This window comes from Lynx canadensis, chromosome C1 (assembly GCF_007474595.2).
Source record: "Lynx canadensis isolate LIC74 chromosome C1, mLynCan4.pri.v2, whole genome shotgun sequence".
NCBI classification, from domain to species: Eukaryota; Metazoa; Chordata; class Mammalia; order Carnivora; family Felidae; genus Lynx; species Lynx canadensis.
The window spans coordinates 26,471,240-26,615,418 of NC_044310.1; the positions used below are offsets into that span (position 1 = coordinate 26,471,240).

The following is a 144,179-nucleotide window of genomic DNA, read 5'->3' on the forward strand; positions in this document are numbered from 1 at the left end:
ATTTAAGTCATTGTGCTATTTGTTTTCTACATGGCTTCTACCTTTTTGGTCCCTCATTTTCTGCATTACTAGCTTCTTTTGCGTTTAGTTGATTTTTGTTGGTGAAACATTTAGATTTCTTTTTCATTTCCTTTTGTGTATATTCTAAAGCTATTTTCTTTGTGGTTACCATGGGGAGTACATTTAACATCCTAAAGTTATAACACTCTAATTTGTATTTATACCAGCTCAATTTCAATAACATACAAAAACTCTGCTCCTTTACAGCTGTCCCTATCCCTTTTGGTTGTGGATATCACAGGATTGCATTTTTAAAGATTTTTTAAATGTTTGTTTGTTTTTAAGAGAGAGAGAGAGAGAGCACAAGCATGGGAGGGGCAGAGAGAGAGGAAGAAACAGAATCCAAAGCAGGCTCCAGGCTCTGAGCTGTCAGCACAGAGTCCAACGTGGGGCTTGAACCCACAAGCTGGGAGATCATGACCTGAGCTGAAACCAGACACTTACCTGACTGAGCCACCCAGGTGCCCAAAATTGCATGTTTAAACATTAAGTGTCCAAAAACATAAAGTAATAAATGCATTAGTACCCCAAATTATGTAAAAAACAAGGTTTGGAGTTACAAACCAAAGTTATAGTAATACAGGCTTTACATTAATAAGTCTTTTCTTTAAATGCATTAGCGTTTAGGGGTGCCTGGGTGGCTCAGTCAGTTAAGTCTCCATTTGTGAGATTGAGCCCTGCATCAGGCTCTGTGCTGGGCCTAGAGATTACTTAAGATTTTCTCTCTCCCTCTCCCTCTGCCCCTCCCCTGTGTGTGCACGAGTGCACGTTCTGTCTGTCTCTGTCTCTCTTTCTCTCTCTCAAAAATAAATAAATAAATTAACAAATAAATAAATGCATTAGTGTTCTAAACCAGGTAGAAAACTAACAAAAAATACAATTACAAACCATTGTGACAATAATACTAGTGCTTATAATTGCCTATTTATATTTACTGAGATCTTTTATTTCTTCATACAACTTTAAATTACTGTTTACTGGGGCGCCTGGGTAGCTCAGTCGGTTGAGCGTCTGACTTCAGCTCAGGTCATGATCTCGCGGTGTGTGAATTCGAGGCCCGCATCAGGCTCTGTGCTGACAGCTCGGAGCCTGGAGCCTGCTTCAGATTCTGTGTCTCCGTCTCTCTCTGCCCCTCCCCTGCTCATGGTCTGTCTCTCTCTGTCTCAAAAATAAATAAAAACATTTAAAAAAATTACTGTTTACTGTGTTTTTTCTTCTCACCTTGCAGGACTCTACCTGTCTTTCAGGACAGGTCTAGTGGCCACCAACACCCTCAGCTTTTGTTTATTTGAGAATGTCTTAATTTCTCCCTCACTTTTGAAGGACAGTTTTGCAAATATAGGATTCTTGACTGACAGTTTTTTTTCTTTTAGCACTTTGGGATTATTTTTTAAGTTTTTATTCATTTAAGCAATCTCTATACCCAAGGTGGGCCTTGAACTCATGACCGCAAGATCAACAGTCACCTGCTCCTCCAACTGAGCCAGACAGGTACCCCTCTTTTAGCACTTTGAATATATTGGCCACTCTCTTCTGGCCTCCAAATTTTATGCAAAATATGCTGATAATCTTTTGACAATCTTTGAATATAATGATTCACTTATTTCTTGCTGCTTTCAAGACTCTCTTTTTTTAAGATTTATTTATTTATTTATTTATTTATTTATGTAATCGCTACCCCCAACATGGGGCTCAAACTCACAATCCCAAAATCAAGAGCTGCATGCTGTACCAACTGAGCCAGCCAAGTGTCCCAAGACTCTCGGTTTTTTGAATGTTTGATTATAATGTGCCTTGGTGTGGGTCTCCTTGAATTCATTTTACTTGGATTCATTGAGCTTCTTGGACATTTATATTCATGTCTTTCATCAAATGTCTTTCATCAAATTTTTTAGCCATTATTTCTTCAAAAACTCTGACCCTTTCTCTCTCTCTACTCCTTCTAGGATTCTTAGGACACATATGTTGGTCCACTTGATTGTATCACAGATCCATGAGATTCTGCTCACTTTTCTTTCATCTTTTTCTTTCTGTTTCTTAGCCTCAATACTTTCCATTGTCCTGTCTTCAAGTTGGCTGATTCTTTCTCCTGCATGCTCACATCTTCCTTTAAATCCTTCTAGTGAATTTTTCATCTCAGTTAGTGTACGTTTCATTTCCAGAATTTCTTTCAGATTTCTTTTAGGTTTTCTATCTCTCCTTTCTTTTTTTTTTTCTATGTTTATTTAATTATTTTGAGAGAGAAAGAGAGAGCACAAGTAGGGGAGGGGCAGAGAGAGAGAATCCCAAGCAGGCTCCACACTGTCAGCACAGAGCCCAACACAGGGCCCTATCCCATGAACCATGAGATCATGACCTGGGCCAGAATCAAGAGCTGGACACTCAACTGACTGAGTCACCCAGGAATCCCTAGGTTTTCTATTTCTTTATCGATATTTCATTTGTTCATACACCATGTTCTTTATTTTCTCCACACAGTTTTTTTAGTTCTTTGAACATCTTTAAGACAGTTGTTTTAATTTTTTTTTAGTTTATTTATTTTTGAGAGAGAGAGACAAAGCGTGAGTGGGGGAGGGTCAGAGAGAGAGGGAGTTGCAGAATCTGAAGCAGGCTCTAGGCTCTGAGCTGTCAGCACAGAGCCTGATGCAGGGCTTGAACTCACAAACAGTGAGATCAGACCTGAGCTGAAGTCAGATGCTTAACCAACTGAGCCACCCAGGTGCCCCTTTAAGACAGTTGTTTGAAAGTCTTTGTCTAGTAGGTCTGCCATTAGGTCTTTTTTAGGGATCATTTCTGGTGGTTTATTTTTCTTCTTTTTTTAAAAAAATGTTTATTTATTTAGAGAGAGTGTGTATGTGAGTAGGGGAGGGGCAGGGAGAGAGGGAGAGAGATAATCCCAAGCAGGCTCTGAGCTGTCAGCACACAGAGCTGGATGTAGGGCTTGAGCTCACAGACCCTGAGATCATGACCTGAGCTGAAATCAAGAGTCAGACGCTTAACTGACTGAGCCACCCAGGCGCCCCTTTCCTTCCTTTGAATGGGCCACTTTGCTGTTTCTTTGTATGCTTTGGAACTTTTTGCTGAACACAATAAATTTTAATCTAAAATTATGGTAACTCAGGAAATCATTTTCTCCCTCTCCCTAGGGTTTGCTCAATCTTATTTTTTTTTTTTAATTTACTGTGAGTTTTGTTTGTTTGGTCATTTTAGACCATTTCTGTGCTGAGGGTCAGAATAAGGTGTAAGCTTAATATCTTTGGTCTTTCTGGACCTTTCCCTGGGCAAGTGTGGCCACTTTCTAATTTTCTCTGTATATGCAGTTGCTTTTCAATGTTCTAATCTTACATATCTGTCTCTCAAAAGGGAAAAAGCAAAAATAAAGGAGGAAAAAGAGACCCTGACCCTTTAAATCTCCTGCAAATCACTTCAGCAGAAATGTGTTTTTCAACAAGGGGGGATCAGGGTGGTGCGACAATGGCCACACTTCTCTTTGCACCTCTTTGATCAGAAGCAACTATCAGTGATCAGAGCACAGATCCCATATATTTGGAAGACAGGATCATAGTTGCACACCCTATCTCCCATGTACTATGTGCAAGTTGCTCCAGGAATACTTACACAGCTGTCTGCTATGTGACTGAGGGGGAGGGGATGGTGTTATTGTACTAATAGCTAAGAATGACCAAAATTAGCCATAATTTACCATCCTAAGTTTTCCCCAGAAGTTGCAAGCCTTCAAAGACTCTAGCGTTCCAAAACAGTTACATCAGAGAGATTCTGCCAGTGCAATTGTCCTCTCTGTGGGGAGACAGATTCCTGGTGACTCCTTTTTTGCCATCTTCTCAGAGTCCTCAAGCTAGTATTATATATATTGGAAAATACCAGAAGAAAATACGGAAGTCAAAAATAATTATCACAAGGGGTGACTGGCTGGCTCAGTCAATAGAGCGTGTGATACTGGATCTCAGGATTGTGAGTTCCAGCCTCATGTTGGGTGTAGATATTACTTAAAAATAAAATGTTTTGGGGCGCCTGGGTGGCGCAGTCGGTTAAGCGTCCGACTTCAGCCAGGTCACGATCTCGCGCTCCGTGAGTTCGAGCCCCGCGTCAGGCTCTGGGCTGATGGCTCGGAGCCTGGAGCCTGCTTCCGATTTTGTGTCTCCCTCTCTCTCTGCCCCTCGCCCATTCATGCTCTGTCTCTCTCTGTCCCAAAAATAAATAAATGTTGAAAAAAAAAATTTAAAAAAAAATGTTTAAAAAATAATTATCTACAAATAAAAAGCTTATGCACAGCAAAAGAAACAAACAAAAAGACAACCTACTAAACGGGAGAAGATATTTGCAAATGACAGATCTGATAAGGGATTAGTACCCAAAATATATAAAGAATTTATACAAATCAACAGCAGAAAAACAAATAATCCAATTTTTAAAAATGGGCAGAGGACATGAACTGACATTTTTTTCTAAGAAAGCATATAGATGTTCAACAGACACATGAAAATATGCTCAGCATCACTCATCATCAGGGAAATGCAAATCAAAACCACAGCGAGGTATCACCTCACACCTGTCAGAATGGCTAAAATAAAAAACACTAGCAACAACAAGTGTTGGCAAGAATGTGGAGAAAAAGGAACACTTGTGCACTGTTGGTGGGAAGTAATTCCACTACTGGATCTTTACCCAAAGAGTACAAAAGTACTAATTCAAAAATATATATTAACCTCCATGTTTATTGCAACATTATTTACAATAGCCAAATTTTGGAAGCAACCCGTGTCTATTGACAGATGAATGGATAAAGAAGATGTGGTATGCATATACAATAGAATATTACTCAGTCACAGAAAAAAACAAAATCTTGCCATTTGTAACAACATAGATGGTCTAGAGGGTATAGTGCTAAGTGAAATAAGTCGGTCAGAGAAAGACAAGTAGCATATGATTTTACTCATATGTGGAATTTAAGAAACAAAACAAATGAACAAAGGAAAAAGAGACAAACCAACAAACTCCAGAGGGCAGGTGGGTTGAGGGGATGGGTGAAATAAGTGAAAGAGATTAATAGTACACTTACCATGATAAGCACTGAACAATGTACAGATTTGTTGAATCACTATATTGTACACCTGACGCTAATTCAACACTGTATGTTAATTATACTGAAATTAAAAATGTTTTAAATATTTTTTTAAATGAAACTTTTAGAATTTTAACAGAAGTTTTTAAAATTTGGGGCACCTAGATGGCTCAGTCAGTTGAGGGTCCGACTTCAGCTCAGGTCATGATCCCAGGTCTTTGTGGGTTCGAGCCCCGCATCAGGCTCTGTGCTGACCGCTTGCTCAGAGCCTGGAGCCCGCTTCAGATTCTGTGTCTCCTTCTCTCTCTGTCCCTCCTCCGCTCACACTTTGTCTCGCTCTGTTTCTCAAAAGTAAATAAATGTAAAAAAAATGATTTTAAAAATAAGTTTTTAAAATTTTAAATGGTTATCACATCATTACTCCTATACATTTTTTAGAAGTATAAGAGTTTCTTCGTTTTTATTGGGATATACCTTATATGCAATAAATTGCACAAATCTTAATTGTATAGATCTGTGAATTGTTACATATGTAATTGTTATCCAGATGAAGATATTGACATTTCTGATATCCCATAAAAGCTCCCTTATGCATGATGCCACTTAATACATTCCAAGAGATAACCACTGTTTTTTGAAATTCTATTGGCATAGAGTAGCTTTGCCTGTACTTTATGTAAAAATATAATCATACAGAGTGTAGCTTTTTGTGTCTGGATCTTTTGCTCAATTTTACAATTGTAAGATTCACCCATGTTATTGCATGCAGTTAAATCTTTTTCATTGCTGTTTAGTATCCCAGATATGACTATATCATAATTTATTAACCATTCTACTGTTGATTAACATTTGGTTTGCTTCTAATTTGGGGCTATAATGAAAAAAGCTGCTATGAATATACTACATGCATATTTTTTAGTGGACATAGGCATTCATTTCTCTTGGGCATATACCCAAGGAGCTGAGTCGTACAGTCATGAAACACGTTTGTTTAGCGTTAGTATATTCTGCTGAATAGCTTTCTAAATTTGAAGTAATTTGAAGGAAGATATGAACATGATGAGAGGAGAAATACAAGATTTTACGATAACTAGGCGGAATTTCTAGACATGAAAAATATAATGTGAAAAAGTCACTGGATAGCAAATTAGACACTGGAGAAGAAACATCAGTGAAGCTGAAGACACACAGTAAAAACTATTCAAAATGGAGAACAGAGAGGGGAAAAAAGAGACTGGGAAAAATAAACAGACTCAATTTCAAGTGGTTAAATTTACCTGTAATTGGAATCCTAGAAAAGTAGGGAAAGTACACAAAATTATTTTAAGAAACAATTACCAAAACCTGTACCAATATGATGAACACTATAAAGTTGTTGATCCTAAACGCTGAAAGAACTTTAAAATATTTTATATTTTCTGTGACAATTTAATTCAATCATTTTTGATAATGTGCTGACTTTCGGTCCTTAAAACCACAGCTTTGCACCTATTTTTCTGCCCTGTCATTATGAAGGTATAGTTGTCAAAGTAGGAGGATGGAACATGTTTACCAGTGTGTTAACTTCTAACTTTATTTTTTTAACGTTTATTTTTGAGACAGAGAGAGACAGAGCATGAACAGGGGAGGGGCAGAGAGAGAGGGAGACACAGAATCGGAAGCAGGCTCCACGCTCTGAGCCATCAGCCCAGAGCCCGACGCGGGGCTCGAACTCACGGACTGAGAGATCGTGACCTGAGTTGAAGTCGGACGCTTAACCGACTGAGCCACCCAGGCACCCCTAACTTCTAACTTTTAAATATTTAGACACATAGTACGTAGGCCTCTGTTTGTAATTTTTCCCAGCACTCCACAAACGCTCAGGGTCACTGTGAACCCAGCGGTCCGATCACAAGTACATTTCAGAACTAGACTAGCGCTCGCTGGGAATTAGGGGTGAGGAAGCATGATTTTATGTCAATATGTCTGGATTAGCCTCGGTGGTGGACATGTGACGCACCAACAGCAGGAAAGGCAGGCCTGGGAGAGCCCTAGAGGTGATTGTTCTGGGAAGGAGGTTGTAGTTCTTGAGGCCAGAATATAGTCCAAGGAGGTGATTTCAGGATCAGCAAGGGATAGCTGCAGCCACAGGGGGATAAACACCATCCTCCTAGGGCTAGAGGAAAGGGAAATAGATGTCAGGGCAAAGAATCAGTTTCAGAGAGAGCACCTTGAGGACTGAAGACAGAGAGAGAAATTAAGGTAAAATCTGACAGGCTTCCCTACAGAAGCCAAAAGGGCAGGTGGTACCTGGGCTAGAGGCAGGTAGGCAGGTGTGTGCAGAGCCCAGGACCTGGACCAGCCCCGGTCATGGGCAGGAGTGGGGATGGGCTGGGTACAGAGATCTGGACTGCGAGTAAGTTGGGAGAGGGAGTGGGGTCTAATACAGAAGGGGACTTTGATTCTGTGTCAGGAGCAGCTTCTTGGCACCACATTTGGACCCCCACAGCCAAATGGCCTAGGTGGGTAGGGCCAGGGATTGAGCTTCCTGGTCCTGCAAGATGTAGGGGGAGTCTAGGGCATACTAACTGATAGCTGCTGAAAACAGTTGGCAGATGAGTTTTCCCTGGATCCTGAAGAAAGGGGTTGTCTGACATCTAATCAAGGACCAACCTGGGCTCCCTTCTTCTCCATCCTGGGTTGAGGGAGGGTCTTGGGTCAAATTCTTGAGGTTTGGAATAAGTAAGGGGATCAAGAATCCAGAAGGACTGACAGTACAAAGCAGACTGTTCTCTCTCACCCCTTGAGCTCTTTGCCTCCTGGTCCGCACCCCAGGTTCCAGTCTCTTGAGTCAACAGGGAGGAAAGAAGGTGATTCTCACACACTGTAACTCTAGACAGAGGCTTTATTTCCACCAGGTCTGACCTCCCAGAGGCAATCAAATCTCAAGTTATTTTTCCCCAGGTCAGACACAGAAGACTAAGTTAGACATTTCCCAAAGGAAACTGACTACTTTACTACAGGAAAAGTCACATTAAAAGCAAGATAGTACAAGACCATGGGGATGGACAAGGCCATAGGGAATAATGTTTTTATCTGGACAGAAATAAATTCAGCCTTAGGAGACTCAGCTGGCCCTAATGTGGACACCAGATCATTTCTCAATGACCCAGCCTTGCATGGCCCCGAGGCTGAGCAATTCATTCCACCAGAGCAAGTAAATTCATGATGTGGGCCTTGGCCTGAGATGCTGGTCCTCAATGCATGGGATAAACCAGCCTAATCCCCAAAGAAGGAGAGAGAGCTAAACATTATTGTGGACCTACCGGTGTGCAGTTGGGGTCTCATTTGTGCTTTTGTTTAATTCCTCCAAAAAGCAAGATAGGCTAAGATTTGGCTGGTGTGAGGTCTTAGGTGACAACTTTTCCTTCCCACTCCCACCCCCACCAGGTTTCAAATAAACACTGAGGAGACTGAGCACCCCTCTAGGAAAAAGACAAAAAATAGCCATGCCCATAGTGGTAATGCAAACAAGAGTCCAGATTCAAGAAAGGGCAGGTGACAATACCCAGACATGGTAAGGGTGTGGTAAAACGGGGACCATCACATACTGTTGAGTGCCTAATTGGTGCAGCATTTTTGAAGGCAATTTGGTGATGTAATTAAACAATTTAAGTGCACACACGTACTCCTTGACAAAGCAATTTCATTGCCAGGAATTTATTCTACAGATTTTACAAGTATGCAAAGATTTGTGAACAAGGACATTCATTTGCCTCATTTATCACAGTAAACAAGGAAAACAAATGCCTATCAATGGTGGACCCATTGAGTAAAATAAATACTCTGCATCTATCAAAAAGAATGAGGTAGATGTACAAGAAATAATTGTTATGAAAAGATATAAAGAGATGTACAAGATTATTAAATGAGAAAAGAAATTGCAGGAGAGCCTTGTAATCTTATCCTATTTGTGGGTTTTTAAAGACTATTAATTATACATATATTTGTACTGGAATAGAAAACATACAGAAAGATACACACAAGAAAAAGTGAACAGTGGCTACCACTACGGGACCTTTACTTTCTATTTCACATTTTTCTCTACTGCTTTGAATTTATTTTCAAACATGTATTACTTTTAAAATATAAAAGAGGGGTTCCCAGGTGGCTCAGTTGGTTAAGCACCCAATTCTTGATCTCGGCTCAGATCATGATCTCGCCGTTCGTGAGACTGGGCCCTGTGTCAGGCTCTGCGCTGACAGCATGGAGCCTGCTTGGGATTCTCTCTCTCCCTCTCTCTCTGCCCATCCCCCGCACGTGTGCTCGCTCTCTTTCTCAAAATAAATGAATATTGAAAACTAAAATAAAATTTAAAAGAAAAAAGAAGGAAAAAGGGACCAATGAAAGGTAACTTATCAAATGTCATCATTAGAAAGCAAATTCAGAAGTAAGACCTGAAGGTCAGTAAGACCTGGTGGCTGACTGGGGGACCCTTCCTGACCCAGCTGACTGGGCAACATGAACATACTGCTCTCACTCCTAAGTTCTAACTCCTTGAGACCCAAGCACTCTTGCCGTGGGGCCTCCTGCAACATGGCTGAAGAGAGGGAGTGGCTCTCTTCCCCAACTGAAGCCAATTTCTGAGTCATCAAGGCATATAAAGGGAAAGCACTGGTGGCCAGTGACATTGGCAGGGATTTGCACCCAGTGACAGAGTCCCAGCTCAGCTGAAGCAGAAGGCAGTAATTCTGGCAGATCCCCATCCCAGCTAATAGCAGGATAGATCTCCAGCTTGGTTACCACCAAGTCTTGGCACAGGAGTCTTGGCACAGTGGAGGTGATGGCAGAATTGCAGGTATCCAGCAACAGCAAAAGGAAGCAATCATCAAGACTGAGTCAAGAATAAACCTGGGTAATATGAGCTTGGAGAATCCCAGAAAAACTTGAGGAAAATCTACCTATCTGGAATGTCTGAGCATTTTAAGTTAAGAATACCCAGGGTTCATTCGTTCATCTTATATACTGAGGTCTTACTGTGTTCAAGACACAGTAGCAAGCACAGGGGATACAGCAATGAATAAGGTAAACACAGAATTTATTAAGTTGAATTGGATGAAAATACAATTGCCAATATTCAACCTTTTTGGATCTACAAAAATGGCACCTTCCTATGGATCAACGTAAATACATTCTGGCAAGAGAAAAGAAAAGATGAATTTCCTAATTAATTGCTTGATTACAATTGTGAAAATAGCTATAAAGGGACAATCAGATTTAACACAATTGTGTGAGTGTGTGTGTGTGTGTGTGCGTATGTGTGCGCGCACACGTTGCTGGTCAAGAAGGGCTTCTCTATAAAGAGTTAACTTTTAAAGAGGTGAGGATGAAGAGGAATTAACTTAGTGAAGGAGAGAGAGGGATATCATTCCTGGCCAAGCCAGGCGCAAAGGCCTCGAAGGGAAGGAAATTGGTCTGTTCCAGGGACTGAGATGGTGAGTGAACCCACGGAGAGGGGCGGAGGCGGTAGAGGATGAGATGGGGATAACAGGATGCTGAGACGGACACGGGAGCCAGATCACGGCATAATCCAAAACACTGCAACGTCTAGAGAACATTCAGGCAACAAAGCCTGTTCATTCCCCCTTGTAACCAGCGAGCCCCGCACTCTACAGCGAGGCGGCCAATGGGAATCGAGTCCTTCCGAGGGCTTCCTTCACCCGGTGCGCCACGCGCAGGGTGGCAGTGGTGACGCAGGCGGGGGAGGCCCGGGCCTCAGGAGGAGGAGGCCAGGGAGGCCGCGTGTGCACCGGACGCCCTCACCCCAAGGCGGCAGCCCAGCGTCCAGCAGTCCTGGCGGAAGCGGCGCACCGAGAAGCAGTAGATGAGCGGATCCAGGCAGCTGTTGAGGCTCAGCAGCGCCAGGCTGAGGGTGTGCAGGACGTCGAGCGTGGAGGCGGCGCGGCACCCGCCGCCGTCGCTGCCCGCGGCTCCCTCCCGCCCGGCCACCCAGGGAGCCAGCAGCAGGTGGTAGGGCGCCAGGCAGAGGGCGAAGACCAGCAGGAGCCCCAGCACCATGGTCCTGGCCGCGCGCCGGTGCGGGCCGGCGGGGGCCGGGCCGGGGCCCGAGGGGGCCGCGAGCGCCCGCGCCAGGCTCACGTAGGCCGCGAGCACCAGCAGGAAGGCGGCGGCGAAGAAGGCCACGGTGGCGTAGGCCAGGCCGGCGCGCGCCCAGCCGTGCTCCAGGCAGCGAGCGGCACCGCCCGGACCCGGGCGCAGCGCGTGCGGCGCGGCCAACGAGGGCGCGGCGCAGGCCAGGCCGGCCAGCCAGGCGGCGGCGCAGGCGGCGCGCGCGGGGCCCCGGCGGCGCAGCGCGAGGCGTCCGGCCGCCCTGGGCCGGGGCCCGCGCACCGAGCCGCAGCGGCACACGCTGATGAGCGCAGCGAAGGCCACGGCCGCGTAGGTGGCCACGTAGTAGGCCGCGCCGGCCGCGCGGCAGGCGGCCTCCGGGAAGGGCCAGTGGGCCGGGCCCAGGTAGTAGGTGAGCCACAGCGGCAGCGTGAGCGTGAAGAGCACGTCGGCCAGGGCCAGGTTGAGAAGGTAGAGCCGCAGGGCCTGGCCCAGGCGCCTGCCGCTGCGGACAAACACCGCCAGGGCGGCCACGTTGGCCGGCAGCCCCAGGCCCAGCGCCAGGGCGTAGGCAGTGGGCACCACGATGAAGCGAGCAGGGTCGTCCCAGGGGCTGCAGCCGCCGACACCCGGGTCCCCAACACTGCCGTTCATCTCGGACCTTGCACCAGGGAGAGGAAGAGAGGTCACTGTGGAGGCTAGCCACAGAAGGCCTCCGTAACACCTCCCCCCCTACCCCGTCTTCCTCTAACTCTGTCCCTGCTGGGAGGGGACACTAAGGAGCAGGGAAGTTCGTGTGGGAGAGGATGAGGACTGAGCTGAGCCAGCACCCCTGAGGATGGAGAACAGGGGGTGGACTCCAGAGTCCCTTGAAGTACAACGGGCTTGCTGACAAGCTGCAGGAAATGAGGAAGACACAGGAGTCTCAGATAGCTTGGAAATTTCCAACCTCGGTGACTGAGAGGGTGGAAGTGCCGCCCCTCACAGATGGAGTATGGTTCAGATATGTGGAGGCACCGGCACGTGCTTAAGCCCGAGCAAGGCTGAGCCAACAGGGAGTTCTGGAGAAACCAGAATATAGAGACCTTCCCATAAAAAGCACAGTCCTCCCTCCTCCACATACTATGGACGAACAGGCTTATGATGCAGTGACCCTGAGGACAGTCCCATGCATAGTGACCTTGGACTTGCCTTAATGAAGGTCCACTCCCTGCTTGCCTGTAGCCAGGGGGGCAGGGCTGAAAAATGGTTCAAAACTCTCAGGCTTTCCAGCCTGGTTCCTTCCCCTCACCTTTTGACCACAAAGAAGTCCTGGGTCTGCTTCAAAATTTTGGCCAGCAAAGCAAAACAGAGCACAGGCCCAGGAATCAGGCAGGTTCTAGATACACACATTTATTTGCCATGTGACCTTGGGCAAATTACTCCGCTTCACTGAGGCAATCTTTCTCTGCTGTAAAACGGAGATTAAGATACCTACCTCACAGTGTTGTTGGGAGAACTATGAGAAAACATAAGTAAAACTCTGAGCGCTGTGGCTGACACTGGGGAGACACGCCAGAACCATTAGCTCCTTTCCCTCCAGGCAGCACACAGATGAATGTGTATACCACCCACACAGGCACCCCAAGCAAACAAAACAACACAGAGACATCTGGGCGTATTCCTCTTCTCTCCCCAGGGGGGTAAGTGCAGAAGCCCATGTCCTGTTCCTATTTTTGGCACAGTCACCCCCCTAGGGTGTCCCAAAACTCAGTTCCTCCAATACCAAAATTTGTATTTCTGCCTCTGCACCCCTCAGGCTGCAATCCTTTCTGGGACCCTGAGTGGAATGTCTTCTCCCCTCCCTCTCCACTCTGTCCACTGTTGGCTCTAGCCCCCAACTGCCCCACCCGGAACCTCTCCCTGCCATCCCTCCAGGTCGTTCCTCTCTTACCTCTTGCTGTTAAAGCTGCTGCAGCAATCTCTAGGGCCTTAGGGGGCCTGGCTTTAAGGAGCTGAGACAGAGCAGAATCCACTCCCACCCCCACATCTCAGACCCTCCCATCAACCCACTAATCCCAGGACGCCACGTGAAGAATGGGCCAACAGCTGGAGGGGCTGGGGCCCACCTGTGGCAGCTATAAGCTGGGTTTGTGGGGTGCGGCCAGGGCCGCAAGGGAAGGGAGCATCTTTGAGGGCAAGGGGGCACAGAGAGGGAGATAGAAAAGCAAAAGTAAGGCCTTGCAGCTGAATGTCATGGTACTGACCTGACCAAGGTTCAGGGTGCGGTTTGAGGGGGGCACATATCCTGAAGCCTGGCTTCTCCTTGGGCCAAGGAGGCACTGCTGGAACTCAAGATACTCCTGCTGCTGTCAATCCCAACTGCTCCACACCAGCTGGCCAACCCACTCCTCTAGCACCCTGCCTTTCCCACAGCTGCTAGGTGGGCCCTACAGCCGAGCTGGGGGCCCTGTAGCTGCTAATCAGCTTACAGGCCAAGCCGTGGTAAACAGGAGCCCTCAGTCTAATGCCAGCTGTGAGAGGTTTTACTCAAAGTCCAGGCTGGAGACAGGCTGACTGTCGCATCCCGGAAGGAGTAGAGATGGTAAGAGGCCAGGATCCTAGGGGCTCCAGGTCCTATGTTTATGGCCTTCAAAATGTTCATGCAGAGGGGGAATTCTGGAAACAAGGCAGATTTAATCACATTGGGCAGATCATCTCCTCTACCCTGTTGAAGGGAGCAGGGGTGCTATGCATGCCCACTTTCAACTTTGACAGCCGGTGCAGTGCAAAGTGTGGGTTCTGGAGTTCATCAGGCCCTAATGAACCTCAGATCTGACACATGGGCACTTAAGCTTTCTGACCACATCTTCCCATCTATAGAACAAACTAATAGCAAATGCTATTTAATGATAGCATTTACTGAGCACTTATTATGTGCCAGGCACTACTGTAAGCACTTTCTCACTAAATCCTCACAGCAACTCTATGAAGTATTTACCATTATTACCCATATTTTGCAAAGAAGCTAGTAAGTGGTAGGTACCATTACCCACCTCTTCCCTTTCTTTGCTGACCAGGGTGGGTAAATCTTAACTAGTCTAAGTCCATCATAGGAACTCCTTTCTCCTTAAGAATGGGTGGTCTAGGTATAGAGATGGGACTAATTCTGGCCAACGGGATGTGAGGGGAAATCTGGAGGTCTTCCAAGAGAGCTTTCCTCTCCCTTTTCACCTTTGGATGTTATGTGCAAATGTGCCGTCTGGAGCTGCTGCAACTATTTTGCAATGCTGAGGGCAGGAGCCAATAAATTGAAAGCAGCAGAGCAGAAAGTTGAAAGAACATCAGTCTTTGAGGTCATTGCAAAGCAGCCAAATTACCCAACACAGAAACTGAAAGTATGTTATCGCTGGACCTCTGTCAAAGAAAAGGATTCCTGATTGTTTTGACATTCTATGTAGTGAATGTATACTACTGCATTAAAAAAAAATTTTTTTTAACATTTATTTATTATTGAGAGACAGAGACAAAGCATGAGCACGGGAGGGGCAAAGAAGGGGGAGACACAGATTCTGAGGCAGGCTCCAGGCTCTGAGCTGTTAGCACAGAGCCTGACATGGGGTTTGAACTCACAAACCACGAGATCATGACCTGGGCCAAAGTCGGACATTAACCGACTAAGCCACCCAGGTGCCCTAATATACTACTCCATTTTTTACGTCTATTTACATATACTACTTTTAGATGTACCAGTGTGTGTCATACACACATACACACACACACACAATATAGATTGCATCACTGTGCTTTCAGACACAAGAGGAAAAGACCTAAGGGTGCCAACTTGCTTGAGGTTCCCAGCTAGTCAGTGTCAGGGCAGAAATTACCATTGTGTAGTAAAGATGAAATGGACTAATGTACACAGACAACTTTCATTCCTATGGGCTCCCAAAAGCCATTGTCCCTACCCCCAAAGTAATCTGTCGGCTGGTGGCTATGGCACTTGCATAAATAAGCTCTTTTCCTCTCTTCCATTATGGGAGGCATATCACTTTCCAAAAGGCCCCCACTGAGGTGAAGACAGTTGGTGATGTGATAGTAGGGACTCTAACGTGGCCACTTTCCCTCAGTAATTGTCCATACACACACACACCCTTCTGATTCCCTGGGACCTCTGGGATTCATCCCCGGCTTCCAGCATTGCTTTACCATGCAGCATCCCTTGAGTTGGCTGTCCTCTGCTTCCATGTAGATATCCAAGGAGCACTGCACTAAGTACCTACCTCGCCAACAAAGGCTGCAGTTTCAGATCCTGCAAAACAATGATCCAATGCCCATCTTTGTTAGCTCCGCAGATCTAAAGTGCACAAAGTAAAAGAATGGGAGGGGATATCTCACGCGACTGGGAAGCACACAGGCAGAGGCAGGTACTTAGACTCTGCCATAGCCAAGGTGTAAATTTTAAGTATGTAATACCAATGCTTTAAATGTGCGGGTCTTTTGAAGCAGCACCCTCACTTCGAGGGAAAGACAGTAAGTATGCAAAGGTGATTTACTGTGAAGTTTACAATAGCAAAAAACTAGGGACAATCTAAATGTTCCTTAGTGGGGGCTAGGATAAATATATTACAGTACATCCTCACAACGGAATACTATACAGCCATTAACATCAATGAGGTAAAACGGACACGGAATGAATGGTGTTACAGTATGTTAGTTTTAAGAGACATTTAATAAAGTAATTTATAATTGCCTCATTTTCATTAAAAACATCTGTACAAAGGCATAGTAAGAGTTGACGTACAGTTATTAAAAAGGAGTGGATAGTGGTTATTTTTGGTGCATTAAATTTTGAGGTGATTTAAATTGCTTTTCTGTTTTCTATTTCCACATTACATGAGGAATGACAGTGTGTGCAACACGTGCTCCTCAAAAAAGAGCAGTGAATGTCTCAGAGAGAAAGCAGGGTCAGGTAGAGAAGATGTCTGCTTCGACACCGAACAGCCCTGGATGCACTGGTAAGAAGGTGGCAGACTCGGCGTTCCACCATGCTCCTGCTGTGATAGTGATGTGGCATGAAGAGAAAAAAGGACTCCCAGGACTCCTTGAATGCACTTGCAAGAGTCTTCTTCCTAGTGGGTCTGACCACCTTCTTAGTTTGGACTCAGAGCTGGCAGATATCCAGCAGCAGCAGGAGCCCCAGGCAGATGACTGCTGGGATGTAGGTGTTCGGTGACTCTTTCAGAGATGCCAGAGTGAAGATGGCTCCTGGAATGGAAAGTGAGGTCCCTGAGGCCCCCTGCCCCTCTCCAGCTGAAGCCTTCCCATTCAACACCTCCCAACCACACCCACACAGAGCCTGAGCTAGCTGCTCTCATCTCTCTGGCCTCCCAAACAGAACCAGGAATCAGAAGCCTCATAAACTAATGTAGCCCCTCTCCGAGGGTGAGAAAGAAACAGGAGCAATCTAGCCAAATGGCGCAGGGAGGCAGGTAGGTGGGCATCTGGGAACAACTTCTAATCCTTCTCCTTTCTTAATCCTACCGGAGGGAAGGTGGAGGTATGGGAAAGATCCGAAAATGAGGGAAGCCTCAGAGATGGAAAGCAAGTCCGGGGGGGAGGGGTGGCAGTGGTGGCAATGGTGACACAAGGCCAGGGGATCCAGAAGAGTCTGAAGTCGTCTGACCTTTGAAGCAGCAGCTGTCTTGGTACATCAGCAGGTCCTGTGGGCAGAGCTGCTACGAGGGGGTGCTCTACAACTGCCTGTCACAGGGAAATTCTCTGCTTTTCTGGGGGCCCTGGCTTCCTTGCTCTCTATTCCCACCTGCCAGACACATAACCCCACCGGCAGCTGCAACTCCATCCCCTCCTCTCTAGGGTAGGGCTTAGGAGAGAGCAGTAGGGACTCTGAGATTATATACATCCATACAATGGGAATACCCTGCAGCCAGCTGAACTGATGAGGTAGGAAGTATGTCTGACAAAGAATCACGTTCTAGTATATTAAGTTTTAAAAGCACCTGTCCTAGTCCAAAGGCCATGGAAAATAGAATACAGCAGGGAGGGCTCCTGGTTCTAGAAAAAAAGGAAAGGAGGCAACAGTAAAGGGAACAGCCAGATCTTCCATGATCCTCTGCCAGAGGCCCCGATTTCCCCAGCCCAGTTGCACCCCCTTACCCATCATGAGCAGGGTCAAAAGCAAGTTACTGATCTCTTGCAGCATCGGTGGGCCCAGGACCAGCAGCAGCCCAGCCAGCAGTTCCAGCCAGCCCACAGCCTCTTGATAGCCCATGGGATCTGGCTGATAGCCGAACACCTTCAACGGGAACACCTCAGCAAACTGCACAAACAGGGCTTTCTAGGGGCAGCAGGGAATGTCTGTCAGCCACACTCAACAAGGATCCACTGCCTGGGCACTCCACAGGGACATTCTGGGCCTGCGCCCTCAACCCCTCCCCACCCCCCCAACAAAGGAGCTACTATTCTAGGTCAGGTCCAGGGTTGAGGTCAGTCTGGAGAGGGGAGGGCCTCCCTGGGGAGGGGCGGGGGGAGCTGAGCTTTGGAATCAGGAAACAGGCTTTACCCTCCAAGAAGGGCTGGATGGTGTGGTGCAGAGATGGACTGATTTTCTCAACAGACTCTCACCAGATTACAACCCAGCCCCAAATTCCAGGACCAGGAAGCTAGGCTTGCCAACTTTAGGAATGTCACAGCTTCTCTTTCTTTCTGCCTGACCTGCTTTCCCCTGATGACACTACGCTGGGAATATTGGGAGGTGGGGGTGAGGATGGAAGGGTAGACGGTTGCTCATTCAACGGATTCCACTATGAATATGGTATGCTGGGCCTGGATCCCATTGCAGTCGACACAAGAGTAGTTAAGGAGGCTCAAAGAGACTCATTGTGCTGAGTTAGGCTCCGTGACAACTTCAGCCTCAGGCTGACTACCTTTTCCTGCATCGCACCCCACCCCCACTTTAGCTCTACCTCCCCTACTGTCAGCAGCAAGGAAGAAACTCTAAGCGGCTGGCTCTGGGGAGGTACTTCCGCAAACAATCCACCACCGTAAACCAGGGAGGAAGGGCAGAACCCAGGCCTGGGAGACGGAGGCTGGCAGGGGTCTCCAAGTCAGGCTTATTTGAAGGGCTGGGGAATTGGTGAGCGTAAGGGCACGAAAGCTTTCCCGAGTCTGGACCTAGCCGGAAGGTGGAAGAACTTGTAGACTTCCCTCTCAAGCTGCCCGGGAAGGGTTCTCTGGATTCTGAGTTAGGGGAGCGTCTAGATTGACTCCTGCTTCCTGACCTGCCGTGTAACCTTTAGCAGACACACTTCACCTTCAGGGCAAGTTTCCTAGCCCACCAAGCGGTAATTCATAAACCCATCCTCATGAACCTCCCAAGAACGCAAACAGGAGAAGGAGGAGAAAGGGGCAGGGAGGGTTCTGGGTCCCCCTTCCATTCCATCTTCTTCCGCCCGGGGTCCCGGCGCATTCCTCCTCCAGCCCTAGGTTTGCCCGGGGCCCCCAGTGCTCAGCTGGAAGATGTGCCCCTTCCGTCTAGGCAAGAGCCAGAGGACTCGGAGGAGCACCCCGGGAGAGCGCCTACGTCTCAGTCTAGCACTGTCTCGCCGGAAGGCAGGCGGGTCCGCAGGGCACCGGCGCGGGCAGGCGGGCCGGTCGCCGCGGGGGGGGGGGGGGGTAACGGCCGCGTCCGCAGTACCCGCCGCCGCGTGGCCGCCCACATCCCGCTGCTCACCATCTGCTCGGACGCTGGAGCCGAGATCTGCCCCGAGAGCTTGGCCGCCCCCGTGAGCGCGAAGAAGCCACCCAGCAGGACGCGCAGAGCGGCGAGCCCGAGCGCCATGGCCGCGCAAGTCCTCCGGGAGGGAAGGAAAGGGAAAGGAAAGGAAGGGGAGGAGAGGAGAGGCCCCGCCGAAACCCTCCCCCTGCCGCCCGCTCGGTTCCTCCCTCCCCAGGGCCACCAGAAGACCGGCGCCAGAACCTCCCGCTCCCCGCCCCCCACCCCGAGGCTGTTGCCACCCTCTTTTCTGGCCCCCACCTGTTGCGAGGGGAGACGGCCTTCGGGAGGGGCATCCCCATCTCTCAGATGGGGGCACTGAAGCCCAGTGGCTCAACTGACCGCACGAGCCCCTTTGAATTCAAGGGGCGTCTCTTGTCTCCCAACCAGTATGACTGAGTAGAGTCAGACTCCAGGAGTAACCATCTACACGTGCCTCGCAGAAGACCGGGGTTTCCTTCCAGCCTGAGCCACCCTAGCTTTGGGATCTGAGCTGCCACCTAACCTCCTCGGGCCTCACTATTTGCATCTGTAAAAGCGATTAAGCCTGTTCTCCTTAGGAACAGGCCTAGCACAATGTCTGGCACCTGTAAGAGCTCAAACATTATTTGTAAATTAGTAAATTATGAAATTTTTAATAAGTCGGTAGCAAGTAATTATAAATTGTTTTCTTTGTGTAAAATATATTTTTCCTCCAATTCCTCTCAGTTGAAATTAAAATATGAAGTGTTTGAAAATTCAGACACTTGCAGCATAGGTAAGAGAGACTTCCACTAACAAAACCCTACAGGCCACTCGTGGTCCATCTGCTATAACCTGGAAATCAGTCTAGACCTTGATGGACAAACTGTGGGCCAAATTTAGTCAGCGGTTTTTTTCCACTGGTTCCCCCTTCTTCCTCCCCAGCTAACAATGTTTTACATTTTTTAATGATAAAAAAAATTTTAAGGCAGCTTTCATGACACATGAAAATTATATGAAATTCTTAGTTCAATGTTCATAAAGTTTTATTGAAACACAGCCACACTCATTTGTCTGTGTATTGCCTACAGCTGCTTTTGTGCTGCAAACCCAAAATTGACTAGTTGCCACCACATGGCCTGCAAAACCTAAAGTATTCACTATCTGGCCTTTTATGGGAAAAGTTTGCCAAGCCCTGGTCTAGAGCGCCACAGAAACCCCTACTCTCCTGCAGCTTCTATTTCTGATCAGCCAAGCTGCTTAGATCTTTGTTTTCTAGTACCCACAACCTGCTGGGGTGGGTGGCTGCCTGGCTGAAGACTGCAATGTCCCATGTGCTTCTAAAGGCCAAGCAGATTAACATCCAGGTGTGCTGATACATTACAAACAGGCTTTTTGTGACCATTTTTGTCCCTAATCCAGATGATCCAATCAATCAATCAAATAGCTAAATTCTCTGCCTTGGACTATTAAAATTATAATATATAACTAGGTATAAATGCACAATTATTCCTCAACAAAAAGAAAAATTATTAAAACATATAATCACTGAAAACACATATCCACATTAGGAAATTATATTTTAGGATATTTATACAAAATTTAACACAAAATTATAGACTTTGATCATTAGCAATACCCATCTTACTATTCTTTCTCCTTTACTAATTTTTCTATCCTTGGAATTAAAGATGTGACTGCAAGTCTTAGAGCAGGACCAGAAACCAACAGATTTCTTTGTCTTGACTCAGTCAAAGCGGAAAATGTAGCATCACATAAATAAACAGTTGAAAAGGGCAATAAAAACTTCATTGCCTTTTCATGGAGTTCTGGGTAATTTGTCTTTGCATTTATCCAAAACTGAGTCACAGACATTGATTTAAATACTGACTGTAATTCCAAATCTGAAGATAGCTGTACTAGTTTTTCTTCTTCGAAGTCCATGAGATTACTATCTTTGGGATTCATAAAAGGATTAATTATCCACAAATTTCCTGAACGCAAGTCTTCTTCTGGTGGGTAACAGTCATTGAACATTTGACAAAGTCCTTCCAGGTGCTCAAAAATAATGCTTGCAATGCTTCTCATATTTAAGTCTGATGAGTTTACGAATTCGGAAAATGAAGGGAACATGTCATAATCATTCTCTTGTGTGCGCTTCAACCACATTTTTAACTTTTCCTTAAGTATATCCATTTTATTATACAAATTGAAGAGAGTAGTCATAGTTCCTCGGAGACTTAAGTTGAGTTCATTTATAAGTGAAAAAATATCTGATAAATAGGCCAGCTTTGCAACCCATTCTTCATCAAGAAAATACTTGGCCAAATCTGAATGCTTCTGGTTTAAAAAAATTTCAATTTCATGTCGTAGTTCAAATAATCTTGTTAAAATTCTCCCTCTCGAAATCCAACGTACTTCAGCATGAAGGGGTAGATTCACATGCTCAGGCCCCATTTCTTCACACAAAATCGTTAACATTCGTGAATTTGATGCATTGCTCTTTATAAAACTTAAAATTTGTGCTGACTGCAAAAGAATTTTATGTAAGCATGGAGACAACTTTTCTGCTGCTAAATGCTCACGGTGAATAAAACAGTGTGTAAATGCCACTGTATTCGTGGCGATTTCTTGAATCTTTTCCCTTAAACCAGAACACCTGCCAGTCATGCTTGCAGCCCCATCTGTACAGAGACCAACACAGTGTTTCCAATTCAGAGACTTACTATCAATATATTTATTTATTAGTTCAAATATTTCAAAACCAGTTATTTGAGAAGGCATTTCAATGCAACACAGTAATTCTTCTTTTATATCACTGCAATCATAATCAATGAAACGAATATAGCACAAAAGAAGGGTGATATTTGAGATTTCTGATGATTCATCTACCTGAAGGGCAAACCACTTTGACTTTCTGACTTTTTGAATCAGCTGATCTTCAATGTCTGCAGACAACTCATCAATCCTGTGTCCAATCGTGTTATTAGAAAGAGGAATGGTTTTCATTTTGTCTCCAGCACTTGAACCCAAAACTTCTGAACACATTTCCACTAAATATGGTTTAATTAATTCTTCGGCAATGGAGAATGGCTTCTTGCTGGCAGCAATTTGGAAAGCAATTAAATAAGAAGCTTTCACAAGTGACTTTTCAACTAGTAAACACTTTTTTAAAGAACTATTCTGACATTCCATTTCAAGAGATTTTTGTTCAAAAAAATCTACTGGTTTGTTTTCTAATTCTGAATGTTTTGTCTTCAGATGATGAGAAAGATTTGCTGGCTTCATGTTTTCAGTGGATAAGATTTCTCCACAAATGACACATTGTGGCCTTGGTGAACTTTCTTTTGATCCTGGACAGATAATAAAACCAACTTTTAAATATTCCGCATCATAAGTCTGGAAAAAACCTATTCTTTTTTTCTTTGCAGGTGGAGAATCAAGTTCCGCATCATTTTTCTCATTAGGCATAGGTAAATCTGAATGAAATATTTGAATCACTGTTATTTTTCAAGAAGAAATAAGCAATAGTCTTTATGTTTTCCCCCACACATTTAAAATATCTTTTTTTAGTACTTATATTTGTCAAAAGAATACACTAACGTTGAAACAGAAACCACAGAACTTTCATGGTGCCATTAAAAACAGAATTTCTCCTTGCCCAAAACTTGGCCACTGACTAGAGCAAAACTATAGGATGCGGGACGTGAACTAGCAATGCTATATATATATATATTCAACAGATTGCTGGAATTAGGGCTGAAGTCCACAGGATGCATCTAGTTAAGAATAAATTAATTTACTTTTTTAAATTTCAGAAAAAAGAAAACAAATGTTTAAAAAGTTAACATTTGGGGGCGCCTGGGTGGCGCAGTCGGTTAAGCGTCCGACTTCAGCCAGGTCACAATCTCGCGGTCCGTGAGTTCGAGCCCCGCGTCGGGCTCTGGGCTGATGGCTCGGAGCCTGGAGCCTGTTTCCGATTCTGTGTCTCCCTCTCTCTCTGCCCCTCCCCCGTTCATGCTCTGTCTCTCTCTGTCCCAAAAAAAATAAATAAACGTTGAAAAAAAAAATTAAAAAAAAAATAAAAAAATAAAAAGTTAACATTTGGTGAATCTAGCTGTAGAATATATTAATGTTCATTGTGCCATATTTTCAATCATTCTGAACTTTGAAATTTCTCCAAATTAAAGTTGAAGAAAAAAAAAGGTTAATTAGTAGTTTTAATACCCAATGTATGAGGGTAAAGAGAAATGGGTGTTCTCAAACACTGATGTAATTTTTCAGTTTTGCAACACATATCAAAAAGCCTTAAAAATCTATGATAGCTTTTGAATCTGAAATTCTACTACTTAGGATTTATCCTAAAGACCTAATTAGACAAGTGAACAAAGATTCATTTACACAACTTAACTCAATACTGTTTACAATATTAAGCAACTAAAAGCGATCCAAGTGTCAATCTTAGGGGGATGGATAGGTACATACATTGGAATCTATGCATCCATTGAGAATCTCAATGTATATTTAAATTTATATTGACATGGAATATTTCTGATGAGCAATGTCAAAGGAAAAAGTTCACAACAGTACATCTTAAACAATCCAGTATTTAATCTAGAAATTTTTAAAAAATGTATAAGCACACACATACCCACACATATAGATGTCCACAGATCTTTTACTACCTTCCACATGTGAATGTATATAGAATATAAATTCATGTACACAGAGTATATCATTTTAACAGGAATATACAACAATCAAATTTACTTTGGAAGGAAAACAGGATTCTCCTTGACTCCTACTAAAAGAAATGCACCCTACATAAAAACTCAAGATTACTTGTTGACAGATTATACTTTTAAATAAACTACATATATTCTGTGTAGTAAAATTATCATTAAAAACAAAAATCAAAAAATGCTTTGGGCAGAGTAGGCTATGTAAGTAATTGAAAACATGAGGGTAGTGGCAGTTAACATGGATTGGGGCAGCAATAGTTTACAGCCTTTCCAAATATGAATTCAAGTCATTTTCCTGATCACCAATGCCTCAGACACACAGTTATATTTTTAGTAAATGACAAATTAATTCACATTGTTTTTAAAAAGAAGAACTACAGTTAAATCATTAACGCTTTTAAAGAAATTTGTATCTTAATAGTTATAATAGTTTGTACATTTGAAAAACAGCAGTGCACAGAGATGTCTGTCCACATAATGCTGTGTGTGCAGATGGATTCAATTTAGTAGTTCTTGGTGTTAATGACAATAATTATAAAAGGAATAAATCAGATGTTCAAAGGATGTGATGCAAGGATGAATGTTTTCCCGTTTAAGAAATGGTATATGATTTTCTTTGCCTTTCTTAAAAAAAACAAAAACAAAACAGAGTTAACTTTCCACATAAGCAGAGCACAAGGATACATACCTGTCTGACATTCCTTGTGTTGTGTATGTGGTTTGCAAGAGGTGGCCTTGGTCTGTGTGACAGGCTTGCACAATACTGCTTTGTTCTTTAAAAGCTTGGAAGACTGGGAAGATAGAAGTTTTGTGGCATCTATCTGTGTGCTTCCCTAGTTAAAAGCAAATTCAGAAACCAAAAACATGTTTTTTAGTACCTTAACACTGACCAGAATCACTATCAATTGAAAGTTGGCACATAGTAAAAGAAACAGAATTCCTGTGAAAGAGTAGTTGCAATAAAGAAGCTACTTTGGAAAATATACACTAATTCCTAAATCTTCTAATTAGTGTCAGTTCCATTCATTAATTTTTTAAAAATACTCTGCCTATAGTAAGGACAATCAACACAATAAAAACAATCTTTACTGATTAAGACAATTGGCTATTCAGAAAAATTAGATCCAACTCAGACTTTATGCAAAATATATTCCATATTGATTTAAGACCTCAACATGAAAAAAATGAAACTTTAAAATCACTGGAGAGGGAGTGGCTAGCTGGCTCAGTCAGCAGAGACTCTTGATCTCGGGGTTGTGAGTTCAAGCCCCACGTTGGGACGAGAGATAACTTAAAAATAAAATATTTAAAAAATAAATAAAACAAAACAAAAAAATAAAATAAATTAAATCACTGGAGAACTTTCAAATGACCAGAACAAAGAGGAGGTATTCTTAAAAGAAACACAAGAATTATAAACAAAATAGAAACGACTAATACATTTGACTATCTTGAATTTTTTTTTTTTGTTTTTAAATAAAGGTCTTTATAAAACAAAGCTGAAGAGTAAGCAACAGAGTTAGAGAATATATTTAAGGGGCACCTGGGTGGCTCAGTCTGTTAAGCATCCGACTTCAGCTCGGGTCATGATCTCAGTTTGTGGGTTTGAGCCCCACATCAGGCTCTGTGCTGACAGCTCAGAGCCTGGAGCCTCCTTCCGATTCTGTGTCTCCCTCTCTCTCTCTGCCCTCCCCTGCTCTCACTCTCTCTCTCTCAAAAATAAGAATAAAACATCCTAAAGGGAGAAAGAGAGAGAGAAAATGTATTTAAAAGATGTTTGCTGGAGTGCCTGGGTGGCTCAGTTGGTTAAGTGGTTAAGTGTCCGACTTCAGCTCAGGTCATGATCTCGCAGTTCATGAGTTCAAGCCCCACATCAGGCTCTACACTGGTAGCTCCGAGCCTGGAGCCTGCTTCAGATTCTGTGTCTCCCTCTCTCTCTCTGCCCCTTCCCTGCTTGCTCTCTCTCTCTCCCTCTCAAAAAGTAAATAAAAATTAAAAAAAATTTTTTTCATAAATAAAACATGTTTTTCACTCAACAAGTATTTACAGAATGTTTACTGTAACTCAGGCACTGTTCTAAGCCCTGGGGATACAGCAAAAAAAAGGAGAAAGAAAGTCTTGCCTTTATGGGCTTTACATCCCACAGGGAGACACAGAAGATAAACAAGTAAAGCAAATATATATTGTATAATTCCAGGTAGTGACGAGTGCTATGAAAGAAAGCAGGGTAAGGGAATGGAGGGTGATGGTGTGGAGAAAGGGTATTTTTAGAGTAAATATTTGAGCAGAGATCTTCTGAATACTTAAAAGAACAAACCACGCAAACGCCTGAAGTCAGAGGACTCCAGGCAGTGGGATTACAGATGCAAAAGCCCTGAAATGGGAGAGTCTAGCATGCTTTAGGAACATTAACAAGAACAAGGCTGAAATAAAGTAAGCAGGGGCTAGAATGAAATGTTTGAAGAGGCTGGCAGAAGCCAAATTGTATAGGATCTTGAAGGTCTTAGTTTCAAAAACAGTAAGAAATTAGGATTGTATTTTAAATATGATGGAATGCACTGCAAATTATATTTAAACTTACTTTTTAAATAAGCAATGGATGTAATAATTTTGAATTATGTAATAATACAAAAGGTATAAAAGTATTTACATGAAAAGTAAGTTTTCCACCCATCTACCCCCTGTCCAGACTCAACCTTGAATACAAGGTTCCCAGTTTTGTTTTTGAAGTTTATTAATTTGAGAGACAGAAAGCACATGTGTGAGCAGGAGAGGCACGGAGAGAGGCAGAGAGAGAGAGAATCCCAAGCAGGCTCCACACTGTCAGTGTGAAGCTTGATGCAGGGCTCAAACCCACACACCGTGAGATCATGACCTGAGCCAAGATCAAGAGTCGGACACTTAACTGAGCTACTCAGGTGCCCTCCTAGTTTCTTACACATCCTTCTAAAGGTGGTCTATGTAATTAAATAAGTTGCTTCTGACTACAAATTGGTGGCATATTATTAGCAAGGCTCTAGCACCTTGTACTGTACCTATTAGCAAGCTATCTTAGAGGTATATTTACATAACTTTGTATAAAGCCACCCTAATAACAGCTTTATACATTGAATGTATCATAGGTAATCTGAAGAGTCTCTGCTACTGAAAACTGAATGTTAAAAACATTTGCTATTACAAACTAGGCTTTTTTTTATTACATTTATTTATTTTTGAGAGACAGAGTGAGACAGAGCACAAGCAGAGGGACAGAGAGAGAAGGAAACACAGAATCTGAAGCAGGCTCCAGGCTCTGAGCAAGTGTTCAGCACAGAGCTTGATGTGGGGCTCAAACCCATGAACCATGAGATCATGACCTGAGCTGAAGTTGGACACTTAACTGACTGAGCCACCCAGGTGCCCCAAACAATGCTTTAATAAATACCCCTACATATAAATTAATTCTACACGTGCTAGTATATTTATAGAATAAGGTATTCTAAATTGTGGTTTGGTGGGTCAGAAGACTTTAATTATGTTGGTACAGTCACACTGCTTTCCATAGAAGCACACTATATCACATTATATGACCTTCAGCAATGTACGTGAGCTCGTTTCCCAACACTCCAGTTAATATGGTATTTATGAAACTTTTTGTTATTTCTCAATAAATGAAAAATTATCTAACAGTAGTGTGGTTAGGTATTTTGCATGTTTAAGCATTATTAGTGTTTCCTCTTCTGTGAACTATCTACTCCTATCCTGTGCCCTGTTTTCCTTTAGCTTTAAAAAAAAAATTCTATAAAGTTAAAAAAGAAGGGGGTGGGGGGTACACCTGGGTGGCTCAGTTGGTTAAGCACCTGACGGCACAGGTCATGATCTCACAGTTCAGGAGTTCGAGCCCCACATCAGGCTCTCTGCTGTCAGCACAGGAGCCTGCTTCAGAGTCTCTGTCTCCCTCTCTGCCTCTCCCCTGCTCACACTCTTTCTCTAAAAAATAAATAAACATTTAAAAAATGTTTTAAAAACTTCTATGCATAATTTTTTGAATGAGTAATGTAACATGTGACATAAAATTCAAAGACTTTAATATCAAACATGAAAATATACTAATTTCCCTCTTAAATTCTGCCTTAGTCATTCAGTTCTCCTTAGAGGCAACCACTATTATCTATTCATTGGCTGCCTTCCAGGGCTTTCTATACATATGTATAGGTATGTGGTGGTGGTGGTGGTGTGTGTGTGTATGTGTGCTTACACTTGATCTTAGCCAAAAGGCCGAGAAGCGATGTGTGTATGTGTGTTTAAAACACAAATGGCAGTTTGCTATACCATTTGGCCTTTCTCATTTATTGTATATGAGACTGCTCTATGTCTGTACATATATAGTTACCACATTCTTTTTAAGTGCACAGTATTCTACTATAATGGATATAGCGTACTTATTTTAACTATAGTCCCCAAAGAGCTGCTGTATATGCTTGGGCAGGGAATTCCACTCACCAGACCACATGACTAAGTATGAGCTAGGAGAGGGGTATATTTCAGGTTCTACCCATGTAGGCCTTTTTTTTTTTTTCTAGTTCACACAGTAACTGAGAATGAACTCACAATGGCCCTGACTATTGATCAAACAATGTGGCTGTTTTCAAGCCTTTGCTACTACAAACAATGCTGAAATCATCCCCGTACATACTTCAATTTATAAATGTGCAAAATATATCTGAAGGATAAATTCCTAAAAATGGAGTTCCTTGGTAATATGGTATTTACATTTTAAATTTTAACAAGTTTTACTAAATTGCTCTCTGTAGCAGTTTTACCAACTGCAATTGACAACATGTAAAAATGCCTTAACAGTGTTATCCATTATTTTTATTGTTGCCAATCTGATAAAGTTGGAATTTCTCTAATTTTAAAGTTGAATATCTTTGCATATGTTTAAGAATAATTTTTATTTCCGGGGCACCTGGGTGGCTCAGTCGGTTAAGCATCTGACTTCGGCTCAGGTCATATCTCATGGTTCGTGAGTTCAAGTTCCACGTCAGGCTCTGTGCTGACAGCTCAGAGCCTGGAGCCTGCTTCAGATTCTGCCTCCCTCTCTCTGTCCCTCCCCCATTTGCCCTCTGTCTCTTTCTCTCTCTCAAATATAAATAAACATTAAAAAAATTTTTTTAAGAATAATTTTTATTTACTAGTCTGATGGATCAGATTTTGTTGCCCATTTTTCTACTGGGTGCTGGGTCTTTTTATTGATTTATAGAAGCTCTTTACATATGGAAAAACTGGCTTTTTATGACATGAATTGCAACCTTTTAATTTTTTTCATGTCTTCTGACTTTGAAATGTAGCTGAATTTCCATAACAACTCTTTATGGCTTCTGAGTTTTGTGACATATTTAGAAAGACTTTCTCCACTTGTTTATTAAAATTCTTTCCTGGGGGCGCCTGGGTGGCGCAGTCGGTTAAGCATCCGACTTCAGCCAGGTCACGATCTCGCAGTCCGTGAGTTCGAGCCCCGCGTCAGGCTCTGGGCTGATGGCTCAGAGCCTGGAGCCTGTTTCCGATTCTGTGTCTCCCTCTCTCTCTGCCCCTCCCCCGTTCATGCTCTGTCTCTCTCTGTCCCAAAAATAAATAAACGTTGAAAAAAAAATTAAAAAAAAAAAAATTCTTTCCTGTATTCTTCCCTACTACTTTATTATTTTTTTACATTTAAATCTTTTCTCCATGTGGACTTCATTTTGGTGGAACTTGTAAGGTAGAAATCCAATTTATTTTTTTCCATATGTATGCTCAGTTGTCACAATGCTGTTTATTGAATAAGTTTCTCCTACTGATCTGAAGTGCTATCTTTATTATTTCTAAATCTACATACATATTTAGATCTATTTCCAGACTTCTATTGAGTTCATGGCTTCAGTATCAATTGTTTTATCTTTCTAGCTTCATAAAATTTACAGTTCTACTATAATTTTGGAAACTAGATCTTCCTCTTCCCCCTTCTTTATTCTTCTTTTACAGAATTTCATTGAAGATTTTTAAGCAGTGGAGTGACACAATCTGATTTAAAATCATTCTGCTAACAATGTGGAAAAAAAAAATGCAAAGGGCAAGAATGCAAGCAGGAAGACAGGTAGGAGGTCACTGCAATGAATCAGAGAAAAGACGATGGTGCCTCAGACAAAGAAGGTAGCAGCAGGAATGGTAAGAAGTAAGGAACACTAGAGAGGAAGTCTGGGGTGGAATAAAAGGGTTCTGATTTAGACATATTATTTGAGATGGCCATTAATCATCTAAGTGTATATGTCAAGTAGGCAACTGGATACATGAATCTGGAGCTCAGAGGTCATGGCAAGAGAAATAAATCTGGGAATAAGCCACCATCTAGGGGGTGTTTAAAAACCACAGGACTGTACTGAGTCCCCAGGAAGATTGAGAAAAAAGACAAGTATGTTGACCTAGAAGTTGAAGAAGGTATTTGAAGAAGAAAGGGAGAGCAACTGTATCAAATGTTACTGAAAGGATAGGTTAAATGAGAACTGGAAATTGACCACTGGACTTGCAAAACTAAAGGTTCATGGTGACCTTGACAAGAGCAATTTCTTCCCCCCCCCCGTGTTTATTTTTGAGAGAGAGACAGAGCACAGTAGGGAAGGAGCAGAAAGAGAGGGGAGACACAGAATCTGAAGAAGGCTCCAGCTCTGAGCTGTCAGCACAGAGCCCAATGCAGGTCTCCAACGCATGAACCGCAATATCATGACCTCAGCCAAAGTCTTAACCAACTGAGCCACCCAGGCACCCTGACAAGAGCAGTTTCAATGGAATGGTGCAAAGCCTGACTTAAGTGCCCTAAGGAAAGATAACAGATAAGGGAGTAAGGCAGGAAGTTGAGGCCACCCTTAGAGTTTTTCTAAAATGGAGAGTAGAGAAATAGGACAATAGCTGGAGGGCTCTGGTGTTAAAATATTTTTCATAGATATTAAGTATTACTGCATGTTTTTTGTGTCGGTGAAAATGAGTAGAAAGAGGTGGGCGCAAATCCAGAATATATAAAGAGATTCTATAAATCAATAAGGAAAAGATAATTCCACACAAAAATGGGGAAAAATTAAGAACAGGAAATGAAAAGAAAATTCAAATGTTCAAAAATACAGACATATAAGCAAAATTGCTAGTTATCAGTGATATGCAAAATAAAATAAGGTATTACTAAATAGACTGACAAAAAATGTTTAAATCTGACAACATTGAATGATAGCAAGGCTGTGGGAAATGAGTATAATCATAATCTCCTGGTAGGAATAAAAACTGAAACAGACATTTTGAAAACAAAAATGCAAATACTCTTTGAATTCAAAATTCTACTCTTCCATATCTACACCAGACAAACACCAGCACACGTGCACAAGGAGATGTATACAAAGATGTTGATTGTAGCAGAGATTGTTTTAATAGTCAAGACCTGGAAGCAACCTAATGTTCATCAACAAAGCAAGGATAAATAAAATGCATTACTTTCATACAACACTATCCAGCAGTCAATGAACTAATAAGAAATGAATTCAGTAAAGCCACAGAATACAAAATTAACAGACAGAAATCAGTTGCATTTCTATACACTAATGAAGAACTATTAGAAAGAGAAACTTAAAAAACAATCCCACTCACAATTGCATCAAAAAGAACAAAATACCTACAAATAAATTTAACCAAAGAGATGAAAGATCTGTACTCTGAAAACTATAAGACACTGATGAAAGAAACTGAAGGAGATACAAATAAATGGAAAGCAATACCATGCTCATAGACTAGAAGAATTAATATTGTTAAAATGTCCACACTACCCAAAGGAATCTATAGATTCAATTCAATTCCCATCAAAATACCAACAACATTTCTCATAGAACTAGAACACAGAATCTTAAAATTTGTATGGAACCACAAAGACCCTGAATAGCCACAGAAATCTTGAGAAAGAAAAACAAAACTGAAGTATCACGCGCTCCCTGATTTCAAACTACAAAGCAATAGTAACCACAATAGTATGGTACTGGCCGGAAAACAGACATGGAGATCAATGGAATAGAACAGAGAACCAAGAAATAAACCCATTCATATATGGTCAATCTATGACAAAGGAGACAAAAATATACAGTGGGTAAAAGACAATCTCTTCAATAAGGGAAAAACCCAACAACTACCTGTAAAAGAATGAAACTGGACCACTATCTTACACCACATGTTGAGTAAGAGTTGAAACTATAAAACGCCTTGAAGAAAACATAGGTAATTAGCTATTTTTCATTTTTTAAATTAATTTATTTATTTTGAGAGAGACAGAGACAGCATGAGTGGGGGAGGGGCAGAGAGAGAATCCCAAGCAGGCTTCACGCTGCCAGTGCAGAGCTCAACTCGGGGCTTGAATCCACAAAACTGTGAGATCATGACCTGAGCCAAAACCAAGAGCTGGATGCTTAACCCACTGAGCCACCCAGGTACCCCGGCAGTTAGCTATCTGACATAAGTATCAGCAACATTTTTTTGGACCAATCTCCTCAGGCAAGGGCAACAAAAGCTAAAATAAATAAATGGAATTACATCAAACTAAAAAACTTCTACATAGAGAACGAAATGATCAACAAAGTGAAAAGGCAATCTACTGAATGCGAGAAGATATTTGCAATTCATGCATCTGATAAGGGAATATCCAAAATATAGGAAGAACTTATACAACTTAATATAAAAAAAATAACCCAATTAAAAAATGGGCAGGGGCGCCTGGGTGGCGCAGTCGGTTAAGCGTCCGACTTCAGCCGGGTCATGATCTCGCGGTCCGTGAGTTCGAGCCCCGCGTCGGGCTCTGGGCTGATGGCTCAGAGCCTGGAGCCTGTTTCCGATTCTGTGTCTCCCTCTCTCTCTGCCCCTCCCCCGTTCATGCTCTGTCTCTCTGTCCCAAAAATAAATAAACGTTGAAAAAAAAAAAATTAAAAAAAAAAAAAATGGGCAGAGGACTTGAATAAGCATTTTTCCAAAGAAGACATATAGATGGTCAACAGGTATATGAAAAGATGATCACATCACTAATCATCAGGGAAATGCAAATCAAAACCACAATGATTCACCACCTCAAACCTGCCAGATTAGATATTATAAAAAAGACAAAAAAATGACAAGTGTTGGCATGGATATAGAAAAAAACCCTCATGCACTGCTAGTGAGAATGTATATTGGTGCAGCCACTGTAGAAAATAGTATGAAAACAGTATGGAGTTTCCTCAAAAAGTTAAAAATAGAATTCCCATATGATCCAGCAATTCAACTTCTAGGAATGCATCCAAAGAAAACCAAAACACCAAAGTGGAGAGATACATACACCCCTATGTTCACTGCAGCATTATTTACAATAGTCAAGATACGGAAGCAACCTAGGTATTCACTGATGGATGGATAAAGAAGCATGATGCGCGCGCGCGCGCGCGCACACACACACACACACACACACACACACACACACACTGGAATATAACTCAGCCATAAAAAAGAATGAAATTTGCAACAACATAGATGGACCCAGAGGGTATTATGTGCACTGAAATAAGTCAAACGCAAAAAGACAAACACCATATGATTTCACTTGTATGTGGAATGTAAAAAACAAAACAAATGAGCAAACAAAACAAACAGATTCCTAGATAGAATTTCTGGTTATCAGAGAAAGGGAGAGATTGGGGGTGGGGGGGGAGGAGGGACAGGCAAAACAGGTGAAGGGGATTAGGAGGTACAAACTTCCAGTTATAAGAAAAATAAACCATGGGGATGTAATGTACAACACAAGGAACAAAATCAATAAAAATGTAATAACTTTGTATGGTGACAGATGGTAACTACAACTTACTGTGGGAATCATTTTACAATGTATAAAAATATCAAATCACTATGATGTACTGATGTACTCCTGAAACTAATAGGATACTGTATGTCAATTATACTTCAATTTAGGAAAAAAAACATAAGTTTTAAAAGAAAAAGAAAAAAAAAGATAGACTAAAACTAAGCAAATAAGCCCAATCTAACAATGGTTAATTCTCAATGGTGAGAATACAGTAGAGCAGGAGTTAGCAAAGTTTGGAGTGGACCAAGCCCAGCCTACCACCTGGTTTTGTAAATAAAATTTTATTGGAATGCAGCCACTTACTCATTTATGGATTGTCTATGGTTACTTCTGCACAACAGCAGAGATGAGGAGTTGCAACAGAGTCTGTATGGCAAGTTTAGTCTAAAACATTACTACCTAGGAAGTCTGCTGACTTGTGCACATTTTTTTTAAGTTTATCTTGAGAGAATGTGTGACAGCACGGATGGGGTGAGAGGGAAAGAGAGAGAGAGAATCCCAAGCAAGGCCCACACTGTCAGCATGGAGGCTGATGCAAGGCTCAACCCATGACTCATGAGATCATGACCTGAGCCGAAATCAAGAGCTGGACGCTCAACTGACTGAGCCACACAGGAGCCCTGACTTGTGCAGATTTTCTTCTTTGTCCTTTTCTATATCTCACCTTCCCCTAAAATTTAAGACTATTTAAATAACTTGAAGGAGAGTCAAACTAAAGTCTGAGAGAAACAAAGAAAAGATTCTAAAACTTTCATTTTTTTTTAAATTTAAGAGTACTACATATACTTTGTATTGACTAAACTGAAAACATTAATCAGACCTATTCTATAACACAGTTTAAATGACTGGTGAATTATAGAGGTACTCCACATAGAGAAAAAATACATAGGGCAGTCCTATTTAAATGAGGGATGTATTCTTGAAAACCCAGAATAATTCAAAACTAACTGTCCCATATATAGAAGAAAAAGGATGCATTCTCAGGATACATAAATTTGCAACCAATATAGAATATTTTTATAATATATACTAATAACATTAGTATAAAACCTAGTCTATTAATACCCTTATTAATTATACAGTTATGTGCTTAAGAAGAGAATTATTCATTCTGTTATAGCAATTTATTAATCACGTAATTTTAAAATATAACTTAATGTATAATATACAATATACAAATATAAGTACAAAGTTAACTTAATGATATTGCATTAACTACTGCAGTATCCTGCCTGAAAATAATTGAGTAAAAGTTATCATTATCATCTTCTAACAACACAAGTAAGGGGAGAGTTAAAAGGTATCAAATTAGGACAAGCTATCTCGCCACATCATGGGGAAGGCGGGTCTGAGTCCCTGGAAGATTTCTACTAAAGAATGAATCTGATGTGGCTGGTTTTTGCTCTCATTTTCTTTGCCTCTGGGGATTTCTTGATATGCAGACACACTGTCCATCTTTCACCTTGCCACCATGAAACAGCAATCCACATTTGGATCACTTTCTTTAATAATAGCAATTGTTGCTGGAATACGGTCAAAAGCATATGCCAGTTACTTCGCTGCTGGCTGCTGTGCTGAAGGCCCAATAAGTGCCGGGACCCTCTTCCAGCTGCCTTTGTTTTTCTAATTCTAGCAAGTCTTCCTGTATTACTCCACGGAGAACCACCCAAGCGAAATTTCAGCATCCCCTTCACCAACCTTGCACAAATTCACCTTCTTTGTCACTTTCACAGATTGTTTATCAGGCGTGAGGCTGTCGTCTTCCAAGATAAAGCCTCTTTAGATTATGGTAAAGCTGAAATGTTTTGATAGCTTCGGTTAGCAGCTATAGCTTGCCTGCTCATTTTTATACTCTTAAAACTTTGGTAGGCTTTAAAATTAGAAGGCCAGCCATGACTTGTAGTGAACTTTTTTGTCTCACTTTCAACTCCTTTCAAATCATTAAAATTACTTCAGGCCTTAGCACAGGCAATGGCTTGAACTCAGGGGGGCATTACAGCAGCACTGATCTTGCAGCTGCGTTGCCAGGATTTTTTCCGTTTACTCCATTATTCTTGCCTGGTTATAAGATTGTGTGTGTGTGTGTGTGTGTGTGTGTGTACGTGTGAGAGAGAGAGAGTGTGTGTGTGTGAACTAAACGATGTATCTTCTTTAATGCTGCTTTTGTTTTTTTGAGCATTATCTCAATATTCTGCAGGCTGCACTCTCCTAAATGAACAGCATGGGGGATCACATCCTGGTCTGGCCTTTATCACAGAGTTTTATCACATCTAACTTCTGTTCCAAAGATACTGAATTTGGGGTACAGTTTTTTAGCACTAGCACCACTACTTAATAAACTTGAATGACACTGTTATATGACATACAAAAATATCTTTAATTATACCAAAAGCAAATGTTAAGACAGCTACCAAAAACAGTCACCAAAAACATTAACCCAAGATCCAATATATTAGGTTCATGTGATATTGATAAAAGATGATGGGAATTTTGTTTCCTGCTAACACAAGATATAGGAAAATAATGATGTAATTTGCAATCCTTTCAACTAGTCAGATTTGAAATTATGTGTTTTCTCAAAATATTTTTTTTAATTTTAAAAAGTTTCACAATACTTCAAATTGGAAACATAAAGTGGGAACTTAAATGTATTTTTACTTTGCACTATTTTCAGCTTCACATAATTTGAAGATGCATAAAATAACACTACACTGAACTTTTTCAAGAGACTTTCCAGTCTAAAAGAAAAATACTTGAATGTAGTAAAAGAGAAAAATAAGCAGCCAGATGGAATTAACAAGAATTTAAAGAAATTAAGGAGCCAGGGAGCCCGGGTGGCTCAGTTCGTTGAGCGTCTGACTCTTGATTTCGGCTCAGGTCATGATCCCAGGCTCATGGGATCAAGCCCTGCACTGGGCTCTGCGCTGAGTGTGGAGCCTCCTTAACATTCTTTCCCTCTCTCCTTCTGCCCTCTCCCCTGCTCGTGCTCTTTCTCTCTCACTTTTAAATTTTAAAAAATTAAAAAAAAAAGAAAGAAAGAAATTCAGGAGCCAGAACACAACGAAATAAATCAGAAATGCATTCTTATTAATGTAACTTTAAGATTCCGAAACAAAATCAGTGCATAATACTCTACTTTTTTTTGAAGACTAAGCGAAATGCATTCAGATACATATTAGAATGTTACATCCAAAATGAAAATAAACCCAAGTGGCATTATGAGGAAAAATATTAACGATAAAACTTACATCTTCAATGACTTTTTGTGTTGCCTCTTTAGTAACTGCACCTGTTATAAATGAACACACACATTATTATCCCCAAAATATACAGATGTAAACACTGAAACCAACAAGTTATTTTCCTCTCACTAAGGTGGGCCAGAGTCTACTCCAGAATTTCTCAAAGAATGGTCCAAGAAAACTGGGCATCAATATCACCTGGGATGCCTGAGAAAGGTAAGGATTCTTGGGCCCCAATTTCATCCTACTACAGTAGAATCTCCGGTGATAAAGGCAACTATATTAAAATCACTTAGGTTTAAAAGAATAATAATAAACTGTACACGCCTCTTCCTTCCCTACCCATGCCAATCTGCCTGCTACCCACTTCCCTCTGAGAAAAAGGGGCATGTTTCCTCACAGAAATATAAAAGTAAATATTACTAACAAGAGCTACTTAGACAACACACTTAACTCTATAGTCTAATTAAATGCCTTTACATCAAGTCATACCTTTTAAAACACTATTAGTGTTCCCTGTGGGCTGGGCAGGAGGTATTTTTGCCAATGACACCACACTGGTTATAACTGGTGTTGTATTTTTCCTTGTAGAAGGGAGCTCCGTTGAAGTAGTTTGCGCCTTATAAATATTTACTGATTAAAACAAAAAGGTAAGACCTAGTATAAACAAAAGGGTTACACACACACACACACACACACACACACATACAAAACCCTGTTCGACAACTAAGTTTCCAAGAAACAGTGCAAATATCTAACTCTGTATAATGTAACTCTATAAAAAGAGTGATTCTGGTCAGATTAACATTCATTAGGACTTAAAAACAGCCTGATTTTCTAAAATTATAAACTTCAAATGCTATTTAAAAATATAGGTATTAGCTTTAGAATTAACTGGCCTTTCCTATTAGTGAATATTAAAACTCCTCCACCTAAGCTTGCTTCAAATAAAAATTTAACATGACAGTTTTTATAAAGAAGTTGGTGAGTTTGCTACCCATCCGCTGGTTTGTCAACACATATTATAAAATAAAAATTCTACCACTGACCTGACTGGTCTTAGGGAATGGATGATGACATAAAAGATTGGCACATGGCATATGTGATTAAGATGATGATCAATAAAATTGCAAAGGTAGACAAGGGCCAGACTGTAAGGACAAAGCACATGGATTCTGTCAATTCAACAGCACTCCAGGCTTTGATCAGACAGCATAATATCAAATGGTTTTACCCTAATTCAGAGAAGTACTACTTCAGGGAGCTACTTTAAGAACATGCCACACATGTAACTATTCATCTGGATATTTTGACCATATTAGCTTTCCTACTTGCAAAATTATTCTTAGCCAAAAAAATTTTTGCTACCTATGAAGAACTGGTCTACTTTATTTTTTCTGATATAATTAATGTGTTGGTTCTTTTTTCCTTGGCTACAAACTCTTGATCAAATCTTACACCAGTCATAGCAACTGTATTAACATACTTCTATTCTCTCCTTCTGTTTGCCCTGATTTTCTATTTTTTTCTAGTTTATTAACTGAATAACATATGCCCCTTAGTGGAAATTATTTATGTACAGATAACATCAACCAAAAGCAATCAAATCTAATTTTCCTATAAAATACATTTATTGATTCCTTGGTGTGTTTGATTATGATAGCAAAAAGCATCAGGATTGATTTTCCCTGAAGGGCAATTTTTAAGAATTCTTACAAGAGGGACATCTGGGTGGCTCAGTCATTTAAGCATCCGACTTCGGCTCAGGTCAAAATCTCATGGTTTGTGGCTTTGAGCCCTGTATCAGGCTCTGTGCTGACAGCTCGGAGACTGGAGCCTGCTTCGGATTCTGTGTCTCCCTCTCTCTCTGCCCCTCCCCTGCTCATGCTCTGTCTCTGTCTCTCAAAAATAAATAAGCATTAAAAAAAATTTTTTTTTTAATTCTTACAGGAAAATTTAAGGACATCCAGGCGATTTGAATTCAATAAAATTTTGATGCTATTATATTTACAACTGTGTGTACTAATAGTATATCCTAGCACTGACATAAAGATCCCATTAGCCAAGTTTAATTTTTACCTTTATTTTGTGAAAGAGGGTCATTCATAATTTGTCGATGACAAAACTCCAAGACACAAAATAAGTTACAGAAATGTTTGATGTTTCCTCGCCATTTTATGGACTCACTTAGCTTACCCTGTCGTTTACAGCCATCACACTTGGCCATCTGAGAAAAAAATATAAGACAGGATAGGCTTAAAACCACAAAATAATGAAAAGATAACATTAATCATAAAACCAGGAGGCACTATGAAAACAGGATATGTAAATCAGCTGAAATTACAAAATGTAAGGTTCCTACCTTAAAATATTCTGGTTAAAAATGCATATACTTGGGGCACCTGGGTGGCTCAGTCGGAAAAGTGTCCAACTCGATTTCAGCTCAGATCATGATCTCACAGTTCATGAGATGGAGCCCTGAGTTGGGCTCCTTGCTGACAGTGCAAAGCCTGCTTGGGATTGTCTCTCTCCTTCTTCCCCTGCCCCACCCCCGCTCTTGCGCACACTCTCTCTCAAAATAAATAAATAAATATTAAAATATATATTTATTTGCTTTATATACATATCTCCATCTACAGAATATAAAAACTGATCTCCCATTTTCAAAATTACTGATGAAGGAATCTAAAGATAGGCTCTATTTTTAAAAGGTTAAGCAGTGACATCATGTAGTAGAAAGAATATGCACTTTGGAGTTGTAAAGACATTGATTCATTCAACAACTAATTAGGTACGCTTTGTCTTGAGCACTGAGATAGGCGCCATATAATTATGATAAAGACATACCTCCCAAACAAAAATATTGTATTTTAGCAGGTAGGGAGACAAACAGATGATTTCACTGGCGTGTTATAGGTGCCATCCAGCTATCACCTACCAGCTTCTTGAAGAATACACTACTGAACCTCCCTGGATCTTACTCCTTTTCCTTATTTATAAGCTGGTAATAACACACCTACCTCTAAGGATTATAGTGAGGATTAAATGCAGTAACACTTATGAAGCACTGGACCTGTATTAGTGGTTCAATTAATTGTAGCTTTCATTGTTAGCCTTCCAAAAAAATAATTTTTTAAAAAATAAGTGGGTAAGGAGGTCAGTCACAGTCATTTGACCTATGAAGCAAGAACAAGGTCTGACTTCAAATTCATCAGAGTAACCTTCTGAATGAGACAGCCACTTAAAGGCAACATAACTATAAAGGCAACTTAAAGGCAACTTGAAAGAACTCAGTGATAAATAAGGTTCGTGTGCCTCAAGAGAAAGCAAAAGATAAAAAGAAAAGGAATATACCCTCAAACAACAACAAAGCCTCCAGATATCATATGTTCTTTACCACCAAAATTTCATGTTTATATTCAACTGAATTTTGCTTTGGGAGCCCATAATTTATTTTACCCAGTTCTAAACACTAAATTTTACTTCACATGATCTAAACGTATTTAAGAAAATAATTTGTACTAACTTCAGAAAACCAAAAAGGTGTATTACATTTACCTGATAAAACAAAACTGTAAATTTGGACATGCAATCTTCACAACAGAACTCTTCTAGCTTTCCTTCCAATCGATTTTCTACCAAATTAGGGGATGTCTGTGAGCAGTAACTGCACATCTTACAGTAATTCCCCCAGCGCTCTCCAAAGTCACGGGCAGAGAGGAATTTGCAAACTGAGAACCAGAAGGGATGAAAGGAAGAAACATCAAACTTACATTAATTCGAAGGAGGTAAAGTGAGTTTCCACAGTCTCAGACACCAACTAAGCTAGTTTCTTGCTTGCTTCTTAAGCCAAGAAGCAGTAATTGCTTAAGTATCCTCTTTACAAGTGGGTGCAAGAACAGGAAGATCTCTCAAGTCACTGATAAACTTATGAAGAGATTTTTTACACTCTAACCTAATACCATTGACCGAATTACCTTTCAAAAGTTTTTTTTTTTAGTTTTAAGCAATTTATTTAGATGACTGTAATTTTAAAAATCACTACAATTTGGCAAATCATAATCACAAATATAATATTTAAATTTGTTTCAAGTTTTTCTTTGAGAGTATTATAATATTTAAAAAGACTTTAAAGTGAATTAAGCATGAAAAATAAAATGAATTAAGTATAAACTCAAGAAAGAAAAAAACCTGAAATTATACCTAAAACAAAATTACTTGAAAATTAATTGTAGAATAGCCCAACTCAGCATGAACTACTTTGTACCAACCACAAGCTCTGTGGATAAAGCTGAACCGCTTGCTTTCTTTACCTTCACTACAGAATGGCTTATCAACCCCTGAGAATCGGACAGTCTCCTTTATAATTTTCTGCAGTTTACAGTAATCACACATTGCCATAACTTTATTTTTCTTTTTGTATTCATCAGAACAAGTCTTGCCACAAAAAAGAAACATTCTACCCTGCAGAGATTAAAAAAAAAAAGTCATTAAGACCTAATTAACAGTTGCTTTATCTTTAAGAAATCATTCTCATTTCAAAGCAAATGAAGTGACTGTCAAAGATGAAAAGATAAATGCTTCTAATGGATATGTTTACAATTCAATCCCTTTCATAATTTCTCTTTACCTTGTAGAACAGAAGTTCTGGTTTTGTGGCAAACAGATGGTTACAGTGCTGACACTTGAGTTTAACAAGTGTCCGGGTTAAAGCAACTTGCTGGGATGGGGCCGCAACAGGCCGGAAACTGGCTGCAGGAGAACCACTGATGGAGGCAGGGGAACCAGCAGAGGTGTTACCTCCTCCAGCTGATACTGATGACCCAGCTGGTGGGCTTACAACCACTTGGCCCTGAGACAGGGACACTGCTGACGAGTTTGTTCCTTTTGGCTTGTTAAATACATTCTGAACGAACACAAATAAGGCAAAGATTTTAGCAACTGAGAAACAACTTGGTAATTTTCATTTTCTCATTTTAATAAACTACTACCTGTAACATTTTATAAATATTTTTTAACATTTTATAAAGTAGTTTCACAGAAAGAGTTTAAATGGCATACTTCCAGAATAGAAGGACTGAGAAATGTAACATAAAAAGGTTTAAGAACTTGAATTCAGGCTTTCCAAACACCTCTAATATAGAGCTCTAATAAACTAGAGCAGGCCCCTTCTTTTCCCCCAAAATACCCCTCCATCTGCATTCCCATCACCACCCGGCCTCTGATGGCTATTATGAGTACAGTGGAGGGGCGCCTGGGTGGCTCAGTCAGTTGAGTGTCTGACTTCGGCTCAGGTCATGATCTTGCAGTCTGTGAGTTCGGGCCCCACGTCGGGCTCTGTGCTGACAGCTCAGAGCCTGGAGCCTGCCTTGGATTCTATGGCTCCCTCTCTCTCTACCCCTACCCCGCTCATGCTCTGTCTCTCTGTCAAAAATAAATAAACATTAAAAAAAAAAAAAAAAGAGTACAGTGACCACCAGTAGTCTCTTTCTTCCTGGTGCCAGGGACATTGCATCAGGCACCTTGCCACCCCAGGGGATCACTAAACTCTACCTTCTTTGTGTATCTCTCAGAGAGTGAGGAGCAAATGGGACAAGAAAATGGAGGCTTATGATTCCATGCCAGTAGTCAATACGTATCTGGCCCATGATGAGAGGGACACATGAGCACATCACCGTGCCACCTATCTGAACCTTATCTTAGCTTCCATCCTTTTGAAAAGGATAGCGCCAAGGGCAAAAGTAGGAGGGAAGGGCAGTTTAGGTAAGGACCTTGAATTTAGGAAAAGGGCACTGAGGCTCAATACCTGGCTTAGACATTTTGCAGAAATGACTTCTGGGACCAGAGTTGAACAGAATTTTTTTCTTTCTAACTTGAATTTACTCTTTTGTAAATATGGACCTTCAGCAGTTCACATATTGCCATTCCCCAATGCCTAAGAGCACTTAGGGGTAAAATACTACCTCAGATCATACCTGGAAAGCCACCACACAACTGGAGCTGCAGAAGCTATAGATAGTTCCATTGGACATGGCTAGGTGATACTGAGGGATTGCTGAGGTTTTACAACTATGACATGAAACCTGGACACCTTGGCAACAACAACAAAAAAAACCAATGAATAAGCTACATAGATGAACACATGATCCAAAAGGGTATTAGGGGAATTAAAAAATATTCAGTAATATACAAAGCCAAAATCAAGCAACCTTACAATAATCTGTAAAGCTAACTGTAACTAATCTCAGTTAAATTCCACTTACACAAAAACTAACTTGGAACTTACAAGTGTGGTTTTTATTTCTTTCTTTTCACATATGGAACTACAAAATAAATGCCTCAACCAAACCAGTGAAAAACTATTTTCACTTACAAATCAGTTCTTTGAAAGTAAACTTTGGGTCTTTATTTAACCACACAGATAAATTCAATTGTAACAAAATGAAACAAAAGCAGCTACATTGTTCTTTAATAGTTACTAAATCTATAAATTTATCCAATGTAAACATTACCTGAAGAAATAACGGTCTTAACTCTATAAGCAGATAAGCAATTAATAGAGCAGAAAAGTTCGGTTTTTCCTGAGTCGTTGGTAGTCTCAATCATTTCTGCTGAAGGCCTCAATGATTTCCCCAAGGCGTATGGAGGAGTTTGGGCTGAATTCTATCAAGAAAATAAAATAACATTTAGATACCTAGCACAAACACACACGTTGTTTAAGAAAAGAAAAAAGAAAAACTAACTATAAAGATTGCCTTTGATTGAAATATCTGAGCTCAGAGGACTATGAGGCCACTCTAACTATAGATTTTTCTGGAAGTTGGGATGTGAGAAAAATAAGTTCTTTCAGACAATAATGAAATGTAAACTGAAGAAAATGAGTAACTACACTCACATACATTAACAACAAAACACATTAAAGGTAATGAATTTGGTATTTGTTATACACTTTTCTCATTAAAAATAATCTAAGATGACCAGGTAATCCATGAACCAAAGGGCCATCCTCAATAGTCTTGGACATCAATCTATAAGACTGTCTACCACCTTTAAGGTTACATAATCAGTAAGACGCTTTAGCAGGAGGAAACAGAAATGATGCTTAATGTAAATTAGGAGATCTTACAGAACTACCTGTTTTTTAAGCTGAGTTTTACACTAAGATGTGTCTGTAACTTTACTCATATTTTAAGAAACAATAATTACGATGGCTACCATTTATACAAATTACCAATATTATTACTTATTCAGTGCTTACCAGGAGCCAGGCCCTATACTAAATACTCTGTATTTAACTTATATATACTGTATCATGAAATCCTTCAAACAACATATTGAAATACTTTTAAAAATTATATTAACAAGAAGTTTAAATTAATTTTAATTCAATTAACAAATAAACAGAAAAGTGGGAGATTAAACATTTCATCTCGCTCCAAAGATCCAGGCTAACCAATACACTATACTGTCATTGACACAACATAGTCTCTCAACAAGAAATTATATGGGGAATTAAACAGTAGGAAAATACAAATTGTTGGGACTGCAAGCTGGTGCAGCCACTCTGGAAAACAGGATGGAGGTTCCTCAAAAAACTAAAACTAGAACTACCCTACGACCCAGCAATTGCACTACTAGGCATTTATCCACGGGATACAGGTGTGCTGTTTCTGAGGGACACATGCACCCCAATGTTTATAGCAGCACTATCGACAATAGCCAAAGTATGGAAAGAGGCCAAATGTCCATCAATGGATGAATGGATAAAGAAGATGTGATATATATATATATATATATATATATATACACACACACACACACATACATACATACATACATACATACAATGGAGTATTACTCGGCAATCAAAAAGAATGAAATCTTGCCATTTGCAACTACGTGGCTGGAACCGGAGGGTATTATGCTAAGTGAAATTAGCCAGTCAGAGAAAGACAAATATCATATGACTTCACTCATGAAGACTTTAAGAGACAAAACAGATGAACATAAGGGAAAGGAAACAAAATAATATAAAAACAGGGAGGGGGACAAGACATAAGAGACTTTTAAATATGGAGAACAAACAGAGGGTACTGGAGGGGTTGTGGGAAGGGGGATGGGCTAAATGGGTAAGGGGCATTAAGGAATCTACTCCTGAAATCACTGTTGCACTATATGCTAATTTGGATGTAAATTTTTAAAAATTAAATAAATTTATTAAATTAATAAATAAAAATCTTTGCCAAAAAAGAAAAGAAAATATAAATTGTGAAGTTTCACTATATAATCTTCCTGGTGAAAGAGGAATATCACTTATACAGTTGACAGAGTATAATACCAGCAACAAAATTAGAAACAGAACGGATTTTTGGATCACATATATAAAAAAAACACGGGTTTTATTCTTGTGAAAACAGTAACCAAAATGCCAAAAGTGGTAACTCCTTGAAAAGGGATACTTCTCACAGATCAATGTCCAACACCAACTACTTGGAGGAATTAAAAATAAATCAAACTTGCTAACTGAAAAAATTTAGTTATCATTTATGCTTTTTTAGAAAAATAACTTTTTAAAGACTTCATTCAGTAATAATTAACATAAATATTTAGTAACCAAATGAATCTATTATTCATTACAACAAATAAAAATTAGGTAAAATAGTCGAATAAGGCATGTTGCCAAAATAATTACAATTCATCCCAAAACACATTAAAAAAATATATTTTCTAGGGGTGCCTGGGTGGCTCGGTTGGTTGAGCGTCCAACTCTTGGTTTCCGCTCAGGGCATGATCTCATGGTTCATGGGATGATCAAGCTCCACGTGGGGCTATGCACTGACAGTGCAGAGCCTGCTTAGGACTCTCTCTCTCTCTCTCTCTCTCTCTCTCTCCCCCCCCCCCACCCTGTCTCTCTTCCCCTCCCTGGCTCTCTCTCTCTCTCAAAATAAATAAACATTAAAAAAATTTTTTTTAAATACGTATTGTTTTTTCCTAAAAGGAAAAAGAGAAAGATATGCTTTAGATCTACTGATTTTTAACATCTTATGCCTGTTGGCCACAGTTTATTTAAAATAATATGGAGCTTTCTCCACTTACCAATATATCATAAAACGTTTCTGACTCACAGAAAATCATGAAAGTACATTAGTGTATCATTTCACTATAGTCAACACACCACCAGGACCTATCCCATTTTTCTGGAGGGGAAATCACACCCCAAAATCAATTGATGGGAAGAGCCCACTCGTTTATTTTAACCTCATCCCTGCACAGCCATCCTGGAAGGAGTGACGGACGGGCCTTTATACCTGCTTATATGCTGTGACGCTTGTTGAACTAAACACCTTCTGGGACCGGCAAGGCCCAGAGCTGCTGTAGCAGTAGCCCCCACAGTTCTCACAACAGTTCATGGTGAGGTTGTTGGCGGAGTGAAATTTTGAGAAACAGGCATCACTACAAAGACCATGTACCACATTTTGATATTTAACTTCAAATCGGATCTAGGAAATAAAACACACACACATCCAAAATAAGTAAAGCCAATTAAAAATCTCTGATCTCTGGTCACGGCAGGTTTGCTGAAGAAGACCACCAGCCTTGTGGGATTGGCTGTCAGAGTCCACACAAGAGGCTAGGAATATTGTACACAAAGATTCTTGATGTTCTTGGGGTGCGTGGGTGGCTCAGTGGGTTGAGCATCCGACTTGGGCTCAAGTCACGATCTCGCAGTCCGTGAGTTTGGGCCCCGCGACGGGCTCTGTGCTGACAGCTCAGAGCCTGGAGCCTGCTTCGGATTCTGTGTCTCCCTCTCTCTGTCTGCCCCTCCCCCACTCATGCATGCCCTCTCTCTCTCTTTCTCTCTCTCTCTGTCAAAAATAAACATCAAAAAAATTAAAAAAAAACAACAACATTCTTGATGTTCTTGAGCAAATGCCTAAAAATGCAGCATATAGAAAGTACACAGAACAGATTACAAATGAAAAGTTGAGTATGGTTAAAGGGGAACCAGATGTTAAGAAATCAGAAGACCAACTGCAGGATGGCCAACTAGTAGAGGTGATTCTTCAGGCTGAAATGAACCAAGTCTGGCAAGAAAACTTTAGAGTGGAAACCATGGGAGCCTTTAATGGAAGAGCCTCCTGCCAACCAATGGAAATGGCCAATATAATCATCATTAAATGACTAGCGTGTTGATGGGAAACTGATATAATTAATATTCTGTAATATTAAAAATGTTTCCTTATTATTGATGCCTTATAAACAAGAAAACTAATACAGAACATACTTAGAGTTGTTAAAACTGATGACTGTGGTAACAGGGATTGGTGAATCCATATTTGATATGTAAAGCATTCATGTAAATTATTTCAAAGATGGTTTTTTTGTTTTGTTTTTTTAACAGAGAGGTTGTGCAAATATCTGAAAGTTAATTGGAAAAATTCCTACAGATTTTTAATGCAGAGGCCATAACTGAAATGTGAAGTATTTTTAGTAGTGTCTTCAACACATCATTTAATGTTTTTTATCCTGAAAAAAATAGGAAAGGTACTTAATTATTATTATTGTGTAGATAAATTTATAAATCACTGAAGTGAAGTACTAAGAGTAAAAACCATCAAATTATAGTTGTACAGCTGAGGAAACTGATTTGGTATTTGAAAGAAAGACTTCTTATTTATAGTGGTAATTGTAAAAACATTTTTTTGGTCTCATTTAAAGAAGTTAGCTTTCTGTTGCTTAGCCTTTTGTTTTCTTGATCAACCAAAGTACACCAAGGTAGAGATAGAATTTATATAAAAGAAGAGACATAAAGAGTTCCTAAAGTTTATCGGACTTATGAATAGGCTTATATTCAGAACATCTTAGTCACACATGGGTTGTAACTTCAAAGTAGAATCACTAGGTGGTTTCCACTAAGTTTCCAATATGAGTGCAGTTGGGTATCAAACTGAAGATAAATGCTATCGCAGGAAAGAAACAGTTGGCATAAATTACTTTTAATGTGTCCTCACCCTTTCTTCCTAGACCCTATCATTTCTAAATACCTAAGTTGGTATTTTTTAACTTCGAGACAGTACTCTTGTGTTTGTACGCATATGTGCGCGTTTTGCTATTCCTTGTGTTTTGCTATCCCTGACTCAATTCAGAATTTTTAGAATGAGAAAAATTTTTTCCCCAATGTATTTCTCCCCTACAATGCTATAAATTGAATGGTAAATAAATATTAAATGAAAAAAAATCTCTGATCTCTGAGCAGAATCCCAGGAAAGGTACAATGTAACTTACATCAGCATTCTTCTGACACATGCTGCACTTGGTTGAAATGCTGTTAGTATATATGGTAACAACAGGCTTCTTCTTTAGCTCATAAGAAGAAAGGCATGATTGGCTGCAGAAATCTTTGCTAGAATTTTCAAAACGGGTCGTGATCACATCCTTTGGATTTAAAATGTCTCTAAAAATAAATAACAAAAGGCAAAATGAAATATGTTCTTCATAATTGTAATTTCTTCCTCTTTGTGAGCTAAAATAACTATGTTTACTAAGGGCAGCTATTGCATGCTAGAAAATGGCTGGCCAGGGATAAGACATCTGAAAACCTGGGCTTGATGATTAGTTCTGTTAGTTAGCTGAGTGACAATGAGTGAGGTAATTACTCTCTCAATTTCCTCATGTAGAAAATGGGTTTATGATACCTAATTTATAGATGTGTTGAGGGAAAATTATATTTAAAATATATCCAGCCAGATGTTCATGACAAAAGCCGTGAGGCTTCCAGCTCCAACCAAGTTTCATCCACTGGAGCCAATGGAAGAAGTGGCCATCCGTCAAGTCCAGACCACAAAACCCTTGTCCTCTTACTAGCCAGCAGCTGCTAGGAGTAGGAACAGCAGGGACAAAGAATGACATGTTTGTTTGTTTTTTAATTTAAATGCAAGATTTGGGAAACAGATGAACTACCAAAGATTAATATAAAAAATAAGCATGATATATAAAACTGAACTATAACTGAAGAGATCAAAGAAACAGAGGACAAAAGAACTATTAAGGTTTGGTAGCAGAGGACAGATGGAAATAAGAATAAGACAGAAAGAACACAAATAACTGAGTCATTCTGTAAGATTCCTCAAGTTATTTTGTAAGAGCCCATTGATGCAATACACACTAACGGTAAAAACAAAGGTTGAGTATTGCCATTTTCTGACAAGTATAAAAAAACTAAAGGAAATGGTCAGTAATCAGAAGCACTAGTATAAGCCACGAAGAATATAATGGCAATATTATATACAGTAATGTGTACTAAGTAATTGCTATGTACCAGACATCATTCTCTTTACTCAAATTATCCAACTTAATTTTCACAAAAATTCTGTGAGATAAGTATTATTATAATTGCCATTTTACAGATGAGGAGACCAAATCGGAAAGGTTAAATAACTTGTCAAAGTCACAAACTGGTAAGCAATGAAGCCAGAATACAAATTCTAGGCAGTCTGATTCCACATTCAGTGGTTCATCATTCCACTCTTCTGCCTCCCATCCTGTGCCTTTATTATACAAAACTGTTTCACAGTAAACTATTTACGAATAACAATAACAACAAAGTACTTTAATTTTCTAAAACTCACCTAACCTTAAAAATAGGACAGTGAATCTTGGAAACCAAGTGGATATGCTTACACACGGATGAAGTTATTAATTTTGAATAGTGATTTTTCTACTAAAAACAAAGCAATAAAGAATGTTATTTAATAATGTGAATCTGCCAGTGGTATAATATACATATATGTAAACCAAAGTGAATGACTTTTTAATGGAAATCTGTGCACATGAATATAAATGCATTCTAAACCTTATGCATCCAAATGAATCTTACACCTTAACTTTAATCTTAGAAAAACCATACATCTTCCAAAAACATGGCTCCAACATTCTTCTACTTTATCCTTTATTTACAATAACTCTAAGAACAACTTTTCAAAGTTATAGTCAAGTATCATGTTTAACAGTATGACTCAGTTTAATCGTCTACGGTAGTCAACTGATAAGGCATCAAGCAACTTCTGACAATTTGTAAAAATCAAACCCATGGTTTAAAGATAGATTTGTCACCTATCTTGGTCTAAAGGAAAGTTTCATAGGCTCTGAACGCAATGCCAAATCAAGAGAGCAAAAAAATTTTTGAAAAGGAGCAGCGCTGTGGTAGAACATCTTTGACAAGAGTAACTATTTAAAAAAAAATAATATGCATTTAGATGTATAACTTGTGCTGTGTTCTTTAAAATTTAATTCACTTTATTTTGATATTTGATATGTTGAAACGGAGTATCTAAAAACAGAAAACTAAACTTACCCTTCTAGATCAGTTTCACGAGAATGCTATAGAAGAGTTTAAGTAAGGTATTAGAATGGCATTTTAGAACAAAACTAAATTTGAATATTTATGTAAAATATTTTTAAATTCCTCTGTCCTTTTAGTTGGAGATTTTCATTTTAACATGATCTACTTTTAGATACTTAAGGCCAACACCCCAAACAGATAAAGAAACTGTCGTAGATCTCCAAAGACAAAATAGGGGCCTAGAAATAATATGTTAAGATACATGATGTGCTAAGCCCTGGGCTAACATTGTCTCATTAAAATCTGAGGAAGTAGATACTATTTACCAATGAAGAAACTGAGGCTTAAAAAAAATTAAACATCTAGCCCCAACGTCATATGATAGAGCGTGATCTACACAATAAGCTCTTAACTTTTTTCACTCTACATTAACACTTCGGACAACACAATACATTCTTAGAACTACATTACCAAGGGAAGAGGCAGAACATGCCAAATTTTTCAAACATACTAAGGTAGAGAAAGAAGTTTATGTGGCTTTGTTACTATTTCTTCCTCTCTCTGCATCTATGTGTGACTATAAAGCAATAACTTCAAAGAACTTTTTTTAAGAAATAAACACATTATTTTGTGGCCATTTAGAGATTTTTTTTTAATCTTCTAAAGAATTAACTAACTTTTATATACTATTATAAGACCAATGTTATAATATGCTATATACTTCAATAACTTTCAAGATAATAAATAATTGTGAATGGCTGTTGTCTATAGTCACAGGATATATGAGCAGCCCTGCAATTCCCACAAATGGTTTGTTATTTCTTTCCACAGTAAAATTTAAACTTAAAGAGACAGAAAACTAGTTAAGATGATACTTTTAACACCAAGTCTCTTGTTTAACATTACAAAGAATTTGCAAATTTCTCAGCTAAAAAGCTATTTCCATAGAAACGTGCTCAAGAGATTTAAAGTAGCAACAGCATATTTGAACTAAACTAGATACACACTAAAAAAAGTAAAGTAAAAAGGGATGTAATTAAGAATTTTATACTTTGAGCAGTTTGTGCAGGTTTTCCTGGGAGGAGTTGGTATGCAGACAGGTGAAGGATATCCAGTGATGCACCGCGTGGAGCAAAAGAGCTGAGTAGATCCTGTCTTATGATATGCAGTTTGCCCTTTATAAAGCATTTTTTTACAACCAGAACAAAAAACCTGAATAGCTACGGCTGGAGCCGAAGGAAGCAATACATTTGGGCCAGATGATGCAAGAGAAAACTGAAAGCCTGGAGTCAACTGTTGGGCTATAAATACAAAATAAGGGGGGAAAAAACAGTTTTAGTATCAACACAAACACATATACATTCTCCATTTTTTAAGACAAATTCTCAGTCTCCAAATCCAATTAAACACTCTAAAACAGGGAGTTTCAACCTTTTTTTTTTTTGGGGGGGGGGGAAGGTGTGGGTTCAAACTTTTTTATAACCCATAGTAACAACTATATTTCACATTATAACCCAGGAGACACATACATACATTTCTGTGTATGTTTATATGTGTAAAATTTAATAACTGAAACAGTTTTGCAAAATAATGTTTCCTTACTACATGCATCACATTCTTCTAATACAATCTTATTCTATTCTCTCTCCCTCCCCCCACCCACATACATACATGTATATGTGTGTGTGTGTGTGTGTGTGTGTGTGTGTATGTATTTTTTTTTTAAGATTTTAAGTAATTTCTACACCCAATGTGGGGCTTGAACTCATAACCCTGAGATCAAGAGCCGCATGGTCCACTGACTGAGACAGCCAGGTACTCCTCAATTCCACTTTTTAAAATGCTAGTCAACACCGCCTACCCAGTTTAAAAAGTACTGCTTTATCTTAAGGAAAAAAAGATTTACATGAGGACGTGCTCTCCCTCAGTTCTACTAGTTAGAATATAACAATATTGATCATAATTAACTTACTTGGTCCTATTTCTTTCCTTTTTTTTCCTTTTTTAGATTTTATTTTTAAGTAATCTCTACACCCATTGTGGGACTCGAACTTACAACCCTGAGATCAAAAGTTCCATGCTGTACTGACTGAGTCAGCCAGGTGCCCCATATTCAGTTCTATTTCTTACCAAGAGGACTGTCACTGACTGAAAACACAGCACTAATTTTCAGTTCACTTTCTTGAGTTTTTTGCTTTGGGGCATGTCCATACTCCTTAAAGAAAAAGAAAAGAGAGAAATGAGTACAGTGTTAGTATTTAAATAAACTAGAAATTCAAGAAAAAAATAAGTCTGTCATATCTCTTCTACATTCTAATCATAATCACCTTCACAAATACCTCAAAAATCAAAATTTACAAGTTGTTAGAACAGATTTAAACTTTACAAAAAGGACCTTTCAGAATTGGAAAATCTTTCATGACAGTTATTACTACTTTTCAAATGTAATATATAGGAGTCACATACAGCTACTTCAATGTTCAGCACTACCCTTACTTTAGTCTGTGTTTGTAAGAAAATGATAAATAACATTAAGTCTGAATGATGTAGAGTTTGGATCCAATTACAGATCTACAAACTGTCATATCTGTTAATGGCATAAAGACACAATGCAATCTGTTTGTTATACATAACATCATCACAGCCTAAATCAGATTTATTCTAATTATGTATTCTTTAAAATGCTTTAAGATGAGGGGCGCCTGGGTGGCGCAGTCGGTTAAGCGTCCGACTTCAGCCAGGTCACGATCTCGCGGTCCGTGAGTTCGAGCCCCGCGTCGGGCTCTGGGCTGATAGCTCAGAGCCTGGAGCCTGTTTCCGATTCTGTGCCTCCCTCTCTCTCTGCCCCTCCCCCGTTCATGCTCTGTCTCTCTCTGTCCCAAAAATAAATAAACGTTGAAAAAAAAAATTAAAAAAAAAAAATAAATAAAATAAAATGCTTTAAGATGAAATATAATCATAAAACAAAGTTTTATTTTTTTACAAGACAAAATTCTAAAAATACATATATCAATTTTAAAAAAGACTTCTTTATTGAGATCACAACCATCCTACATTATGTTGTTGTTAAAATAGCCTTACATACTTCAAAATAAAAACTTAAGGGGCACCTGGGTGGCTCAGTCAGATAAACGTCCGACTTCAGCTCAGGTCACAATCTCACAGCTTGTGGGTTTGAGCCCCACATCAGGCTCTGTGTTGACAACTCAGAGCCTACTTCAGATTGTGTCTCCCTCTCGCTCTCTGCCCCTCCCCCACTGTGTTCTGTTTCTCTCAAAAATAAACATTAAAAAGTTAAAAAAAAAAGTCTTACTTTTCTGAAACAATGGTGATAATAAATAGTAGTTGTATTTTACATCCTTATACTTAGCAAAATAAATGATGGGTATGTCAGCTCCCAAAGCTACTTTTGGAACTGCTTTGGACTATTACATGCCAAAGACTAGGAATCACTGCATTAATTTACCACTTCCCATAGTGTACACTGTGGCGCCAAATGAGCTGCTGCCTATGAGTAGGGACTACAGTATCTTCTTTATAGGTGAGGAAAGTGAAGCTTAGAGATGGTTCAGCACTTTGTCCAAGGTCACAAAGATACTAAGTGCACAAACGGGAATCAAACCCAGGTCTATCTGTTTCAAAAGCCATGCTATCTCCCTCATAGATGGACAAATATAAAAAAATTACTATAATGAATTCAAACCCCAGCCCCCACCAGAAATTAAGCCCCCAACTCCTTTCACTCATAGCACCTGTCACAATATGTCACTTCTTATTTATTTGGGTGATACTTTGTTTGTCTAGCATCCTTCTTCTTTACCCCAAATGTGCAAGACTGAAAGGACCATGGCCATCAAGAACAGGCACGATATCTATTTTTCTGCCTCTGCACACTCAACATGTGGCACAGTTAACATAACCTAACAGAGAAGGCTCTGGGTTCTGACAGAAGCAGAAGCAGATATGATCTTGACTCAAACAAATTTTTTAATCTTTTCTAGTTTCAATTTCCTTATCTACAAAATATATTATCTAACCCACAGGGCCATGATGGAGGGATAAATGATTTAATACAGATGAAGTATGTAGCATGATCCCTTACAGATAAGCCAAAACTGAAGCATGATTTATACACAAAAATGCTAGCTTTTATTACTTTCACAATTATAGCATTTAATAAATATTTGTTGAGGGGCACCTGGGTGGCCCAGTCGGTTGAGCATCCGACTTCGGCTCAGGTCATGATCACACGGTTCGTGGGTTCGAGCCCCAGTTCGGGCTCTGTGCTGGTAGCTCGGAGCCTGGAGCCTACTTCGGATTCTGTGTGTGTGTGTGTGTGTGTGTGTGTGTGTGTGTGTGTGTGTTTGTGTGTGTGTGTGTGTGTGTCTGTCTCTCTCTCTCTCTCTCCCTGCCCCTCCACAGCTCACGCTCTGTCTCTCTCTAAGAATAAACATTAAAAATTTTTAAAAATTTAAAAAATATAATAAATAAATAAATATTTGTTGAGGAGCACCTGAGTGGCTCAGTTGGTTGAGTGTCCAACTCTTGAGTTCAGCTCAGGTCATGATCCCAGGGTTGTGGGATCAAGTCCTGCATCAGGCTCCGTGCTGAGCATGGAGCCTACTTAAGATTCTCTCTCTCTCTCCCCTTGCCCCTCTCCCCCCTCCTTCTCTGAAAAACTAAATCAATCAATAGACAAATAAATAAATATTTCTTGAATGAATGAGTCCAAGTGGATAGTCTTACATATACTAAAATAATAATGTTTATTTATTGGCACTTGCATAAAAAAGAGAGGAAGTTAAAAGTACCTATATACACCCTCCTTCAAATTACCAAAAAGAACACTTAAGAATCAATATAAAATTAATTTGCCCTATCATCAACTCAATCTCTAATATTTTTCTAACACGCCTGTTAAATTTCCGATTATTTCCTTTAACTTCACAAAGTAACTGTTCCAAACCATCACTGCCAAGTCACAACCATGCAAATGTCCAGCTCCCTGATGTTTAAATTTCACCAAGAAAAACAGAAACAAAGAACTCCCTCAACACTCTGATTCCCCCCCACCACCATGCCTACAAATTGATCAACAAACTGTCCTCCTATCTTCCAGGAAAAAGCAACCTTCTTACATGACTGACTAAAAACAGGCTTGCGTTTGGGATCCTGCTCCCTCTCCCATCTTTAAGCACTCCATAGTATCATGTATCTTCAGCCTCTCACCACCTCCATGCTGGTTTTCTCCTCTCAGGTTATAAGGAACCTATTTCTTAAGGAACTACTTACTACCCTCTTCTCTCCCCTTCCAATCAGTCAGTGAAAAAGTGCCTCATTCTTTCTCTACTTCTTTATTTTTCTTTTAAATGCTTATTTATTTTTGAGAAGAAAGGGCAGAGAGAGGTGGGGACAGAAGATCTGAAGCCAGCTCTGCACTGACAGCAGAGAAGCCAGATGTGGGGCTCAAACTCACAAACCCATGAGACATAAGCTATGCCGAAGTCAGACACTTAACTGACTGAGCCACCCAGGCACCCCTTCCTTAATCTGATTCCCTCCTGAACCTAATGCTATCAGGCTACTGCTTCAACTGAAACTGTTGGCTGTTTTTTGTTTGTTTTTTTTAAGTTTATTTATTTACTTAAGTAATCTCTACCCCCATCTGGGGCTAGAACTCATGACCCTGAGAACAAGTGTCACATGCTCTACTGACTGAGTCAGCCAGGCACCCTCAATTGAAACTGTTTTAAGATTAACCAATCACCTCACAGTTGCTTAACCCAATGAACACTTTTAGGTTTTATCTTACATGGCTTCTCAGATACATTTGACACTGCCAATGATTCCATTCATTGTCTTCTGGTTCTTACTTCAATTCATTACTATGTCTTTCTACCCTTCATTGATGTTCTTATATTCAACCCTAGGGGTATCAGAAGCCCCTAGAGGTTTTGTTAAAACATAGACTGTTGGGCTTCAACCCCAGTTTCTGACTCAGAAGGTCTGCACCAGGGTCCAAGAATATACATTTCTAACAAGTATCCAGGTAATGCTGAGGCTGCTGATTGCAGGAACTACTTTGAAGCCACTTTGAAGCCCTAAATTAATCCATTTCCTAGCTTTCTGACATGAGCTCTACTCTCCTCTCTCTACTTTTTCCCTGAACAATCTCATCCATATTCGTAACTTCAATTATCACCTATATGAGGTTACCAGATTTAGCAAATAAAAATATAAAAGCTTGGTTAAATTTGAATTTCGTATAAACAACAAATAGTTTTTAGTATAAGTATGTCCCAAGTATTGCATGCAACATACTTACAGTAAAAAATAATTACTGTTAACTTGAGAGTCAAATTTAACCGGGCATTCTATATTTTATCTGGAAACACTACACCAAATTTCTAAATACCATCACTTCTTGGCCTTTTGGCTAAGATAAAGTGCAACTCTCTAAATACCATACCCATATATGCAAATGCCTCCCAGTGCAAATTACCAGTTGACTGTCCCACCAGCCCTTTAAACACAACAGATCCCAGGGCACCTGGGTGGCTCAGTCGGTTAAGCGTCCAACTTCAGCTTAGGTCATGATCTTGCAGTTCATGAGTTCTAGCCCCACATCGGGCTCTGCGCTGACAGCTCAGAGCCTGGAGCCTGCTTTGGATTCTGTGTCTCCCTCTCTCTCTGCCCCAACCCTCCCCTGCTCATGCTCGCATCTCTCTCTCTCTCAAAAAAAAAAAAAAGAAAAAGAAAAAGAAAGAAAAAAAAACATTAAAAATAAACACAACAGATCCCAAACGGTACTTATTACTTCCCCCCAAATCCTGTACCTAGCCCCTCAGTAAACTGTATCATCAAAAACTCAACTTACCGAGGACAGACACTTCTAAGTACTCTGGGACTCCTCCTTGACCCACATACCTCATATGCTATCTCTAGGTCTGATCAACCCTACCTAAATATCTCAAATTCATTCTCTTTTCTTCTCTTCTTTATTGTTGAACACTCAAGCACTAAACATACCACATTCGCTCACCTCTCCATGACTTGACACATGCTGTTTTCTATGCCTGAAAACCTTAATTGTTACAACTCAAGTGCTACCTACCCCATGAAGCTGTTCTTTCCTCTCCAGACAGACTTCAGGGCTCCTTCCCCTATTCTCCCAATGTACCTTACACAATTTTTTTAGAGTAATTACATAAGACTGTGATTCTGTATCTGTACAGAGGTGGCACAAAGCAACAGAAAGAATACAAGTTTAAAAAAAAAAAAAAAAGAAAGAATACAAGTTTGAAGCCAGTTCCTATTCCAGTTCTTTTTTTTTTTTTTTTTAAATTTTTTTTTCAACCTTTATTTATTATTTTTGGCACAGAGAGAGACAGAGCATGAACGGGGGGGGGGGGGGTGGGGAAAGGGAGACACAGAATCGGAAACAGGCTCCAGGCTCCGAGCCATCAGCCCAGAGCCCGGCGCGGGGCTCGAACTCACGGACCGCGAGATCGTGACCTGGCTGAAGTCGGACGCTTAACCGACTGCGCCACCCAGGCGCCCCTCCTATTCCAGTTCTGATGCTGCCTTTGAATTTGGCAAATTACTTAACTTCTCCTTTTCTCAGTTTCCTCATGTGTAAAATGGAGTAAAGATCTGCCCCTCATATGGTTGTAGAATTTAAGTGAGAATGCATACAGCATGCTTAACACAGCTTCTGATGAGGCACGCTCAATAAATAATTACCCCTTTTTCCCGTATCTTTATTCCTCCTTACACTATTAATTTCCTTGAGAGCAGAGACCCTGTCTTTTCATCTTCTGAAAACTAAATAACTAACACAACTTAGCCTACAGGATCATGGTTAAGGGGTTGGGAATCTTGAACCAGACTGCTTGGGTTTACATTCTAGCTCAACCATTTACTAGTTGTGTGACATTTAACAAGTTACTACCTGTCTCAGCTTCTTTATGTGTAAAGCAGGGATAGTAATAGTATTTAACTCCTGGGTCCTGCTCATCAAATGGAGTAATATATGTACACCACTTACAACAATGTTAAACAAGTGCTATGAATCATAGTTAGCAAGAATAAAAACTCAGTGAATGAATGACAGCTCGACTGTGACTTTAACATCCAGAACAGACTCTTAGTAGAGGTATTCCCCACCTTTCAAAAGTTCATGTAACTCCACTTTGCTTTCACAAAAGACCTAGGTCAGTTCCTGCATTTGCCAACCAAAAGAAATCTGAAGATTTTCACTTTTAAGAGAAAAGGCAAAAAGTGAAAAACAGCCTTCAGCTTTGTTTTGCAGCGAACAGTTACAGAGCAGTGTGCAGTGTGAGAAGTGAGAGTGGCACCACCGAGCTCCTTTCCCAAGAACCACACTCAGCATCTCAGCATCAACCTGATGCTGCTGTAGCTCTGAACTATGTAAGCACTGGTGCTTTCTCTTCATTTATTTTGTGCACCTGGGAGTAAGATGTGTCCTAAGGTACCAGAAAAGCCTAAGAGTGGTTAGTTTGGGGGGTCTAGGAATACTCAAAAATTTTTCCATATAAACCAATGGTAATCAATTCATTTTACACCATTTCAGCTTACAAAAGTTTTCATAGGAACACTACTTTCAGATGGGGGAGGGGGGAGGCTATATATCAGAAAATATTAAACATTTTCTATTTCTTGCCTCCTATTTTCCGAAATTCGAATGCAACATGGAAAACACTACACATGATTTGTTTAATTGGCTTTTCTATCATAGCCCACACTATCAATTATGAAAAAAAAAATTACAGCCTATTCACCTTGAGTAGCCTTAACATAAACCAAAGAGAACTGAGTTGGTTCGTATCCACTTAAAATGTAAACTGTTAGGGGGATTTTCATTATCATAATTTTGATATTCAGAAAGAACACTCAACTCATAGCACAATATTTGTTAAATTTATGTACCACAGACAAGGCATAATGAAAGAAAAATTGGATCTGGAATTTTAAAAAAACTGGTTTTGTATCCCAACTTGCTACGAGACCTTGGTGAAGTCACTTATTCCTTTGGGCTCAGTTTCCTCATCTGTGAAACAGAGGCTCTTTTATTCCAATTTTTGAGCATGTACTTTGTGCCAGTCATTTGCCCAGGAATTGAGGATTCAGGTCAAATAAGACCAGAGTGTATGTAAACAAAATTCATTGATGTATAGATGTTACAGCAAAAGTGAAAGCAATATACAATAGAAAAAAAGAGAATTACTAATTCTACCCCAGTGACTATTAAACTATGTCTTAAAAGAGGAGAAAACCTAGGCAAAGCTGCCTAGTTTAGAATACCACGGGCAGAAGAAATGGCATGTGCAAAGGGAGAAAACAAAACTCAACAGGATATGCTTCTGAGTAAAATGCAGATAATTTGCAGACTGAGTAGATTCGAAAAGGTGGGAAGGATAACCAATGATACTGAAGACAGAAACAAAGGCCGAAACGTGGATAGTTTGGATGTTACACTAAAAAGTTCACGCTGTATCACACGAGACAGGGTCTTTAAAGGGAATGGTGTCATCAGATCTGTAGAGACACAACAGCATCATTATACAGTGTTTTGAGGGAGGCTGTGACTACAGGAAAAAGGATGAGTAGGAAATACAGTTCAAATGAGAAATAAGAAATAGGGAGGAAAAGGAAGAGACAATAAAAAAATTCTTCAAATGTAGAATCCACAAAACTTGGCAAACAAAGCAACAGCTTTGGAAGAAGAAGAGTAAGAATTTACCATCTGGGGGGAAAGTAAATGTCATGGATGCCACCATCCCCCACCCCACACCCCACGGACACACCTCATAAGCCCTCTCAGCACAGCACAGGAAGACATAGAGTTGACGAATGAAACAAAGCTTTATGGCGTCCCTGTCCTGAAATAACACTGCCTTTAAGATGGTATGAGAAATAAAATATTACCATCATTTATTGTTTTATTATATTATTTATATTTTTAATATTATTCATTTGCTTATGTAATAACTAGAGTCTCAAGCAAAAGAACTGTCCAAGAAGAAAAAAAAATCATTTTTTGCCAAAACAACTAACCAATGTCTCCATATTGATCCCCAATCCGGGTTTCCAATCCAGGTTCCTAAGGGTAGCTAGATGATTTTTCTGAACATGTTTATCTCATTCTCCCACTTAAAATCCTGCAATGTCTTCCCACTGCTCTCAGCATGAGCCTCATCCTAGAGGCAGAATAACACAGGCTTTGAAGACTGACTACCTGAATTTGAATCTAGTCTGCCATTTATGAGGTGTGATCCCTGGTAAATTGCTTGACCTCTTTGTACTTCGGTTTCCTCATCTGTAAAATGGGAGTAATAACATGGTTGTGAGAATGATGTCTGCCACAGTCTAAGCACATATATCAATAATAATAAGTTAATATTTATGAAGTCACACATAATATACACTACACATTGATATATAAATACCATCTATTATCAGTGTTGGTGTTATGATCAACATTATCATCATCACCATTTTCATACCTTTTCTGTTCCAGGCCCACTGGTCTTGCAGTTTTTCAAAAGAACCATGCATCTTTCCAACTCAGGGCTTTCCTATATGCAGATCCCTCTGTCTGGAACACTCCCCATGCATTTGCCTAGTCCATTCATTCTTCATAATTCAGCTTACACATCCTTCCCGCAAGGAAGCCTTCCTTAGCCAGCCTCTGCCCCCAACCACACGTAGGTCAGACTCCCCATTTTAGGCTTTTCTTGAAAAGCACTTGTCATAGTGTGTAATTATATATATTATTTGATTAATTACTTGTGCAATGTCTATCTCCCCCACTAATGTATAAGCTCAATGAGGGAAAGTACTAAACGGACTCCTCGATCCCCTGATACAGAACAGACCACAAATACTTACAGAATAAAAGGAAACTACTGTCAGATACAAGAGAATTAAAAAAAAAAAAGGTACCAAGTATAGAAAAACAGTAATACATATTACTTTCCTTTTACAAAAAGAAATAAACAGTTACTAAGGTCTCATTTACAGAGCAGAAAAAACGATTTACCCATCTAATGGGGAGAAAAATCAGCTTGGGTTGTTTTAACATACAAGCCAGAAACTAACTAAAAATCTGAATTCACCAGATAGAAAAGAATTCAAAAATTTTTTTTATTTAATAAAATGAAATGCTTACTTGAGCATTGTCAGGTTCTTCTTTAATTTTGTCCAGAAGTCCCTGCTGTGGTGCCATTGCCTTGCCACATTCACCATCCAAAGGTTCTTTCATTCTAATTGTTTACGTAAAGGAATTCCCCAGTCTAAAACTAATAGATTTCTTCTTGGGGAAGGATAGCTGGACTCCTAAAATACAACATAAAGGATTGGTATTCAGGTTTATTCTTCTCATTTTTTCCTTCATGTCTATATTAAAAGCTTTGTGTTGCGCTCAAGGCTTTAGAGTTGAGCCTTTGAAAAACAATTCTTCTGGGGCCATGACTAACTCTAGTCTCCCCTTCTCCTTCCTTCTGCTCCTTTAGTAGTTCTCACCACATAAGGAAAGTTTCCCGGCCACAGCTCCCAACCTCCCTAATAACTTTAAAGCCAAACGCTCTGGTCTCTCAAATGCTGAAAGTTACAAAGGGAACCAGACCAGCAACCCAAAATATGGGAAGAAATTACCAACCGCTCAGAGGAAAGGACTCGGAAAACAGTTTCTGACTCCAGGAGAATTAGTACTTGGAGGCCCACCTCTGCTTTTATTTCTCAAAGTGGGGACACACCAAGCTCCCCACCCCCACTTCTAACTCAGCCGCTGCTGGAGGCCTCCATAAGGGCCCCATTTCTTGGCCTAAAGATAGACCAGAGCTCCAAATGCCGTCACAAGTGAACAACAGTACACCCTTGTTTAAAGCGGACCACCTGCACCTTCCAGGGTCTCCCTGGGAACCATTCCCACGAATAAGCCCCCCTAAGCTTTGCTTCTTAAATGCTTTCCTGTAAACAAGAAATTCTATTAGCCATTCAGCAGATTTCCGTTCCCCTAAGGGTAAACGTTCTAAACCCGAACCAAAAAGGAAGCCCCCCAAAGTTGTCTTTATCCAGAGTCAAGCCAGGCATGGAAATGGGCAACTGGTGGAAAAGCCTGCGGGGAAGAACACATGAGAACTTTCGACCACTTGCCACAGTTACAACCATCTAAGGGTGCTCATCCCTCTTTGGAGTAGGGTATTCGCTCCGAAAGTCTCGTCCCCACCAATAATCTCCACGCCCGTCACCGAGTACAAACGCGGCAACGTTGTATCGGAGGGAGAGAACGCGACCCGCAAATCCCTGTCACCGCGTCCCTGCAGCGAAATCCGCACGGCGTCAGCCGCGCAGCCCGTCCGGCGCCGCCCCCACCCGGTGCCCGCCTCGTCACGTGGCGCGCCCGCCGCCCCGCCCGGCGCAGCCCTGGCCGCCGCCACCCGCCGCGCTCACCTTCTGGCCACCTCCCGGCTCCCGGGGAGTACCGGGGTGGGTAAGGCCGCCTAGGACCCAACGGCTTGCGCCCAAAGACCAGGATGATTTCCTCTTACTGAAATTCTTCCGCCTGATCCATCACAACGCAACACCCAGCCAACCGTGCGTGCGCAGCCCTGGTCTCCGCCCCCCCACCCCCGTTTCCCGTCATGCCCCGGACCTGAGCCGAGTGGGTCTTCCCAGGATTCCCCTTTGCTCAATTATGGTTGACTTCTTAAAGAGACCAAGACCCAAGCGTGAGAAGGTAGAAGTAAGAGTTTGGGGCAGGAAGTTGGGGGCATTAGAAACCCTGCACTATTCTTTAATGCCGGTTTCCAGAAAGATGGCCTGTTAAGAGAATATAAAAATAAATAATGGCTGACATTTATTAAGCCAAGTGCTTGCTAAACACTTGTACGGCATCATTCCACTTAATCCTCACCACACCTGCAAGAGGTACAAATTTTTATCTGGGAGATGTAAGTGAATAGATTAATTAACTTGCTCGAAGCCAAGTGGTATTTTCCATTCAAAATTGTTTTTTGATTTGTGACTGCTGTATAGTATTCCATTTTATGAACATGCTACAATTTATCTACTATTTATGTACATTTGAGATGTTTCCAGTTCTTCGTTATTAGGAATGTTGCTGCTGTGAACATTCCTGTCTTTTGTTGCAAGTTTGCTAGGTTTATGCCTAGCAGTGAACTTGCTTGTTACATACACATAAAAACTTTAATGGAGAGTTACAGTTGCCCCACATCCTTGCCAATAGCTACTATTGTACATCTTTTTAATTTTAACCATTTTTGTGGGGGTATAGTGGTATCTCTTTGTGGTATTTTATTTTTATTATTATATTTTATTTTTAAATCATCTTTACACCCAACATAGGGCTCAAACTCACAAACCCGAGATCAAGAGTCACTGTCTCCACCAACTGAACCAGCCAGGAGCCCCTCATTGTAGTTTTAATTTGGATTTCTCAGCTTTCTAATGAGGTTGAGCCCTCTTTTGGATATCTGGATATCCTCTTTTATGAAGTGCCTGTTCAAGACTCTTACCCATTTTTGTATTGGATTGTATGCCATTTTATCATGGGTATATATTCTCAATGAGTCCTTTCTTGAAAATATGTATTGCAAATTATCTTCTCCCAGATATAATTAGTTAAGAGGAGGTCATATTGGCATAGGGTGGACCCTTAATCCAACATAATTTGTGTCCTTATAAGAAGAAGAGACATAGAGACAGACATTTGAGGAAAGAACAACAGGTGACAATTGAGGCAGAGACTGAAGTACTGCAGCTGCAAGCTGAGGAATGTCAAGGATTAAAGGTAAACACCAGAAGCTAGAAGAGACAAGGAAGGATTCTCCCATACAGATTTCAGAAGGAACAAGGCTCTGCTGATACCTTGATTTTGGACTTCAAGTCTCCAAACTGTAAGACAATAAATTTATGTTTGTAGCACTTTCTTACAGCAGGCCTGGAGACTAAGATATGGTTGAATCTTCCAACCCGTGAAAATAGTATATCTCCCCATTTATTTCTGTAATTTCTCCTAATATTTTATAGTTTTTAAGTATAGAGATCACACATCTTTTTTAGATTTATTCTAGACCTTTGATATTTTATGGTATTTTAAATGGTAAAATTTCATTTCTTAATTGTTTTTATTTCCAGTGTAAGTATAGAAATACAATTGTTTTTTGTATGTTGGTTTTGAAGCCAGCACCTTTGCTGAGTTCATTTATTAATTCTAATAGTTTATCCATATTTCAAAATTTTTTTCTGTTTCTAACTATGTAGAAAATAATGACAAATTTATTTCCTCCATTCTAAGCATATAATTTTTATCTCACTTTCTTGCCTTATGGAAATGGTAATATTGGACATCTGTATCTTTTTCCTGCTATGTTGTTTTCAATATAAAGTCATTAAATATTAATTTTGCTTTAGAATTTTTGCATTTACCTGTGGGGCATTAAATATGGCAAATTCTTTGAAACTTCTTTCATCAAGAGAGGGAGTCTGTGTCCCTGCCCCTTGTTTTGTAGTTGGCTTTGTGAATTATTTTGACTGACAGAATGTGACAGAAGTGATATCATGTGAATTCCCAAGTGTAGGTCTCAATATCTTTGCAGCTTCTGCTTTCACTTTCTTGGAACATTCTCACCACATGTCCAGGTTAGATGGGTTAAACTACTGAATGATGAAAAATCATGTGCAGAGAGTAGCCCCATAGCCAGCACTAATGCCACATAATGTGAGTGGAACCACTTTAGATCCTCCAGGTTGATAGATGACTACAGCCGCATGAGTGAGCCCAGGCAAAATAAGCAGAAGAATTACCCAGCTAAGCCCAGATTTTTGATGATGATGATGATAATGTATTTCTTTATCATGAATGAATAAATGGTTCTTATTATAAGCCAGTTAGTTTGGGGTGCTTTGTTATTTAGCAACAGGTAACTGTTACAGAATTGATATCTAGAAACGGAGTACTGCTATAATTAAAATCTAAAACATGACATTGACTCTGGGACCAGGCAGCCAGCAGAAGTCTGGAAAGATAGCAAGGAGTCTGTTAGTGGAGGCTGGAAGAGCAGTGAGGAAATTGTTATTGGAGGCTAGAGAAACAGTAACCAGTGTAATGCAGCAGCAAAATGTTTTGCAGCACTGCCACCTGTAATAACATGGAAGATAGAAAATGTAGGGGCGCCTGGGTGGCGCAGTCAGTTAAGCGTCCGACTTCAGCCAGGTCACGATCTCGCGGTCCGTGAGTTCGAGCCCCGCGTCGGGCTCTGGGCTGATGGCTCAGAGCCTGGAGCCTGTTTCCGATTCTGTGTCTCCCTCTCCCTCTGCCCCTCCCCCGTTCATGCTCTGTCTCTCTCTGTCGCAAAAATAAATAAACGTTGAAAAAAAAAATTTTTTTCAAAAAAAAAGAAAATGTAGTTAGTGAACTTGTGGATCTGGTTAGGAGATTTCCAGGCAGAATATTAAAAGTGCCTATTGATTTATTTTAGTTACCTGTGATAAGATTTTGCAAAAGATAAGCTAAAAAAGGAACTTTTGTTTTCAAGCAGAAATTAGACAAAATATGAAGGGCCCAGGACAGTCTCTCCAGCTAACAAAATATCATCAAAATAAGAAACAACCTCAGAGAAGAAAAATCACATATAGGATATTGCAGGTAAATGTGGCCTCAAAGTCAAGATCAACTCAAGAGTGCCGCTGTAAGACAATGCCTCACAGACCCTCTCATCTAGACAGAAGGGCTTCTAAGAAACACAGGGCATTGTCCAATAACAATCTGACACAACCAGAATAGAGTTTTGTCTCAGAAAAATGGATGTGATTTGGGGGGCACACAGTGAATCCAGTAAGATCCACAAAGGTTTTTGTTTTTGTTTTGTTTTAGAGAGAGAGAGAGCAAGAAGGGGAGAGGGGCAGAGGGAGAAGGAGAGGGAGAGAGAGACTCTTAAGCAGGCTACATGCTCAGTGAGGAACTCAACACAGGGCTCGATCCCACCACCCTGGGATCATGACCTGAGCCAAAATCAATAGTCAGACACTCAACTGACTGAATCACCCAGGCACCCCAAGATTTTATTTTTAAGTAATCTCTACACCCTATGTGGGGCTTGAACTCACAACCCTGAGACCAAGAGTTGCAAGCTTCACTGACTGGGCCAGCCAGGCATCCCTCTTCTTCCTTTCTGAATAGGAGCATTCATTGGAGTCATTATGTTTCTGTATCATCAGGTGTATTGAGTATGTGGGCAGCAGGGAGCAGGGGGAACAGATAACTTGTCTTTTTAGTTCACAAAGTTGCACCTGAGCAGATGCACCCAGTGATCCAAAGGAGTTTCTTCTTCATAGACCTGATTTAGATGTTGAGATTATGGACTTTGATCCACTGCCATAATGGCTTGAGACTTTTGGTTGAGGATGTGAGTGTATTTTCGTTGGGAGGGGACATGAATTGTTATGTCCAGAAGGCAAACTGTGAGAGATTGTTTCCAAAGATGGCCACCAACAATTCCTCCTATCTCTGTATGTGTAATGAGGTTTCTCCTACCATGAGGTGGATTCAGTTTCCTTGCCACTTGAATCTAGCTGGCCTGTCAACTTATTTTGACCAATAAGTTGCAGGGGAGTGACAGTGTGAAGTTACAGGTGTAGGCATTAAGAGAACTGGCAGCTTCTGCCTTTGCCCTTTTGGAGCCACCAGCATGTAAACAGGTTTGGCCACCCTGCTAGAGAGACCAGGTACAGAAGGAGAGAAGTCCCTGAGCTTGCCTGCCAAGGTCCCGGGGATGTGGGTGAAGTTATCTTGGGCATTCCAGCCAAATTCCTAACTGAAAGCATCAACATCCTATGGGACAGAAGAACTCCCCAGCTGAACCCAACCAATCACAGAACCATGAGATATAACAAATTGTTGCTTTAAGCCACAAAGTATGGGGGTGGTTTGCTACATAACAATGGATAACTGACACACTAAAACAGCTTACATCTTTTAGTTGGATGTTTATCAGGAATTCCTCTTAGTATGTATGTTCTGTTTCAAGAATCCTTACTGTATACTTCTATTTCAAGTTCCCATTTGCATTATTGTGACCTGTTTAAAGTACAGATTTATTGTTTATCGCTCTTTCTTTTCTTCTCCCTTTCCTCTACCTTGAAAACTAGTTACAGTATTTTATTTTCCTCAGATACAGTTATGGATGATACATATTTTTGAATCACTATGTGTTAAAGAGTATATTTGTATAACAAAGAAACCCCAAAATGCAATACCTCAAATAAACTGAAGTTTATCTTTCTCTCACATCACCGTTCAAGGCATGTGTTCCAGGTCATTAGCAGTTGTGTTCCTACAACATCATTTATGAACACAGGATTCTCCCATCTTGTTTCTCCATCCTTGAAACTGGTTCACAGACACATCTTCCTGAGGGTGTGAAGGAGGCACATGTGGGTCTTATGTTGCTGGGCTCAGAAATGACACATAACACTCTGAGTACATTCTCTTAGAGACTCTTTTGTCCACATAGCCATGTATAACTGCATTGAGGGGGGTAGGGGGGAGGTGCAAGGAGAGAATAGTGTCATGTTCCCAGCTACAATGATAACCCCACAGTAAAAACGACATATTTGTTACCAAATTAAAACAAAAGTCACTGGGAAGTGACAGGCAGCTCTCCAGTTCGTGAGTGTAGTGCAGACGTGTGAGTAATAAGTAAGAAAATCCTATGTGAAACATGAAAAAGAACATTTACTTACAAAGGAAAGAGAATTAGACCAGCTTTGGACTTCTCATCTGCAATACTATGACAGAAACTAAAATCTAGGAATGTTATACATGTCCAAGACATTTGTCATGGTCAATTAATGACATTTCTGGAAGTACTGGACAAGGTATGGTGTAGATTGCTAACTTTCCAGTAAATTTCAGTCTTCCTTTTCTTTATGATCAGTTCTATCCATCATAGGCAGACCAAGCCTTCTCCACCTCTCCCCTTCTCAGGACTGCCTGGCCAGTCCCAAGAGGAGGAAGCCCCATAGCTTACCTGGGCCTGGGGGTAGTGGAGGAAATGTGTATAAACGTGGGTCGATGAGTGTTTATTTAGTGATGAAGTTAGGTTTTAACATGCTTATCGGTGAAGAACATATGAAGATAGGGTGCCTGGGTGGCTCAATTGGTTAAGCTGCTGACTCTTGATCCCTCTCTTGAAATAAATAAACTTAAAAAAAAAGAGTTAAAAAAAGAATATATGAAGATAAACATTCATAGCAACATCTATATACAGGCAGGAGTTTATGTAAGTTGTATGTGATTTAAATTACTGTAAATATGGGTGTGCATGTATAAGAAAGCAATAGGAGTTGGGGTTCATTAGGCTGTGACATTATTCCAAGTGGCCTCCAGGCAACCTTGACCATGCCTAGACAGACAGGCAGCTTTTGGAGTGCTGTACCTCTCTGGGACCAGCCCTATGTCCTACCATGATCTCAAAGTTCAGAGATGGAAGGCCCTTAAGTGGTTATATGGTCTGAGCTTGTGCAGTGTTTGAATCCTTGCTGCAGCACTGCAAAGGCGATCTTCAGTCTCTGTTTGCACACCTTTCAAGACAGGGAGTTAACTCCCCCCTAGCAACTCCTTTCACAGTGGACAGCCCTGCCTTCAGGAAGGTTCTGATCATAAACCCTGGCTAGGCCCTAGGAAGGCATTCTCCTTCTCCCTCTTCTGTCCTCATTCCCACTTACATAATTCAGCTCCTGGGTACTTCCTTTCCTTTTCTCAATCACCATGACTAAAGCTATCAATTATTATTGAGCCAGAGCTGGTGCTAAGCACTAGAGACATAGAAATAGATGAGTTAAATTTTATCTTTTAAAAAAATGTTTATTTATTTTAAGAGGGAGAAAGAGCATGAGCAGGGGAGGAGCAGAGACAGAGGGTGAGAGAGAATCCCAAGCAGGCCCCGCACTGTTAGTGCAGAGCCTGACACCAGGCTTGATCCCATGAACTGTGAGATCGTGACCTGAGCTAAAATCCAGAGTTGGATGCTTAGGGGTGCCTGGGTGGCTCAGTCGGTTAAGTGAGCAAATGAACACTCTCTCATGCTCTCTCTCTGTCTCCAAAAAAAAAAAAAAAAAAAAAAAAAGGAATTAGGAGTGATTAACCAGGTCGAGGAGGAAGAGAGGTGGCTTTCAGGAAAGACTCCCTGGAGGAAGGAAGAAACATCTGAGCTGAATTAGAGGCAGAGTCAGGCTGAGGAAGCCTGCAGTCAGTGCTGCCTCCTCTACCACACACTCTCCAACTGTGTCCCTAGCTCCTCACTGTCTTTTCTCCTGTTAAGCCTGGAAATCCAGAGAGGAGAGAAACAGGCTTAGACATCTCCAAGGCTGGGGTCAGTATCTCACAGAGTTACAGGCAGAGCCAAGGTGGGAGGTGCCACCACGTGAATGCAGCAGCACGCCAAGTACCCTGTGAGGCCCAGCCCTATGTCTGACTCCCCTCTGGGAGAGGCTCAGAAGGAGGGCACAGGCCCTCCAGCCCACACAGAGAGCTTGACAGGACAGTGTGCTAACCCAGGAGGCAGCCCTAAGCTCTGGTTCTGGTGAGGGTCTACATCCCTGGACCAGAGAATAGGAAAGGCCATGGGCCTGGCCTGGCTGAGCAGCTCTTGCCCCAAGGGTCCCCGCTATGGGCTTAGGTTCCTAACTACTGCTCTCTGGCAGTTCTGGCAGGCGTACGTGTGCCCCCACTCTGGAAGCCAGGGCACATCTTGGACTCTGTGGTTACATCAGCTCAGCTCAACCCGTCAGAGATTCTCAGACTAGAGAACGCTCTGGGGCATTAAGAAAGAAGAAAGAAAGGAAGCAAATGAATTCCTTCTGTACCAGGCACTACACAGGGTGCTTCACACAGATTAATCCTTTGATGCTATAAATCTCAATTGTAGCATAGTCATAAGAAAAGACCGAACTGTTAACACTTATCTATGATAGGTAGAATATTAGAGGACTTTGTTTCAGTGTTTTATACAGTAATACATTATCAGAAGTAAAATATCTTGGGGTGCCTGGGTGGCTCAGTCAATTAAGTGTCCGACATCAGCTCAGGTCATGATCTCACAGTTCATGGGTTTGAGCCCCGTGTTGGGCTCTGTGCTGACAGCTCAGAGCCTGGAGCCTGCTTCGGATTCTGTGTCTCCCTCTCTCTGCCCCTCCCCCGTGCGCTCTCTCTCTCTCTCTCTCTCTCTCAAAAATAAATAAAACGTTAAATATTTTTAAAAATAAAAAAAGAAGTAAAATATCTCTAGCAGCCAAAATATCTATTTTGATAGATAAGATATATATTTTATTTCCCACATTTTATACAAAGGGTCAGTCATTAACAGTGAAGTACTGACTTCTATTTGCTCTGTCGTTCTTTGTCAGTTGAGGTAGTGACTTGTCTAAATAGAGAGTTTGAAAGGACAAACTATGCAATTTGGGCTTTTCTTTCTACATGGAAGCAAGTTGTCAACAGGAAACTAGTTTTCCTTGGCTCTTCTCTGCCTTAAGTATCGCAGGGGCAGGCCTGCCATGTGGGGAGTCTTTATCCTCCAACCTAGCCTTTTTCCCAGTAATGAAGGTGATGTGTACCTTTATTTACCATTTCCTAAGTCTTATTTCTCAATTGGTTTAGAAGTTAGTGGGGAAGAGGAATGCTAATTGTTTGGCCCCCTTGAAACTCCCAAGAGTACACAGAAAGAATGCTGAATCAGGAGATACAAAGTCAAGTTAGTAATCCTAGACATGCCACTTATGAATTGTGCCCTAGAGCAAAACACTTACCATTTAAAACCTCGATTTTTTAGCTGATGAAGGAGTCTATGTTCTTTTTTTTTTTTAAGTTTATTTATTTATTTTGAGAGAGAAAGTACAGGTCAGGGAAGGGCAGAAAGAGAGGGAAACAGAGAATCCCAAGCAGGCTCCGCACCTTCAGCGCAGAGCCCATCTATGTTCTGACTGGTTTTCTAATGTAGTTAATGTACAGTGTTATATTAGTTTCAGGTGTACAATATCGTGAGTCAACAGTTCCATGATCATCAATTAAGTGTACTCCACCTCCTCTTCTTCTCCTTCTCCTTCCTCTTTTTGAGTAGGCTCCATGGGGTTTGAACTCACAACCCTAATATCAAGAGTCACATGCTTTACCGACTGAGCCAGCCAACCACCCCAGGTCTGGTTGTTTTAAGCCAAAAAGGGAAAATATGGTGGCCTTGAGAATGATGAGAAAATCTAAGAAAAGGTTTAGACAATGAACAGAACAGAATCCCAAAATCTGTCAGCAAGAATAGCTTGATCCAAGTCACTGATAATTGCTAAAATAAACTTTATGCCAAACAATTGGTCTTTTAGTCTGGGTAAGCTAATTGCTAAGATAAACTTCCAAATTACAGAGGTTCTACAATGTGAACATTTGTTTCTGTCTCACACAATAGTCCAACATGGGTACTCCTGTTCTAGTGGCTTTTCTGGGCAGCTGTCCTCCAGGCATTGTCTCAGGGACCCATAATCTTTACATTCTGTGGCTCTATCCTCTTCTATGTCTGTGGAGTCTTCTCCATTCAGCCAATGGTTGGGGAAAGAAAGGGCAAAGATCACATGAGGGAGGTTTATATAGGTCAGGTCTAGATGTTGGCCATTGTTTCTATGTTCCATTGTCCAGAAATCAAGTCACATGCCTGCACCCGACTGCAAGAAAAATGTAGTATATTTGTATGCCCAGGAGGATAAGAAAATGGGGTTTGATGAACATATGAAAGCCTCTCTCACAACATCCCTTGAACAAGATTCAAAGTTCTGAGAATGATCATCTGATTGGCATAGCTTAGGTCACTAAGCTACAGGCCAAATCAGGAAAGAAATACAGAAAGAATCAATCCCTTTCTATTCCACTGTGAGAGGAAGCAGACAAGGGAATTGTCTTTACTTACAATGGAGAATTTTCCTAAAAGGGAGATCAGGATGCTTAGAAACAGGGGGAGAGTTGGATGCTAGACAGCCAAAAATGACAAATGTCCAGTATATCTGTAATCTGCCTATGTTACACAAGAAAGTCTCTAAAGGTTTTTTCAGCTTTAATTGTTCATGACTCAGATGCAATAACTAAAACATATATAGATGTCCAAGGATTTCTGTTGAGAGCAACAGCCCTCCAATTCCTAAGGGCCTCCCTGACTCTCAGAAGGGCAAATAATTCATAGAACAAGATGATGCCTGTCGATACATGGGAAAGCATTAGTGCTCAATGGAACCATGTAGTCTAAGAAAAGTATGATTAAGTAACATAACATGTTAAAATGGAAAATAGCATTGCAACTTCACGACCTTGTTTGGTTTTTTTTTTCCAGGTTTGTCACTACTAAAAGACATAGCAGCTCTAATATTTTGACTCCACATTTACTGTCATGTATATCCCTAACACCTAAATTTGATCTTTAGTAGTTTTATCCACCAAAATTATCTGGAATTCATTGCAAAGTGGCTGATTATATGGGGCAGGGGAAAAAATAGTATGACTTCAGAACATTCTCTTATGGCAAGAAAGGAGGAATGTTTCAAGGATGTCAGGGGCAGAGCTAAAAGGACAACACTTAGAGATGTACCCAGTGGTGAAGTTGTAATAATTAAATTTAAATTTAAATTTAAATAATTTAATATAAATAATTTAAAATGTCATAATTAGAGAAAATTGGAATAAGTAAAATCTACAAAGGCTATGCATTCATACTAAGACTCAAATGGGAAAAGTAAACAAAAAAATAGCTTTAAGTAAACAAAAAAATTTTAATACAATAAAGGATGAATACAATATATGTTTAATGATTAGTAATGTGTATGTCTTTGCATGTACAGGTGTGGCTGCACATATATTTTTTTTCTTCTGTAAAAGGTATGTTGACTTAAATATATCCACATATAATTTACCTATATCTATGATTTACATATGAACAAGCAGATAAAAATGAACCAAAAGGTAGGAGGAAGGAGCCATCAACACTAGTAATTTTGTAAAATTATCACGACCAGATAGAAGGTGAGTCTGTCAGTTATTCAGCACCACATTTACAAAAAGCAAGTAAAAATAGAGTTCAACAGATATTCTAAGAATGAGAAGGGTAAATCAATATTCCATCTTTCAGGAGATAAAACAACAAAATGGCTCTAGTAATTATAATAAGATACTGATAAGAAATACATAAGTTCCTAAGCAGATCAATGTCATATAATAGCAAGATGGCTATTGGTCATGCAAACCTTAGAGCTTACATAATTTCCAAAATAGACAATAAGTTTCAAAATTTAAAAACCATAAGGAAGACAGAGGATTATAAGTCCTATGGTATTTTAAAACTTTTACTATTACAAAAGGGTTTTAAATAAATGGTCTTAATTACCTTGGACAACAAAACTTGGTCTTATGTCCCAACCAAGAAAGAATTAGTTGATATCACAGATCCTGGAACCTCAACTGATTTAAAATTATATTTCTTTTTCTATTTGATTTGGTAAAATTTCTGAAATCCCAGAAAATAATCAAAATGCTATTACTGAAACCTTAAGAAAATATGAAAGTAAATATAATCTTAAGAGATATAAAAGTGGTACAAAAATAATATAGTAATAGTCAACCCATGGCATTGAATATTCAATCCAGGCCTACCTAATTGATACAAGTGTAGTCAATTTTGTCATCTTTGTGTTTGTGCACAGTTTGCTGATATTTAACGCCTATGAGATATTCAAAAGTATCAACCGTATTAAATTTGTAATTCCAGCTTAAATTGTTTCAGAGAATTAATCAAATGTGTATTCTGGTTTAGTGATCAAGAAAAACTATTTCAACATTTTATTTACTAGAAATAGGATTTTGGCAATTGGGCATTAAACAACAAACAAGCTGTGAGTATTCTCCAAGCAAAAAAGCCCCCTGGACATGAAAAATACTGAATCATAAGGCACAAAGTAGATAATGTGTTTTTACTAATACTCCTCAGGAAGAAGGGGAAGTAACAAATGGGAGACTTGAATAAGGGGTTGGTTGAAAGAATTTGGAAAACTGTGGCACATACACTTTCTGAGAGAGACACACAACCAAACAGATAATTAGCCTACAGTGTGGTGATTATTACAGAAGCGATACTTGGACCAAAGAAGAAAGAGAAGTTAACCTAACCTGTGCATCTATTACTTACCAGGCATAATAGAATACGATGAAATTGGCTAGATGTTTGTAACCAAGTATCATGGAAACCTCACATCAGTTCTAATTCCAAAGATTTTTCATAATGTGGGGAAACCAGATTAAGCCCAAAATGGCCCCATGGCTAGGATCTAGACATATTCTCCAGGCCTACCTAATTGATAGGACAGCCAAGAAGTCTGTTTTCTAAGGGACTTCTAAGAGAGAACTGATGTGAAAGGAAAAAATAAGCCATCGGGACAAACCTGGTACAGTAATGAAGCCTCAGGGACAGTGGATAGGTGACTGGACAGAATACAGTGTCTGTCACTTGGATTTGATTCAGCCTCGGTTCAAATGGTGTCACGTCTAGGGAAAGGGAAAGACAGGGGAAGAATGAGGTCTCAAGAAGACACAAAAAAGAACAAAACTCAAAACTTGAAACATCAGTTTTTACAAAAATTTCTGACCAATATTAACCCTACTTCAGCACCCCCTCACACACACATTACAGTGCAACACAAAAGTGAAGAGAGATGGTCTCCTCACTTTATTATAGATATCAAAAGATCATATTGCCAGGGAAATGGTGATTACAAACAAATTAGAGGTCTCAAAAATTAGTTAAACAGCTTCCCCAGCTTCTGCCAAGGTTGTAAGTGATAGAGTTAGCATTTGGATCTGAAAATATGTGTGGATCCAATTCCTCCCCCCCCCCTTTCATTTCAATGTGCTCCTCTGTGGTCTCCAGGCTGTGTTTATTTCTAATGATAACTACTTCACTTGCAGCTCTCTAAATCGGAGGATGCTCAGTCTCCTATACCATCTGCCTTTGGATTTTTTTAAGGTTTTAAAGTAATCTTTACATTGAATATGGGGTTTAAACTCAGAACCCCGAGATCAAGAGTCTCATGCTCCACTGACTGAACCAGCCGGGCACCCCCCATCTGCCTTAGGATTTAAAGTTGGGTCTATATCCCCTATGCCCCCCTTTGCTACTCTTACGTAAAAATTCATGTTCCTTTAAAGCTCATTTCATCAGGCTTTGAGTACCCCTCCTTATTACTGGCATCTACTTATCTCCTAGTCACTCTTTAACATTCATTGAAGAATTTAGCTGCTGGCTCCGTTTTCCTCTTCTGCCACGATTTCACCTTTCCCATGGACACTTCTAATACCTTGGTCTCTCAGTTTATTTAGCTTCTCAATTTCAGCAAACTTTTCCCCTTTCTACTTGCACCTCCCCACTCCAATGACACATCTTGAATCCTTTGCCTAAAATTGCTCCTCCTCGGAAATAATATATTCAGATATCCCACTTTCTGACCACACCCTATTTTTTCTCACTCAATTTCTCCCTCTAAAGCTACCCTTCTATTTTATAAAGACCTCTGGTTCCTCCATCAGTCTACTTTCATTCTATTTATTCACCTTTTGCTGTCTTCTCTTCCTTTTATGTTTTCTACTAGTCACTTGCCGATATCCTCCACTCTCTTCTATGGACCTTATCTCGTTTCTACCTGGAAAAACCCTAAATCAACTTCTCCATGCCCACACCTGTGCTGCTTATTATTGTTGATAAAAGTCATAGAGTCTACCAAACTGGCACAAATATAAATTCTCAGGGTTCTCAGCCTCAACTGGGCTGATGGTATGTCTAGAAATCCTCCCATGGCTCTTTTGTCAGTTTTCTCTTCCATTCTTCACAAAGACTATTCAGTTTCTCCTTTCTCTTCAAATCTCTGACCCAAAACTTCACTCACAGCAGGTGACATAACCTCTTATTCTCATAGAGAAAATACTATACAATCAAATAAGAACTTCCTCAGTTCCTGGCACAAAATGAACAGTTTTCTGCAATTAAACCTACCATTCTTTCTTTCCTCCAATTACAAAGGAGAGAGTGTCTCTCCAGCTACTACCTTATCTTTGTCACAGCCACATACCTCTTAGAAGAGCTGACTACACTCGTTTTCACTTCTTCCTATCACAGCCACTCCTCAATCCACTGCTATCTGGCTTCTGCCTTCCACAGAAACCACTCTTGGAAAATTCACTAATGACTTTGTTGCTAAATCCTATGGCTATTTATCAGGCCTTATTTCAGCAGTCAATGGCATTGCTGCTATTGACCTCATCCTCTCTTAAATCCTCTCTTCACGTGGCTTTGTGATACCCTATTCTCCGAGTTTTCCTCATATGCCCTTAGCCATTTCTTCTTAGTTCCTTTCTTGTGTTCCTATAGCTACACTAGTTTGTTAATTATCAGTGTTCCTTAAGGTTTCTGTCTTTGGCCTTTTCACCTCACTCTACCCACAATGAGTGTACTCTCAACCACCCACTTCTGTGGCTATAATCATCAACTCTGTATGGTAACTTGCAAAACTACAACTCTTTCCAAGATATTTCTTCTGAACTGTTTATTCAACTGCCTATTAAATATTTATCTTTGGGTATTTCATGGTGTTTCAGACTCAACATATCTAAAACTGAACCCATTATTTGCCCCAGTGCCCCACCCTTTCAACAGCTTCCCTCCCCCTCTTGTATTCCCTATCTCTTGGAATAATGCCACCATCCCCTAGGATGTAACAGTGAGAAATAGAAACAAAGATATTCTGAAACAGAAAGGATACATTCACCCATCCATTCATCAAACAAACATGTATCAAGTGACTCCCTACCCAGTATTGTGTTAAGTACTAGGAGATGGGCTGAAAAGAGACAAAGACATATAGTTTCAGAAACAGAGAAAGTGCATGTCAGGCAGAGATGCAGAGAAAGACCTACACAGAAAGTTTCATTTCGTGTGTTTGATAACCAGGGGGAAAAAAGTATATATATTTCAAATAGTTGTCCTGAGACAAGATGTTACACTTAATTTGGGTGCTTTTTAAATTTTTTCTTCAGCATAAAGAACCTTGATGAAGAGGGAAAAGGGCTGATTAAGGAGACAAACAGAATTGACTCATTCTTATTCTTGTTATTGGCAATTAGCTGTGTACTATCTAGTTAAATCTCATACTACGATTTTGCATCATTCTTTGAAATTTATGGAGCTTTTTTTCCATTATAAAAGAGATACAGGCTATGGTTGGGGGGGGGGGGAGGATATATAAGAAGCCTTTTGGATGGTATAGAATTCAAAGAATAAAGTTGTGGGATTAATTCTCATTCTTTCTGAACTCCTATTCTTGGACACAAAGCAGAATACTTTTTTTTTTTTTTTAACATTTATTTTTGAGAGAAAGACAGAAAGACAGAGAGACAGAGCACCAGTGGGGGAAGGGCAGAGAGAGAAGGAGACACAGAATTGGAAGCAGGCTCCAGGCTCTGAGCTGTCAGCACAGAGCCCAAAGCAGGGCTCGAACTTACGAGCTGTGAGATCATGACCTGAGCCGAAGTCAACCGACTGAGCCACCTAGGCACCCCAGAATACTCTTAATATCCAGGTGTTTTCCTAAGGGTTTGGTTGCCACTGATTATCGATGAGATCCTGGGGAATTTTAGGACTATGGCTTGACTGCTGTTGGGCCTCTCTCTTAAGCTGTTTATTCAAAAGAGGTAAGTCAAGGAATTAAGTTGGGTTCTGATGCTTCATCCAGAAATAACAGCGATGATTTTTAGGGCATATTCAGGTATGGAGAAAATAATATTTATTTTCTTCCAAATCTGAAGCCTCACACTGCAACACTGGCAGAAAATTTAATCTCAGTCATTATTGGCATTCTCAAGAAGGCCACCAGAAGTCTGCATAGTTCTGGGCCCACCCCCCCCCCACCCCCCTTGAAGCATCAAGGAAGGTCTGCAACGATTGGCTCAGTAGTCCAGATTGGTTATTGGAGACAGCCACTGCCCCAATCTGCATGTTCTCCACAGGACAAGTGGCTTTGGCACGCACATCTTCAGCAAGGATAAAACTCCTTATGTTCAGGGTCCAGTCGTCTCCCCACAGCGCTGTTAAAGAACATGGTACACATTCTTCAAATCACACTATAGACCTTCACCCTCTTCCTAGCCTTCTGAAACCTTTTCTTCCTTGGTTTTCTCTAAGACACTTCCCTGTCTCCTACACACACACACACACACACGTGCACACACACACACACACACACTCTCATACATACACATACTCCCTGGATACTTTCATAATCTTTTCAGTCGGGTTGAATTTTTATAAAACATAAGACAGCTCTTGACTTCCAACAGCTTCTGCTCCTACCAAAATCTCTCTGACAAAGATGCAAGGGAGGGAAAGTATACAATACAAATCAATGTCTCAAATTAGATAACTGCCTCGTGAACAAGCAATTTGCACACTCGGTGGAAATCCTCACCTGGGACCAGGATTCAATCTTTCTTATAGTGTTTTCTTTTCTCAATCCTATTATCAGAAGCAGGGATGTGCACTCAGTGCTCCAGTTCTCCTGAAGCTGTTACACAAAACCTAGGGCTTATCTCTCATTGATATTTTTTACTTGCACGAGTCATTCATTTATGAGAAACAAGAGCCTACACATCTTATAGACCAATTGCTTTATCTTGCTTAGATAAACTTATGTTAACTTAGAAAATAAAACACATTTGTTGACAGCAATTGCTCATGAGTACATTTACTAGATAGGACTTTTGGCTGCAAGAGATAGAAAACCAAATCAGGGGCGCCTGGGTGGCGCAGTCGGTTGAGCGTCCGACTTCAGCCAGGTCACGATCTCGCGGTCCGTGAGTTCGAGCCCCGTGTCAGGCTCTGGGCTGATGGCTCGGAGCCTGGAGCCTGTTTCCGATTCTGTGTCTCCCTCTCTCTCTGCCCCTCCCCCGTTCATGCTCTGTCTCTCTCTGTCCCAAAAATAAATAAATAAATAAATACATACATACATACATACATACATAAATAAAAAGAAAACCAAATCAAAGTAGGTTAAGTACAAAGAGAATCTACTGGCTTACATAATTTGTCCAAGAGTTGGACATCACAAATGGATGGACCAGGGAGGGAAGGTGTCAAAATTAGTATTATATGACTTAGACTGGAATCAGAGTCCTCCACCTCTCAGGTACTATGATTAGGTCAGTGATGGTCATTTGATGGTCACCACCTCACTGGGATTTTTTTTCTCCCACCCTATCAAAAACCACACTTCTGTATCCAGTGAAAATATCCTTCAGGAGTGGAGGTAAAATAAAGACATTATTAGAGAAGAAAAACAAAAAGAATTTCTTGGCAACAGTCCTGCTCTAAAAGAATTGCTAAAGGAAGTTCTTCAGACAGGGGAATGATACCTGAAGGAAATGGGAACATCAAGAATCAAAGAACAGAAGTGGTAAATATATGAGTAAACGTAATAGACTATTCTCCTCTGGAGTTGTTTTAAAAATATTTGTTGGTTGGGGTGCCTGGGTGGTTCAGTCAGTTAAGAGTTTGGCTCAGGTCATGACCTCACAGGTCATGAGTTCAAGCCCTGCATCAGGCTCTGTGCTGTCAGTGCAGACTGCTTGGGACTGATTCTCTGTCTCCCCCTCCCTCACATGCCCCTCCCCTGCTCTCACTCTCTGTCTCAAAAATAAATAAATAAATAAAATATTTTCTGGTTGACAGCAAAAATTATTAACACTGGCTGATGGGGTTTAGAATTCTAATACATAAAATGACTATAACAAAAGGGTAGAGAGAGGATAAACAGATTTATTTAGAGATAACATTTCTACATTTTACTTGAAATGGTAAAATACTAATTCTAAGTGGACTATAAAAAGTTAATTATGATTATTGCAGTCACTAGAGCAACCACTAAAAAAAATTATACAAAGATATATGGTCATAAATAGTTAAAATGGGGGGCGCCTGGGTGGCTCAGTTGGTAAGCGGCCGACTTCGGCTCAGGTCATGATCTCGCGGTCCGTGAGTTCGAGCCCCGCGTCAGGCTCTGTGCTGACAGCTCAGAGCCTGGAGCCTGTTTCAGATTCTGTGTCTCCCTCTCTCTGACCCTCCCCTGTTCATGCTCTGTCTCTCTCTGTCTCAAAAATAAATAAACGTTAAAAAAAAATTAAATAGTTAAAATGGAATACTAGAAAATGTTCAAATTAGCCAAAAGAAGGCAAGGAAAGGGAACAGAGAACAAATAATAAAATGATATACATAATTACTAGATATTATATTAGGAACATAAGAATAACTTGGAGAAACTAACTTCAGTTACCAATGTAGTATTCAGAATCACCAAAGGGTCTGAATTTAAGGTTAACTGCAGAGGACATTTAGGGATCATAGCAGCAGGGGTCAGGAGGACCTTTTGACCTGGACATAGACTTTTGATAATATCTCAGGAAGCATGGTCAAAGACAAGATTGCAATAAATTCATCATTCAACTCTATATATCTTTTATAATCCTATTATGATTTTAGAAATAGCACAATTATTCGATACTATACTCTTTTAGGTGTTGAAAATGTTAATTTGTTAAGTAGCATTTAAAATATACCATGAATGGGGCGCCTAGGTGGCTCAGTTGATTAAGAATCCAACTTCAGATCAGGTCATAATCTCAAGGTCCTTGAGTTTGAGCCCTGCATCAGGCTCTGTGCTGACATCTCAGAGCCTGGAGCCTGCTTCAGATTTTGTGTCTCCCTTTCTCTCTGCCCCTCCCACTCCCCCACTCGCACTCTTTCTCTCTCTCTCTCAAAAATAAACACTTAAAAAGCTTTCAAATAAAATATACCATGAATATATATACAATGGAATATTACTCGGCAATCAAAAAGAATGGAATCTTGCCATTTGCAACAACGTGGATGGAATTAGAATGTCTTATGCTAAGTAAAATAAGTCAGAGAACGACAAATATATGATTTCACTCATGTGGAACTTAAGAAACAAAACAGATGAACATAGAGAAAGGGAAGGGAAAATAATATAAAAACGGAGAAGCAAACCATAAGAGACTCTGAAATATAGAGAACAAACTGAGGAGAGGTGAAGGGTACTTGAGTGCGGGGATGGGCTAAATGGGTGATGGACACTAAGGAGGGCACTTGTTGGGATGAGCACTGGGTGTTATATGTAAGTAATGAATCTCTAAATTCTACTCCTGAAACCATTACTACACTATATGTTAACAAACTTGGGTTTAAATTTTTAAAAATAAAATAAACCATGATTTTTACACACTCATTTGGGATCATCTTAATATACTAAGACCACCCGCAAATGGAAAAAGCCTGAACCCCCTCTATTGCTGCAGGTAATTCCTTTTACTGGTAATTTACTCTGTACCTTGAACTTTTCCAACCTTGTCTTTCCAATCCACGTGCAGATGACACAGGCACCCAAGGATGAAGAAATTGGGGATTTACAGAAATTGCTAAGAGACCCATCTTTTGAATCCAGTAAATCTAACTGCCATTCCTGAGTCCATCCCGACGCTGCCCCAGCCTCTAAGTGTCCAAATTTGTGGCTCTCTAGCATGGCTTCATACGTCAGATCCCACGGGACTGTAAGCGCTCTTCCCGCCCTCTGTTGCTAAGGGGAACTGGATCATTCCCGGCCAGCTGCGCTGCGCATGCTCGGCCGCACAGCTCGGCGGGAAAGGGGCGGGGTCTACCTGACTGTTTCGCGTCAGAGTTAAGTTCCTTAGAGAAGCGTCCTGCGGCGACCCTCACTGAGGGGAATTAGTAAGCCTCCTTAAGTGGCTGTGTTGTCGGTCTTTATTCCTGCGCCTTACCGGAAAGGGGCTGAGAGTTTCGTCTGTCAGAGGGAGGATGAAGCGTCGGGTCGGGCCGGAGTCCTAAAGATGGTTCCTTGCGTGCGGCTTCCGCCATGTGAGAGTCGGGAACTCGGGTCAGGCCCCTGGTTGTGTTTGTCCTTTTCTTTAACCTTGTCCGCAGAGTCGGGGGATCCTTGTCCAGCATTTCCAGCGCTTCTCGCCGCCCACTGCCCCTGCGTCGTAACTGCGCTTTCGGCGTTTGGTCTCTGTCCGCGGCCTCTTTTTTTAAAACATTGATCTATCGTACCGGTGGCTCTCGATTAAGCCGTGGTGACTTTTCAAACTTAAAAAAAAAAAAAAAAGACATCATGGAAGTTCTTTTGCAAGTAGACGTGTATACGGAATCTCAACTAAAAGAGATTGAATAGTTACTACAAAAGTTTGACTCGATGAATTGGAATATAAAATCGGGATTAGATGAAGGTGCAGTCTTTATCATTTTATTTCAGTATTTTGCCTTAGTGCACGGGGATTGAGAGTATTTTGGTTTGCATGGATTAGTGTGTGCAATCAGTAACTTCCAGCTTTCTTAGGATGCAATTTCAGCAAGAGTTGGATCACTTTTAACACCTGACAGTAACTTGTATTCCTCATCACAAATATATAAGACAAGAACTTAAAATTTATAACAAGAACTAAAAATAAAATATTTATAACAAAACTATATTAATTTTAGTTTTGACAGGATCAGGATTCAACAGTTTGCGGTTTTTTAAAAGATTTTATTTTTAAGTAATCTCCATACCCAAGGTGGGGCTCAAACTCACAACCCCGAGATCAAGAGTTACATGGTCTACCGACTGAGCCAGCCAGGCACCCTTGTCATTTAACTTGTAGGTTGAAGCAAGAGCATTAGGGAAGTAGATGCCCTTGCTAGAATAATGAATTTGCTTCTGGGATTTTCTGTGAGTGAGCATATAACAGGTCACAATCCAAAAAGGATAGGTGAAAAGCTGTCCTCTTAACTCATCACTGACAAAGCTACAAGGAATTGAGCTGTATTCAGCCAGATGGCAGGAAAAACTATTTTCTGAAGGTCACTTAATCTGGCACAAATTGAGGCTTTGGAAGTCTCTAAAATACTTAACATTTGGTATATTATAGAATTAAGTATATTTCATGATTTTTAAAGTACATTTTTCAAATAATATGAATGAAATGTTTGCTGAACCCCTAAAGCTACTGATTTACAAGAGTTAAGTTCAAGGATTTTGGTGTTCAGGGACCTTTCTGATATGACCCATGTCAGCTTCTCAAATGTTATTTCCTTGCACTAGCACTCTTACTTTTTATCTTTAACAGTAACTCCGCTTCTTACGGTTCCCACGTTTGTCATTTTGCACATGCCGTCTCTATACCTGGAATATACTTTTCATCATCCTTTGTAGACACTTTAAAACCTAGCTCAAATTTTATCTTCTAGAAGATTTCTTCCCTCTTTTCTGCTTTTTACCTTGCATACACTTAAATTGTTGTAATCATACTGTGCTAGCAGTGTATTTATAATAGAGTGTTGGGACATCCTAATCGTTCCTCTAATTCCAGTACCTAAATACTTCATAAATGGTGGCTCCCCATTGCCTGTAGAACTAAGCAAGGACATTTTAGTTTGGCTTGAAAAGCATTTAGCCTTCTGCCTCCAGCTTTTCTTTTTAATGTTTATTTTTGAGAGTGAGAGACACAGAATGTGAGCTGTGGAGCGGCAGATAGAGAGGGAGACACAGAATCCAAAGTAGGTTCCAGGCTCTCAGCTGCCAGCACAGAGACCGGCACAGGGCTCAAACTCACAAGCTGTGAGATCATGACCTGAACCTAAGTCGATGCTTTACCAACCGAGCCACCCAGGCGCCCCTCCAGCTTTTCTATCAAGATAGTAAAAAAGCTTACAGAACACAAGTGAATAAAACAAGTTTTTGCAAAGTGCCATGTATAAAGAAATAGCTATAATGCAAAGAAGTAAAATGTTAGAGTATAACTGCTTCTGGACTCATTCATTAGTCACTTTATTTTTTCTTGTGACCACACCACTAGTAAGTCCTCCAACTTTTTTCTTTTTTGAGATTATTTTAGCTATTCTAGGTTCTGTATACATTGCATATATGTTAGAATTATCTTGCAGCTTCCACAAAAACTGGGACTGATCTGTAGCTCAGTTTGGGGAAAACTGACCTAACAGTATTAAGTCAATCAACAAGCATGCTTTATTTCTCCATTTATTTATATCTTTCTTAATTTCTCTCAGCATTGTTTTGTTTTTCATTGTAGAGATCTTGACATATTTCATTAGATGTATTTGATGTTTTATGATGCTGTAGAAAATGGTTGTTTTAAAATATTTAATTGTTATAGTGAAAAGAAATGATTTTTGAATATTGACCTTCCTAAATTTACTTAATAATTTCAGCAGTTACTTGAAGATCCTTTTGGATCATGACCTGGGCCAAACTCAGATGCGTAACCAACTGAGGCACCCAGGCATCTTGGACTAAATTGTTTCTGACAAGAAAACAACTTTATTCTAATTTTTGTTCTCCTGTATGTTATGTCTTTATTCTTCAGCTGCTTTTAAGATTTTATTTTTAGTTTTCACCAGTGTAACTATAACATACATAGTTGTGTTTCCCTTTTGTATTTACCTCATTTGTGTATTCATAGAGCTTCTTGAATTTGTGTGGTTTGATATTTTTCTTTATCTGGGGGAAATTGTCCAGCCGGTAGTTCTTCAAATATTATATCTGTTGCATTGTCTGTTTTCTCTTTTTCTGGGACTCTGTGTACATCTGTAAATAGATATATTGTCATACTCCGCATGTTACATTTTTTTGTAGTTTTACCCTTTATGCATTAGTCTGAACTACTTTCTACTATTGATATAAAATTTATTAAATTCTTAATTTCCCTATTTTCCAATTCTCAAATTTCCATTAACTCTTTTTTTTTTTTTTTTTTTAATTCCAGGACTCTGCTAAACTTCTCTTTTTCTGTTTTCTCAAATGCGCCAAAGACCTAGCCTGATAATACCAATATTAGCCACCTGTAGGTCTGTTTTATTGTCTTTTTTCTTTTAATTGATTTTCAGTCAGTCTTATTTGGGAGTTTTTGGTTGGGGTGTACCCATACATTTTTACTGTACTGTGAACACTGTGGATGAAAAAATTTAAAGACTAACTGCACTAACTCCAGACAGTGCTGTTTCCTGTAGGCAGGCAGACAGTTCTTACAGATTACATTAATCCTGTTGAGGCTAGTATTAGGCCTTGTTAGGGCTTATTTATTTTTGGTTTGCTTTCTTCTAGGGAGTAGTCTTTTCTCCTGGGTTGTGGTCTGTACTCCTAGCACATGATGCTCCCCTGGAGTCTCAACTGCAAGTCCAGATCTTTACCAAGTCCCCTCTACCTTTGCTGGGCTTAAATTTCAACTTTGTTCTTAGCTCTGCAAAGCTTCTATAATCTCTTTTCAGCTCTTTAGACTCCCAGTTGCTATTTTCTGTTTCATATCTACAGAGTATTGATATGCAGTTTGGAAGTCAGCTAATACGTGGAGGAGGAGGAGGATACTTGTATGCAAATTGGGGGGGTTATTTCTCCTTGGTTCTCACCTCTCCCTTGTGCCTCTAGAGTTCCAACTACTTTGGTGACCCAGAACTCCCAGCTCCTAAGTTCAGTATGCCTGTTTTCTGCTCGGGCTTGTTCCTCTGCCCTGGAAAGTGCCCTCAGGGGCAAAGCCTGTTAATTTTATCATTGTTTTCAGCAGGAGGGTTTATCATACTGAAGACTACTCTGTTTTGCCTAGATTTTTTTTTTTTTTTTTTAAATAAGCAATTTCTACACTCAACCTGGAGCTTGAACTCAGGACTCTGGAGATCAAAAGAGTCACATGCTTTGCTGACTGAGCCAGCCAGGCACCCCTAGATTTATCAGCTTTTTATTTATTTATGTTTTTAATATTCATTTATTTTTAAGAGACTGAGAGAGACAGAGCGTAAGCAGGGGAGGGGCAGAGAGAGAGAGAGATACGAATCCAAAGCAGGCTTTAGGCTCCGAGCTGTCAGAGATCATGACCTGAGCTGAAGTCAGATGCTCAACCGACTGAGCCACCCAGGCACCCCTATCAGCTTTATTTTTAATTCTTACCAATCTGATAAAACTTGGAGCTGAGTTGGTTTAGAAGCTGAGTAGGATTTGAATAGGCAATAATGACTTTACAGGTAGGAGAACAGTATGAGCACAATATAGTGGGGAAGAATTAAAAGATTAAGGGTAAGCAATTTGGAGCATCAAGCTTATATAAGCCGTATTGTACCAATTTTCCAGGAGGAAAGTGCATACATTCTCTGTGGAGGTCTGCTTGTATGTCTAGAAATAACTCCTAATAGCTTGTAATTTCTTTGCAGTCTCCTGTTTTACTTTGAAAATTAATGTGAATTTTGTTTTTTGCTTCATGTTATATTCCTCTTTGGTTTAAATTAAAATGTTTTAATTGGTTATTACCAAGTAGTATTAACCATCAGGAATACGTGCCACATTGATCCTAGTACAATTAATGCTCTTCAACTTATGCAGTTTAGCCCCAGTTGGGGCAGGTGAGAGACTATATTAAAAACAGGTTTTGGGGCACCTGGGTGGCTCAGTTAAGCACCCGACTTCAGCCCAGGTCATGATCCTGCACTTCGTGGGTTTGAGCCCTGTGTCGGACTCTGTGCTGACAGCTTGGAGCCTGTTTTCAGATTCTGTGTCTCCCTCTCTCTCTGCCCCTCCCCTGCTTGTACTCTGTCTCCCCAAAATAAATAAACATTAAAAAAAAAAAAGGTTTCAATGCTTGGCTGGCTCAGTTGGAGGAACATGTGACTTGATTTAAGGGTCATGAGTTTAAGGCCCACGTTGGGTGTAGAGATTACTTAAAAATAAAAGATTTTGGGGGGGCACCTGAGTAGCTCAATCAGTTGAGCATCTGTCTCTTGGGTTCAGCTCAGGTCATGATCTCATGGTTCTTGGATTCATGCCCCACAAACTGGGCTCTGTGCTGAGTATGGAGCCTGCTTGGGAGTCTCTCTCTTATCTGCCCTCCACTGCTTGTGCATATGCTCGCGTGCTCTCTCTCTCTCTCTCTCTCTCTCTCTCGCTGTCTCTTTCTCTCTCTCTCTTTCAAAATAAATAAATAAAACTTTAAAAAAGTCTTTAATTAAAAAAATTTTGGGGGCGCCTGGGTGGCGCAGTCGGTTAAGCGTCCGACTTCAGCCAGGTCACGATCTCGCGGTCCGTGAGTTCGAGCCCCGCGTCAGGCTCTGGGCTGATGGCTCAGAGCCTGGAGCCTGTTTCCGATTCTGTGTCTCCCTCTCTCTCTGCCCCTCCCCCGTTCATGCTCTGTCTCTCTCTGTCCCAAAAATAAATAAACGTTGAAAAAAAAAATTTTTAAGTTTATTTATTTTAGTAATCTGTACACTTAACATGGGCTCAAACTCACAACCCCGAGATGAAGAGTCACATGCTCTGATTGAGCCATCCAGGCACCCCAAAAATAAAATCTTTAAAAAAAAAAGGTTTCTAGGACTTATTTTACATTAATGTGCATCTTGTTGGAAAAGGAAGCACTAGATTTATTATTCATACATGTTTTTTGCTCTTTTTGTTTTTCCAACAGTTCTATACTGTTTTCCCCTGCTTCAGAAACATGTTATAGATTAATTAATTACACTTTCAGGGTGCTTTCCATTATTTTCATATTTGTGTGATGACTGACACATTGGAAGGGATTCCAAGGTGCAAAAGCTCATAGGTGCTTTGTTTTTGTTTTTAATGTTTTATTTTTAATTTTTATTTTTATTTATTTATTAAATTTACAGCCAAATTAGTTAGCATATACTGCAACAATGATTTCAGGAGTAGATTCCTTAATGCCCCTGACCCATTTAGCCCATCCCCCCCCCCACACACCCCCTGCAGTAACCCTCTGTTTGTTCTCCATATTTTTGAGTCTCTTATATTTTGTCCCCCTCCCTGTTTTTATATATTTTTGTTTCTCTTCCCTTATGTTCATCTGTTTTGTCTCTTAAAGTTTCATACGAGTGAAGTCATATCATATTTGTCTTTCTCTGACTGACTAAATTTCACTTAGCATAATACCCTCCAGTTCCATCCACATAGTTGCAAATGGCAAGGTTTCATTCTTTTTGATTGCCGAGTAATACTCCATTGTATATATATACCACATCTTCTTTATCCATTCATCCATTGATGGACATTTGGGCTCTTTCCATACTTTGGCTATTGTCGATAGTGCTGCTATAAACATTGGGGTGCATGTGTCCCTCAGAAACAGCACACCTGTATCTTGTGGATAAATGCCTAGTAGTGCAATTGCTGGGTCATAGGGTAGTTCTATTTTTAGTTTTTTGAGGAACCTCCATACTGTTTTCCAGAGTGGCTATACCAGCTTGCATTCCCATGTTTTATTTATTTTTGAGAGAGAGAGAGAGAGAAACAGAGTGCGAGTGGGAGCGGGGCAGAGAGAGAGGGAGGGAGACACAGAATCTGAAACACGCTCCAGGTTCTGAGCTATCCAGCATAGAGCTGGATGTGGGGCCCGAACTCACCAACCACGAGATCGTGACCTGAACTGAAGTCAGATGCTTAACCGACTGAACTACCCAGGCGCCCCGATAGGTGCTTTGTTTTTAATTTATTTTTAGACTTACCTATTTTCTTTCAGGTGAATGATAGTCTAATAGTTAATTTCCAGTAAGTTTTACTTTGCTGGTATGGGCTGGGCAGAGGCCATAAGAGCTTTTATTTTACTTCACAGTCCTGAAGGATTCATTTAATTCTTTGCTTTGTGATAAGGGATTTTAGTAAAAGCTACCAGAAAAGTGGGGAAAAGATCTCAGATGAGAGAAAAGAAGATACAAGGAACCAGTCTGTCCTTGAAAAAGGAGCCTTGGGACTGAGCAATCAAAAGGCACTTGTGGGGGCACCTGGGTGGCTCAGTCAGCTAAGCATCTGACTCAATTTCAGATCAGGTCATGATCTCATGGTTTTCAGGTTAAGCCCTGTGTCGTGCTCTGTGCTGACAGCATGGAGCCTGCTTGGGATTCTCTCTCTTCCTCTCTCTCTGTCCCTCTCCTGCTCATGCTCTCTCTCTCTCTTTCAAAATAAATAAACATTTTTTAAAAGGCACTTTTAGTTCTTCAAAAGCTGTAAAATGGATTTTTTTTTCAAGTTTATTTTGAGAGACAGTGCAGGCTTGAGCCAGGGAGGGCTAGAGAGAGGGGGAGAGAAAGAATCCCAAGCAGACTCTGCGTCGTCAGCTTGGAACCCAATGTGAGGCTTGAACTCACAAACTGTGAGATTGCAACCTGAGCTGAAATGAAGAGTCCGACACTTAACCGACCGAGTATTTGGATTAACCTTGGATAGAAGACTTTACATTTCCTAAGACTATTTATTTATTTTAATTTTTTTAACGTTTATTTATTTTTGAGACAGAGAGAGACAGAGCATGAATGGGGGAGGGTCAGAGAGAGAGGGAGATACAGAATCCGAAACAGGCTCCAGGCTCTGAGCAGTCAGCACAGAGCCTGATGCGGGGCTCGAACTCACGGACCGTGAGATCATGACCTGAGCTGAAGTCATTCGCTTAAACGACTGAGCCACCCAGGTGCCCCTCCTAAGACTATTTAATAAGTTAAAAGTAAACTTGTGAGTTTGGTGGTTTATGCTATAGTCAGGCCTGGGGGAATAGAAGTGGAGAAGACTAGTCCCAGAAGAAAGCATAGATATGTCTACCAGAAAATTATACAGCAAAGCTATATTGGGGAATAGTGAATGAATGAAGGGAAGAAAACCAGTGTTGGTACTGTGAAGGAACCTTGAGTCCAAGCTGTCTAAAGACCTTTTGTGTTTCCAGAAACCTACCATATTTAAAAGGACTAATTTTAAAATCAGGCTCTCCATTAATTCATATTTTATTTTAGGAACCTGGATACTATTCCCCAAGAAGAAATTCATTAGTTTGGAACTAGTGGATTCCTTTGCAACAGATACTAAGATGAAAGAATCACCGATAGATAGCGAATGTGACAAAGCAGTGGCACCACAACTGGGGCAGCTGGATGAAATTAAGACAGAACCTGACAATGCACAGGTAAGTATTTTACTTTATTTTCTTTTTTCTAGAACAGCGTTTAAGTGTACATTCCAGTTATGCAGATGCTGGTTTATGGGTTTAAAATCTTTCTTTTTCTTTCTTTTTTTGTTTTTTTAAAAATATCTTCTTTATAATTTTTTTTTTAATGTTTATTTTTGAGAGAGACAGAGACAGAATGCAAGTGGGTTACGGGTAGAGAGAGAGGGAGACACAGAATCCAAAGCAAGCTCCAGGCTTTGAGCTCAGTACAGAGTCCGACATGGGGATCAAACTCATGAGCTGTGAGATCATGACCTGAGTTAAAGTCGGACACTCAACGGACTGAGCCACCCAGGCGCCCCTATGGGTTTAAAATCTTAAATCTTGGGGCACCTGGGTGACTCAGCCAGTTAAGCTTCCAACTCTTGATTTTGGCTCAGGTATGATCTCACTGTGAGTTTGAGCCCCACATGTTGGGATTCTCTCTCACCCTTGTTCTCTGCTCCTCTCCTCACTCTCATACATACATGTATGTGTTCTCTCTCTCTCAAAGTAAATAAACTTAGAAAAGAGAATCTTAAATCTTTATCTTCCCTAAAGTAGTTGGTCAAATCATATAAAGTATATTGTGTCAAGTGCCATCACAACTATATGCAAGAATATGATTTGAGAGAAGAATAGATGGTTGGAATTGGGTTTTTGGATTGATACAAGGATTGCCTAGGATATTATGGGCCTAGCTAAGGGTAACACATTTTTCTTTTCATTTTTATTAACTAGAAACCATACGAGTAACTAATTGTATGTTTTTATGCTACTGACTCAATTGAAGTAGTAGAATTAGTACATTTTTAATCCTTAGAATTTTGTATTTTTTTTGTAATTATCTTACCCAAATTAGTTTCATGTTTATTCTTAAACTTTTTTAGATATATCCTAAAAAACCTATAAGTGACAAACTGATTCAAGCTGTGAGTATTCTGTAGTAGGGCCAAATTTTCCTTAGAATGTTTATATATGAACTAGCTGAAATTTCTGATGAAATAAAAAGTAAATTCAGTTTTAATTTCTTTCTTTTTTTTTATTAAAACTTTTTTTTTTTTACATTTGTTTATTTTTAAAAAAATTTTTTTTTCAACATTTATTTATTTTTGGGACAGAGAGAGACAGAGCATGAACGGGGGAGGGGCAGAGAGAGAGGGAGACACAGAATCGGAAACAGGCTCCAGGCTCTGAGCCATCAGCCCAGAGCCTGATGCGGGGCTCGAACTCCCGGACCGCGAGATCGTGACCTGGCTGAAGCCGGACGCTTAACCGACTGCGCCACCCAGGCGCCCCTACATTTGTTTATTTTTGAGAGACAGAGACAGAGCACAATGGGCGGAGGGGCAGAGAGGGAGGGAGACACAGAATCCGAAGCAGGCTCCAGGCTCTGAGCCATCAGCACAGAGCCCGATGCGGGGCTTGAACTTATGAACCGTGAGATCATGACCTGAGCTGAAGTCGGACACTCAACCGACTGAACCACCCAGGCGCCCCCAGTTTTAATTTATTTCTAATATTCAGTTTAGAAATAGCCTAAAGTAAGTCAGTATCAAGTAAGGATATGACTCTCATTGACTTGGTGTCACTGGGGAATGTTGTCCATCTAGGAAGTATCTGTTGCTTCTTCAGTCTATGGACATTCAAACACATAAATCACATTTAGATAGCTTGTCAGCTGCTCTGAAACATCCTCCTCTGTAAGACTTATTTAGGCCAGTCCAACAACTTTTGTGTTGATGGTCTTTATGAAGACAGTTAGCTATTAATGACTGGAACAAGGATGGAAAATAGATGTCATTATTGAGTGTGTCTCCTCTGTTTGTAGTAGCTCCTGAAGGGCTGTGTGAACAAAAACTATTGAAGTCACATCTAGTTATGATTACACATAATGTGATTTATTGGTGTTGTCAGTCAAAGGTCACCAAAAGGAGAGTGTTCACCTATGTACTATGGTTCAGTTTAATTATACAATTCACTGAACAGACTTAAACATAATTTATCATTTTCTATTGAATAACTGCTGGTTTTATACACAGTGTATTCATTATTTTCATCTCTTTTTTTAGGAGTATTGTCAAGCCCAGCAGCCCAAAACTCAGGAGAATGAACTGAAAATAAACACTACATTTTCAGACAGTGGTAATAGAATCACTTTATTCTAAATGTAATAGCCAATTTATTCTGCTTTTTTAGAATATGTTTGAATAGTGTGCATTGTTTGTTTTGGGTTTCACGTCCAGGAGAAGTAACCTCTAAATGAAAATGAAAGAATGCATACTTAATTTTATGTAAATACTAATTTTCTTCCTTCCTGTTTTGTGTTTATAGCTCCACAGTTGACTACAAGCATTCAGCTTTCTCTGACATCATCTGGCATGAATAAAATGCTTCCTTCAGTTTCAACCACAGCTATTCAGGTTTCCTGTTCTGGTTGTAAAAAAATTCTTCAGAAGGGGCAAACTGCTTATCAGAGGAAGGGGTCTACTCAGCTCTTCTGCTCCACGTTTTGCATCACTGAATACATTTCATCTGCCAGTTCACCAGCTCTTCCCAAGAAAACTTGTTCAAACTGCTCAAAGTATATAATTCTAAATTATGCCCACTTTTATTTCCCCTACATAGAGCTCAATCAGTCTTGGTTGTAATTACCTACATTTTCATTTTTTCTGAAGTAGTATCACCTTGATTTAGTGAAAAGAAGCTGCTTCTGCTTTCACTTCCTTTATTAGATTCTTCAGAAATAGTTTTTTTATTGAGAGATTTGCACAAATTAAAACATAGGGAGTTCTAGTTCTCTTCAACTTTAAATAGTGTGACTTCTGAAATTTACTTTTCTTTCTAGTTGAAATTCTCTATAAGTGGGATTATTATATGCCCATTCTATTTTATCATTTAACTGTATAGGATGCACTAACACATTAATCATATAACAGTTTATTTGGATCTTCCAAGGTATAAAATTATATAATGTTTCTCTTGTAATGAAGTTATTTGATTCTTTTGCAAAATCGAATAGTCACAGGTAAACATAAATAGGTAGATATCTTTTCAAGATTTCTGTGAGCTACTGTCGGGGTCTTTATTGCTAACTTTTTTTTTTTAATTTTTACATATGTAAGGCAATTTAGATGCAGAGAAAGGAAGTAGTACTAATTTCATAATGAATTAGTGGAAAATGTCCAGAACTTTGAACTCTACCCTGATATGTAGATCAGTGTGCTTTGAGACTCCTATCATAATATTCTGGTTTGTTAACGCTCATGAAATGCTATTGCTAAATTTTAAATGTTTTTGTTTCAGAATGAAGAAAACACATAGGTCACCAGTTTTGCTTGTAAATACAATAAATTCCTTTCAGATGTCTTATTTTGGAATCAGATTGCCATAATTTGAATCTTGCTTTCTCCATTTATGGTTATATTTTGTAACTTACAGCAGCTGTATTAGTATCATCTGGGAACTTGGTAAATAAAACCACAGAATCTCAGGTCTCACCCAGACCCACTGAATCAGAAATGCTTTTGTCCCCAGATGATACGTATATAATGCTAAAGTTTGAAAAGCACTGAGAACTTCTGTCTTAGTATTCCCATCTGTTTAATTCAATGTACATAAGAATTATGAGCATTAAATAATAGATTTAAGTGATAGAACAATACTGGTATGTAATAAGAACTCAGTAAATGTTAATTATTACTATTACTACTCTCTTAACAAACTTACAAATCCTTTTTATTGGTTGCTTCAGCTCCTTGTTTGGCTGGCACTTTGGTGTTACCCTTTGCTGCAGGTCTTAGACCCTGAAACTGACCTTTCTCTTGTGCTTTTTCAGCCCTTCAATACTGTGTCTTTTTTCTTTTTTGCTAAGGGCTGTAACGCACTTTTCTTCAGTCTGCTTTCTTTCTCTGCAGAAACATAAAACTGGAAGGGACCTTAGAGATCATCCAGTCCAAACATTTTCTTTTGGTTTTGAGGAAACTGAGACCCTCAGAAGTTAAGGTATCATGTTACTATTTTGGCCCATTATACATCTTCAGCACATCTCCCAGGTAGATTGAAAAGGCTGAAACAGGAAAGATATAGTAAGTTCTCTAAGGCAGAGAAATCCAGTATGAGCAAAAACAAGAAACAAGTTTTACTTTCTTTGGAATACAGAATTTTTTTTGATGCAAAATACTATTGTATACGTTGGTGGAAAGGTGGTAGTGCTTAGGCTAGGAGAGTCCATCCATTTTTCAGAGTAACCTGTGCTTGTTTTGAAATTTTTTTTCCTTCACATTTATTAGCATCTTGCATTAATACATAGTTCTCAAGTTTTAGCTAATTATCAGTCCTTGTTGAAGTTTCTTTTATAGCAGTGATTTAAAATCTGTTTTGAGTTATTGCAATCTTTATTCTGTTTTATGAACCAAATGAAAGTTAGCTTTGAAAATGACATTTTAAATTATGTTAGAGAAGACTTCTTTTGAAGAACTGTTGTTTCTGCACCTTAGTATCCCAGGTGGAACCAACCAGAGATCCTGAAAGCAACCAACAGAGTTCAGAATATCCCTGTGCACTAATGCTGTAACACTTATATATATAGGAAAGTTGTTCAGTCCGATGCTTAAGAGTTAGTTTAAGCTAATTGTAGGCACTTTTAAGAAAATTCATTTTTTTATTTTTTATGTATAAGGCCTTAGTAGGTTAGAAACCAGCAATCTAGTATACTGGTAGCAGTAAAAACCAGTAAGCATTTTCAGACTTCATGCTTCTGCTGATGCAGTTTCTTCTGCCTTCCTTTCTATCTGGCTAATTTCTGTCTTAAAGGTCTGCCTCCAATATCTTCACCTTTTGTCTATTCGCACACCATTCCGTCCTCTCTTCCTAACTCCCAACCACTCGGAGTAGTTGTTCCATGGTCTGTGTTTCAGTAGTGTTCATAATTCCCACAATATTAATCATAGCATTAATGTTTTAAAAAATTGATATTGCCCCGGTTAGACTGTGAACCTCTTGAGATTAGGAACCAGATCATACTCCTGTTTATATTCCCGATGCCTAAACACTAGCTGGCACACAGTGAAACCTAGAAAAATTTTTGTCAAATGAAATACAAGGATAGCACAACTCAGATACTGCATTTAGAACTGTATCTAAAACCAGTAAAATGACTGGGGATCATGAAATGAACCTGTTATTTTTGGTACCATTTGTTTAAGAGGCAGAAAGATCATAATACACTAAAAATTTGTAAATGTTGAAGTGTTAAAATAGTGCTGATTTCAGGAGTATTTCATCTGGATAATTATTACACTGAATAATTGATATTCTGAAGGTTCTAAGTAGCCAGATATCTTGGCAGTCCTCAAACATTCTGGTCCCTGGACCCCTTTACACTCTTAAAAATTATTGAAGAGACAGAGAGCTTTAGTTCATAGGTTATATCTACTAATATATACTGTGTTAGAAATTAAAATGGAGAAATTTTTAAGCTCATTATTTAAAAACAGTCATTTAAAAATAGTAACTCAGTGCATGTTGACATAAATAATATTTTTTAAAATTCATTTTAGAGAGAGAGGGGCAGAGAGAATCTCAAGCAGGGTCCATGCTGAGCATAGAGCCTGACGGGCTCAGTCCCACAACCCTGGGATCATGACCTGAGCCAAAATCAACAATCAGACACCCAATTGACTGAGCCCCCCAGATGCCCCTACATAAATAATATTTTTTAATGAAAACTAGCCATATATGTTTTTTAATTTGATGAGAAGAAATGTTAAGAAAAATTTAGTAAGCATGATTTTATTTTGCAAACCACTTTAATGTCTGGCTGAGTTTTCATATCTGCCTTTGTATTCAGTTCATTGGAAAATGTTTTAGCTGAAGTGTGAAAAAAAACTGATCGTACAAATATGTAATTGGAAAAGGGAAGAGTGTTTTAAATAGCCTTTTAGATTTTGTGGTGCTCTTCTGTGACACTCCACCCAAGTATTGTTAAAGGTTATTTGGAATGTAGAATCTGAAACCATATCAAAATTTTTTTGTACTGTTTGGTTAAAATTCATTGGTCTTGTTAGGTTACAATCATTGGTCTGTCTGTACTTTGAATGTTTTTTTTACCCATAAATGAATGATTTTTGTTACCTGGTATAATAATTCGGAAAATAATGGTTCACTGAGTTATGCAGATCTTCTAAATGTTAACATATTTCTTTATGCAATATTTCAAAAATCACATTTGCTAAAAAAAAAAAAAAAAATCACCACCCCCAAAAATAATCCTCATCATCACTACTAATCTCATCAGGAAAGTTTAACTATTGGGAAGCAATCAAATTGGAGGTGGCAGATTTTCCAAAATTCTAATTTTCTTTTTTTTCAGCTTATTTATTTATTTTGAGAGCGAGACAGCACGAGTGGGGGAGGGGCAGAGAGACTCCCAAGCAGGCTCCACACTGTCACCATACAGTCTGATACAGGGCTCAAACTCACGAAACTGTTGAGATCATGACCTGAGCTGAAACCAAGAGTCCGATGCTTAACTGACTTGCTTAGTCAATGGCTTAACCGTACCACCCAGACACCCCCAAAATTCTAATTTTTCTTTTTTTCAATTTTTTTTTTTTTAATTTATCTTGAGAGAGCGTGAAAGGGGGAAAGGCAGGGAGAGAGGGAGACACAGAATCTGAAGCAGGCTCCAGGCTCTGAGTTGTCAGCACAGAGCCCGACACAGGGCTCAAACTCACAAACCATGAGATCATGACCTGAGCTGAAGTCGGACGCTTACCTGAGCCATCCAGGCACCTCTGAAAATTCTAATTTTCAATGAAAGCTCAAATTTTATCATTGGCAATGAATACTGCCAGTTTATCTTGAAGTTGCAGTCTTACTTTATTCATTTTTGAGAAAATATTTACCAGATACTCACTTCTGGATAATAGTTTGTTCTTTCAAGTGAAAATATGTTCCACAAAAAAAGTAGCTACCTTAGGTTGTAACTGTTAACATTCCCACATGAGATATTCTTTGAGGCGGCCATCATACTTTAGTGTGCAGGGGAAGATCTTTATGCCTGTGTCCCATTTCATCACAGAAAACTGAAAAGAGGTTGTCAAGGGTGAAGTTTAATAAAGTAAATTGATTTTTACAGTGAATGTATGGCAGTGAATAACAAATACTAGGACATTTTGGTACAAGTGCCTTAATTTGCCTAAGGCTGTGGCAAACGTTTTTATCCAGCATTTTTTTTCCCTCCCAGCTTATTAAGGTAAAATTCACATAACAAAAAGCCATTGCAGTAATGTTTAGTATACTCAGGGTGTCTAATTCCAAAATATTTCTGTTCTCCAAAGTAAAATGTTCTGTCTCTACCAGTCTGTCTTCTTGCTGGGGATTTATCTTTTCTGGATATTTCATATTAATGGAATCATACAACATATGACCCTTTGTGTCTGGCTTTTAGCATAAGGTTTTCAAGGTTTATCCATGTTATAGCATGTATATCAGTACTTTGTTCTTTTTTTACAGCTGAATAATATTCCACTGTATGGATATATCACAATTTGTTCATCCATTCATTCATTGGCGAACATTTGGGCTGTTTCCATCTTTTAGCTTTTTTTTTTTTTTTACATAAACTCCAGGCCCAACGTGGGGCTTGAACCCACAATCCAGAGATCACATGCTCTACTGATGGAGCCAGCGTGGCACCATCTTTTACCTATTTGAAATAGTGCTGTTAGAAACATGCATGTGTCTATCCTTTTTTAAGTACTCCTTCACTTCTTTGGGGTGCATATCTAGGAGTGGAATTGCAGTGGCCCATTGTTGATTTTACACCATCACTTGAAATGTTAACACAACGAGAAAGACAAATAACATTTTAATATGAAAATAGTTTTGATTTGTGAACCCCTTGAAAGTCTCTGGAGGATCTCTGGAATTTTGTAGACTGTACTTTGATATATTTTGTAGATTCCAAATTTGGTGAGGAATGAATATGTGATTTCTCATCATCATTTTGTTATGACTAGCACTAACTAATACAGACTAGGTAGTCCTCAAAACTACGCTCTCAGATGTGCTTTGTAGTCCCTACTTTAGGGGCACCTGGGTGGCTCAGTTAAGCATCTAACTTGGGCTCAGGTCATGATCTCATAGTTCGTGAGTTCAAGCCCCGCTTCCGGCTCTGCGCTGACAGCTCAGAGCCTGGAGCCTGCTTCAGATTCTGTCTCTCCCTCTCTCTCTGCCCCTCTGCAGCTCATGCTCTTTCTCTCTCAAAAAAAAAATACTACAAAAAAATTTATAGTCCCTACTTTATAGATGAGGGAATTAACATTAGAGAGTATAAATGACTTATCCATCACTACTGAATGTAAGTCCTAGAACTAAATACCAAAGGTTTTCTTATTTCAAGGCTATTACTGCTGCTGCACACTCCTCAAGTAGGTGAAACGGGAGAGGGTTACTTGAGAGTGTGCTTTAACTTATAAAAGTGTTTAATAGTGCCCTTGTTTTTATTTTCAGAGACATTTTAAATCTAAAGGATGTGATCAGTGTCCAGCTGGATGACTCTAGCAAAAATTTTTGCAGCCAGTCTTGTCTTTCATCATATGAAGAAAAAAGAAAAGCATTTGTTGCCATATGTACTAATAACATTTTAACCAAATGCAGCATGTGTCAGAAGACTACTGTTGTAAGTTGCAATTTTTTTTTAAACTTTAGGGATTCTGATTATTTTGCTTAAATATTAGCATTTTTAGTGAATTCTTTTAAATCCTAGATTCAGTATGAAGTAAAATATCAGAATGTGAAACACTGTCTTTGTAGTAATGCCTGTTCTTCACTCTCACTTGAACAGCCTCCTGTGATCTGTTGTGAGAACTGTAGGGCTTACGATCACACTGTCTAGTGTGTTGCATATACTTCCAATGAAAGGCCAGTCCCATTACTTTATTAGTTCAAAGGGTATGACAGCATATAAGCAGGTAAAAATAAAGACCTATTGCATAAGGACCACTCCACTGGAATTTGCATGGGACTAAATGAAAAATCCAAGATTGAGTTCCTTCCATTAGTTTGCTTGTGAGTGGTTCCACTTCAGGAAAATGTGGGGATTAGATTTTAGTACCATTGGGAATAGTTTCAGTTGGCAACACATTGAAGGAGATGAAATGAAAGACTTCTGACAGTTCCTCTTACATAGCAATTCATGATAAATGCTGTATGGAGATTTTCCTAAAATATCTCAGGATGATCATCTGCCTTGAAAAAAAGCCACACAGATAGAAGCTTGTTTATAAACTGAGATTAGAGATAGCAGAAATAACAATAGCCTACTGGTCAGTAAGACTCAACCACAAAGGTGTTTTTAATTCTGTTTTCCTAAACCCTAAGCAAGGTTAAAATGAATCAAGAATGTCACAGGTTTATCTGAATCTGTGAGAAATAATCTTCTATTTCTGTTGGGAGAGCCTTTGGTGGTTGGTTCTGAGAGCAGAGAAGCTGGTTCTACTTTGGTGGACTAATTGAGATTAACACAATTAGTGGTTTGAGCCCCTGTCATGAGGTGGGACTGTTGTCTTGCTTGTTCAGATGATGCTTTGAGACCCAACTCCCTATCTATGTAAATTCTTCCTTAAAAATAAGCAATTGAAGATGGGATTCTCAGCAAGTCTGAACAATTCAAATAGGTCATTTACGAGCCACCTTTTATCTATGGCAGAATGTCCACACCATGAGAGTATCTTGCCTTTGGACCAGAAATGGGAGAATGGAAGGCATGGGAGCCTTCTGAAGGCAAGAAATGCCATTCCATCTTTTCATTCTTTATCAGTCACACTCAATAAATAGGCTTTGTCCTGTTTTTAAGAGCCTGTTTTGAGTACCTAGTTACTCAGCCTATGTGATGGGGTAGGGCTGATTTGGGTAAAGGAGTTGAAAAAGCACCATTTAACACTACACCCTGCATATAAGATATTATTGTAATAGTGATAATGGAGAAAATCCATATTGTTAGTTAAGTGTAATCCAGAATTAGACAAGCAAAAATAATATAAAAACGGGGACAAAACATAAGAGACTCTTAAATACAGATAACAAACTGAGGGTTGCTGGGGGGGTTGTGGGTGGGGGGATGGGCTTAATGGGTAAGGGGGCATTAAAGAAGACACTTGTTGGGATGAGTGCTAGGTGTTACACATACGGGGTGAATCACTGGAGTCTACTCATGAAATCATTATTGCACTATATGCTAACTAACTTGGATGTAAATTAAAAAAAAAAAGATTTAGAAAATTGTTCAAATCTATGAATCTAAAAATGGGGTGACTTTTTTTTAAGTGGATTGTTTTATATAAATATACTTTGACCACATTGTTTCCCCCCCACATCTTCTTAATAGAGTAAATTAATTATTACTTTTCCCATATGAATAATTAACTAACTACAGATGATACATAGTACTATTATTACTTGATGTTAAATATTGATGAATGGTAAGGGGTGTCTCAGTATAAAAAGTCATACTAATAAAGGGTAAAAGAATTTTCAAAGTTAGACTCTGTTTTTTGTTTCATTATTCCTTTGCCAATATCCTGTTCTTTCACAGAAGAAAACCTATATATTTTCAATTGTCTTTGCACTTTATGTCCCCCAAAGCAGTTCTTTTTCACCATTGCCATAGTCCAGGAATGAGGATTCCTCTTTCAGTAGAAACAATAGATGGTGAACCTCAGTTTATATCCTTTACCTTTGTACACTTACTGAATGCACTATATTCTATACATCTTACTGTTTATGTGCTGCCTTCTCATAATATGCTTGCAATTTTTACCATGAAGTTAGCCTAGAAAAACAGTAATTCTCACAGCATGTTATAACTTAATTAAGCACCCTTTTCTGGCTCCTCCTTAGCACAAATAAAAGGCTTCCCTGAGTTTATATCCAAAGTGGAATTGAGAAAAGAGATATAATTTTAAGGCTTTTATTTATGTATCCCGTTGGCTTTGATTGCCTGGATTGAGGAACATTTTCTGTGACCTCCTTCTTCATTGCTTGCGTATATATTACTGCTGCAACTAATATATATCTGAGACATAACACAAATAGTTATATTTTGGATTGATCTATTTCCCTCATTTTAGTCATTGTAATCCGTAGTGCCTTTTTTTCCTGGCTTTTAGGAAAGTGTAAAACAGGGCTTCATCATCATTACTTATTATATTTCAGCTAATAGCAGTAATGGTGGATATGTTTTGCTTGTTAACAATATATATCATATACCGGGAATATGAATATTACTTTAATCTCTAAACAGAAACCAGCCAAAACACTTACATCTGTTCTTTGCAAATCATTGAAGCCCTCAGATGAAATGATTGAGACCACCAATGACTTGGGGAAGACAGACCTTTTCTGTTCTATTAATTGTTTCTCTGCTTACAATAAAGCTAAGATGGAATCTTCTACAGGTAATGTTTATTTAGCAGTTATCAGAGGATTAGAAACTATTGAAGAATATTACTGCTTTCCTTTAATTTATAACCTTGATTTATCTCAAGGTTAAGTTTTTGACTTAAAAATCAAAACAATGCAAAACTTGTTGCAAAAAAAAGTTTCCAGTAGTTTTATGTAAAAGAAAATCTACTTCACCACCAGAGACTTAATATTTATTTATGAAAATCGTTGTATTAGAATATAGAATTTTGTACTCAACCCTGCTTTGTAAAAGCAAGGCTAGTAGTTAGTTACATTTTTTACAGGAAGTAGAGCTAGTTGGAAATAGTTTGAAGTTCACTAGTAGAAAAGCACTAAGTAACCCAGAGCCAACTTTGTATTCCATCAGAGAGCCTCCTATAGAACCATTGGTGCTATTTACATAGATAATAAAGTGAATGATTCTCCTGGGGCTTATACATCATGTAAACTGGCTTATGATGGAAATCTCTGCACTGTTAGCTTAGAAACCAGTCTAGCTCCATTCATGTTGAGGGTTAAGAATCTTGGAGGTGTTAGAAATGATACCCATTAGGAGATTCTACAGGAATCTCTTTTCTCTTCTTTGTGGGTAATTTCATGTAAAGATTTGCTTGAAATTTCAAGCAAATGGTGTATAAAGAACTAAGAAACTGTATGCAAAGATAAAATATACAAAATAATAGAAAATGTAAATTATCAGTTTAAGGTTATTAATGTGTTATCCTAAAGAACCTACCTATTCCTTAGCCTTACTTCATATCCAGCAATACCTTAAGCTATTAGATATTTCCATTGTTTGTTGAAATAACTTGTTATTAAATAATGCTTTCTGATTGATTCTTCCTGGTTTTTGAGAAATCTTCTTATTTTTATCAGTAAATGTTTCCATGGTACATGATGCTTCAACGGGGCTCTTTTCTCCAAAGAAAGATACAACTCCAATTATAAGCAATATAGTGTCACTGGCAGATACTCATGTCTCCCTACCCATCATGAACTCTGATGTCTCACAAGGTAAAATTGATAATAAAGATATTTGACATATACACTGTTTTCCCATCCTTGATGAATCTATCTATTCTAAGTTTGTTTGTTGTTGTTGTTTTAAGTTTTTTAATGTTTGTTTATTTTTGAGAGAGAGAGAGACAGAGTGAGAGCACAAGCAGGGGAGGGACAGAGAAAGATGGAGACACAGATTCCAAAGCAGGCTCCAGGCTCTGAGCTGTCAGCACAGAGCCCAATGCAGGGTTCAAACCCACGAGCCGTGAGATCATTACCTGAGCCAAAGTTAGACGCTTAACCAACTGAGCCATCCAGGCGCCCCTATTCTAAGTTTGTTTTTGTTGTCTGATACGAAATAAGCAATTGTGGTTTATGATGCTATTTTGTAGATTATAGTATAAGATCTTGAATTGATGATACTCTATTTTATTTTAGCAGATACAGTTTCTTCAGTAACAGCAAATGTCATTGTAGATGTAAGTTTTGTTCCTAATATTTTTTGATGCTGTATTTTCTTTGTTAAGTATATTTGTGTGTATATACACACAATTCATATATATACATATATATGACCACATTCATTCCTGTTTCCATCCTAGAACTCAAAAAAGTTGAGCAATAAACATCTTTTGGTATTCATATTCAATTTCCCAAGTCTCAGGTCTGACTTGAAATTATTAAGAATATTTAAACATAAGTATTATTAGTCATAGTTTTTCCTTTGGGTTCTTTATTACCTTTTTCAATACTATAGTCCTATGAGCAATAAAAATTATTTTTATTACAATTACATACCAAAAGATTATTTGAACATTTTTTTTTTTTTAATCTTGAGGGAGAGAGAGAGCATGCATAAGCAAGCAGGGGAGGGGCAGACTGTGAGGGAGAGGGAATCCCAAGCAGGCTCTACGCTGAAGAGGGGCTCGACAGGGGGCTCCAGCTCACGAACCATGAGATCATGACCTGAGCCAAAACCAAGAGTCAGACACTTAACCAACTGAGCCACCCACGCACCCCAAGATTCTTTGAACATTTAGTGTTGAATCTAGATCGCAACTTTACATTATAAATAATTGTTAATGTTTCCCCCTAGTGGAGCTCATGTTGCAACGTGCCTATTCATTTTCTTGTGTTATTAGAATAGATATGTTTGATATTTTAATCATTTGATAACTATTCAAACAAATGTTTTTGTTTTTTTCTCCCAAACATTTCTAAGAGTTTACCCAGTGAATCAAGTACTGGTGTTGCTAATAATAGTGTTGAACAGCCAAGCCTTTCACCATCTTCATCAGTATCCAGTCAGAATGCAGTTGGCTCCAGTGTAGAAGTACAGAAAGATCAAGTGTCAAACCAAGATGCTACATACAATATGAAATCTGTGAAAATAAGTGATGGACTATGTCATCCAAAATTTACATCCAAAGTACTAAAAGTTAAAGATAAATCACGAAGTATTAAGAAATCTTGGTGTTCAAATTTCCAGCATTTGAAAAGCAGTATTAAAAAGGATGTGACATTCTGTTACTCATGCCAGTTGTTCTGCCAAAAAAATTTTAGTTGTGGAGGAGAATCATTAGCAGCCCAAGGAATTTCTAATTGGAAAAAGACTCTGGAAAAATTCAGAAAGCATGAAAAAAGTGAAATGCATTTGAAGTCATTGCAGTTTTGGAGGGAATCCCAGTTTTGTGATGAAGCTGTCAATGATAATTTATCTATTCATTCAAAACAGATGGAAGGAAATAAAAAGTACCTAAAGCTTACAATTGAAAATATTTTATTTCTTGGGAAGCAGAGTTTATCATTAAGGGGAAATGATCAGTCGATTTCAACTGTGAATAAAGGCAATTTTTTAGAATTGTTAGAAATCAGAGCAAAAGATAAAGGAGAGGAAGTATTCCGACTTCTGAATTCACAAGTTGACTTCTATAATAGTACACAAATTCAAAATGATATTATTGAAATAATAAAGACTGAAATACTGCAAGATATTGTGAATGAAATCAATGTCTCCCCAGCTTTTTCAATAATATGTGATGAGACAACTGATAGTGCCACTAAAGAACAGCTTTCCATTTGTGTAAGATACCCACAAAAAATGTCAAAGGCTGTCTTAATAAAAGAAAGATTTTTGGGTTTCATAGATGTTGAAGAGATGACTGGGACTAACTTACATAGAACTATCAAAACTTACCTGCAGCAAATTGGAGTTGATTTGAGTAAAATATGCGGCCAGGCCTATGATAGTACCATGAATTTGAGGGGAAAATTTAATAAAGTTGCAGCAGAATTCAAGAAAGAAGAGCCAAGAGCTTTGTACATACATTGTTATGCCCATTTTTTGGATTTAGCAGTAATTAGGTTTTGTAAAGAAGTAAAAGAACTCCGAATTACTCTAAATACTCTCAGCTCTTTGTTCAACACTATTCATATGTCTGGGGAAATGTCTGCACATTTTCAAAATACTTGTAAACTAAGTCAAAACAAAACATGCAAGAAACATACATCACAATCATGTTGGACAGCCCATGATCGTATGTTACTATCAGTGATCGAGGGTCTTCCAGAGATTATTGAAACACTGGAATTTGTAGCAAGCCATTCTTCAAATACAAGTTTGGCTGATGAATTGAGTGATTTGTTAACATTGGTTTCCAAATTTGAATTTATCTTTTGTTTGAAATTTCTTTATCGAGTGTTAAGTGTTACAGGAATTCTTTCCAAAGAGCTTCAGAGTGAAACCATAGATATTTTTTCATTGTCTTCAAAAATAGAAGCAATTTTGGAATGTTTATCATCTGAAAGAAATGACGTCTATTTCAAAACTATCTGGGATGGAACAGAGGAAATATGTCAAAAAATAACCAGTAAAAGTTTTGAAGTTGAAAGACCTTCTTTTCAGAAAAGAAGAAAAATTCAGAAAACAATAGATCTTGGCAATTCAGATAGTACTTTTTTTCCTACCTCAACAGAAGAACAATATAAAATTAATATTTATTACCAAGGATTGGACACTATATTAAATAATTTAAAATTATGTTTTTCAGAGTTTGATTATTGCAAAATGAAGCAAATTTCAGAACTACTATTTAAATGGAATGAACCATTAAATGAAGTAACAGCCAAACATGTCCAAGAATTTTATAAACTTGATGCAGACATCATCCCAGAACTTAGATTTTATCGGCAATACGCAAAGCTTAACTTTGTCATAGATTATGATTGTATCAACTTCATCAACCTTGGCTATTTGTTTATCCAGCATGGTCTTCACAATAATATTCCTTGCATATCAAAGCTGTTATATATTGCTTTGTCTTGGCCAGTTACTTCAAGTGCCGAAAACTCATTTTCTACACTGCCTCGTCTTAAAACATATTTATGTCATACCATGGGACAAGAGAAGCTTAGTGGCCTAGCCCTAATGGCTATTGAGCAGGAATTGGTAAATAAACTGATGGAACCTGAAAGACTCAGTGGGATTGTGGAAAAGTTTATCCATCCAATGAAAGAGATGTAACACTTGCTAATTTGAGTTTTACCTAAAATAATTTTGTATTTCTGCTGGAATGTTTGTTTTTATTTCAAAATTTTATCTCCTAAGAAAATTTTTTTTTCACCAGAACATGTAACATTCACTTGATTCAAAATTCAAAAACCAGAATGATGTACAGTGAAAAGTCTCCTTCCCTTTTTTTAGTACCCAGTTCTCCCTGTAGTGTTGTCTGTTTCTCAGATATCTCTCTGGAGATATTTTTCATAGATCATACTCTGCAGTGCACACTGTTCTTCAACTTGTCTTTTCCACTTAACATATTTTTGAGATTGTCCCATATCAGTACTTAAAGGGTTTCTTGATTTTTTTTCATAACTGCATAAATTTTCATTGTATGGATGTACCATAATATATTTTAATAGTCCCTAATGACAAACATTTTAATTCTTCACAATATTTTGCCATTATACGTAATGCTGCATTTAATAATGTTACACATAGGTCATATTGCACATGAGTGAGTTAACTCAAAGATAAAATTTTAAATTGGAATTACTAGGTCAGAAAATTTATACATTTTTATTCTTGATAGATAACTGGCAAATTGATTTCTATAAGAATTATGCCATGCATGATGCCACATCACCAACCATGTGTGAGATTGCCTATTTCCTTCAATCTGTATAAACATTGTTCCCAAACATTTTGGTTCTTGCCAGTCTGTTATTAATCCCAGTGGAACTTTGCATTTTCACTTAAGAAGAAGGTTGGGTATCTACTTGACCCATTTATATTTCCTTTTCCTGTGAACTGTCCTGTTTAAATATGACTGTGGTTTTGGTTGACACAAATAGCTAAATGATACAATATAAATTCTTAATCTACTTTATGAAAATATTACTATTTCTTAAATAATCAGAAAGGATCCTTTTTCTCATTATACTTTATAAAAGTTCAGGGGCTAAAGGAAAATGTGTCCCTCAAAGATTTGTAAGAATTTAGTGGTAGATGTATCTGGGCCTAGAATTTTCTTTATTTGTTTTAGGAATATTTCTCTGCCACTTTTCCCTTGCTGTTTCTCATCAATTCTTATTTGTAATTTTTCTAGAAAGAGCATCCATTTTATTTAGGCTTTTTTAAAAATGTATTTACTCAGAGGTATAGAAAGTATTTTAATTTTTTCTATAAACTATACTTACTTTCCTCATTGATCTTCTATATACTTTTTTGATTAGGCCAAAGTGATTTATTTACTTGTTTTTCACACATATTCTTAGATTTATTTATCAGCCCTGCCTTTTAATAATACTATGGTTGATTTTTTTTTTTTTTGTTATGGTTGATTTTAACAAAAATACGAAGAGTGTAACAAGTAACATTTAATCCTGTTAAATCCTAACATTTTACCATGCTCCAGATTTTTTTTTTTTTTTAAGTTTATTTATTTTGAGACAGAGAGTGGGGAGGGTCAGAGAGAGAGAAAGAGATAGAATCCCAAGCAGGCTTCTCACAGCATGGAGCCTGATACAGGCCTCTGTCTCACGAACCATAAGATCATGATGAAATCAAGAGTTGGATGCTCAACCAGCTGACCCACCCAGGCACCTCCAAGCTCCAGATTTTTATTTCAGAAATAAAATATTACAGATGAAGTTGAAGCTCCCTTGCAAATCTTTTACTGAGCGCATTCCTCTTCTGTTTTCCCCAGAGGCAACAATTATTTGTTGTGCTTCTTTACATGCATGTCTAATTTGATACTTGAAAGATAGCCTTGTTTCATACTTATAAACTTCATATAAAACTCTATGTAAGTTGCATTGTATGTATCTTTCAGCAATTTGCTTTTTTCACTTAATGTTGTTTTTGAAATTTATACATGAATTTCTAGTTCATTTACTTTAACTGCTGAATAATATTGTATTATATGAAATACATGTTCATCCTTTCTCTTTTTTTAAATTTTTTTTAATGTTTTTATTTTTGAGACAGAGAGAGACAGAGCATGAGCGGGGAAGGGGCAGAGAGAGAGGGAGACACAGAATCTGAAGCAGGCTCCAGGCTCTGATCTGTCAGCACAGAGCCTGATGCGGGGCTCGAACTCACAGACTGTGAGATCATGACCTGAGCTGAAGTCGGACACTTAACCAACTGAGCTACCCATGCACCCCATCCTTTTTCTATTTAAAGGGACATTTTATACTCTCTGATTTTGCACTTTTATAATACACCAATGAACATTTATATATGTGGTATGTGCACATTCAACAAATATTCTTTGAGCAAGTACTATATACTTGACATTGTTCTAGCTGCTGGAGATCCAATGAGAGAATAAAATAAGGCCCTAACTCCAATGAAAACTTAGCGTTCTAATGTGGAAATCCAAGAAAGATACTAGAAGAGGTTGTTCACCAGTTCTTTATGTAGATAGATGATAATACAGAAAAGAAAGTGCTTAGTGCTATGAAATTTCCTCTGAAGTCACCTTTGTCTACCATGTGTTTCTCATTTTCATTATTTTCTAGCTGTTTATAGTTGTAGTTTGTATATCGTCCTGAAACCAGGAATTAATTTTAAGAGGTTAGGCTTCTTTTTTAATATTCAAATGTTTTGGATTTTACTGTGTGTGTGTGTGTGTGTGTGCGTGTGTGTGTAGTCTGTAAAGTCAGTAACAAAAAACCTAGACCTGAAAAAGGAAAATACAGTAACTAAAACAGCTATCTATTTTGAATAGCTGCTATGTCATTTAGTGTTTTCTCAGTGCTTTACACATGTTATTTCATTTAGATCTCAACAACCTGTTATTTTACAGAGGAAACAAGAGGTTATGGATCACACATTGGTAAATGCTAAGTCCAAGATTAGTGCCCAGGCAGTGTGACTCCACAGCCCATGTTCTACTACTTCTTACATAAACTGTTATCAGAAATATTACTAAATAAAGGATTACCAGAAATGCATTAAATAGAAGATCACAGAAATAGTATACTTTTTAAAAATTTTTTTAACATTTATTCATTTTTTTAATATATTCATCATAACGTTCATTTTTGAGAGACAGAGTGTGAGCAGGGGAGGGGCAGAAAAAGAGGGAGACAGAATCCAAAGCAGGCTCCAGGCTCCAAACTGTCAGCACACAAAGAATCCCAAGCAAGCTCTGTGCTGTCAATGTAGAACCCATTGTGGGGCTCAATCTCACCAGCCTCGAGATCATAATCTGAGCCAAAGTGAGATGCTTAGCTAAGCTACCCAGGCGCCCCCACAATTAAGTGTTTTAAACCAAGGTATAAAAATTTAAGAAAATTATGAAAGCTATAACCATTAGAAAAGCTCAGATAAGTGAATAAAAGATTTGAAAAGATCAGTAATTCAGGAAAGCATTAGAAATTAAAAGGCAGTGGGGCGCCTGGGTGGCTCAGTTGAGCGTCCGACATCGGCTCAGGTCATGATCTCGCAGTTTGTGAGTTTGAGCCCTGTGTCGGGCTCTGCTGACAGCTCGGAGCCTGGAGCCTGCTTTGAATTCTGTGTCCCTCTCTCTCTGACCCTCCTCCACTCACACCCTTTCTCTCCTTCAAAAATAAACATTTAGAAAAAAAATGAAAAGGCACTTCAAAAGTGAAAACTAAACTAGAAGGAAGTCCAAAGTGAATACTCCACAATTAATACCTAAGAAAAAGTTTGGAGGAGCACCTGGGTGGCTCAGTTAAGCATCTGACTCTTGGTTTTGGCTCAGGGCATGATCTCACGAATTGTGAGTTCAAGTCCCACATTGGTCTCCATTTTGACAGTGTGGAGCCTGCTTGGAATTCTCCCTTGCTCTCTCTGTCTCTCAAGTTAAGTAATTAATAGGATGGAAAGGAAGAAAATGTTTACAATCAAGACGAGACTTTGAGGGGTGCCTGGGTGGTGAGCATCAGTCTGACTTTGGCTCAGGTCATGATCTCACGGTTCATGAGTTCAAGCCCCACATTGGGCTCTGTGCTGTTAGCACAGAGTCTGCTTTTAGAGCCTAAGTTCCCCTCTTTCTCTGCCACTGACTCACACACTCTCCCACTCTCAAAAATAAACAGGGGCGTCTGGGTGGCTCAGTCAGTTAAGCATCTGACTTCAGCTCAGGTCATGATCTCGTGGTTCGTGGGTTCGAGCCCCACATCGGGTTCTGTGCTGACAGCTCAGAGCCTAGAGCCTGCTTTGGATTGTGTCTCCCTCTCTCTGCCCCTCCCCTGCTCACACTGTGTCTCTGTCTCTCTCAAAAACTGAATAAACATAAAAAATAAAAATAAACATTTAAAAAAAATTAGAAGACAAAAGACTTTGAAAAGATTCAAGAGAAACATCAAATATAGAAGACTTGATGTCCACATAAAAGGAATCTTCAAAGAAGAAAATAATGTTTATTTTTGAGAGACAGAGCCCAAGCAGAGGAGAGGCAGAAAGAGAGGAAGACACAGAATCTGAAGCCGACTCTGAGCTGTCAGCACAGAACCCAGCGTGGGGCTTGAACCCACAAACCTTAAGATCATGACGAGCTGAAATCAAGAGGACACCTAACCAACTGAACCATCCAGGTGCCCCAAAGAAGAAATCTTCAGAACTATCCAGTAATCCAAAGCAATAGAAAAGAACAAACACTAAAAACTATATGCCAGTTATTAAGATTTTGTCTCTGCTCCACACCCAGCATTCTGTCTTTTATGATGGTAAAGCTTTAAGTCCAAACCACGGCAGTTCTGCTCTTCTAGCTGGGTCTTGGTTAGCCTCGGCCAATAGGGGGCACTAGAGGAAGGCTGCGAGTCTGTCAGAGAAAGTATTTGTTCCTTCCCATCTGTTTCCTGGGCTTTATGTCTGCTTGTGGTTGTGAGCATCATTCCAGCAATGCTACTTCATTCTAGAAGCAGAACCTCCTTCCCTGGCAGAAACTGAATCCAGCTGCAGTTTTTACAACACTTGCAGAACCACTTTCATCATGCCCCTCCTGTAAGATCCCAGCATCCCTCCTCAGAGGTCTCTCAGCTCCATGAGGTCCCTGTAAATTTTAATTCCTAGCTCCTTTATTCGTTCTCTCATCTCTGAGAATTTAAGCTGTTACTTCTATGACATCTTGGGTTTTCTTTCTATTTTCAGTAATCTAGTTAACTCTATACTTAGTTACTTTGGTTTCATATTCCCTCTACTCAAGTAGCTAATACGGCTTGTGTCCTTACTGGACCCAATACACTAATTCAAGGGGGCTTGTCTGAAATCAAAATGACTTTATGTATTGAAAAGATAACACTGTGTGCCTAGGAACACGACCCAGAATAGTCATGGCCTAAAAAAAAAACAACAAAAAATTAATGTTTTCATTTAAAGAAGAAAATCATTTTGGAGCACCTGGATGGCTCAGTCTGTTAAGCATCTGACTTTGGCTCAGGTTATGATCTCACAGATCATGGTTTTGAGCCCTGCGTCAGGCTCCATGTTGACAGTTCAGAGCCTGGAGCGTGCTTCAGATTGTATCTCCATCTCTCTCTGCCCCTCCCCAGCGCATACTCTCTCACTCTCTCTCAAAAATAAACAATAAAAAAGTTTTAATAAAATAAATCCTTTTGAGGATCCAGGCCAAAAAAAACAAAGTCACTTTTTTTTTAATATATATTTTTTTAATGTTTATTTTTGAGAGAGAGAGAGAGAGAGACAGAGCACAAGCGGGGAGGTGGGTGGGGGGCAGAGAGAGAGGGAGACATAGAATCCGAAGCAGGCTCCAGGTTCTGAGCTGTCAGCACAGAGCCCAACACGGGGCTTGAACCCAAGAACTGTGAGATCATAACATGAGCTGAAGTTGGACATTTAACCAACTGAGCCAACCAGGCACGCAAAGCCAAGTCACTTGGAAGGTAAATCTGATTATTTTCATAGTTTTTCATAATGATATTCTATGTCAGAAAACAATGAAGTAACATAAACTTAGGATTTTATATCCAGCAAAATTAACTTACAAGCATAAAATCCGCAAACTGTCATCAATATACAAACTCATGGGACATTGTTTCCATGATCCCTGGACCTGAGGAATCTACTAGAGAATGAGGTTCAGATAACTAGATTAATTGGAGAGGCATTAACATAAGGGGTGATTTTACAATAATTTATCAGAATAAGAAAGAATAATGAAATTAGAATTACCCCTCTTGCATTAATGGATCTAGGCAATGATCATGCATGGCTGCTACTGTCGCTAAAGGACAGCCAGACTTTGTGTACTTCCCAATGGACATCAGCACCAGCTGAGCCTTGTGCCCTTCTCAGAGGTCTGGATTGCAATTCCACAGAACTCTTCTTCCAGGCTTTTAAGGGTTAATAATTCCAATCTCTTCTCTTTTTCCCCCCAGTGCTACAGATGGTAGAAGTCACCTGGAATTGCTGCTTCTATAACACCTCAGTGCTCTCTTTGTTCCTTCTTAGTTCTATAGTTCAAATAAGTCAGGGGCACCTGGGTGGCTCAGTCTGTTAAGCATCGACTTCAGATCAGGTCATGATATTGCAGTCGGTGAGTTCGAACCCCGCATCGGGCTCTGTGCTGATAGCTCAGAACCTGGACCCTGCTTCAGATTCTGTGTCTGCCTCTCTCTCTGCTCCTACCCCATCCCATTCTCTCTCTCACATAAAAATAAACATTAAAATTATATATATATATATATATATATATATATATATATATATTTCAAATAACTTATGTGGTTTCAGTCTCCTGACTGATACAGAACCACCCATGAAGTATTCTTGCCAAAAGAATTCAATCTTTAATTTCATCAAGTCCCTAGATCTAATAATCTGGTTTCTCTTCAGGTCAAATAAATCTTCTGCCTTTTATTAAAACAAAACAAACCAAAACAAAACAAAACCAAAACCTACATCTAACTGCTCATTTCTGAAAGATTGGGTCAAAGGAACATATTAAACATCACTGAGATGCAACCAGCAAAATCTAGATACTGGAAGACTGCACAGGATAAACAACACTTTAACAAAAACTTACAAGAAAAATGTAAGATATGACAGAAGATTCTATAGATTAACAGAGAAGTAGGAGACCTGTCAACAAATTACAATATATGAAATTTGTTTGGATCCCACTGTAAACAAATGTGAACACTAGATTTTGATAATATTAAAGAATTGTTAATTGTGAAAGCCTAATAGTGACATTGTGGTTATGTTTTGTAAAAGGTCACTGTCTTTTAGAGGTAAGTATTTCCAATGTTATTGGATGAAGTTATATGAAATCTGGGACTTCAAAATACTTTGGTGGAGGAGGAAAGTGGTGGAGGAGGTTGAGATGAAACAAGATTGGCCATGATTTCATAGTTGTTGAATCTAGGTGATATGTACATAGGAGACTCACTGTATTGTTACTCAACTTTTGTATGTGAAGTTTTCTATAAATGAAATGTTTTGTAAATGATGTAGTGTCAGGAATGTAAAGGTGTTTCAGTGTTAGAAAACTTACGAATGAAATGCAACAAAATAATATATCAAATTAAGAAAGTAATATCTCAATAAATACTATAGAATTATATAAGGTGGGGCGACTGGGTGGCTCAGTTGGTTAAACATCCGACTTCAGCTCAGCTCATGATCTCATGGTTTGTGAGTTTGAGCCCCCCATGGGTCTGTCTGCTGTCAGCACAGAGTCCGCTCTAGATCCTCTGTCTCCCTCTATGTCCCTCTCCCATTCACACATGTGTGCATGTGCACATGCTCTCTCTCAAAAAATAAACACTAAAAAAATATATTGATAAGGCTTTTAACATTTGTACCTGATTTTAAAACATAGGTAAAATTAGAGTTGGGGCTCCTGGGTGGCTCCGTCAGTTAAGCATCCGACTTCAGCTCAGGTCATGATATTTCAGTCCATGAGTTCAAGCCCCACATTGGGCTCTGTCCTGACAGCTCAGAGCCTGGAGTCTGCTTCCAATTCTGTGTCTACACCCCCCTGCCCCTCTCCCACTTGTGCTCTGTCTTGCTCTCTCAAAAATAAATGTTAAGGGGTGCCTGGGTGGCTCAATTGGTTAAGCATCCGACTTCAGCTCAGGTCATCATCTCGTGGTTTGTGGGTTCGAGCCCTGCATCGGGCTCTGTGCTGACAGCTCAGAGCCTGGAGCCTGTTTCGGATTCTGTGTCTCCTCCTCTCTCTCTGCCACCCCCCACTCCTTGCTCATGCTCTGTCTCTGTCTCTCAATAATAAATAAATGTTAAAAAAAAATTTTTTTAAATAAATAAATGTTAAAATTTTTTAAAATTAGAAAAGTTATTCCTTTAACAAAATGTAGGTAATATTAGTATTAGTATATTTGTATAGGCCTAGCCAATATATAACATCATGCTTAAAGGTAAAATATTTGAAGTAATATTCCCCAAAATACCAGAAATCTACCAACTATGGGGCACGTGGCTGGCTCAGTCCGTAGTGCATACAACTCTTGATCTGGGGGTTATGAGTTAGAGCCCCACGTTGAACGCAGAGATTCCTTAAAAATAAGATCTTGGGGACAAAACATAAGAGACTCCTAAATATGGAGAACAAACTAAGGGTTGCTGGAGGAGTTGTGGGTGGGCGGATGGCTAAATGGGCAAGGGGCATTAAGGAAGACATTTGTTGGGATGAGCACTGGGTGTTATATGTAGGGGAAGAATAACTGGATTCTACTCCTGAAATCACTATTGCACTATATGCTAACTACCTTAGATGTAAATTAAAAAACAAAAATAAGTAAACAAATAATAAAAATAAATAAAATCTTTTTAAAAATCTACCAACTATCAGCCTTATATAATATTTTTAAATTAGACAATATTTAGATAATTGTAGGTTCATATTAAGTTGCAGGAAGTAAGAGTTCACACATATCTTTCACCCAGTTTTCCCCTACATTAACATCTTGCATAAGGAAATAAGAAAGGAAGGGAGGATCATCTATTTTATGTTTGAGAAATTGTACAGGTACTGTTTTTCATTTTGTTTTCTACATTTTCATTGTTAGTATAAAGAAATTCTATTGGGCTTTGGGTATTTATTTTATATCCTTCAAATCTGCTGAACTCACTTTGTTCTAGGAAGTTTTTTTGGTAAAATCTCTGAGATTTTCTACATAGACTTTGTCATGTGCAAATAAGGACAATTTATTCATTTCTAACTGGTATGCCTTTTCTTTCTTTGTCATTCTTCTTGTGGATGTATAAACTTTTAAATACTAGACAATATTCCCAAATAAGAGCACACAAATATTTATTGAGCACATCTAATATGTGCCAGATAGCTACTGGGAATACATCATTTAACAGAATAAAATCCCACCTCATATGGAGCTTGCATTCTAGTGGGAGGTGATAAACCATAACGAAGCAAATAGGTAAAATATATATTATCTTTAAAAGTGTTAAGTAATGTGTAGAAAAGAGAAAGATTTGCTGGACTCATGTCTTTGAGAAGAGATAGGATCTAGTTCACAAATGGAGGAGTTGGCCTCAGCTAGAAATAAGGAAATTTCATCCATAACAGAACAGGAATTTACAGGTGTAGGTAGGACACGAGATATGACTGTAGAAGCTCATGGAACTTCTCTTCTGAGTGCTTCTGTTTTCTCAATGAAATAGGAAATAAGGTTATCTGCTGAAAATGAAGATGAAAGAAAAGGCATTACACATTTGAAAAAAGAGGATATGACATGAAGTAGATTTTAATAAAGAAAAAAGTATATGATTGCAGGGCAGTAAAAAGGAATCCCTAGAGATTAGTAAGTAGAATTTAAAGACAGCAGTGAATATGTATGGATTAGATGGAGAGTTTTATTTGATATGATTTTGATGTTTGCCAAATGAGTTCAATTAATAAAAGCGAGGCAGAAGAATTACGATATATACAATGTCAACTTAAAATTATCAGTTTTGGGGTACCTGGGTGGCCCAGTCGGTTAAGCATCCAACTCAATCTTGGCTCAGGTCATGATCTCACAATTCTTGAGTTCGAGCCCCATGTCGGGCTTTGTGCTGACAGTGGCAGCCTCTTGGATTCTCTCTCTACCCCTGCCTGGCTCGCACTCTCTCTCAAAATAAGTAAATTAATTAATTTAAATGATCAGCATTAAGTACCATTTTATTGAGTGTTGACCATCTACCAGGAACATTAAAAAGGAGGAAAGTAAAAAGTAACTTTTTTATTTACATGATCTCATTCATTCTTACATTATATCTAGGAAATGGTGCTGACTCTTGATCCTTCTCCCTGTTTACACAGGCCAAATTTTCTAGGAAGGTGGCCAGGGAAGTGAACAAGCTGAAAATGTTTTTTCTAGATTACTCTAGATTACTTTTAAACTCTGACAAAAAGAGATTGGCAGATTGAATTTTTTTTTAAATGATACAATAATATGCTGTCTACAAAATACTCATTTTAGATTCAAAGACACAGGTTGAAAGTGGAAAAATGGGAGCTTGGGTGGCTCAGTCAGTTAAGCATCCAACTCTTGATCTCAGCTCTGGTCTTGATCTCAGGTTCAAGCCCCACATAGGGCTCTATGCTGGGTGTGAAAACTAAGGAAGGAAGGAAGAAAAACCGGAAAAATAGAAAAATATATTTTATGCAAACAGTAACAAAAAGAGAGCAGAGGTGACTATACAAATCAGACAGAATATACTTAAAAAAGGTTACAAGAGGGGCACCTGGCTGGCTCAGTCAGTAGAGCATGTGACTCTTGATCTAGAAGTTGAGTCCAAGCCCCATACTATGCATAGAGCTTACTTTAAAAAAAAAAAAAGGGGCGCCTGGGTGGCGCAGTCGGTTAAGCGTCCGACTTCAGCCAGGTCACGATCTCGCGGTCCGGGAGTTCGAGCCCCGCGTCAGGCTCTGGGCTGATGGCTCAGAGCCTGGAGCCTGTTTCAGATTCTGTGTCTCCCTCTCTCTCTGTCCCTCCCCCGATCATGCTCTGTCTCTCTCTGTCCCAAAAATAAATAAACGTTGAAAAAAAAAAGAAAAAATTAAAAAAAAAATAAAATCACTCAAACAGGTGTAACACTAGCATCTAAAAAAAAAAAAAAAAAAAAAATTAGGGGTGCCTGGGTGGCTCAGTAGGTTGAGTGTCTGACCTCAGCTCACGTCATCATCTCACGGCTCACGAGTTCGAGCCCCACATCAGGCTCTGTGCTGACAGCTCAGAGCCTGGAGCCTGCTTCAGATTCTGTGTCTCCGTCTCTCTCTGCCCTGCCCTGCTCTCTCACTCTCCCTCTCTCAAAAATAAATAAATCAAAAAAAAAATTTTAATTGAAAATTTTTAAAAATTTTTAAAGGAAAAGGTTACAAGAGACAGGGACATTATATATTAATAAAAAGGGCAAGTACAGCAAGAAGATATAACAACTATAAACATGTATGCACATAATGACAGAACATCGAAATATATGAAGCAAATATTTACAGAATTAAAGGAAGAAATGGTTCTACAATAACAGCTGGAAACCTCCTATTCTCCGTAACGGATAGAACAACCACATAGAAGTTATGTAAAGAAACAGAGGACGTGAACAACACAATAAATCAAAACTAGATTTAACAGAAATATACAGAACGCTTAACAACAAAATACACATTTTTCTCAAGCACATGTGGGACATTTTCTAGGGCAGACCATGTGTTAGGCCACAATTAAGACTCAGCTGATTTTAAAAGATAGGTATCTTCTCTGACCACAATGAGATGAAGTTAGAAATCAACAAGAGGGAAAACTAGAAAATACACAAAGCTACAATAATCAAAACAGTGTGATACTGGCATAAAGATAGGCATATAAAAGAATGAGAGCAGACACTCCAAAAATAAACCAGATATATAATCAAATGATTTGCAACAAGAGTCCCAAGGCCATTCAAAGGGGAAAAGACTCTGGGCACCTGGGTGGCTCAGTCAGTTAAGCATCTGACTTTGGCTCAGGTCATGATCTTGAAACTCATGAGTTCGAGGCCCATGTCAGGCTCTGTGCTGACAACTCAGAGCCTGGAGCCTGCTTCAGATTCTGTGTCTCCCTCTCTCTCTCTCTCTCTCTCTCTCTCTGTTCCTTCCCACTTGCAGTCTGTCTCTCTCTCTCAAAAATAATAAATAAACATAAAAAAGCAGGGGGGGGAGATAGTATTTTCTTTAAATTCTACTGGAAAAATTGAATATCCACATACAAAATAATGAAGTTGGACTCTTATCTAACATTATAAACAAAAATTAACACAAAATGGATCATGACCTAGAGGTAAGACCTAAAACTATAAAACTCTTAGAATAAAGTATAGGGCACAGCTTTATGATACTGGATTTGGCAATGACTTCTTGGATATGACACCAAATGGGTAAGCAAAAAAAAAAAAAGAAATAGATAAATTTAATGAAAAATTATAAATCTTGTACATCAAAAGACATTATCAACAGGATAAAATGGCAACTCACAGAGAGAGAAAATATTTGCAATTAATCTAATAAGCAATTAATATAAGAATATAGAAAACTCCTAAATTTGACAATAGCAACAAAAATGAGATTCAAGAATGTTCAAAGATTTTGAATACACCTTTCTCCAAAGAAGATAAACAAATATCCAATGAACACATGGAAAGATCCTCAATACCACCAATCATTAAGGAAATGAACATCAAAACTGCAATGAAAGAATGCTTGGCTGGCTCAGTTTGTAGAGCATGCAACTCTTGAACTTGAGGTCATGAATTTGAGCCCCATGTTGGATGTGGAGCCAACTAAAAAATAAAATGTTTAACGGGTGCCTGGGAGGCTCAGTTGGTTAAGCTTTGAACTCTTAATTTTGGCTCAGGTCATCTCACAGTTCGTGGGATCAAGCCCCATGTTGGGCTCTGCACTGACAGTGTAGAGCTTTCTTGGGATTCTCTCTCTCCCTCTCTCTGCCCCTCCCCTGATCTCTCTCTCTCTCCCTTTCAAAAATAAATAAACATTAATTTTTTAAAAATGGTTAAGATAGCACATTTTATGTGTGTTTTACTACAATAAAAAAAATGGGAAAATTTGGGGGGAAAGAGGCAGGTTGAACAACAGAAAGCCTACAGCCAAGGAAAAATAATAACCTGATAAAGACATCAGGGTAAGCAATTGTCCTGAAGCAACAGGAAGCATAAAGAAATGGAAGGAATGAAAAAAAGTTGAGATATGAAGAATAGAAGTAGAAATAACATCTGTATAAAATGAGTTCCAGAAAGGGGTGGGGAGGAGTAAATTATTTCCCAAAATAGCAACTACAACCAAATGGTTCTTTAAAAAAAAAAAAAAAATTATTACATGTGTAATACACATCTGTATGCACAGAAAAAGAGCACTCATGGTAAAGTAAATGGAGTAAAATGTTACCAATAGGTGACACTGAGGGGTGCCTGAGTGGCTCAGTCAGTTCAGTGTCTGGCTTCAGCTCCGGTCATGATCTCACAGTTTGTAAGTTCCAGCCCCTGACACAGGGGTCGGAGCCTAGAGCCTGCTTTGGATTCTGTGTCTCCTTCTCTCTCTGCCCCTCCCCACTCATGCTCTGTCTCTCTCTGTTTCTCAAAAAATGAATAAACGTTAAAAACAATTTTTTTAATTGTTTAAATAAAATAAGTAGGTGACACTGAGCCAATGATGATACACGGATGTTCTTTGTACTATTCTTATTCTTACAACTTTTTGTAAGTTTGAAATTAAGTACAAAGGGTTTTGTTTTGTTTTGTTTTGTTTTGTTTTTGGTTTATTAGATTTTATTTTTAAGTAATCTCTACACCCAATGTGGAACTCAAATTTGCAACCCCGCGATCAAGAGTAGCATGCTCCACCAACTGAGCCAGCCAGATTAGTCCAAATTTTTTAAATTAAGTCCAAATTTTTAAAAATGCTTTTAATTTCCCAGATTAGAGAAAGAGATATATAACTGCTAAAAAGGATTCAACAAAAATGTCTCACAAGATAGACTTTAAAATTCTTGGCCACATCTACTACAAGACTGAAGAACTATCATACTATCAACATTCCAGAAAGTGTCCACATTACTCTGAAAGTATGCAGTTATTGTGAAGGGCCCCAAAGGAATCCTGTGGAGGGACTTCAATCACATTAATGCAGAACTCAGTCTTCTTCAAAAGAAAAAGAAGAAACTAAGGGTTGACAAATTCTGGGGAAATAGAAAGGAACTGGCTTCTGTTCCCATGATCTGTAGTCATTAACATGACCCAAGGATATTACAATGAACTTCCATTACAAAATCAGATTTGTGTATGCCTATTTCCCTATCAAGCTTGTTATTTGGGAGAATTGTATAGAAATCTGAGATTTCCAGTCTTTTGTGGATATCTGAGATTTCTCGGGTAAAAAATACATCCACAAGTTTATGTGAGGCTAGGTGTTCCTTGTTCAGTACTTGAGCCCAGGAGGAGGATTAATTCTTGAAGGAAATGACATTGAACTTGTGTCAAATTTTTTTTTTTATTTTTTTTTTTCAACGTTTATTTATTTTTGGGACAGAGAGAGACAGAGCATGAGCGGGGGAGGGGCAGAGAGAGAGGGAGACACAGAATCGGAAACAGGCTCCAGGCTCCGAGCCATCAGCCCAGAGCCTGACGCGGGGCTCGAACTCACGGACCGCGAGATCGTGACCTGGCTGAAGTCGGACGCTTAACCGACTGCGCCACCCAGGCGCCCCAAACTTGTGTCAAATTTAACTGCTTTGGTTCAGCAAGCCACAACAGTTAAAAACAAGGATATCAGAAAAGGATCATGGTATCTATGTCTCTGGAAAAAAAAAAAAAAAAAACGTTCAGCAGGCTAATGAAGATCTAAGATAGCTACAGAAACAACAAGATGGCAGATGATTCCTAAGACATATTTTAACAGATAAAAATTGGGACCTCCCACTACAAAACACTTAGATCCTACAATATACACATACTTTACATATACAAAAATCAACTCAAAATGGATTTAAGACTTGAAAGTAAGACCTAAAGCAATAAAGTCCTTGAAGAAAACATAGGTGGTAAGCTTCTTGACATTGGTCTTGGCAATTTTTTTTTTTTTTAATTTCACAGCAAAAGCAAAGACAACAAAATACAACAGAGACACAATGAGATGTGACAAAAAATGAGAAGTGAAGGGTAGAATGAAAAGTAATAATAGTCTAACCAGAGTCTCAAGAGGGGAAAAATCAGAAAATGAAGAGAATGAGAGAACCAACACTAGAAGAGATAACGGCCAATAATTTACTGGATCTGTTAAAACTATAAATTAGGAGATACAAATATATATCAAGAAGGATGATAAAAAGAAACCTACATCTGAGCTATAGTGTCATACAGAATGAAAAGACAAAAAAAAACCCAAAAACAAAAAAACAAAAAACCGTACAAAGGAATGACAAGTTGATAGCAGATTTGTCAATGGCAACAATGAACAGAGGACAAATGGAATACTATTTTAAGCACCAAGAAAAAATTATTATCAACCTAAAATTCTGTATCCAGAGAAACTTTTAAAAAATGTATTAAGTAGGGGCGCCTGGGTGGCGCAGTCGGTTAAGCGTCAGACTTCAGCCAGGTCACGATCTCGCGGTCCGTGAGTTCGAGCCCCGCGTCAGGCTCTGGGCTGATGGCTCGGAGCCTGGAGCCTGTTTCCGATTCTGTGTCTCCCTCTCTCTCTGCCCCTCCCCCGTTCATGCTCTGTCTCTCTCTGTCCCAAAAATAAATAAACGTTGAAAAAAAAAATTAAAAAAAAAATGTATTAAGTAGACTTCACACAGTGTGGAACCCAACACAGGGCTTCAACACATGACCCTGAGATCAAGACCTGAGCTAAGATCGAGTCAGACATTCAACCAACTGAGCCACCCAGGCGCCCCCAAATTTAGCTCTATATTCTGTTCAAAAGAGACCTGTCTAAAACAAAGATCCAGACAGGTTGAACTTAAAAGATTGAAAAAGATGTAGCTAGCAAACGTAATCTAAAAGCTGCCATAGCTACATTAATACCCTAAAAATAGGCTTTATGACCAAAAAAAAAAAAAAAAAAGAGATGGTGTTACTACATAATAATAATAAATTAGGGGATCAGAAAGAAAAACAATTCTAAATATATACATTCCAAACAACATAGCCTTCAAATATTTGAAGCAAAAATACATATATTTACTGGAAGAAATGAACAAATCCACCACTATACTTAGAGAATTAAACACAAATCTCAATTACAGATAAGTACAGACAAAAAAGCAAAGCTCTAGAAGATTTAAGGAATGCCAATAGGAGGTTTGAGTCAACAGATATAAATAGAACACTGCACCCCAATTTGGGGAATACATATTCTCAGGCACACATGGAACATTTACAAAAATTGATTATCAGGTCATAAATCAACTTTCATAAAATTTCAAAGAATTAGTATCATACAGACAATATTCTTTGATCACAATTCGATTGATTTATAACTCAGTAACAAAAAAATATTTTTTAAAGTAATACATTTAAAAAAACTTAAATGTGTCTATGACTTCAGCTTCTATTAATTGTGAACTTAGAAATTTGGACCATTACTCCATCTGATAACAACTAAAAAGACTACATATAATATTTTTGTTAAATCTTCCCTAAAAGAATCAAATTGCTAAAGAAATACCAGACCAAGATTGAATTCAGGGCAAAAATCTGGAGAGGATGAAGCTAACATTTGATGTCACTCATGCCCCAGTGTACAAATGCTAAGCAAAAAGAAAATAAGAATTGGGGTGCCTAAGTGGTTCAGTTGGTTGAGCATCTGACTTCAGCTCAGGTCATGATCTTGCAAGTTCAAGCCCCGCGCCGGGCTCTGCACTGACAGTGTGGAGCTTGCTTAGGATTCTCTCTCTCCCACTCTCTCTCTCTCTCTCTCTCTCTCTCGCTCTCTCTCTGCCTCTCCCCACTTGCTTGTGTGAGCTCTCTCTCTCTCACAAAATAAGTAAACTTAAAAAAAAAAAAAAACAGGAGAGAAAATAAAAGACATAAAGTGACCATGTAGCATGGTGGATTGGGCAGTCCAGTTTATGCCTGGTGTCCTGAGGTTAGTACTTTTAGTTAGTATTAATAGCTTAATTATTATTGGAAGTGTTCCAAGATGGACAATAAATTAGTCATCCCAGTCATAGAGGATTTGATTTAAAAATTCTAACATTTGTTTAATTGGAGTCTTAGGAGAGATTGCAGCAGAATTAATATTTGAAGAGGTAATTGCTGAGAATTTTTTGTGAGATTTTTTTTTCATGAAGGAAGACATTAATTCAGAGATTGAAGAAGTCAAACATTCCCAGCAGGATTAATAAAAAGTAGCCTACACCTAAATATATCATAGAGAAACAAACTACAGAAAGCCAAACATGAAGAGAAAAAAAATCAGTCGAGAGTGGGAAGAGTTTACTATAAAAGGAGCAATAGTTAGACTGATTACTGACCTCTAGAGAGAAATAGGGGCTAGATGATATAGCTTCAAAGAGCAGGAAGAAAATAGCTGATAATGTACAATTCTATATCCAGTGAAAAATACCCTTCAAAAATGAGGATGACATAAAGATACTTTAAAGACGATGAAGAAATGGGCAAAAGACATGAATAGACACTTCTCCAAAGAAGACATCCAGATGGCCAACCAACACATGACAAAATGCTCAACATCACTCATCATCAGGGAAATACAAATCAAAACCACAATGAGATACCGCCTCACACGTGTCAGAATGGCTAACGTTAACAACTCAGGCAACAGCAGATGCTGGCGAGGATGCGGAGAAAGAGGATCTCTTTTGCATTGTTGGTGGGAATGTAAGCTGGTGCAGCCACTCTGGAAAACAGGATGAAGGTTCCTCAAAAAACTAAAAATAGAACTACCCTACGACCCAGCAATTGCACTACTACGTATTTATCCAAGGGATACAGGTGTGTTGTTTCAAAGGGACACATGCACCCCCATGATTATAGCAGCACTATCAACAATAGCCAAAGTATGGAAAGAGCCCAAATGTCCATCAATGGATGAATGGATAAAGAAGAGTACTGGATATTTTTGTATTTTTATAAACCTTCTTGATCTTTGTTCTGATTCAGTTACTTGTAAATAGCTTGATCCTTTTTGTTCTTGCTTTCATAATTTGTTTGGTAGTCTGAACCAGTACTCAGTCTAGGGCTAATTAGACTGAGGCAAGACCTTCCTGCGTATCATCCCAGTGAGAATTAGGAGATTTTCTAGTCTGGCTGGTGGGACCAGGCATTATTTTCAGCCCTACGTGAGTGCCAGGCACTGTTCTCTAATCTATTCTAATGGTTTTATCTTGGCCTCAGGAAGATTCTTCACACACATGAGCTGATTAGTACTCTGCTGAATATTTGAGGGAAACCCTCTACAAATGTCCAGAGTTTCCAGACTAACACACAAAGAGTCTGGAAGTCAGTGCTCATGTCCTCACAACAAGAAAAGCTAAATGTACTGAAAATCCATAGCTCTTCTTAGATTCACCAGAAAGTTGAAGTCACAGGGCAAACTGCTGTCCCCAAACTGGAGAGACAGACAGGCAGATAAAGAAAAGCACAGCCAACGGGGCGAGGAAGCCCAGGAGGAAAAGCCTGCAGCGGAAACTAGCCAGCACCAGTAGCATGCTTCAAACTGTAATGCACAGGTTGCCAGACCCTCAGTGTGGACAACCTTGAGAGTTCAGATCTCTAGGCACCCACTCTCCTACTCTTAGGGGGAGCTTCCATACTTGTGTTAGTTCTACCTCCAGGATCCCAACTGGTTCTCAAAGAAAACTAGAGAAAAATCCTCCTTGTGCTTCCAGCAGAAGGAAAGGGAAAGTAACCATTGTGAAATACTTCCAAGTCTCTCTGTTCTCACTCACAAGGCCTGCTGTCAAAGGAAACCATTTTGCCAGAGCCTAATTGACTAGGGTTTTACCAAGGCCTAACAGACCTGGGAGAAGGAAAATACCCAACTCAGGCTCACTGACTGAGACCGAATCATAGGACTACAGAATGCTTCCTCTTCCTCCATACCTCATAACCACGTCAGTAGGGTTCCTGTATAATAGCAGAGGATGACAGCTAAAAGGACTTCAAGCCTCAGGCGGTATTTAAGGAGTCTCTAGGGATGCCCAAGGCAACAAGGGAGAAAAAAAGGGACACAAAGCCTAGCCTCTAACACAGCTATAGGAAACAGTAAACACAGCCTAACTCCTAGCCAAGTAAGCATAATACTTCACACTAAAGGACTATCTGCTTCAGGTTCTTTTATCCAGTATCTGGGGTTGTCTCTCTGGGTAAGGCTGTCTTTCCTATGAACTGCAGCCACCTGGGATACTCGGCAGCATCTCCTTTAACTCAGTTCACTGACCTCTGCCTGGTTCCTCTTCCTGCACCATAGCCCAGAAGCTCTCCCAAGGCAGTGTGCTGGGACAACTAGGAGTCTCTCATTTATTTCTCATCTCTCAACAACCACCGTCTGCTCTCTGACATCCAGTGCTTTGAAAACCATTACATCATGTATGTTGCCTGGGTTTTTGTTTATTTGTTTTGTTTTAGGCAGTAGGGTAGATCTGGTTTCTGATGCTCCATCTTGAGTATAAAAGGAAGTCTCCTTTGTTTTTTAAAGATTTGTTTAAATGCTCATTTATTTGAGAGAGAGAGAGCACGTGTGCACAAGTTGGGGAGGGGCAGAGAGAAAGGTGGACAGAGGATCCAAAGCGTGCTTTGTGCGGACGGTAGAGAACCCGATGCGGGGCTCCAGCTCACAAAGTGTCAGATCATGACCTGCGCCGAAGTCAGACACCCAACCGACTGAGCCACCCAGATGCCCTGTCTTTTTAAATTTTTATATCTGGAACGAGTTCTTTAAAAGTGTGCTAGAGGAGCATCTGGGTGTTTCAGTCGGTTGGGTGATAAATAAGCATTTGGAGAAGGTACCAAAAAATGGTGACACTTGAGGCAAACCTCTAAGAGCCAAAAGAAGTTACTTTAGTAGGAAAGAAGAAATCCTCTTCAGAGAAAGCAGCCTCTTGGCATTAAGCAAACACATGGCAGGCACTCTTCACTATCAGCATGCTAAATCAAAGCAGCCCTTTTTCTTTCCTTGATTTTTAAGGTTTGTTTTGTTGTTGCTTTGTGTGTGTCTTTGTGTGTTTTTTAATAATCTCTACACCCGGGGGCACCCGAGTGGCTTAGTCGCTTAAGCGCCCAACTTCAGCTCAGGTCATAATCTTGCGGTCCGTCAGTTTGAGCCCCGTGTCAGGCTCTGCTGACAGCTCAGAGCCTGGAGCCCACTTCTGTCTGTGTCTCCCACTCTCTGCCCCTCCCCCCACTCATGCTCTGTCTCTCCCACTCTCAAAAATGAATAAATGTTAAAAAAACTTTTTTTTTTTTTTTTTTTAATTTTTTTCAACGTTTATTTATTTTTGGGACAGAGAGAGACAGAGCATGAATGGGGGAGGGGCAGAGAGAGAGGGAGACACAGAATCAGGAACAGGCTCCAGGCTCTGAGCCATCAGCCCAGAGCCCGATGCGGGGCTCGAACTCCCGGACCGCGAGATCGTGACCTGGCTGAAGTCGGACGCTTAACCGACTGCGCCACCCAGGCGCCCCTTTTTTTTTTTTTTTTTTTTTTAAATTTTTTTCAACGTTTATTTATTTTTGGGACAGAGAGAGACAGAGCATGAATGGGGGAGGGGCAGAGAGAGAGGGAGACACAGAATCAGGAACAGGCTCCAGGCTCTGAGCCATCAGCCCAGAGCCCGAAAAAAAACTTTTAAAAAAAAATCTCTACACCCAACATGGGGCTTGAGCTCATGACCCTGAGGTCAAGAGTGGCATGCTTTCTCTGAGCTGGTCAGTTGCCCCAAAGCAGCAGGGGCTGAGAGGGAGAGAGAGAGAGAGAAAAAGCATGAGCAGGGGAGGGGCAGAGAGAGAGGGAGACACAGAATCTGAAGCAAGCTCCAGGCTCTCAGCTGTCAGCACACAGCCCGATGTGAAGCTCAAACCCATGAACCATGAGATCACAACCTGAGCTGAAGTTGGATGCTTAACTGACTGGGCCACCCAGGTGCCCCTAAGTTTACTTATTTTGAGAGAAAGTGAGAGAGAGAGAGAGAGAGAGAGAGCAAGCATGAGCAGGGGAAGGGCTGAGAGATGGAGAGAATCTCAAGCAGGCTCCACACCATCAGCACAGAGCCCGATGCATGGCTCAAACCCACAAACTGTGAGATCTTGACCTGAGCCAAGATCAAGAGAGTCAGACACTTACAGACACTTAACTGACTGAGCCTGTGACTGAGCCACACAGGCGCCCCATTAGAAGAAAACTTTTAAATCAATTGTATCCTTTCAGTTCTAACCAGCTTGTTTGAACATTCTGAAGAAACATTCTGTGAAAAAACTGAACACAGCAAGGTTGGCACCTGCTATCTTTTCTGGGTCTGTTTCCTCATAACCAAAAGGAACTAGATGGACTAGATGATATTTTGTGGTTCTATAAGCCACATCTTAGAACACCTTTTTTTTTAATTTTTTTTTTTTTTTACATTTATTCTTATTTGAGAGACAGAGAGAGACACAGCACAAGTGGGGAAGGAGAAGAGAGAGAGGGAGACACAGAATCTGAAGCAGGCTCCAGGCTCCCAGCTATCAACACAGAGCCTGATGCGGGGCTTCGACCAGAGCCGAAGTCGGATGCACAACCAACTGAGCCACCCAGGCGCCCCCACATCTTAGAACACCTTATAAAAAAAAAGAAAGGGGCACCTGGGTGGCTCAGTCAGTTAAGTGTCCGACTTCACCTCAGGTCATGTTCTCACGATTTGTGAGTTCAAGGCCCACATCAGGCACTGTGCTGACAGGTCAGAGCCTGGAGCCTACTTTGGAATCTGGGTCTTCCTCTCTCTGCCCTCCCTCCCTTGCTCACACTCTATCTCTCTCTCTCTCTCTCTCTCTCTCTCAAAAATAAGTAAACATGAAAAAAATTAAAAAATCAAAAAAGTTCAAAAAAAAAAAAAAAAAACCAGGCTCAAGTAATGGCTGTACAAAACAAGACACACTAAGGAAAAAGAACAAAAAAGAAGGGGAGGAGGGAAGGAGAAGAAAGAGGATGAAAACCCACAAGAGAAAAGGGGGTTAGGAAATGACCATGGTGACTAATTTTTTTTAAGTGTATTTATTTTGAGAGAGAGAGAGAGAGAGAGAGCACGCACACGTGAGCAGGGGAGGGGCAGAAAGAGAGAGACAGAGAGAATCCCAAGCAGGCTCCACACTGTCAGCACAGAGCCTGACGTGGAGCTTGATCCCACAAACCGTGAGATCGTGACCTGAGCTGAAATCAAGAGTCAGACACTTGACTAAGCCACCCAGGAGCCCTCATGGTGGCCATTTTTTAAATGGATGAACACGTTTGTCCAGGGAAGGAAAAGAAAACAGCAGAAGAGGAAGAAGTGCAAGCACCCTGTGGAAGTTAAGGCACCCTATGTGGATCCAGAGGAAATTTAGGCTCAAAGGAGAAGGAAATAAAATGAGTACTGAGAGGATGTAAAGAATGGTGAAGAGCCTGAATAGTCAGGAGGCCACAGATGGTAGGAAGCAACATAGGACAGCAATCAGAAAGATGCAAGAGCCCAGCAATGAAATACAAAAAAAGAATAAAAGAAAAAAGGATCAGATCAAGCATATAAGATTAATACACAGTGTTAAATTTATATAAAACTGTGCTATAGATTTAAAAACCTGCTAGGTTCACAGAATAGGAAGAATGTGTTGCAAAAAGATAAACTGGATGGAAAAGAAGACAATTTAAAAGTCTTGGGAACTTCTGGCTATTTTATAAAGAATGACTAAATCCAAGAAATAAAACTTTGATGATTATGCATTGTATAACAAAAAATGGAAAATAGTGACATTTCACAAAATGGTATATACAAAAGAAAAAATAAATATTATTAACCAAGGATTCCTTCATGATAACTATAAAAGAAAAACTTGCAATTTAATTTTTTAAAAATCTAATTTCAAAATATAACAATCTATAAAACTATTTAAATAAGAAGATATAGAAGGAGGGGTACCTGGGTGTCTGTTAGTTAAGTGACCAACTCTTGGTTTCGGCTCAGGTCATGATCTCACAGTTCATGAGACCAAGTCCGGAGTCAGGCTCTGTGCTGACCAGTGTAGAGCCTGCTTGGGATTCTTTCTGCCCCACCCCCTCCAACTCATGCTCTCTTGCTCTCTCAAAATAAATAAATAAACTTTATTTACTTAAAAAATTTTTAATATTTATTCTTGAGAGAGAGAGAGATGGAGGATGAGTGGGGGAGGGGCAGAGAGAGGGAGACAGTATTTGAAATAGGCTCCAGGCTTTGAGCTGTCACCACAGAGCCCAACACGGGGTTTGAACCCAAAAACTGGGAGATCGTGACCTGAGCCAAAGTTGGACACTTAACCAACTGAGCCATCCAGGTGCCCCAAATAAAAAAGAGAGAGAGAGAGAGAGAGAGAGAGAGAGAAGGAAACCAGAATTACCAATTTGAATAAATGGAATTTTTTTTTATGTATATTTTTAAATTATTTATTTTTTTTAAAGTTTATTTTGAAAGAGAGACTGAGAGAGAGAGAGAACAAGTGGGGAAGGGGCAGAGAGAGAGGGCGACAGAGAATACAAAGTGGGCTCTGTGCTGACAGCAGAGAGACCCATGTGGGGCTCAAATCTCATGTGACATCATGACCTGAGCTGAAGTAGGACGCTTAACCGACTAAGCCAGCCAGGCACCCCTATTATTTTTGAGAGAGAGAGAGAGAGCGCGCACATGGGTGTGCCAGCAGTGGAGGGGCAGAGAGAGAAAGCTTATTGTAGATGTTATAACTTTAATACTTTAATAAAGCTGGTTTTTTTAACATTCATCATGTTTTCCAGTGTAAAATAGAGACTTGTATGAATACTTATAACTTTTTCCAACTTGTTCTGTCCTCTGGTAAAACAAATCTGTTGGATTCAGCTTCTAGCTCAGACAGAGGACTGGTACCAGATTTGTCCTTCCGTAAACAACCAGAAAATTAAAAAAAGCCTAAAAAACAAAACAAAAACAAAAAAACAACCAGAAAACTATGCAAAGTATATTGAATAACTGTTCACTGTACATTATGCTTTTTTTTTTTTTTAATGTGTGTTTATTTATTTTTGAGAGGGGAAGGGCAGAGAGGGAGATAGAGAATCCCAAGCAGGCTCCATGCCATCAGCACAGAGCCCAACTCAGGGCTCAAACTCACAAACCATGAGGTCATGACCTGAGCCTCAATCAAGAATCAGAAGCTTAACCAACTGAGCCACCCAGGCACCCCACATTGTGCATTCGATTGCTAGGGCTGCCTTAATTAAAAATCACAGACTGGATGGCTTAAATAATATAAATTAATTTTCTTATAAGTCTGGAGGCCAAAAGTCCAAGATCAGGGTATCAGGTTTGACTTTTTCTGAGGCCTTCCTTCTTGGCTTGCCCATTGACATTGTTTTACTGTGTTCTTGCATAGCCTTTGCATCTCTTCCCCTTCTTATAAGGACACCAGTCATATTGGTTTAGAGCCCAAACTTTTGACCTAATTTAATTACCTATTTTCTGTATTAAAATAATTTCTTTAATGTTTATTTATTTTGAGAGGGAGAGATACAGAGCGAGCAGGAGAGGGGCACAGAGAGAGGGAGACAGAATCCCAAGCAGGCTTCACACTGTCAGCATGGAGCCTGATGCGGGACTCGAATCCATGAACCATGAGACCTGTCATGACCTGTGCTGAAACCAAGAGCCAGACACTTAACCGACTGAGCCACCCAGGTGCCCCTAAATACCTGTTTAAAGGCCCTATCTCCAAATACAGTCCCATTCTGATATGTACTAGATAAGACTTCAATATATGAATTTGGGAGGGATACAAGCTAGTTCATAACACACTGGAAAACAGGCTATGCAGTACTGTGATCCTGAAAAAAAAAGTAACAAATGAGGTGAGGGCTTGTCATAGCTACCTGCCTGGAGGCATTATCCAATTAGCTGGATAGGAAAAGGGCTGCAAGCAGAGCTTGGTAGTCTGCTGCACTGAGAAGAAATGGACGTTTGATGAGGCTGAAGCAGGTGGAATCTGTAGAGCAGACCACTAGAATGGAGGGAGCTATGCAGAGAAAGAAATAGATATAAAGCCTCTTTTTTTTTTTAAGTTTTAATTTTTTTTAAGTTTACTTCTTTATTTTGAGAGAGACAGACAAAGAGGGAGAGGAGCAAAGGGAGAGACAGAATCCCAAGCAGGCTCTGCACTGTCAGCACAGAGCCCATCGCAGGGCTCAAACCCATGAACCATGAGATCATGACCTGAGCCAAGATTGAGAGTCGGATGCTTAACTGACTGAGTCACCAGGTGCTCCATTTAAAACTTAACTTTTAAGTAATCTGTACACCCAATAAGGTGCTCCAACTTACAACCCGGAGATCAAGATTGCATGCTCTACCTACTGAGCCAGCTGGGCATCCAGTGTATAAAGCTTCTTTAGAAATCTTTGGCATTTGAATCCTTGCACCAAACTGTGCACAGATAGAATGAGACTCCACAAGATCAAAGTACAATTATTTAATATTTAATTAGTGACTTTATTTTGAGAGACACACATAGAGTGTGAACAGAGGAGGGGTACAGAGAGAAGGAGAGAGGGAATCCCAAGCAGGCTCCACTATCAGTGCAGAGCCTGACATGGAGCTCAAACTCCCCAACCATGAGATCATGACCCGACCCGAAACCAAGAGTTGGATGCTTAACCAAATGGGCCACCCAGGTGACCCAATTGTTCTTTTTTTTTAGTAATTGTTCTTTGTCTGCGGGGGCACCTGGGTGGCTCAGTCAGGTAAGTGTCGGACTCTTGGTTTTGGCTCAGGTCATGATCTCATGGTTTTGTGAGTTCAAGTCCCACTCCAGGCTCTGTGCTGACAGCAAGGAGCCTGCTTGGGTTTCTCTCTCTCCCTCTTTCTCTGCTCCTCTCTCACTCACACCATCTCTGTCTCAAAAATAAACTTAAAAAAACAAAAACAAAAACAAAGAACAATCAAGGAGTTGTAAGATGAACCTAGAGTTTACACAGGCCAGGGAAACATTCATGTTCTGTCTATCCAAAACAGAGGAACCTTGTTAAACAACTGTGGCATTAGCAGTAAAGACACTGGAATTAGTTCTTGAGAAAAGGCCATATATGCATATATATGACATTTTCCCTAATTTTCAAACTTGTTTAAAATATATTTGAGTGTTTAAGCAAAAATAATTTATTTCTAGGGGTTATAACACAAGCAAAAATAAAGTATGACAATAACACAAAGGATGGAGAAAAGATGTTTTAAGGTTCTATTTTTTTATTAAAAAAATTTTTTTAATGTTTATTTTTGAGAGAGAGAGAGAGAGAGGAGCAAGTGGAGGAGGGGCAGAGAGAGAGGGAGGCACACAATCCGAAACAGGCTCCAGGCTCTGAGCTGTCAACACAAAGCATGACATGGGACTCGAATTCGGGAATAGCGAGATCATGCCTAGGCCGAAGTCAAGATGTTTAACCGACTAAGTCACCCAGGTGCCCCTTACGGTTCTTACTTCTATGCGAAGTGGCATATATTTGAAGGTAAAAATAAGTTAAAGAGGCAACCACTAAGACAGAGGAATAACTAATGAGTCAACAGAAAAAATAAAATGGAATACTAAAAATATTCAATTCATCCAAAAGACCAGGGAAAGAGGGGAAAGGAAACATAGAACAGATAGAACAAATAGAAAACACAGAATAAGGTAGGAGACTTAAATCCATATTGGTAATAATACTAAATATGTGCTCAAAAGCAGACTCCAAATAAAAAAGAGATTGTCAAATTGGATGAAAAGGCAAGATTCAGGGGCGCCTGGGTGGCTCAGTCGGTTGAGCGTCAGGCTTCAGCTCAGGTCATGATCTCACGGTTCGTGAGTTCAAGCCCTGCCTCAGGCTCTGTGCTGACATTCAGAGCCTGGAGCCTACTTCAGATTCTGTGTCCCCCTCTCTCTTCACCCCACCCCTGCTTGTGCTCTCTTTCAAAAATGAACATTAAAAAAAATTTTTTTAAAGGCAAGATTCAATATGTTGTCTATAAGAAATGAACTTTATATATGATCAAAAGACAACTCCAACCTCATAGAGGATGGCAAGGAGTAACAGGACTCCAAGGAAGATGACTAAGCAAGCAAGCTCACGAGCTTGCCAGCATTCTGTATGTGCTAAAAATGAAACTCAGTGGATCTGAGTAAGAAAAGTTCTTTCATTTTTTCAGGTAAGCTCTGCACCCAACGTGGGGCTTGAACTCACCACCCCACAATCAAGAGTTGCAGGCTCTACCAACTGAGCCAGCCAGGCACCCCAAGACAGGTTCTTTTGACTCACAGCACAGCAAACAGTAGGATCATTAGCAGGGTTAACATCAGATGCCCTAATCCTCCCTCTGGTTTAGAGGAATAAAAAACTCTCCTACAAGGGTGAGCCATCTACTTGCACTCTAGACTCTAATACTTTTCTCTGCCTCTAAATCTTTGCTTTATAATTTATCTTCTCTCCTGTCCTGGAGCCCCTAAAATCACTTCATTGTATCCTCTCTCATCTCTCATGAACTCTTCTTACTCCCAAATCCTAGTATTCTCCGAAGTGCACCCTCAGGCTCTTTTTTTTTTTTTAAGTTTATTTATTTATGAGCGAGAGCATAAGCAGGGAGGGCAGGAGGGGCAGAGAGAAAGAGAGAGAGAGAATGAATCCCAAACAGGTTCCACTTACCTGCACAGACCCCAATTCAGGGTTCAAACCCACAAACTGTGAGATCATGACCTGAGCCAAAATCAAAAGTCTGATGCTCAACTGACCTTGAGCCACCCAGGCGCCTCACTCCTCATCTTATATGTACTTCCTGGACAATTTTATTTATTCCATGACTTCATCTGTTACCTAGATGCTAATGATTCTCATATATATACTGCAAGTCCAGTAGTCTTCCCTGAGCTTTAGGTAAACATGTTTTGGACTCTGGTATGCCACCAGATAGCCCTTTTAGAATTAAGGCACTTGCTTCCCCAGCCGTCCTACAGGCTCAAAACTGCAGTCCCTCTCTGGGAGTTGTCCTCAGTTGAAGGAGATGCTTCGTCCAGGTGTATGCCCATCTTTCCCCAACTCCACTAGAGGACAGACCATATCCGGCGGGGACAAAAGGCTTGACCCCCTTAACTCAATTTGGGACAACTCTAAAAGACTTCATGGATCGGCTGAGACCTCTGTTGTAACATCACATTTCAACTTTCCTCTAACCCTGCTTCCTTTTATTCCTTCTGTGTATGATTGCTAAGTGCACTGCTTGTTAAATCTCCATCTAAAACAATAGTCAGGGGCATCTAGCTGCCTTTTGGTGGAGCATGTGACTCCTGATCTTGGAGTCATGAGTTTGAGCCCCATGTAGGGCACAGAGCTTACTTAAAATAAATAATATCCAACTGCCTACCACTATACAGATCATTCTCTTATTTCATGCTTCAGCATATGTCTAGGACTAGTGAATGGTTGTGAAGAATATATTAGAATAAACTTCTGTGACCTATGTAAAAGTGTAGGTTCTCTTCCTTCTCAACTATGTAGACCTCCCCACGAGAAGAGCATCTTGAGGACAGGACATCTTTGTATCTCCACTTGTTTAAATATGTATATGCACAAGAGACAACAAAATCCACTGCTGGTTTGTGATCACTTTTTGGTCTTTTGGCTAAGATCAAATGTATTGCTGATAAATGAAAAATAAACAGATAACTAATTAGCCTATGAATTTCAAGACAGTAGTGGTCTTAAAACATTATCTGTCTGCGTGGCTCAGTCGGTTGAGCATCTGACCCTTGGTTTTGGCTCAGGTCATGATCTCATTGTTCGTGGGTTTGAGCCCTATGTTGGGCTCTGCGATGACAGCGAGGATCCTCCTTGGGTTTTTCTCTTTGCCCCTCCTCCACTGTCTCTCAAAATAAGGAAACAAAAAAACATATCTGCACTTAAAAATTAAAGTCAAAACACAAAAACAAAAAACATACCTGCAAATTCTGACACTCCTCCCAATTAGAGGTGAGAGGTGGGGGGGACAGATCCCCTCCCCTTAAATCTGCTTGAGTTGTGACTGTTTAGACAGAGCATGGAGGAAGTGACAAAGCCATGTCACAAAGGTCATACAGCTTTCATGGGGGCCTCTTGGGATTCTTACTCGGAGGGAAGCCAGTTGCCATGTAAATCTGACTACTCTGACTGAGATGGTCATGCTGAACCCATAAATAGGCACTCCAGGCAACAGGCCAAGGTAAGCTCTTGGCCAAAAACCACCTTCTACCATGTCAACCAATAAGCCATCTTAAATGTGAAGCTGAAATTTTAGAGGACTACAGCCCATCAACTGACTGCACTTTCAGGAGATCCCAAACAAAAATGGCCAAGTCAAGCGCTTTCAAAATTCCTGACTCACAAAACTGATCGAAGTACCAAATTCCTTTGGATAAATTTATTATACAGCATTAGCAACCAGAATACCTGAGTTTAAGGGTAGTTTGCTCTAATTTTTGCACACGGTAGGAGGTAAACCTCCATATGAATCTTAGAATCAATCAGCTTATCGATTTCAAAGTTATCTGGGAGGGGCATCTGGGTGGCTTCAGCTCAGGTCATGGTCTCACAGGTTCATAGGTTCTAGCCCCAAGTGGGGCTCTGCACGGACAATGTGGAGCCTACTTGGGGTTCTCTATCTGCCCCTCTTGTGTTTCCTCTCTCAAAATAAACTTTAAAAATTCATCTGGGGGAGCCGCCTGGGTGGCTCAGTCTGTTAAGCGTCTGACTCTAAGTTTTAGCTCAGGGCATGATCTCACGAATGAACACCTTGAGTTCAAGTCCCACATCAGGTTCTCCACTGACAATGCGGAGCCTACTTTGGAATCTGTCTCCCCCTCTCTTTGCCCCTCCCCTGCTCATGTTCTTTCAAAAGTAAATTTAAAAAAATAAGTCATCTGGGACCACACTGCATCTATAAAATCAGTTTGGGGAATATCGGGTTCCTCTGACTTCAGTATGTTTGAAACTCATTTTAGGCCAAGACACTACAACCTCACACATCATTTGCTACAGAATCATGTGGACTTTGTCACATTTTGAGCTCTAAGCTTCTCAGGCTTATTTTCTCCCACCTTGTCTCCGCACTTAACATCTACCCAACATTGGGCCAAATACTAAAAATGCCAATTTACCCACATACAACTGGCAACATTAAGTAAGAATCTCTATTTAATGAAGTTAACTTGCCCAACTTAAAAGGCCTCTCCCAGACTTCCCAATCCCTTCAGCCTGAAGGATATATTCCTATTTCTCCTCTTAGACTCTATGGTCTAAAAGCTTACCAAAAATGAATACATTCCTCTATTCTTTGCTATCAAGTTTAAATTGCCGGTCATACCTAATTACCTGTGTAAAGAGGGAGAAGAATTCTTAACTTGCTGCCTGTGAAGCCTGGTGACTAGTAAACACATTTTAAGATAACATGTGCAACTTGGAGCCAGGACTGTGCTAACACCACATCCATCAATTTCTATCCCAACTGCACAAAGAAAGTTATGTTCATTTTATTGATAAGCAAACTGCAAATTGGGTAACCTGGCAGATAACACAGCTGGGCAAATAGCTCAATACTTTGAACTTCAGTAGTTAAGATCCCGTTATGCCCCTAAACCATTGTACTAATTTTTGCCTAGAGATCCATTAGGTTCCTAACGTAGCAATCAAAAAGGAGCAATAAAAACTTGAACCAAAAAAAGGACTGAGAAGATTCTGGATTTGGGATGGCTGGCCTCTAAAACATATGCCAACCACAGTGAAACAAGGACTAGGAGTATGAGAAAAACAAGGTCTTGACCTCATCCCTGGTACTGACCACACGCGTTTTCAAAGCAAATCCCATGGGAGGGGTGACTGTTACACTTTCAACAATCCTTTGTGGCTTTCTTTTTCAAGTAACACTGAGCAAACTTCTGAATTCCAAGTTTCTTCTCTTCTGCTTACTTACAGCAAGCTAACAAACTAGCACTTTCTGAAATTCTGCACTATACAAATGAGGCCCACAGAGACCTAGCAACAGAATTACCTTTTAAACATAAGCCTCACACACCTTATCCCAAACAAATGCTTAAGCTAGTGCCAAAGAGTCCTTTGACTAACATCTTGTCAAGTTTCAAGAATGACTAGAGTGAAAGGAGAAAAGCAGATCTTACTTCCAAAGTTAGTAAGCAGATTTTACAGCCAATTCCAGCAAGCTTTTCCCTACATCTATATTCAAAGACCCTGTCCATTTGCTACTGCATTATGAAATTCAACTTAGAGGAAACCTCGTCATTTGGCAAGCTGTAATTCTGTCTGTGCTTCTTTGTGAACTAACAAGAGTACCCTGTAATAACCAGCATCTGAGGATTCTTTTGTGAAATACAAAGTGGGACACAAAATGCTATTAATGCCTGAAACCCAATGAAGGAGGGGCATGTAGTTAATTGCTGTATTCATCATACGCTAATTTTAGGAATAAAACCTATAAAGAATGAAGGCAATTTTAAACTATCGATGGCTAAATCAGGTTAGTTAGGACAGTGAGGAAGGGCCGTTAGGTTGATCAGTAATTAATGTTGAAGTAGCTCTGCCAAAAAGGTCCAAGAAAGAGTCCTGAATTATAACCAGTTCTATGCCCACAATATGGAGCATCTTTTTATATCACCTAGAAACAAGGTGATGACATATAAGGAGAATTCTAGGAAACAAAAGGTCCTAACTTAAAAACAAAAACCAAAACACATAAAAGCACAATCTGATTTTAAAATGTCTTTATTAACAACAATTAGGTTGCTCATTCCTCTTTGCCCTCTTCCTCACTGGTTTTCTGGACACAGTTCACCTGATCCTGCCAATTAAAGAAACAATTACTCCAAATATGTTAAGAATCAGAGTTCTCAAACATTACCATTTCGCACCAAGTAACTTCCTAACACCAAACAATACTAATCAAAGAGTGTGGTATTAACAATATTTAATGACCTATAGAATTAAGGATTCTGTAAAGGCAGATGATTTTAACACCAGACTTTGTCACCAGCTAGTTGATTCAAGTTTACTTCCATTCACTAGAACTTAAGTAGCAACCACTCTTGGAAGGAAGATATAAGATACTCCATTAATTGGCACCTTCCCTAGGTTTAAGATATAGTCAATTAATTATTGCTATTTCTACCTTATTCTCTTTTCAAACTACGATTATGACAGCCCTTTAAACCTGAGTGATTACCTAGTTATCTATTTATGCAATTTGTATTAGGTGAGAAGACAGTAAGCTACTGTCCACCTACTACCTTTCTGTAAAATACTGGCACACAGTTATGTCCATTTGTTTACCTACTGTCTATGATGGCTTTCCCAGCTAGAATAGCAGAGTTGAGCTGAGTTTTCTTTAAAATTGCCAACCCGGGGGGTGTCTGGGTGGCTCAGTCGCTTAAGCATCTATCTGACTCTTGATTTCAGTTCACGTCATGACTTCATGGTCATGAGATGGGAGTCCTCACTGGGCATGGAACATGCTTAAGATATTGTCTCTCTTTGCCCTTCCCCCGCTTACACTTGCTCTCAAAAAAAAAAAAAAAATCTCACAAAACCAAACAAACACAAACCCCAAAATTGCCAACCCTTCTAATACATCAACCAGATGAGATCAACTATAGGAGATCCCATCAAGTGACTATGTGGTTAAAAAACTGGGAACTCTGGGGCACCTGGGTGGCTCAGTTAAGCACCCAACTCTTGATTTTGGCTCAGGTCATGATCTCCTGGTTCATGAGATCAAGCCCGTGTCAGGCTCTGTGCTGACAATTCAAAGCCTGCCTGGGATTCTCTCTCTCCTCCCCCTACCCCTCCCTGGCTCACGCACACACCCTCTCAAAATAAACAAACATTAAAATAAAAATACAAAAACAACCAAGGAACTTTAAATTTTCCAAACTCTCCTCTGCATAGTTCAATGGACAAAGGTAGATATACATACATACTCTTAGAGAAAACTGAAGTCCCTGTTTTCCTGAGGCTTGAGCCAAACCAACAAACAAGGCCTACAACCTCAAGAAGGCTGTTAAAATGATTATAAATATGTACTATAAAAACATATTCCCTACAAGGAAGTTTTAACACAGAGTAAATTAAAATGAAATATTCACACGTAAATAATCATGTTTGGAACACTCAAGAGTTTTCCAGAAGGCAGTTTACAAAGTAAGAATGATTCCACTTACCCAGACACTTCCTGAATCTAACAAGTTGTGGCTTTCCTTCTTGGCTCATGTTGTGGGATATCGTCTTGAGATTAATAGCTTATCCACCTATCATTAAAAATAGAATTTATATAGCATATTACATTTTGGTAAATTAATTGTTAGTATGTACATTGTATTCTCACATCAACAAGAGGCACATTCTGGGGTACAGGTCTGGGTTCCAATCAGTGGTTTGTATTTTCTTTTGCTGTTTTTACTTAGGAAGGACCTGGCCCACACCAAGGTGACATTCTAAATTTTCTTCACATAACACTTCAGAATTTTTCCTCCTCTACCAATGACCCATTCTGAATGGGTCAAAAGTGGAATTTAAGAGTACTAAAAAGATGGCAGTTCTCCACTAATTCAGGCCTTCTTTGTCCATTTTCTCTACATAACCATGTATCTTTTTCTATAGTTGTAAAAGTAACATACAATGTTAACATACAAAGTTAATAACATACAAAGTATAATTGACACACAAAGTTCTATTAGTTTCAGGTACAGATTCAACCATTTTTTTCAATTCTCCTACTGTTTGACACTTTTATAATACTTTCTCTTCCCACTCACATTCACATGCAAACAACTATTTTCAGAAACAAAACACTCGGACATTATCTTAGGAGAGGTGAACATCTTAAAATCAAACATGTTTTGCCCCACATAGCTAAATCAAATTATTTAACCTTTTTACAATCAAACTCAAACTCTTCTACAGGTTAGGACTTCCAAAGAACTTACTTGAAGTGAATGAGTACTCCAATATCAGCCAACATCAATCATTCTTACCTAAAGAATAATAAAAGAAAGTTAATATAAAAGACAAGGTATAAAGGTTTGAAAATGCTAGTTAACTTCAAAATTTAAAGAGTAAATTCCAGAGACAAAAGATGGGGGGCAAGTTACGGAATAAAAAACAACAGGAAGAAACTTGATGGGGGGAAAAATCTAAAATTATTCTTATGTAAAGTAATAAAGTAGCACGCTGAATTCAAATAAAAATTGTATCTTAATTGAAATACAAAAGCCTAACTGCTATTTTCACCAGTCGAGCACAATCCAGTTTGACTGCAACCCAAAATATACATCCCTTATGTGAAGGTATGTGACAAGTTTACCTTACCAAATGAGTTTTAACATCAGCTCTCTTTTCATATAAAGCACATACCCTGCCCCCCATTCAGTATGTCTTCCATTCTCAGGTGGACTGACCACCTTCAGCAGGAGTCCTCCAAGAAGAGTGCCCTCCCCACTCCACAGTACACAACACTGCAGCTGTTATCCTGCAATCCTATGTATTTGCCTCGTTCTTTCCCTCCAAGTCCTCACTGAGTTTTAAGTTGGGGCAGGAAAGCTATGCCTTATTCGGGACAGCAAGGGAACCTGCGTTTTTCTGAGGGAGAAGACATTCACCTCACTATAATATGCCTGGTAGGGCCGCAGTGCACAAAAACCAGAAGATCAGCCTTAATTCAAGTTCCAGGTTTTCTTCCTCCCTGATTATCAGTTACTGCCAAGGGTATAAAAATAAGAGTTCCCTGTTGCACATGTACCATCCATAAGGGATACTATATCGTTTTGCATTCTCTCCCATTCTCCAGATTATCCTAGTACTCTGCATCCAGCCCCCTTCTCACCCTCCAAATAAAATCTTTTCAGCACTGGTGTTCAAAAGCAACATTTTTATGGTTGATGGTGTACAACTGTGAGAGTTCCACAGTTGAGTCTTAAAAATTGCCAATCATTATCTAGCAGCAATGACAGATGATTAGGAGCAGTCAAATCCTCGGAATTCTTTCCCTAATAGGCAGCCATTTGAGAACTGCACTAGCTGACAGACACTGAAACATTATCAGCTAAAGCCAAAACCAAATAAAGGCCCAGAACAAGCATCCTGGCTCTCTCAAACCTGTCCAAAATCATTAAGGGAAAGGCAATAAAAATGCAGGGACTGTTGATCATGTCACTGCAGCTGACAATGATTAACAATAGGAGACATGCAACCCCATTAAGGTTAAAAGTCCGAAACTAGTCACACGCATCTCTTTTCTTGGGGAAAAATGAGACTATTATACATTCTTGGTAGGTTTTGCAACCTTGTGTGAAGAGCACCCATTCCATTTCTTTCATCTTTCAGAAAGCACCGGTATCTGTTCCAAGGGCCTAACAGTACGAAAATGCATTCTGGCATCACACCTCTGAACTTTAGACCATTCTCATTAAAAAGAATAATTCTGGTTTGCAACAAGGAAACACTATGAAATACAATGCAAGCACCTCGGTATAGTGGTGTTACTGAAGCCCATATATTCCCAGCTTTTTGAGTGAGTGATTTTAAGATCCTCTACACTAAGATTCACAAATTATAGCTACATACAATCGAAACTAGTTTAGAATTGACTTAAGTCACAGGTTTCTCATTTCAAAGTGCAAAAGCCTACTCATCTTGAAATAAGCAGAAATGAAGCAAAATTAACCCCCCACCCCAATGATGTTCCTCAAGTCCATATATTGTAACAAGTACGTTCTCTCAAATTGTTATTGACTGTTAAGAAACGAACCTGAGCTTTTATTTCTAAACACTTGAATCACTAAATCACGGTAGCAAGTGTTGGCCACCGATTTAATGGATTATGCCACAGGAAAATCCCATCGGGGTTGTATGTCAATTTAGCGACACTATTGTCACTAATATGAGCATTATGTTTGAACTGCATTGTATTATTAACAAAGAGCTAAACTAGTCACCATTTGCTTTTTCACCTAACAGGAGAGTCAAGATATTTGTTTGAATAGACTACGTATTAAAGTACAAATTTTGTCCCCACCTTGTGAATTGCTTGCCAAGAGCAAGCCATTTTTCTTGATACAATGGAAGAAAATTCTCATAGTCACGAAGAGTTTTCACCGGCATTTATGCAAAGTAACCAAACTTCCAGTTACAGAGCAGAAAGCATTATACATGAAAGCTGTTCCATGCATGCTAGCTAAAAACCCAGCTCGGAGACCAAAGTTAAGTTGAATTGAGGTCTGGAACAACAGTCGATGCAAAGCTTACAAAGCTGAAGTCCTAAGCAACCAAAGCTGCTTTTGAAGACTTTTTATTTTTTTATTTTTGGTAAGCATTTGGATTATAACATCACATCCCTAAAGCTAAGGGAACCAAATTCAAAATCTACTCTGAACATTTGCAGTCATCCTACAGAATACGACGAAGAAGTCTTAGGATTGGGAAATGATTCCAACATGTATTCAACTGCAGGCAAGTCAACATGCCACACCACTTTCCCCCAGGTTTAGAGCATAGACATATTTAGACAAGTCACATAACTTGGAACTATTCACATTAGATTCCCATCTAAGCCCACGTTAGTAACAAAGGTATTCCCATGAAGCCCATTAGAAAAAAATTTAAGTCACATTACAAAAAAAAAAAAAAAAAACCACTGTACTTTTTAGTCTTAATTCACTCCAACCTGCAGAATGATTACCAAGATTGCATTCTGAAATGGATATTGCTGACCTATGGGCAGGTCAGTTTGCTACAACAGAGACTCAGTATCACATGCTATACAGTCCATGTCAAGATGCTAAAAGCACTCTACTTTCCAAGTATGGTTTGATTCCCTCTCCCCCACACCACTGACGTGTTCCACGTTCTCTTCAGTTACAATGCAACTAAAGGAAACCACACAACTGCATCAGATGTACCAAAGAATCAAGTTTGCACTTTTTATCTGAGAACTGCAACAGCACTGATTTCTGCCTGACAAATTACAGCTTGAAACCCAAACCCACGCAGTTTTGATAGCAGCTAGCTTTACCATCCAAGTGTTAGGTGCTGCACTGTAATTTCATGGTCAGAAGTGTGATGTCAGAATGCCCACGGAATAAAAGTACATAGCAAGTCACCAAGTTAGATTATATTGCTTGTTACCTACCTGTATGCAGTCGGCAATGAGAATCTTGGAGCAAGCAGGAATACTACATCCGGGTCCTAATGTCCATTGCCATTTGCGGTACTACGTTCCTCACAGTTACGCACTGCAGAAATGCTGGCTAAATGCAGTTATGTAGCAGGCCACTACTTTAATAGTGCACAATTGCAGTCCAAGAACACCAGAAAACATCCCGCCACAACGTAGTGGCTTGCCCGAGAAAAGCCAAGTATCTAAATTTTTGTCTGCCATAATATGCCACTTATAAAAATTGCACAGGCGTAACGTTACAATTTCCCAAATTATTATCTGTTTGTATTAGTGGTACAATACATCTATATAAAGAGTGGTGGGGTTTATAGGACTTCTTAGGAGTTTTAATTAGTGTTCTAAGCAGAGGATTATGGTTTCACTAAATAATGTGAGCCATTCAGTTAATCTTGTAAGGTACCTATTGAATACACTGGGATCTCGTA

General features: G+C 39.5%; 5 protein-coding genes across 14 annotated transcripts in view; 1 reads left to right on the forward strand and 4 right to left on the reverse strand.

Moving 5' to 3' along the window:
• Nucleotides 1-10,897: 10,897 nt before the first annotated feature.
• LOC115519698 (platelet-activating factor receptor-like) lies at nt 10,898-11,905 on the reverse strand. The gene has a single exon (XM_030323624.1). The coding sequence runs from the start codon at nt 11,903-11,905 to the stop codon at nt 10,898-10,900; it is 1,008 nt and encodes a 335-aa protein (XP_030179484.1).
• A 4,038-nt stretch (nt 11,906-15,943) lies between these two features.
• TMEM35B (transmembrane protein 35B) lies at nt 15,944-19,152 on the reverse strand. 5 transcript variants are annotated; one of them, XR_003971072.1, is made up of 5 exons: nt 18,984-19,142; nt 17,408-17,588; nt 17,251-17,305; nt 16,775-16,953; nt 16,410-16,498 (listed from the first exon to the last, which is right to left on the reverse strand). XR_003971072.1 is itself a non-coding variant. In XM_030326746.1 (4 exons), exons 1-4 carry the CDS (start codon nt 19,089-19,091, stop codon nt 16,472-16,474), a joined length of 369 nt encoding a protein of 122 aa, XP_030182606.1. In that variant the 5' UTR covers nt 19,092-19,152; the 3' UTR covers nt 16,410-16,471. The 5 variants fall into 5 exon arrangements, 3 of the variants coding, with proteins under 3 accessions (XP_030182605.1, XP_030182606.1, XP_030182607.1); XM_030326746.1 differs by lacking the exon at nt 17,408-17,588 and having other exon boundaries at nt 18,984-19,152; XM_030326747.1 differs by lacking the exon at nt 16,775-16,953 and having other exon boundaries at nt 16,412-16,498; nt 18,984-19,141.
• An 862-nt stretch (nt 19,153-20,014) lies between these two features.
• On the reverse strand, nt 20,015-62,842 carry ZMYM6 (zinc finger MYM-type containing 6). 6 transcript variants are annotated; one of them, XM_030324017.2, is made up of 16 exons: nt 62,658-62,842; nt 61,375-61,541; nt 52,314-52,398; nt 51,235-51,484; nt 48,128-48,296; nt 46,150-46,341; nt 43,354-43,504; nt 42,817-42,932; nt 41,472-41,747; nt 41,155-41,305; nt 40,400-40,572; nt 38,921-39,068; nt 37,334-37,474; nt 36,848-36,888; nt 24,417-24,561; nt 20,015-22,465 (listed from the first exon to the last, which is right to left on the reverse strand). In XM_030324017.2, exons 2-16 carry the CDS (start codon nt 61,465-61,467, stop codon nt 20,634-20,636), a joined length of 3,963 nt encoding a protein of 1,320 aa, XP_030179877.1. In that variant the 5' UTR covers nt 61,468-61,541; nt 62,658-62,842; the 3' UTR covers nt 20,015-20,633. The 6 variants fall into 6 exon arrangements, with proteins under 6 accessions (XP_030179877.1, XP_030179879.1, XP_030179876.1 ...); XM_030324019.1 differs by lacking the exon at nt 62,658-62,842 and having other exon boundaries at nt 20,015-22,339; nt 61,375-62,556; XM_030324016.1 differs by lacking the exon at nt 62,658-62,842 and having other exon boundaries at nt 61,375-62,556.
• Nucleotides 62,843-82,466: 19,624 nt separating this feature from the next.
• ZMYM1 (zinc finger MYM-type containing 1) lies at nt 82,467-107,018 on the forward strand. Its single transcript, XM_030324023.2, is given in 11 exon segments — nt 82,467-82,611; nt 90,158-90,327; nt 92,421-92,493; nt 92,683-92,932; nt 98,866-99,034; nt 99,122-99,243; nt 99,245-99,326; nt 101,657-101,810; nt 102,694-102,831; nt 103,258-103,295; nt 104,039-107,018. Coding segments are annotated over 11 exon segments (3,531 nt in total). The 5' UTR covers nt 82,467-82,577; the 3' UTR covers nt 106,340-107,018.
• A 31,254-nt stretch (nt 107,019-138,272) lies between these two features.
• The window catches only part of SFPQ (splicing factor proline and glutamine rich), a 16,708-nt gene continuing 10,801 nt past the window's right edge, over nt 138,273-144,179 (reverse strand). Inside the window, 3 exon segments of the mRNA XM_030323946.1 lie at nt 138,273-138,366; nt 139,742-139,828; nt 140,507-144,179. The exon segment at nt 140,507-144,179 is cut by the window's right edge and continues 2,695 nt beyond it. The gene's annotated coding sequence lies outside the window, so the exon portion shown is untranslated.

Coding starts and splice junctions, on each gene's coding strand:
- LOC115519698 (XM_030323624.1), bottom strand. CDS start 11,905: ATGAACGGCAGTGTTGGGGACCCGGGTGTCGGCGGCTGCAGCCCCTGG.
- TMEM35B (XM_030326745.1), bottom strand. CDS start 19,091: ATGGCGCTCGGGCTCGCCGCTCTGCGCGTCCTGCTGGGTGGCTTCTTC. Junction 17,589..18,983: donor CTCCAGCGTCCGAGCAGATG/GTGAGCAGCGGG, acceptor TGCTGCCCCTAG/AAAGCCCTGTTTGTGCAGTT. Junction 16,499..17,407: donor TTTGACCCTGCTCATGATGG/GTAAGGGGGTGC, acceptor TTTCCATTCCAG/GAGCCATCTTCACTCTGGCA.
- ZMYM6 (XM_030324017.2), bottom strand. CDS start 61,467: ATGAAAGAACCTTTGGATGGTGAATGTGGCAAGGCAATGGCACCACAG. Junction 48,297..51,234: donor ACCTGCACAAACTGCTCAAA/GTATAAAATTCT, acceptor ATTTATTTTTAG/AGACATTTTAAATCCAAAGG. Junction 43,505..46,149: donor GCGTCACAGCATATAAGCAG/GTATAAAGGCCC, acceptor TTTTCTTGATAG/AATTCAGCCCAAACTCCTCC.